At 41.0% G+C, this 144,179-nt stretch overlaps 1 protein-coding gene across 11 annotated transcripts; it reads right to left on the bottom strand.

Annotated features, from left to right (window-relative positions):
* Window positions 1–35,598: 35,598 nt before the first annotated feature.
* Window positions 35,599–134,651, bottom strand: DISP1 (dispatched RND transporter family member 1). 11 transcript variants are annotated; one of them, XM_064709176.1, is made up of 10 exons: window positions 134,521–134,648; window positions 104,497–104,685; window positions 100,180–100,332; window positions 67,597–68,133; window positions 52,217–52,246; window positions 48,487–48,610; window positions 47,525–47,652; window positions 46,139–46,236; window positions 43,953–44,050; window positions 35,601–39,477 (listed from the first exon to the last, which is right to left on the bottom strand). In XM_064709176.1, the coding sequence occupies exons 4-10, from the start codon at window positions 68,100–68,102 to the stop codon at window positions 35,839–35,841; spliced, it is 4,623 nt and encodes a 1,540-aa protein (XP_064565246.1). In that variant the 5' UTR covers window positions 68,103–68,133; window positions 100,180–100,332; window positions 104,497–104,685; window positions 134,521–134,648; the 3' UTR covers window positions 35,601–35,838. The 11 variants fall into 11 exon arrangements, with proteins under 11 accessions (XP_064565253.1, XP_064565254.1, XP_064565246.1 ...); XM_064709178.1 differs by having other exon boundaries at window positions 104,497–104,561; window positions 134,521–134,621; XM_064709177.1 differs by lacking the exon at window positions 100,180–100,332.
* Between the last annotated feature and the right edge of the window lie 9,528 nt (window positions 134,652–144,179).

Here is a 144,179-nt window from a genome sequence, read left to right as displayed (position 1 = left end):
GTGATGCTGCTGAAACAAGCTCAGCAGATCTAGTAAAAAGCAAAGAAATGGTGAAAATGGTAAGAAAAATTGTTTGTTACAAGTATTTATATGAGTGTACTGGAAAAGAGATAAACCCCTTTTGGAACACATTTCAGGGGAGCTCTAAACCCCTAAGTTTGATCTCATCTGGCAACTGCATTGCTAGAGTGATAAAACCAATTTTCTTATTACCCAAAGAAACTGGATCAAGTTTGGGAGTTCCTATATATAATGATTTGGGAGAAATTAAACAAAACCGGGAAAGTGAAATAGAAATTGAGAAAATCCAAAATTGTAAAAGCCAAGTTCGGATCCCAATATCTGTGTTGAACAAAGTCATCCGGCTCCAGGCAGTATTAAAAATAAAGAATTCAATTATTAGGGACATTTCAAACGAAATAAAAAGATTAGCATGTGTAAATGATCAAAATCAAACTCCTACACTTGATCCCAGTGGGTGGGAGAACTTAGAGATTTTCAGAAAATATGTATGGGAAAAGGTGGTTTTTCTCACTATGTGTAGACTTGGAGGATTGCTCTTTTTACTATGCTTATTTATCTATTTTAGTAAAACAGTATTGGCTCTACAAACCAACCTGAAAAAAACAAGAAAAGTAACAAGGTTAAGTAACCATGATTACCAAAGTGCACAAGAGATTTATAGTAGATTCAAAAGAAAAAATTGTGAGTTGATGCGAGCTTAAGAATTTAAGCTCGATCAAAGAAAAGGGGGGGGACTGTTATGAACGAAAATTCGGTTAATATTTTTTCTGTGAGAAAGAGTTACAGGGACGCAGCCAGATCTGTCTCTGCCAGGGTTCTTAGTGCTTTGTTATTGTAATACCGGGTCGTTGAGGTTTATCTCCTCTTTTGTATTAGTAAAAGGCCTGGCTGGGTGGGGTAGATGGCCCTTCCCCGAGGCTGTGCTCTCTTCCAGCATAGGAAAGAGACCTGAGAGGGTGGGGGGGATTATGCAAAGTGACTCCAAAGTCCAGAATGCTTTGTGGGACCACGACTCGAAATGCAACGAGAAAACCCCAAAAACAATGAGCCAAATAAGAATTGAGAGACTGGAGTGATGTCTGGACATGAGGAGCCGATTGCTGAGCCTGCGGAGATGCAGAGTCCCTCTCGCCCTGAGCAGGGAGGCGTCCCAATGCCGGGACCAGGGGGGCCGCCGAGGCTGAGAGAACAAGATCTGACGGGGACATCACGCCCTAAAGGCTCCCACGAGGACTGGATCCCCCGGCTCTGCCCCTAGTGGACAGAGCTGCACATATCCTCCTCCTCTGAGTCGCCCTGGGAGACGCGACGGGGACTGCAGCCCTGCTGAGCCGCCCAATCCTGAGCTGATCACTTTTAATAAAGGCATTAAAAAGGAGAAGAAGTCTCCTGGCCCTGTTTATTTCACCATTCATAAGGTAACAGGCCTGATATTATCCTAGTGCTGTCCAGGATCTGGTTACAGTGAAAATAGAACTCTGTTGCCAGCCAGAGTGGTCAAAGGCATAACTTTGCATTTTCACAATATTTTATATACACATATATCTACCTCTATAGCATGAATTATCTCTACCATATATTACATACAGCACTGACAGCTCATCTGGAAAAAGGAGAAAAAAGCAATGGGGGATGTAATACAACTCCAAGCAAAATGTGCTCCCAGCCAAAAAAACATAACAAACCTCAACAACTCAGGATAAAAAGACATTCACAGCCTCTGCCTACTGAGATTAGACATAAAAGCCTCTTCAACTTATCTTGAGTTGTACTTTCCTCTTAATGTCAAAGGGTACCCTTCTGCATAGGAAGATGTTTATACCCTCTCATGGGAAGCCAGAGGCTTCAGATAAGGGAGTGTCTTTGGAAGAAATTGAGCTTTAAAGGCTTGGGAAGATAGCCTTTATTATCAGCCAACCCTCTTTTGGGTTGGTGAGATTCCTGTTTGATTTGGCTGCAGTCTCTAGCGTCAAGTTCCTGTCTGAGCTTTTAAAATAGAACAAGATCTCCCTGCAACTGAAAAAGGGTGAAGGGTGGAACGTGTAAATAGCAATTAAAGCAAAATCTTGTTTTTAAAAACCCTCCCGTAAAATATATCCTGTGGTCAAGGCTGGTGGGCTGACAAAGCCAAGCATGCTTCAGAAACCAGCTTAAGTTAAATGTGACTTGTCCAGCTATTCCAAGCTGCAGATGATAATATAAGCCTGACATCACTCCTTGGTCTCATGTTTAGAGGCAATTCAGCCAAAAGGACAGACTCATTGACTGGGTTCAAGAGTGCTGGGGGGTTTTCCTGGCTTCCCCAGCAGCCTGCTAGGTAATCACCTTGGGGCATCTCTGCTGCTTTAACTTTCTGAACTATTTTTGAATAAGAAGTTCTGCGTTAGGTGTTAGTACAAATTCTTACAATCAGTGGGGTTTGTTCCATATTGGTTGGTGAGACCACTGTTATAAATGATCAATCGAAAGCCAAATTATCCAAAATGTGAAAAGATTTATTTATCATTTTGCACAACCAAAATACAGTCCTCAAAACCACCACAGCCAAAGAGACAGCATCAACCCCAGGACTGGCTCTGGGTGAACCTGGATCCTACCTCTATCACATTGAATCCCCCCTTGTTCACGAGAGCTGCTTCTGGTGATGAGGTTTTATACAGTTTATTGTGCCTGAAGGAGTCCCAATTTCTTTTGTAACTCTTCACATTCATAGTTGTTTCTTTCACTGTGCAGAGCTGAACAAAGGCCGTCTCCTGGTTGATAGCCAGAGTTGCTCGATTTCAGAGAAGTCATGTATTCACATGTATGATCCTGGCGTCCCTGGCTATCTTGATTGATGTTAACTGCAGGACAATGATCGCTCTTAGGCCGTTTCTGATGACTCCAGGTACCGGTGATCATTGTGCTCAGAGCATCCATTCTTATGCTAAAGTGTCGATCATTATCTAGCCATGCCTGGGAATCTTAGAGTTTGACTAGACATCCGTCCCTCAGGCCGTGTGTGGTCAGAGACTCGTTTGGATTTCACCATCTTTATAAAAATCATTCTTTGATAGTATGAATTATTTCTAACATCTATTACACCACCTAGAAAAATAAAAGCAAACCAAAATTGGATTCAGGAATAAGAGACACCACACCGGTCCCCCCGCCAATTTTCCTTCCTTCTCATCATGGAACAGCCCTGTCAGCCTGTCAGACTCATCTGAGTGTGCTCAGATAGCATTTACTGCTCGTGTATTGTGACCTTCCCTCACCTGTTTCTCAGTTTTTCAGTGTACTCTTATAAGCATGATTTTCTAGTGTCTCAGCATTTCAATCAATACATAAAATGTCAGATAACTGGTGCTGTCTCAATGCACACTAATGCAATTTCATAATGTGATTTCATAATGTGATTTCACTTATCAGAGAAAGAAACAGAAAAGCTGTAACTTGAACAGGAAGAACCACGTAATCGATAAAGTGCACTTAAAGGCAAAATTCTGAGAGTTTTGAGTAAAATATTTGGCTTTGGATTACACACAGTGGCTTCTGTGACTTCCACTCCACTTGCACATGCTACAAAGCAAAATTTGTTCCTAAACTTAAGCACATCTATAACTCTCCTCGGACAAAGTGGGATGGCAAAGAATCACAGCATACTTAAGTGACAGTACCTTGAGAGGTCTGTTAGGAAGTGGAACTTTTTCAGCGTCTGTGATAACTTTTTATATAGCATTATTATCACATGCTATATAAAATTCATATAATGTTATAAATGATCAACAAAACAGCCAAATTAATGAATGCGAAAGATTTTATTTTCACTACTGAAAACACAGTCCTTGAAAGCCTCAGTCAACGAGACAACACTGAGCCCAGGATCAGCGCTGGGTGAACCTCGATCCAACCTCTATCACATAGGACCTCCCTCTGTCCACACATGCCGTCTCCAGCAGGGCAGTTTTATACATTCTCTTATGCCCGAGACAGAGGTGCCCCAATTTCTTTTGTCACCCTGCATATGTATGAAGTTTCTTTTTACTGTACAGGGCTGGACAATTGCAGTTTCTTGGGTGGTGGCAGACGCTGATCATGTCAGAAGTCAAGTGGCTTATTCAGATCTATGTTCTTAACGACTTTGTTATCTTGACTGATGATACCTATCAAGTACTGATTGTCCTTGGGTGTTCCTCGGAGGTTCTACGGGAAGCCCATCTCCGCACCAGCCATGTCCTTTTACTTGTTAATGAGGCATTCTTTACTGCTGCCACCAGGAGTTTTGCAACTTCGATGTGGTAATCTGTCTCTGGGTTGTCCATGGTCAGAGGCTCATTGGATTTTCGTTACATGTTTAATTTATTTTACAATTTTTATTTTATATATTTTCCACCTAAGCATGAATTACTTAGCATTACATATTACATATAAGATTTATATATCATGTGAAAGTCATCACACTCCAACCCATTGTTTTCTGTCCCATTTCCAGGCAATATCTGACACATGGGATGTATCTAAGGTGAAGTATCTCCAAGCATGTCAAAACTGTACAGAGCTCTTGAAGAGCTGCAAAGTGTGAGGTGTGAAATGGAATTGGCTACAAAACTTTGGGGAATAATTAAAGAATTCATATTGGGGGGGGGGGGGAAACAACAGCAAACCATCAAAAATTCAGGCTGTTGTTTTCAATCTGTGCTTTAATAAAGACAAATTCAAGATATAGACAAGACCCAATCTCAGTCCTGCTGGCTCTGGAAGCCAACATGAAATTATTGACTTCCAAGATGAAAAACAACATGAAATTCTGCTTATATGCCTGCACATTTTCTCTCTGTTTTTTAAGGGCCATATCATCCCACTGATATTTTTCCTTTGGGATTCTAGGGAAGAGGGCTTTAGTAACCAGGTAGTCCCTTCCCGGCACAGATTAGGAATGTCTGGTGAACTGTTCACAATTCATGGCATGTAACAGTAGCCTGCAGTTCTTGAGTACAGTAAACCTCCTGAATAATGAGCATTATCCTCCACCCCCCCCCCCCCCCCCCCCCCCCGGGCTCATTTCTCTAAGAGGACAGAGAAATCGAGTAGTACAAGTCATTGGAAAAGTCAGAGTCTGGGCCATCATCACAATTCCTATGTTTCTTTCTTTAACCACCATGTTGACAATCCAAAATGAAATAAACAGGGCCAGGAGACTTCTTCTCCTTTTTAATGCCTTTATTAAAAGTGATCAGCTCAGGATTGGGCGGCTCAGCAGGGCTGCAGTCCCCATCGCGTCTCCCAGGGTGACTCAGAGGAGGAGGATATGCGCAGCTCTGTCCACTGGGGCAGGGCTCGGGAATCCAGTCCTCGTGGGAGCCTTTAGGGCGTGGTGTCCCCGTCAGATGTTAGTTTCCCTGGCTCTGTCCTGCCTGGTCCCGGCGTCGGAACGACTCCCATGGTCAGGGCAAGAGGGACTCCGCATCTCTGCAGGCTCAGCACTCGGCTCCTCACGTCTAGACATCACTCCAGTCTCTCAACTCTTGGGTGGCTCATTGTTTTTGGCGTTTTCTCCCTGCGTTTGGAGTCGGGGTCCCACAAAGCATGCTGATCTTGGAGTCACTTTGCATAACCCCCCCCACCCTCTCAGGTGTCTTCACTATGCTGGGAAAAGAACACCTTACCCTCTGGGAAGGGCCATTACCTCGCCCTAGCCAGGGCTTTTACTAATACAAAAGGGGCTATAAGCTACAATGACCCGTGATTACAATAACAAAACACGCAGAACCTTGGCAGGGACAGAGATCTGGCTGCCTTTTTGTAACTTTTTCTCACAAAAAAAATATTAACCGAATTTTTGTTCATAACAGTCCCCCCTCTTTTTCTTTGATCGAGCTTAAATTTTAAGCTCGCATCAACTCACAATTTTTTTTTTGTTTTGAATCTACTATAAATTTCTTGTGCACTTTGGTAATCATGGTTACTTAACCTTGTTACTTTCATTGGTTTCTTCAGGTTGGTCTGCACAACAAATATTATTTTACTAAAACAGATAAATAAGCATAGTAAAAAGAGCAATCTTCCAAGTACACACACAGTGAGAAAAACCACCTTTTCCCATACATATTTTCTGAAAATCTCTAAGTTCTCCCACCCACTGGGATCAAGTGTAGGAGTTTGATTTTGATTATTTACACATGCTAGTCTTTTTATTTCATTTGAAATGTTCCTAATAATTGAATTCTTTATTTTTAATACTGCCTGGAGCCGGATGACTTTGTTCAACACAGATATTGGGATCCGAACTTGGCTTTTACAATTTTGGATTTTCTCAATTTCTATTTCACTTTCCCGGTTTTGTTTAATTTCTCCCAAATCATTATATATAGGAACTCCCAAACTTGATCCAGTTTCTTTGGGTAATAAGAAAATTGGTTTTATCACTCTAGCAATGCAGTTGCCAGATGAGATCAAACTTAGGGGTTTAGAGCTCCCCTGAAATGTGTTCCAAAAGGGGTTTATCTCTTTTCCAGTACACTCATATAAATACTTGTAACAAACAATTTTTCTTACCATTTTCACCATTTCTTTGCTTTTTACTAGATCTGCTGAGCTTGTTTCAGCAGCATCACATTCAAAGCACAACCAGGCTTCCCCTATAGGGCACTCTCCTTGGAGTGGCTGCCTAAAAGTGGCAGTATTCTGGGCTATCCAATACACTCTCTTATTTTTCTGATAAAGGACCAATTGGGAGGGGTTAACACAATCAGGGTTAGAACTGATGTGGACTCTCGACAAGGAGCTCACTTCCTCTTGATAGAAGGGTTGGTAGCATTCACTGCACGGCTCTCCTGGGCTCCTCAGTGCACCACCAGCAATCAGAGCTATCATTACTACCCTTCCCAAGAGTCCGGTATGGGTCATCTTGCATAGCCTGCCCACCCGGCCTTGCCTCTTGGGGAATTTTACTAAGGAGAAGCTTCCAAGCTCTTTAGAGTCCCTTCTACCCGCTTCTCTGGTTAAACTTCTCTTGGTCTGTTCCCTAAAAATTTTGGTTTCCCCTAGGGGAGTGTTCTGTAGAAGATTAACCTGGAGTCTTTAGAATTAAATTGGGGAACTTAACCAGAATAACTTACTTACAGCCTTAAACTTTTTACCAACATAATTTACACAAAACAGTTTTGAAACATCTTAAGCAATATTAGAACTCTGATACCAATGTTTTCCCATACAGTTCAGTCTTTTTGACTCTTCCTTTTAAGAGTCAACTTTAAATCCTTTGGTCCTTTTATCACAGTATACTCAGGTGAATTAACTTGTAATGTGGGTGGGTCCTTATCCAGTGCCTGGAGGTGAGTGGTGTGGACTCTGGCCCAATGCCAGAGGGAGAAGCTGGGAGTCTGGCCCAATGCCAGAAGGAGAAAGGGGTACAGTCCTGTTGCGGTGTGTTGCAATGTCCTGTTTTAAACTTCCGGGTCCCTTCCCAGGTGCGCCTATGCCTCTCTCCCTGCCCCCTCGCCCCCTTGCTGAGTGAGCCCTGTCAATCAGGTTTAACATTCCAGCAAGGCGTCGTGTGGTTGGTCCCTCAGGCCTGGGGGACATTGGATAGGTGTCCCTAGTCCCTTGAGACCCTGTCCCTTTCACTTGGTTGGTAGCTCACCTGTCCCCTCCCCTTCCCCTGTCCCGGAGCTTAAAAGGTTAAGGAGACCATGCGGCCGCTTTCTGGTTGGAGCAGTTGCCCCGGTTCAGACCTCTGTAACCATGGAATAAACATCTGGATATAACCCTCCAGCAGAATCCACTCCTTTTTTCTCTTCACCATCGCCAGAAGCTCTCTCTCCTGAGGTAAACGGAGTCCCTGACAAGCCTGGACTTGCTCAGTGCCCTGCTGCAATCTCCGGCAGCCAAGGTATCTCTGGGGTAAAGCACCACAGTGCCGCCTTTGGCCCAGCAGCAAGGGTCACACTGACCCAGGCACAATCTAACTGGTTATATTGGGATTAATATTCCAATAGAGTCCGGTCCAATGCCATAGGGAGAATGGGGTGGAGTCTGGTCCAATGCCAGAATGCCAGAGGGAAAAAAACCTGATGTTGAATCCTGGTCTAATGCCAGGGGGTGAGAGTGGTGTGAGTCCAACTTTTTACTTTTGGTCTTCAGTCGAATTAGTAATGAAGAGTACTTGAAATGGGCTTTCAAACACAGGCATTAATGGTCTGCTATTTATGATTTTATCAAAACTCAGCTTCTCTGTTTAATGTTATCAGTAATTTCTCTTTTTCCATAGCTTGTATGTTTCTTTCATCAACTTCTACATACTCTGTATTTTGCAAGGAGTTGTATTTCTCAGCTAACTTAACTCCCAAAGTACTTTTATTCTCCTGTTTTTCTCTGTATTTAATTCACTGGTTTTCTGTTCTATTTTTCAAGATCTTATTTATTTATCTCTTGCTTCTGTTTCTTACTTTCACTTACAGCTTAAATACTTCTTTCAAACTCTTACACTTAATTTTTTTTTTTTCCTTACACCATTCTTCTACACAATACACTTCCCTCTAAGGAGATGTGGTAAAACTTGTAATGCACAATCTACATTACTTCTATTCTAACTCGACTATATTCACTCTCTCATTTCTCATTCCTTCACACCTTTAAGACACAAACTTATTGCTAGAAAATCACGGGTCCCTATAGCCCCCCCCTCACCTTGGGGTTGGCCCACAGGTCTCAGTATCTCTGGGCCTCTTGGAAGGGCCCCGACTCTGGTTGCCTCTGGTGCACATTCACCTGTGAGGCTGTCTGCGTGTCACTCACGCTCTTACAGCTACAGCTCCCTCACACATCTGGGGAGCCCTAGTCTGGTTTGCAGGTCACACACACACACTTCAGTCACAGGCCCACATGCCTGGGGAACAGTATCCTGGTATTGCAGGTCACACACACACTTCCACTGCCCCCTTCCCACCTGCCCGGGAAGTTGAGGCTGACTTTGCTTGTGACTCACTCTCACACACACAACAAGACAACAATAAGGTGCCTTTTACTTTCACACCACTTATTACAAGTTTAGTCTTACTGGCCAGTTTTGGTGCTATTGGATATCCTTTCTGCCTAGCTGATGTTTTTGTCTAACTTCAGATGTTACTTTGTTGAGACAGGACTTATCTGCTCCTGTATCAAGCAAAAACTCAAATTCTTCATTTAGGGGTCCCACCTCAAAGTTTACCAAGGGCTCTTCTAGATGTTGCATTGGGTCCCCTAAAGTATAAAGCCCCCGACCATCTAATTGTCACCTCTAAGGATCTTCTCTAAATTATCTTGTTCTCTGGCTATTGCCGCATCGAGACTGAGCTTTCTACAAAACCTCTTGGTGTGTCCTGCCTTTCCATAGTAATAGCAATGTCGTTCTCTCAAAGGGACTTGGGGTTTGTCTCTATCCCTCTTGCACCTGACAGTACAAGAGGCCTATGCTTGCCTCCTCCTGGTGGTGGACCCGCCCACCCTGCACTTTCTCTAGCTGCAGCAACCATGATCTTAGCCTTGGCCTTTGCTTTTTCTTCCTCCCTCCTTAAATACACCTTCAATGCCTCTCTTAACAACTCATTCATGTCCTTCGCTTGCCACTCTTCCATCTTTTCCAGTTTCCTCCTTATATCAGGCCAAGATTTGGTAACAAATTGGACTTTTAGTAGCATTTGACCTTCTAGGGTGTCTGGGTCAATTCTAGAGTACAACTGGAAGTTCCGCTTTAGGCGGTTAAGCCAGGCAGCAGGAGCTTCATCTTTCTCCTGTGTACCCTCAAATGCCAATTGGGTGTTAGTTCCTTTGGGAACTGACTCTTTGATCCCCCATATTATCAAAGACCAATATTCCATCATGGCCTTCCTCCCCTCCTCCTGGTTAGGGTTCCAGCTGGGATCTGTTAGCGGCAATTTCTGTTCGCCTGATGGCACCTGGGGTCCTGGACGGTTATCTTTCTCCCAAATTCTTATGCCAGCCACCCTAATCATCTGGACCTCTTCTGGGGAAAATAATATACTCAGGATGGAATTCATCTCCCCCCAAGTGTAGATATTTGGACCTAGAAATTCATCCACTTGGTTGGCTATGCCCACTGGGTCCTCAACTAAATGCCCCAACTCTTTCTTGAATCCTCTCACCTCAGAAGCAGTTAGGGGAGCATTCACAAAGCCAACACCTCCGGCTACTCCTCCCATAGGAACCTCTCTGAGGGGAAAGAGTCTCTCTGCCTTGGAGGTCTTGGATCTGGTGCTACAGTACGGCCCATCTTCAGATGCCAAACTACTTTGAGGGATATCTGGGTTACCTTGAACTTTCTGCCCACCAGCAGGTGTATTTGCTGATAGCTGTTTATCGGGCGAGGAGACATTTGTGTCCCAACTAGGAGGGGGTAAAGGGACAGCAATAGGAGGGGGAGAAGAGCCTGAGTGGATATTAAGTGCAGCTGGAGAAGGGGTGGAGAATGCAGCAGGTGGAGTAGGCACTTGTGGTGGTGCAGAAGGAGCTGGAGGGGATACTGGGTTTATCATAGCGGAAGCTGAAGAGGTAGAAGGAGGAGTTTGAGCAGGTGGTAATGAGATGGCAGCCGGGGGAAGAACCGGACCTGCCATTTGAGGTGCTTGAAGAAGAGGATTATAAGGTGGAGGGGCAGAAGGAGGCAAATAATCCAGGGGATTCCATCTTTTACTAATCCTATCATCCCCTCCTTCATTCCCCTCTTTCTTCCTCTGTACCTTACAAATTCGCGCCCCTTCATCCCCAACAGCGCTCTTTAACCAGCAAGCTACATACAATAATTGCTCAGGATCAGTATCGCCTCGAGCTGTCATGTAATTATTTAATTGTTGGCACATCCACTTATCCTTTGTCCCACACCAAGGCCAGCCTCCTTGCACCTCTAATTCTGGCCACACTTCCCTACAATAATGGATCATTTTCACTTTATCTAATCCCTCTGTGGCCTCTATAGAATCTCATTTTACTAACAGTTCTCCTAAGGGACTATTGGGATGTATATACTTCAGTCTCTTACCGGTCTTTTTACTATTACACCTTCCCATTTTACAGGTCTCAACAGTAAAAAATCCGAAAGGTGCCTTTACTGACCAGTAATTTCAAAAAGAACCTTCTTTGAGGAGCTTCAGCCTCCTCCACTGAACTTCAAATTTCTGCCTGATGCTCAGGACTTTATACTGAAACAACTGCCTGATCTCTTGATTGCCCATCTTTCCCAACCTCAGGTCTTACATCTATCGGGACTTGAACACACGAAGCCTCGGCCTTAAGAATCCGGGTCGTGCCTGACTCCCTCAGTCAGGTAAAACAACTGCCTGATTTTTAGTTTGCCTAACCCGCCAATTTTTAGGCTTCACCGTATAAGGACTTAAAAGCAAACCACAGCCTCCTTCGCTGGGGTTTGTGCCTGACTCCTGTGTCAGGACTTACTTTTGCCTGCAGGGCTTGTGAGCTACTCGGGACTGACAAATCTTACACAAATCCTTCTCAAGACTTACAAATCTTACCCGAATCCTTCTCAGGACTGACAAATCTGCCTGACTTCCCTCTGTTAGGACTTACTTTGGGGTGCGTGCCACTCTTACAAATATTCCCTCCGTGCGCCCGGAGAGTGGGGGCCCTTTATTCCCCCTTGGGAGACGGCTCACTCACACTAATTCCACTCGCTTTCCCCTGTTTCCTGCCGGCCCCTTCGCAGGAGTCCGGAAATGCGGTACTGAGAGGTCCGCTCTCACTTCAAAGGTCCGGCTACTGGCCTTCGTCTCACTCACACACATATGCGCACGTCTCCCGCTCCCGCCACCAGCTTTCTCACCAGTCTGGTGCTCCAGTGCTCCTCTGTGTCGCTGGTCCTGAGCCGATCCCTCTGGTCCTGGTAGCCAGCTGTCCTGAAGTTCCAAGATGGCCAGTCTTGAGTCTTCTTGCAGCGTGGCTATCCCGGACGAGAGCCCCCAGCTGACATAAACAGGGCCAGGAGACCTCTTCTCCTTTTTAATGCCTTTATTAAAAGTGATCAGCTCAGGATTGGGCGGCTCAGCAGGGCTGCAGTCCCCGTTGCGTCTCCCAGGGCGACTCAGAGGAGGAGGATATGCGCAGCTCTGTCCACTAGGGGCAGAGCTCGGGGATCCGGTCCTCGTGGGAGCCTTTAGGGCGTGGTGTCCCCATCAGATGTCGTTCCTCCTGGCCCAGTCGGCTTGGTCTCACCACCGGGGATGACTCCCGTGGTCAGGGCGAGAGGGACTCCGAAGTTGTTCCGCATCTCTGCAGGCTCAGCACTCGGCTTCTCACGTCCAGACATCACTCCAGTCTCTCAACTCTTTTTTGGCTTGTTGTTTTTGGGGTTTTCTCCCTGCGTTTGGAGTCGGGGTCCCACAAAGCATTCTGGTCCTTGGAGTCACTTTGCGAAACCCCCCCCTCCATGTCTCTTCTCCTCACCGTTCGGGAAGGTCTCCACCCGTTACTGTCTCAGAGAAGGGCCATTCCCTCGCCCTAGCCAGAGCCTTTACTAATACAAAAACAACCATTAACACCAACGACCTGTAATTACCATGACACAGGCAGCAGCCCAGCAGTAGTGGTAACAGAAAAAAATCAACTGCAGTTTTGTTCATAACACTATCAAAGAATGTATTTTATGAAGATGGTGAAATCCAAACGAGTCTCTAACCACACACGGCCTGAGGGACAGATGTCTAGTCAAACTCTAAGATTCCCAGGCACAGCTAGATAATGATCGACACTTTAGCGTAAGAATGGATGCTCCGAGCACAATGATCACCGGTACCTGGAGTCATCAGAAACGGCCTAAGAGCGATCATTGTCCTGCAGTTAACATCAATCAAGATAGCCAGGGACGCCAGGATCATACATGTGAATACATGACTTCTCTGAAATCGAGCAACTCTGGCTATCAACCAGGAGACGGCCTTTGTTCAGCTCTGCACAGTGAAAGAAACAACTATGAATGTGAAGAGTTACAAAAGAAACTGGGACTCTTTCGCTTCGGGTACAATAAACTGTATAAAAACCTCATCACTAGAAGTGACTCTTGTGAACGGGGAGGATTCAATGCGATAGAGGTCAGATCCAGGTTCACACAGCGCCGATCCCGGGCTTGACGCTGTCTCTTTGGCTGTGGTGGTTTTGAGGACTGTATTTTGGTAGAGAAAAAAAATAAATAAATATTTTGCATTCTTGATAATTTGGCTTTCAATTGAACATTTATAACACATGGAAATAAGCAAAGAAGCAGAACTAAGTATTACTGAGATACGCTAATTTGAGATGGGAGGAAAGCTGCAAACAGAAATTAGGGAATACAGCAAGGGAACATGGCACAATGCTGTACAGACGTCTTGATGGGAATCAAAATTGCCCCCAAAAAATTCACTGAAACCAGTGATCGTAGATATTTTTTAGTACTGATAAACTGTGTGCATGCCAGCATCTGGACAAAGTAGCAACTTTTCCTAAGAGAAAAGAAGGAAAGAAATTGAAGGATTTGGGAGATCCAGGCATCTCCACATAGAAAGATTGGCAATATAGGAGAAATAAATGCTTTTTTCTTTTCATATTGTCTAGTGCTAAAAATACCGGGAATCCAGACTTCACTGGAGCTGGATTTCCTCTGCCGTTTCTGCTCACAGGGATTCGCATTGCCAAACATCAGGCAATGCTGGTGGCAGAGCTGATATGTCTGGGCAGTCACTGGTTTTAATTTTTACCTGGAAAAGTGTGGAAGGAGGCTTCACCTTGAGGTGTCAGAGATAAACCAGATAGGGTGGATGCTGTTACACAGAGACAGTTTAATGTCAGTGTGTGCCTTAAAGCAGAGAAGGTTATGTGGACAATTTGACACAGGCATACCTGACATTCTTCCCAAATCGGAGTGAAAAGACCCAGCCTGTGATTTACAAAAGGGGAGACAAAGGCCATGGGCAGGGAAAAGATCAAAGTCTTAAACAAAACAAGCTTTTCTTATCAGATTGAGGTTCTTTTTTCATTTCAGAAAACATTTAAAATACTTGTTTCCAGCAAAAATCATATATTCAGAATCATCTTCTGGAAAAAAAAAAAAGAACACTCTATTAAAGAAGCTTCAGTTTTCTTGTCTCTTTTGTTTGTTTGTTTGATTGGTTTACTTTATCTCTTTCCCTCCTCTTACACATTTTCAGTGGCAAAATGGAAAGACTCAGAGAGAAAAAGAGAAAATGTCAAGCAGGCACAGAGAAATGTGGACTTTTTCTTTTAAAATGCTGGTGACATATTTTGAATTAGTAAGGCGTTTATGCTGTATATAAAGGCCTTCAAAACTGAAACATTTTTAAAGATAATTTTTCTATCCACAGCACGTCACAAGCCCTGTAATAACACTTGTTATGAACAAAAATTCAGTTAATATTTTTTTTGAGAGGGAGTTGCAGGGACGCCTCCGGGTCGGTCTCTGCCAGGATTCTTAGTGCTTTGTTATTGTAATACCGGGTCGTTAAGGCTTATCTCTTCTTTTGTATTAGTAAAAAGCCTGGCTGGGTGCGGTGGACCCTTCCCCGAGGCTGTGCTCTCTTACAACATAGGGAAGACACCTGAGAGGGTGGGGGGGGTTATGCAAAGTGACTCCAAAGTCCAGAATGCTTTGTGGGACCCCGACTCGAGATGCAACGAGAAAACCCCAAAAACAACGAGCCAAATAAAAGTTGAGAGATTAAAGTGATGTCTGGACGTGAGGAGCCGAGTGCTGAGCCTGCAGAGATGCTGAACACCTTCGGAGCCCCTCTCGCCCTGAGCAGAGAGTCGTCCGGACGCCGGGACCAGGGTAACCAGCGAGGCTCAGAGGCAACATCTGACGGGGACCTCACGCCCTAAAGCTCCCACGAGGACTGGATCCCCCGGCTCTGCCCCTAGTGGACGGAGCTGCGCATATCCTCCTCCTCTGAGTCGCCCTGGGAGATGCGACGGGGACTGCAGCCCTGCCGAGCTGCCCAATCCTGAGCTGATCACTTTTAATAAAGGCATTATAAAGGAGAAGAAGTCTCCTGGCCCTGTTTATTTCAGCTGGGGGCGCTCGTCCGGAATAGCCACGCCGCAAGAAGACTCAAGACTGGCCATCTTGGACTTCAGGACAGCTGGCTACCAGGACCAGAGGGATCAGCTCAGGAGCAGCGACGCAGAGGAGCACCGGAGCACCGGATTGGTGAGAAAGCCGGTGGCGGGAGCGGGAGTCGAGCGCATGTGTGTGTGAATGAGACGAAGGCCGGCAGCCGGACCTTCGAAGCGAGAGCGGACCTCTCAGTACCGCGGTTCCGGACTCCTGCGAAGGGGCCGGCCGGGAACAGGGGGCGGAGCTTGGAATTAGCGTGAGTGAGTCGTCTCCCAAGGGGAATAAAGGGCCCCCCCCCTCCGGGCGTGCGGAGGGAATATTTGTATGAGTGGCACGCACCCAAAATAGGCCCTGACAGAGGGAAGTCAGGCAGATTTGTCAGTCCCGAGAAGGATTCGGGTAGCAGTTGTAAGTCTCGAGAAGGATTCGGGTAGCTCATAAGCCCTGCAGGCAAAAGTAAGTCCTGGCACAGGAACCAGGCAAAAACCCCAGCGAAGGAGGCTGTGGTTTGCTTTTAAGTCCTGATACGGTGAAGCCTAAAAATTGGCGGGTTAGGCAAACTAAAAATCAGGCAGTTGTTTTTCCTGACTGAGGGAGTCAGGCACGACCCGGATTCTTAGGCCGAGGTTTCGTGTGTTCAAGTCCCGATAGATGTAAGACCTGACGTGGGGAAAGTTAGGCAATCAAGAGATCGGGCAGTTGTTTCAGTATAAAGTCCTGAGCATCAGGCAGAAATTTGAAGTTACAGTGGAGGAGGCTGAAGCTCCTCAAAGAAGGTTCTTTTTGAAATTACCGGTCAGTAAAGGCACCTTTGGGATTTTTTACTGTTGAGACCTGTAAAATGGGAGGGTGTAATAGTAAAAAGACCGGCAAGAGGCTGAGGGACATACCTCCCAATAGTCCCTTAGGAGAACTGTTAGTAAAATGGGATTCTATAGAGGCCACGGAGGGATTAGATAAAATTAAAATGATCCATTATTGTATGGAAGTGTGGCCAGAATTAGAGTTACAAGGAGGATGGCCTTGGTGTGGGACAAAGGATAAGTGGATGTGCCAGCTGTTAAATAATTATCTGACAGCTCGAGGGGATACTGATCCTGAGCAATTATTGTATGTAGCTTGCTGGTTAAAGAGCACTGTTGGGGATGAAGGGGTGCGAATTTGTAAGGTACAGAGGAAGAAAGAGGGGAATGAAGGAGGAGATGATAGGACTAGTAAAAGATGGGATCCCCTGGATTATTTGCCTCCTTCTGCCCCTCCACTTTATAATCCTCTTCTCCAAGCACCTCAAATGGCAGGTCCGGTTCTTCCCCCGGCTGCCATCTCACTACCACCTGTTCAAACTCCTCCTTCTACCTCTTCAGCTTCCGCTATGATAAACCCAGTATCCCCTCCAGTTCCTTCTGCACCACCACAAGTGCCTACTCCACCTGCTGCATTCCCAACCCCTTCTCCAGCTGCACTTAATATCCACTCAGGCTCTTCTCCCCCTCCTATTGCTGTCCCTTTACCTCCTCCTAGTTGGGACACAAATGTCTCCTCGCCCGATAAACAGCTATCAGCAAATACACCTGCTGATGGGCAGAACATTCAAGGTAACCCAGATATCCCTCAAAGTAGTTTGGCATCTGAAGATGGGCCGTACTGTAGCACCAGATCCAAGACCTCCAAGGCAGAGAGACTCTTTCCCCTCAGAGAGGTTCCTATGGGAGGAATAGCAGGAGGTGTTGGCTTTGTGAATGCTCCCCTAACTGCTTCTGAGGTGAGAGGATTCAAGAAAGAGTTGGGGCATTTAGTTGAAGACCCAGTGGGCATAGCTAACCAAGTAGATCAATTTCTAGGTCCAAATATCTACACTTGGGGGGAGATGAATTCCATCCTGAGTATATTATTTTCTCCAGAAGAGGTTCAGATGATTAGGGTGGCTAGCATAAGAATTTGGGAGAAGGATAACCGTCCAGGACCCCAGGTGCCATCAGGTGAACAGAAATTGCCACTAACGGATCCCAGCTGGAACCCTAACCAGGAGGAGGGGAGGAAGGCCATGATGGAATATAGGTCTTTGATCATAAGGGGGATCAAAGAGTCAGTTCCCAAAGGAACTAACACCCAATTGGCATTTGAGGGTACACAGGAGAAAGATGAAGCTCCTGCTGCCTGGCTTAATCGCCTAAGGCGGAACTTCCAGTTGTACTCTAGAATAGACCCAGACACACCAGAAGGTCAAATGCTACTAAAAGTCCAATTTGTTACCAAATCTTGGCCTGATATAAGGAGGAAACTGGAAAAGATGGAAGAGTGGCAAGAGAAGGACATTAATGAGTTATTAAGAGAGGCATTGAAGGTGTATTTAAGGAGGGAGGAAGAAAAGGCAAAGGCCAAGGCTAAGATCATGGTTGCTGTAGCCAGAGAAAGTGCAGGGTGGGCAGGACCACCACCGGGAGGAGGCAAGGATAGGCCTCTTGTACTGTCAGGTGCAAAAGGGATAGAGACACCTCAAGTCCCTTTGAAAGAACGATACTGCTATTACTGTGGAGAGCCAGGACATACCAGGAGGTTTTGTAAAAAGCTCAGTCTCGATGTGGCAATAGCCAGGGAACAAGATCATTTAGGAAAGATCCTTAGAGGTGATGAGTAGAGGGTCAGGGGCTTTTTAATATAGGGGACCCGATGCAACATCTAGAAGAGCCCTTGGTAAACTTTGAAGTGGGACCCCTAAATGAGGAATTTGAATTTTTGGTTGATACAGGAGCAGATAAGTCCTGTCTCAACAAAGTAACATCTGAAGTTAGACAAAAAACAGCTAGGTAGAAAGGATATCCAATAGCACCAAAACTGGCCAGTAAAACTAAACTTGTAATAAGTGGTGTGAAAGTAAAAGGTACCTTATTGTTGTCTTGTTGTGTGTGAGAGTGAGTTACAAGCAAAGTCAGCCTCAACTTCCCGGGCAGGTGGGAAGGGGGCTGTGACCAAAGTGTGTGTGTGTGTGTGTGACCTGCAAACCAGGCTTGTGTCCCCCGGGTGGGTGGGGGCTGTGACCAAAGTGTGTGTGTGTGTGACCTGCAAGCCAGACTAGTGCTCCCCAGATGTGTGAGGGAGCCGTAGCTGTAAGAGCGTGAGTGACATGCAGGCAGCCTCACAGGTGAATGTGCACCAGAGGCAACCAGAGTCTGGGCCCTTCCAAGAGGCCCAGAGATACTGAGACCTGTGGGCCAACCCCAAGGTGGCGGGGGGGCTATAGGGACCTGTGATTTTCTAGCAATAAGTTTGTGTCTTAAAGGTGTGGAGTAGTGTGTGAAAGTGAATGAGAAATGAAAAAGTGAATATAGATGAGTTAGAATAGAGGTAATGTAGATTGTGCATTACAAGTTTTACCACATCTCCTTAGAAAGAAGTGTATTGTGCAAAAGAATGGTGTAAGGAAAAATTTAAGTGTAAGGGGGTTGAAAGAAATATTTAAGCTGTAAGTGAAAGTATGAAACAGAAGCAAGAGATAGATAAATAAGATCTTGAAAATAGAACAGAAAACCAGTGAATTAAATACACAGATATATAGGAGAATAAAAGTACTTTGAGAGTTAAGCTAGCTGAGAAATACAACTCCTTGCAAAATACAGAGTATGTAGAAGTTGATGAGAGAAACATACAAGCTATGGAAAAAGAGAAATTACTGATAACATTAAACAGAGAAGCTGAGTTTTGATAAAATCATTAACAGTAGACCATTAATGCCTGTGTTTGAAAGCCCGTTTCAGGTATTCTTCATTACTGAGACGGTTGGACTCACATCACTCTCACCCCTGGTATTGGACCAGGATTCAACACCAAGTTTTACCCTCTGGCATTCTGGTACTGGACCGACGCCACCCCTGTCTCCGTCTGGCATTGGGCCAGACTCTCAGTTTCTACGTCTGGCATTGGGCCAGACTCCCAGTTTCTCCTTGTGGCATTGGACCGGACTACACCCCTGTCTACTTCTGGCATTGGGCCAGACTCCCAGTTTTCCCCTCTGGCATTGGGCCAGAGTCCACACCACTCACCTCCAGGCACTGGACAAGGATTCATCCACATCACAAGTTAATTCACCTGAGTATACTGAGATTTAAAGTTGACTCTCAGAAGGAAGAGTCAAAAAGACTGAACTGTATGGGAAAAAAATTGGTATCAGAGTTCTAATATTGCTTAAAATGTTTCAAAACTGTTTTGTGTAAATGATGTTGGTAAAAAGTTTAAGGCTGTAAATAAGTAATTCTAGTTTAAGTTCCCCAATATACTTCTAAAGACTCCAGGTTAACCCTCTACAGAACACTCCCCTGGGGGGGGAAACTAAAATTTGTAGGGAACAGACCAAGAGAGGCTTAACCAGAGAAGTGGGTAGAAGGGACTCTAAAGAGCTTGGAAGCTTCTCCTCAGGAAAAAATTCCCCAAGAGGCAAGGCCGGGTGGGCAGGCTGTGCAAGATGACCCATACCGGACTCTTGGGAAGGGTAGTAATGCTGGCTCTGATTGCTGGTGGTGCTCAGGGGAGCCCAGCTGAGCCGTGCAGAGAGTGCTACCAACCCCTCTATGAGGAGGAAGAGAGCTCCTTGTTGAGAGTCCACATCAGTTCTAACCCTGATTGTGTTAACCTCTCCCAATTGGTCCTTTATGAGAAAAATAAGAGAGTGTATTGGATAGCCCAGAATACTGCCACTTTTAGGCAGCCACTCCTAGGAGAGTGCCCTATAGAGGAAGCCTGGTTTTGCTTTGAATGTGATGCCGCTGAAACAAGCTCAGCAGATCTAGCAAAAAGCAAAGAAATGGTGAAAATGGTAAGAAAAACTGTTTGTTACAAGTATTTATATGAGTGTACTGGAAAAGAGATAAACCCCTTTTGGAACACATTTCAAGGGAGCTCTAAATCCCTAAGTTTGATCTCATCTGGCAACTGCATTGCTAGGGTGATAACACCAATTTTCTTATTACCCAAAGAAACTGGATCAAGTTTGGGAGTTCCTATATATAATGATTTGGGAGAAATTAAACAAAACCGGGAAAGTGAAATAGAAATTGGGAAAATCCAAAATTGTAAAAGCCAAGTTTAGATCCCAAAATCTGTGTTAAACAAAGTCATCCGGCTACAGGCAGTGTTAAAAATAAAGAATTCAATTATTAGGGACATTTCAAATGAAATAAAAGGATTAGCATGTGTAAATAATCAAGATCAAACTCCTACACTTGATCCCAGTGGGTGGGAGAATTTAGAGATTTTCAGAAAATATGTATGGGAAAAAGTGGTTTTTCTCGCTGTGTGTGTACTTAGAAGATTGCTCTTTTTACTATGCTTATTTGTCTGTTTTAGTAAAACAGTATTGGCTGTACAAACCAATCTGGAAAAACCAAGAAAAGTAACAAAGTTAAGTAAGCATGACTACCAAAGTGCACAAGAGATTTATAATAGATTCAAAACAAAAAATTGTGAGTTGATGCGAGCTTAAGAATTTAAGCTCGATCAAAGAAAAAGAGGGGGGACTGTTATGAACAAAAATTCAGTTAATATTTTTTTTGAGAGGGAGTTGCAGGGACGCCTCCGGGTCGGTCTCTGCCAGGATTCTTAGTGCTTTGTTATTGTAATACCGGGTCGTTAAGGCTTATCTCTTCTTTTGTATTAGTAAAAAGCCTGGCTGGGTGCGGTGGACCCTTCCCCGAGGCTGTGCTCTCTTACAACATAGGGAAGACACCTGAGAGGGTGGGGGGGTTATGCAAAGTGACTCCAAAGTCCAGAATGCTTTGTGGGACCCCGACTCGAGATGCAACGAGAAAACCCCAAAAACAACGAGCCAAATAAAAGTTGAGAGATTAAAGTGATGTCTGGACGTGAGGAGCCGAGTGCTGAGCCTGCAGAGATGCTGAACACCTTCGGAGCCCCTCTCGCCCTGAGCAGAGAGTCGTCCGGACGCCGGGACCAGGGTAACCAGCGAGGCTCAGAGGCAACATCTGACGGGGACCTCACGCCCTAAAGCTCCCACGAGGACTGGATCCCCCGGCTCTGCCCCTAGTGGACGGAGCTGCGCATATCCTCCTCCTCTGAGTCGCCCTGGGAGATGCGACGGGGACTGCAGCCCTGCCGAGCTGCCCAATCCTGAGCTGATCACTTTTAATAAAGGCATTATAAAGGAGAAGAAGTCTCCTGGCCCTGTTTATTTCAACACTGAGTCATACAAAGCATTTCTGACATTTCAAAATTGTCCAAACTGCACTTGAATAAAATCATAGCAATAATATTTGAAACAAACAATAATCTTGGAGGTTCAAGCCCTTGGGTTTAGGTATCACCCAGCATCAGTTTGAAAACAAAGAGTATAACATGATTGATTGTTTATTTCTTATTTTCTTTCCAGCTTCTCTTTTTTAAAATGGCATTTAGTGGGGTACAGGGCTCACTGTTTCTTATTCCTGCCTAGTGCCCCACACTGAATGGCAAGCAGAAGAAAACATTTGCTACTGCCAATCCATGGCCAGACACAGATGTAGACAGTAATTCCCAGAATTGATAAACAGAGTTTGTTTCATTAAATGGCTAAATTTCTTGTATTTGTGTTTCTCTTGAGAGTTTTCCAGTTCAGCCATGTTCTGAAGTTTTCCCTTAAAGATCAAGACTCCCAAATATTGCAGTTTCTGACAACCCCACTCACTCCAGGCCTGTCACTATGTAAATTCTCTCCAGGCTGCTGGAAAGACAAGGTACAACAGCAGTCAGTCAGGAAGACACACTTATTTTCATCTCTCACACAGCTGGTATCTGAGAAGAACATCTCAGTGAGACCCTAAGGGCAAAAAGGACTTTGATTTATTCCTGAAACCGCCTTCTTAGACAAGTTGCTCTCTTGGCAAAATTCAGAACGAATACTTGAACTATAAAGGCCTGGGGAAGGTTTTGACTTCCTGCTTTACTTGAAGAAATATTGTTTGTACTGTACTTTGTAAGATTCTCTCAGGCCCCCAGCAACAACCCTTGGCATTTCCTGATGGCACATCATTCTTTTGCCTTCATTGTTCTGAATATCAATAATTATTATGCAAGCACAAGATTTAAGAATTATTTCAAGTCCTCTTTAGGTTCAGTACCAACAGGAAAAAGAAACTAGATCAGGAAAATCCTGCAATTACTGTTGTGGATTCCTGGTAACATCAGTCACACCATATCAGTACAGCGTTTTCCTAGTTCTTCTTCTCCCTTCTGCCTGGATAGCCTCTGGCAGGGAGCAAAAGCTGGATTAGACATTAGGAGGAATAAGAATAGTATCTAATATTACTCTGGCTAATGAAAAATGGCCAAAGCTCTTGACTGTCATGCTTCAAGGGGACAAACTGATCACCAGACATGAAAAGATAGCTTCCCCACCCTCACCCATACGACACTTCAGTGTGATTACAATGGGGACATTATCAGCACTTAAACCTTTCTTGAAACAGCCACACCTGGGAGCAGTGTCAGGAAAAATCTTGACCAGACAACTCACTCACCCCTTCTGTATAGCAGTGCAAAATCCAGGCTGAGCAGCAATCCAGACCGAGATAATAAAGGAATTTTGCCTTTGCACTTGAAATGCTGGCAGAGGAGCCCCAGGTGGCTGCATGCTGCAATCCATGCCAACACAGTATCAGGTGTGTGAGAAGGCATTTCTCCAGTTACTGCGCAGCCTATTGTCTGCACATCCACCAGGGCCCCATGTCACACTTCTGCACATACTGCTTAAACTCCACTTGTTCCAGGGCAGTTCTTCCTAACTCAACACATTAAAGACCCCTAACCACCTGGGGAACCAATACAGACTCTCAGAGGCAAATCTGCAACTCAGGCTCTCCTCTCTCTCTCTCTCCCCTTTTGTTCTTGCAGTCAATATTAAATACACCTCCAAACAGCCACTTCTGTCTCTGTTTTATTTACCAGGCAGAAGAACGATTTATCTGTCTGCCAGTGCTATAGATTTAACCCAGTACCTGAGAATTAGGCTTGCCTTTTTATTTTATACATGGTTTTTAACAACTACAATCATACAATCACAGCGGAACTGTAATTTATGGGATGCTGCCTTCACCTGGAGCTCTGCAAATTCTGAATCAGGAATAGTTAATATGAATATTAGTCACCTAGCTCTCCCTAATTCTTTCATCTATCCATCTCTTAATAACCTTTCCTTCCAGAGCTGTCCTACGAATCCTGGAACATCCACAAAAGGATGGAGAAGAAATACAGAACTAAAAATGCTGGACAACCAAACAAAATCTACCCTATTTTGGCATTCTTTTCACATCTGCCCTATCTTTGATATTGCAGAAATGAAGCAGATACCTTGTAGTGCCTTCTTTCTTAGAAAGCTGGGAGTGAAAGACTAGAATTTTAGAAACTAACATAAACCTGACCTTTCTCAAGTAAAGTATGCTGATGTGTCTCAAAGCTTCAGCTGGCTTAAAGACTGTGAGTAAACACTGTAAGAACAAGATTTTAAAATTATTTTTTTAAAACAGTCGCAACTTTTATGACTAGATGTAACATTTAAAGAAATTCAGAGGTGTGCCTGGTTATTTACCTTTTCTTTTTATACATACACTTACATATATGTATATAATGATAGAACTTTACCAGAAAAACTATTTCCCATTTAAATTCTCATCACAGAAAGGATGACTGTAAATTCCAGAGTCAGAAAGATTTTGTTCAAAATCTAAATCAAATGGATGGCACTAACATAAAAGTACAGAGGTGTGCAAGAAAACTGCTCATTCCCAAGAACAAGTGTAGAACACCTGTATTTCCTAACATCTGTATTTACACACTGGAACGTTCTGAACTGGAAATCCAGAGTTTTAGTTTACAAAGAGCACACAATATTTGTTAAGGTGCGCATTGCACGCAGAACAGCAGTACCAGCTGTGCTGGGTGAGTGCTGTCTGATGCCATGCATAAAACCCACATCCTTCTCCTGTTAAAAAGTACACACGCAAACAAATGGGAACAATAGATTGGTCAACTGAATCAAGCTTTCCCAAGCCAGCACATGATTGACGGCTAAGTGTTGGAACGAAGATGGACTGGAGTTGAAGCATCAGCACAGGAAAGGCAAGAGACAAGAGCTGGGCTCAGAGCCAGGGACTACCACAACCATTGATTCAACCCTATCATGACACAGGTAAGCAGTTACCCTGAAAAGGAGATGCACTGTCCCCAAAAGGCAACTCCTAAAGACCATTGCATAGGATGATTTCCCACAGAGCCACCACTGGCTTATGATTTAATTTCCATAGCAAAGAGATACCTGTGGGAGCTGAGTGGGAAGGCAGGATAAATAAACCAGGCCAGAGCTTGTTTTGTCCCAGCTGGATTCCTTTGGTAGCTAAGGGGAGCAGAGCACATATCGCAGGTAAGGCTGTCCTCCTTTTCCTTTGTCTGGTCAAACAGGAAGATTTATGGAAGCCCCTTTGACGTATTGCAGCCTTAAAGAAGATAGAAGTATGTCACCTGTTCCTGTGCTTTTTCCATGTTATTCCAGTTTCAGGGGTCAATCTGCTTGTCTGTGAATTAACAGGAAAGAGCCTATGCTGCAATGTTAGCAAAAAAAAGACAAAAAAAAAAAAAGACATTGCAACCTCTGAAAACCTTCAGAGGGTGATGTTCCAAGTTAGGTATGATTTGCTGCTCCTGAATTAGGACCTTGGGCTCTCTGGACAGTCACTGGGAAAAGACAAAAATGCTTCCAGAAGGTTGTAACTGAACTGGTTGTCTGCAAAAGACGAGGGGAGTATGTCTCATGTTACTATTCCATAGTTAGTAGCTGGAGTATTTTGCAGTGAGAACAGAGGGATTTCAGGCAGCACAGCACAGCCCAGGATGCACATCCTTTTCCTTAGGTCAGCAATCAGCTCCAGGTACTGCACCCATACCCAGGCAGGCTGGAGCTCCAAGTTCTCCTTTACTAATTCACTATATGGCAAAATTCAGTAGCTATGAGTCAAATTCCCAGTTCAGATCATTAGCTAGAGATCAGCCACTCTTCTGCAGAGAAGGGATGGAAGGACTAAGTCTTTTGACACAGCTTCTGTATGTCTCTCCCCTCTCCCGCTGTAGGAGAGGTTACAAGAGTTGCATCTAGCTCAGTATGCTGAAATATGACTTCAGACCCTTTGAAGTAAAAACAAACCAGTCTAAGAGCTGTGATGGCTTTAAGGAAATCTATATTCAGCCAGGCACACCTAAATGTAAAAACATGAAGAGGCTGTGGCTTCCTCACTGTCTGGGTTTCCTAAGGAAGGGCAGACCCATTTCCTGATAGCATGGGCTTGGGTGGAGGGAAGGGGGAGGACACCAGCAGCAACATCTGACATGAATCTTGCTCTTCTGGTTTTAAAATGCAATGTGAAATCAGAGCAACTGCAGAAACTGAAAACTCCAGCAGGGTGTCACATCAATCAGACTTTTCAATATGTTATTTTAGTGTATCAAAACCCAGAAGTGAGACAGCAGATGTGAGATGTCCGGACGATTTCTGAGATCAGAAGACACAAGAGGTTTAAATTCAAAGCCCTTACATTTTACAGTCTACCTCAGCAGCTCACAGCACCCCTGCTATTTTCCCAGACCCCAGGAGGCAGAGGAGGTGACTGTACAATTAACTGCTACCTTTGGGGCAAGCCCACTGAAATAAATGAATGCCACCAGCACTTCTTCCCCTTAACAAGGGGTTCCAACAAGGCTGCACATAATGTTGGAAGCAGCAGGGATTCTTCCTCAGTGGGGCCTCCTTGCAGGCAGCAGCAACTGCAGGTTTTTGAGGAACACAAGCACCAGGAGAGAGCCGCTCTCAGCTGCCCAAAGGAAGGGGAATAACTTGCAGGGTAACACAATGGCAAGGGACATAAGGCAAATTTAGACCTAGTATTGGACAGATAAATTGCTGAGAGCTCTAATCCTCAGGGACTGCATGGCCCCCTGCTCCACAGGCCACACCACATATTCTGCTGCTTGAGATCAACCCCTCCCTCTGCTCAAAGCACTAGGAGAGGTATAACAGTGGGTCTTTTTCAAGTTCTGTGTCTGGAAACCCACTGAAAAAGCAGACATACACTGGGATAGGTGCAGCTCGCAGAACTGGTTGGTCCCTTGCTCTATCATAACCAGCTCTTGTCTTTCAGGATGCAAGTTCAGGTGCTTTAAATCATCTATGCATCCAGGCCTAGCCTTTCAAATTCATTATTTTAAAGGCCTCATGAAATACAATCCCAAAGTACTAAAATTGGTAAATTAAATCAGAGCTTATATGTCTCTACTGGTCTTGTCCATTTATAAAAATACAGAGTAATAATAACATTAAACATCAGTTATAACAATAGGAATTTAAGCCAGGAATGTCATTACAGAAGTAGAGATTTCAATCTCCCTTGTCCATTGCCCACAACAAACCAGTGTATGGCATAAGCTGAACAGGCTGAATTCACTGCACTGATGTACCTGTGAACCTGTGTAACAGATACCAAGTGGAGTATAAAGAAGTTATTGCACTGAAAACTATTTGGATGCACTTGTACAAGCACCAACAAGATTGGCGGCACCACTCAGACACACAAGTTTGTGGGGTTGGATGAGACCCCTCAGAGGGTACCAGAGGAGCTGGTGGATGTGCTCTCCAAGCCATTTTTATCATTTACCAGCAATCCTGGCTAACAGAGGAGGTCTCTGTTTTCTGGAAATTGGCAAATATGACTAAGCCCATTGCCAAAAAGGGCTGAAGAAGACTCCAGGGAACTACAGGGCTGTCAGTCTGACTTCAGTGCCAGGGAAACCATGAAGTAGATCAGCTGGGTTCCCATTACATCAGCAGGACAACCAGGGGATGAGGCCCAGCCAGCATGGGCTGATGAAAGGCAGGTCCTGCTTGGCCAACCTGATCTCCTTCTATGAGGAGTGATCCACTTAGTGGATGAGGGGAAGGCAGTAGATGTACATACCAGGACTTCAGTAAAGCCTTTGGTATCATTTCCCACAGCATTTTCCTGTGCTGCTCATGGCTTGGATGGGGCACTGTTCACTGAGTAAAACCTGGCTGGGTGGTCAGGGCCAGAGTGGTGGTGACTGGAGTCACACCCAGCTGGTGGCCAGTCTCTGGAGGTGTTCCTCAGGGCTCTGTGTTGGAGGCCAACCCTGTTTAATGTTAGTGATCACTTTATCAGTGATCTGGATGGGAAGAGTGAATCCTCAAATGCTTCATCCAGTTCTGGGCCTGTCATTACACGGAGGACATTGAGGGGCTGGAGTGTGTCCAGAGAAGGGCTATGGAGCTGGTGAAGGGTCTGGAGCGCAAATTCTGTGAGGAGCAGCTGAGGGTGCTGGGGGTGTTTAGCCTGAAGAAAAGGAGGTTCAGGGACACCTCTTCATTCTCTACAACTACCTGAAAGGAGCTTGCAGCCAGGTGGGGGTTGGTCTCTTCTCCCAGGTAACAAATAATAGGACAGGAGGAAATGGCCTCAAGTTGCACCACAGAAGGTTTAGACTGGATATTAGGAATTTTTTTTCACAGAAGGGGTTGTAAAGCAATGGAACAGGCTGCAAGGGGAAGTGGTTGAGCCACCATCCCTGGAGGTATCTAAAAGACATGTAGATGTGGCACTTGGAGACATGGTTTAGTGGTGGCTTGGCAGTGCTGGGTTAACACTTGGACTCAATAATCATAAAGGTCTTTTTAACCTAAGTGATTCTTTGATTTACTGCAGGTTCTTTGAATGTTCCCTTTTCAAATACTGGTGTTTTCAAATGCACAGAACTTTCCATTCCCTAATCAATCACATTATACATGCTATTATTTGTAACTCTGTTTCATGCTTATAACTCTGAGATCATAAAAGTTACTATAATCTCAAATATTGTAGTTTAAACATATTTTCAATACATTTCATCCCTCTGTGTAGTGTACAAGAGTATTTAAATACAAATAAGGATTTGGGATTCTCTCCCTCTCCCCTGCTCTATGATAATTGAAGGTTTTATATCTAAGTTAGCCAGTGCACCTACTGAGCTGTCTCAAATTCTTGTGTACAGGGTTGAGTACCTTGCAGGCAAAATGCATTAGTTCAAGTTCCATAATACTTCTCAACTGCAAATTATGAAAAAGCCAGATTAACTCTTGAATGATAGTTTCATTACAGCACCTTATTTTGGTAAGGAATTTTTCCCCAGTCCTTTTATTTTGCATACTCAAACTTCTCTGGAAAGTGATACTGTCTAGAGTTATCAGAGGAAAGTTTTTTGAATTCTCATTGAAAAACAGCATGATGTTCACCTGGGACATATTAAGCAAGGTGGTTTAAAAAGTCCTTACAGAACTGAAAAAGCAGCAGTTTACCTCCTGGCACGCCATTGTAATCTAAGCACTTTTCAATTTTATGTTGTTTTGCTTAATACTTCCTGAATTACTTCTTTTAAGTTTCTTTCTGTGAAGGTTATGCTACACAAAAGGTGAGAGTAAGTTATTATCTGTCATTTATATTACAAGACTCATAATGCCTGTCTTTGTGAGGATTATACTCTTTTATGCAAAATAAAACACCTCCATGTAATGGAACTACCTACTGCTCCATGTATTCAAGCGAGTTTCAGTGCAACACAGCCCTCTCTATTTCTGCCCTATTTTGTAGTGCAATACTGCTGTGAAGTCTTAAAAAGCTGACACATTATACTCCACAAATGTAAATAAAGCTTCTCTAATAAGAACGGCTCAAAGAGATTATTCTACACCACTACAGAAGCTGTACTTCAGGAGCTCGAGACAAAAGACAACAACAAAAGGAGAGAAGGCCTGCTACATGAACCCATGGGATACAGGGAAATTAGTTACTTTAATGTACACTAATGACAGAACAAGCTACATTTGGCTCTTAACAGATTCAGTGCTATGTCAGGAAACAAAGCAAGCCCTCGGGGCATCTAAGAAAGGCTCAAAATTTCAGGGTCAGTTGAGACAGAACCCTAACTAAGAACACAGAATAGAGAGAAAGGTGAATAATAGACTTGGACAACCTTGCTGATGTGACTGTCATGAGTTCAAGTTCTATCAGATTGAAAATAACATTTTTTAGGGAAAAGGCTTGGTGTTCAGCCAAGCCACTTGTAAAATTTTGGGACAATACTATCATATATTATAGAAGAGATATTTTAAAAATACAGATTTAAATATATATATATAGAAACAGACTATTTTTGTAAGAAAAAGTGAAGGAGAGTATCTAATTTTGTACTGCAGGATGACTCCAACAGTGCTAAACCTGCTTTTCTGTGCTGTCAAATCTTTTCAGAGATTCACATGCCTTCAGTTGCCAATTTCTGTTTGTTTTTACCTGGACTGTAAGAACTTCGATGGGTTCTGCATTTGCACATAAACATATCTCCTCAAAAGTGGATTTTGGGCCAAACACTTCGGACTTTTTATGAGAGCCAATAACTCAGCAGTTGTGATACCTCTCTTACGCTAACCCAGCTCGAATAACTCCAATTAAGTTACCTCTGATTTATACCACTAAAACAAGAGGTGAATTATTGCTCCAAGACACAACACACTGAAGGGGATTTTATTACCAAGTGGAGAACTTTACCAGCGAGGGAGGGAAAGAAGAGGAGGCTGCTGCAGTTGCTGCCCCTCTGCTCCCCACCACACTGCAGATACCTGTCTGCTCCTCTGTCAGCTCCTGAATGCTGCCACCACAGCCAGGTGACGCCAGTGACCTGCTCTGAGGATTGAGTAAGAGCAGACAACCAGAAGTGCCACCTTGTCAGACAAGCTGTCCTCACCTATCCTTCTCTTGTCCTGAAAATGACTTCAAATACACATAAACGCAGTAAACTTCAGTACATCATCAATCCTACCATTTAAACATTTCCAATTACTGAATAATATTGTAAAAATATTATTGTACGCAGAAGACATGGCTTAGGTCAAATTTTTAAGGGCCTGCCAATACTGAGTGTGTATTTTAGTCACACTGTTTTCCAAGGATCAGGGCACTGCAAGAAAGCAAGAATATCTAACTAGTCAGCTGTACTGGTTTAGGGCAAATTTGTTAAAGAATCTGCAAAGGAGGGCCCCTCCAGAAAGCGAAACCCACACGGCCCCTCCCCCCAACCGGTTCGGGAAAAAATTCCTCGGAGAGAGGTGGAAAGAACCTGTTTATTTGACTGGCCCCGCACCCCCCAGCACACAAAATGAACAATACCCGATGACACCGCTCTGAGAAAGATGGCAAAATCAGAAAGTCTCTTTCGGGGGTAGTTGCTCTGTTCTCAGTCCCTCCGGTGCTGGGCCAGCCGCTGCAGCCGAACCCTTGGTGTTCCCGGGTCCCAGTCCGGAGCAGGTTCGAGGTGGTCACAGGAACAGGAGAGGAGAAACAGTCCAGGAAGCAATGTGGACTGTTTAGCTAGAACTAGCTAATAAGCAGAGGCAGAAAGCAGAGCAGAAGCAAGAGCAGAAAAAGAGAGCAAGCAAAAGCAGCAAGCAAAAGCAGCAAGCCCAAAGCTGGAAGTAAAAAAAAAAACAGCTCTGTCTACTGCTTGTCTCTGTGTCCTGATAAGAGAAACCCAAACAAAACTTCCACTCTTCAGTGCCGGTCTTAAAGGCACAGAACAGATGAATGGGGATATACAAGCATCATAACGTCACCCCAGGACATCAGCCATGAATGGTCTGCTCCTTTCCTAAGCCACAGAGAAACGTTTCTAGAATTGCCATTAAGATTAATCTACAGACAATTTTGGTTAAGGCTTTACAAGGGTTTAAGAAAGTTTGTTTAGGCCTCAAACCAAAGCCATCCATCATGCTCTAAAGACTCGCTACTGGAAGAGTTCAACTTTGAACACTGCCACCAATTGTGGCCAGCTCTCAGCAAGAGAGCAAGTGCTATCCTGCTGCTTTTAAGACAGATAGGCATTAGCTTTTAATTAACAGCTTCAGAACTAGACTCAACATACATTTCTAACTAACAGAATATAAATAAAAGCAACAAGCAGCTGCTCCTCTGGAATATGTCTATCCATTTGCAGGTAAAGTGACATTGACCAAAACTTAAAATAATGGAATCCAAAACCCAGCTGGACATACTACCTTTAATACATTTCAGGTGCACCAAAATACCCCCATTATGTGTCTCCAGGAAACACGTGACTCCATGCAACTTTCTGAGGTGGGGATCTTAGGAAAAACTCTTGGAATACAGGCCGCCAAATAAAGGGAAACAGCAAAGTCAAGAGTCCTTGGTTTCAGACTATTTAGTATTCAGACAGTACTACCTAAAATCTGCGGCCTCTCTAAGCTGTGCATGATCTATGTCACAGGCTCTGCAGACCTCTGAGATTTTTTCTGATAAAGTGACTGAATAAATATTCAAAGGATAACACAGTGAAAGTGGGAGTAACTCTGCAATGGTGTCACCAGATCCAAATTCATGAGTCTGCAGATATCTGTTATGAACTTGGATAAGCTCTCGCCTTTCTTCCAGACTATAACATCTCCATTATTAGCTCTTTATTGCAAAGGCAAGCCTTGTTTTGCACTGTGGGAATATGCAACACTTAGTAGGATGGTGTCCCAGCTCACCATCATAAATCAAATGCTGCATGTAGAGGCACTTCAGGTGTTATTGGCAGAAGTAAAATTTAATACACCTTGCCAGCATGTGGAAAAAATTTAAGGTCCAATTCAATTAAGCCAGTGTGATTCTGGCCTACATCACCCATCTACTATCTGTATTAAGTAGTATAACATTTTTTGTATAAATAAAATAAATTCAAATTTTATCAAACTTGACATTTCTTACAGAGCTAAAATTTTTGTCATTCATCAACCTGTTTTTTTAGAGCTCTCTCAGACTAACTGCCAGGACTCCATCTGGCAATATGAGTGGTATTCCTAATTCAAAGCACTTCAAAGCAATTCTCCCACATCAGTTCAAAAAGATCAAATTAAAGTGATTATGGGTGACTAAAAAGATGGATTTTAATTTTCTTTAAAAACACAAACAATGAAACAGTAATTTAAAACTCCTTTATGTTACTCTATCAGCTACCTACACAGCCTCCAGTCCTTTGTAAGAGGTAGCTGCATTTCTAGTGATTTTATATTGAGCCAGGTTTAATATTTTAAAGAACTTGCTGTAATTTCTTAAATATTTTTTGTTAAACTGATCAATGTATTACCCACACTATAAATGTGATTATGACCTGAAAAACACAGATCTCAAGGACAATACAGATAACTAAGATATATATTATATTATGTTAAATACAATTTTTCCCCCCTGCAAATTTGAGTGAGTTGGTCTCAGATACAAGCCCCACTCTTGGGAAGATTCTAGCTTGTAGTCTTTATTCCTGAAAAAAGCATACCAGCAACTTAAGACCCACAAAGAGACCACTGTCTTCTCACATAAAGTTTCTTTCCTTCCTTGAATAATCAAAGAGATGTCTCTTTAAAGACTCTCTTGTAACATGTACAAGTTACTGTCAAGTTTTTTCAAGACTTTGAAAAGGCAGAAAGCTCACTTGTCATGTCTCAAGCTACATGTGTCATCACTGGCAGAACAATTCCCAAACATCCCAGCATGGATTTTCCCTGGAAATATCTGCATCTTCCAAATCCAGGACCATGTTACTTCCCAGAGGAAGAGCAAGCCAGTGGCAGAGCCCTCAGGTGACCTGGGCAGCTCACAGGAGAAGCACTGCACTGCGCCAATCTGTGTGGTGTGCACACATCCACATACCCATGCAACCCCAAAGCAAGGCAGGACCTCAGTAACAGGAAATTAGTTAATGGAAATTCCAGTATTTTAACATAATCAGCTTCCCTTGGGACTTGGCCATCACTGGCAAGTCTTTGAGAGATGTCTCAGCAGGATGTAATGGTTCTTGTCAAAATTTCCTGGAGTGGAACAGAACTTGTCCTTGGTTGCTCCAGTAGCCTGTAGAAACTTAATTATTAGCATTTATTCATTTCTCTCCTGGATTTTCTAGGGATGGAGTAATGCATACCCTCATCTACCTTCATCTGTCACTGGAACCAATTCCTATTCTCTTCCATTCTTCAATTCAGGTGTAGACTCTAAAACCCAAGCCAGGAGTTGCACTGGCTTGGGTTTTAGAGTCTACACCTGAATTGACACACACAAACACGGTGCTACATCCATAACTACCAAACTTATCTAAGCCATTGATTGCTCCTTGTCCAGCTAACTGATTTGGAAAAGACAAAGCAGTTTGCAGGGAGGAAATGGCAAAGTCACAAAATACTAAGAAGCATCCATGATGTCCGTATGTCTGAGATGTAACACAAGATAAACTCCCTTTTGGTCATCAGACAACAGCATCATTTTTTGTGTCTTGCACTCTTCTATCCCCTTCCAAACTCCCAGGTTGGGACAGGTCATTGGTCTATATCTGCGTCTCCAGACTCTGAACCAGTAAGATGCCTGCATCCTAGGAAAGCTCCCATTGGCTGTGAGCTTCTGTCAGCCAGGTCAGAGGCTGCTCATGGAGCTGAGCTTACCTGCTTATTATAACTTGATTAATACTACTGCAACAACAAAAGGCAGATACAGCAGTGATCCTGCTCACTAGCCAAGCACATTAGTTCATTTTAATCTTTCCTAAGAGTGCATTACACCAGAACTCCTTATCTGCCCCATTTTTCTCACTGTATCAGCCTTTCAGAACATACAAATCATTATGGAAACATAACAATAATCTCTATCACTACATCACCATTTCAAAACCAGTTATTAATACAAGCAATCAAAGGTGGTTTCCTTACCCAGAATGCAGGATGGAAAACTGGCTTAGGGAAAAAAATCTCATTTTGAGCTCATCAGCTGACAAAGTTCTCTGTTCTGTAGACACATTGGCTAGGGACCTCCCCAAAGGCCCATGTCTCAAAGCTGTGAATGACAGCTCATGTGACAGCCACTGTAGAAAGCATTACATGCTGCTTTGACAAGGGCTGACAAACTACACTCCAGCAGGTGTGGTGGGCAGAAAAAAAGCTGGACAAGAGCAACAGTCCAGTTTATTTCTTATTCCCTTAAATTTCTTTAGATTGCTAGCACTACAAGTGTTAGGTTTTAATTAATGGTGTCTGTAGGGCACAGAAAACTCTCGTTACAGGCTAAAGAATCAGGCTCTAAACTGAGTGACAAGTTCCAAGGTAACTAAAACTGAGTTTTATTTTATAACTAAGAAAGAATGATACTCTTAAACTATGTAAAACTAATTTAGATTTTTCTGTAGATTTCAACCTCTTCCAGTCACTGGGACATACAAGCACTAACATCACTACTCCCAGCCAAACCAAAGTGGTTTGTTGCATGATAGGAACCTTCTGCATGCCTCCAACATGTACGCTAGGACAGGATTATCCAGGCTTTTCTTCCACTGATTCATTACACACCAAGTACTTGAGATCACATCAGCCCATAAAATCTATCTTCTGCGTTTCATAAATCAACATCACCAGCATAACCAAGCAATGAAATGGAGATTTGTCATTAAGATACTCAGAAATTATGACATGATACCCGTTCCAGCTCTCAAATCCACCCTCCTGGAGTGGTAAGATCAGCAAGTATTCCCATGATTACCCATAGCTATCATGTTACTAAACCCTGCTTAGTCTAACACAGATGCAACATCTGAAATCCAATGTCTTGGTTACATGGTTTAGTTCAGTATTTACAAAATATTCATCTGGGAACTTCTCCAGACAGAACACTCAGAACACAGTATTTAAATTTATGTTTCTGAGCCTTCTGAGTTGACTTAATCTGATACTTACTGTTGGCAGTAAGTCTAGAGCCTGTGCATTAACTACGCCTTTCTCCACAGTAGATTAACTCTGTGGGAAAAAGTTCAGTATTGCAAGGCACTTCATGTCCTATTTTACAAGTCCTGATTTTACATACATCTGTCAGCTGCATAAACTGTAGTTTTGTTGTGATCACTGAAAAGTCAATAATGTTCACTGACTACTGTTTCCACCTGTATTCTCTGGTATGTAATGGTAAAGTCTATACAGTAACTGCCAGAAAGGCAGTTTAAAATGTTTTACTGCACTATATATACAGAAATGCAACACAGGCAGTGCAAATGTTGTAGACCTCCAGAAGCTTTTCTTTAGATTTTGTTAGGATGAATAGTTATAAATATTCCCCTAACAGGCTACCCTGCAGAGCTGGTCTGTCAAACAATTCTGAAAGAACACAGATACAGTTCTGCTGCTGCTTCAAAGTGTGCAGAAGCCTGCCAAGGCAGCAGAGTAATAAAGGTAAATGATGTACTCAGGAAATGTGCAATCTCAGTCTGCCCCAAATGTTATTGATCTCACAAGCCCTGGCTTCAGAAAAGGGAGAGTTTCTTTGTAATGATTTATTTCTTGAGATGGTTTATAAGGAGAAATCAAGCACTAATGTCCTGGAAAAAAATCTACATGAAGCATAATCCACCTTATGAGTTATAGCAAAAAAACATTCTGGACAACATCAGGTTTTACTACATGTAATGGCTTTATGAAATGTATAAATGTTATTGTTCTATAAAATACATTTTTCATTCAAAAAGGCAAATTATATTTCATATTTATTCAGGATCTTCCTTTCTACTGCTTTAAACTTACTTATAAAAGAAAGACGCAAGATTGCCAAATTAAAGGTTTATTATAGTGTTTTTATTAACAAACTTTCATTGGAAAGTTCTGGGCGCATTAACATAGGAGGCACATTGGCTTCGATGTTTGGCATTTCACAGTCAACAGAATTGCACTTTACTGCAATTGCCTTGCCACAACAGTGTGAACTTTCATGGCAACCCTCAGAGCGAGCCTCTCTCCCTGACTTGGTCAGCAGGTGATTTTTATCATTTTGGTCTGCTTTCAAAACTCTGTCATTCTGCAAAGAACACTGATCTATCTTGCTGTCAGCTTTCTTTTTCTGCTTTGACAGAGAGGCTTTCTTGCTTTCCACCCTGTTTGCTTCTGTTCTGCCCTTTTCATCACACTTACGCTGACAGAATCCCTTTTGGTTATTTTGGACACTGTTCTCACATTCAGAGCAACTCACTATTAGAGGTGCCGCGTTTCGGCAGAGGAACTGTGAGGAGCTCATCACCTTTGGAACAGTTCTTACGTTTTCTTCTGGGTTTTGATGAGCATGTGTATCTGTCCTGTTTATTCTCTGATGTGCCTGGAACTGTTGCACAGACTGGAGGAAAAAATTTTTAGGCAGAGAGTTCTGTGTCATTGTTCTTTTGAGCCTTCCCTGAAGGCAGCCGCAGTGAAGGATATGCTGGACTGGATGAACGTAACCCTCGGCAGCTTGTTGTAAAGCATTTATAGGAACTACAGAGCTTTGGATCTGCACAGTCCCCGGGGAGGGAGAACACTGGTAACAGAAGGTATCACTTAACTGCTGACAGGAGTGTGGACCCCACTTCACTGTCACCTGCTTATACGTATCAGGACAGCTACACTGCCGGTTCTGAGAGAAAATTGGGCATATGGTGTGCTGGTCAATAGAGGTCTGGAGCACAGATGAATTAGCAACGTTTCTGATGCCTTTACTCACTTCACTATTATATGCTGGATGCACAGGCACAGATGAGTTTTGGGGCCTGCTGCTGAAAAGCTCTGAGCAGATATGAGTTTCTTCATATGTCACTTTCTCTGCAGGGTTACAGATTCCAGTTTGTGATGCCAGAGGTTCAAGCTCATAGTGCTCATGCTCCATTTCTGGTTTTTGACTTCTGGAGTCCATCTGGTACTTGCTAACAGGATGGGATTTGTTTTGACTTCTGCCCCCTTGGGCACCTGAAAAGGCCTGAGAGAAGGCATTACACCGCAGTTTTTTTGGTAGTGGGATCTGGCCACAAGTGCCCTGGGGCCCAAGGCATCGGCACATACACTGGAAAAAGAATGTTGCGAAAGCCCAACTAATGCACATTATAAGCATCATGAAAGTGCCAAGCTGAGTGTATGCCAACACTGTTGAGGGCATCATCATTGCCCCAGCTACAAATGTAGTCAAGGCAGCCATTGCAATAGCAGAACCCATACGGCTTAAAGAAAAAATGACCTTCCCCTCTCGGTCAGGGTCAGGGGCCAAGCGATAAGCCACTCCATAATGAACAGCAAAGTCCACTGACAAGCCAACAGCCACTGAGATTGTGACAGATTCCAACACATTCAGCTCCCACCCAAGAAGAACCAGAGAACCCACTGTGACAAAAATAGTTCCAGCTATTGAAATGATTGCATAAAGGCTTATGATTATGTTCCAAGTTGTAAGAAGCATTACGCTAAATGCAACGGCAACTGAAAGGCCCATGGCAATCAGAGTACCATCAGAAAGACTGTCCTGAAGATCATAAAATTCAAGGTTACTCACAAACCAGCCATTGCTAAGACCTTCAGGAGCAGAACTAAGCTCACTTGAAATCCATGAGTCCACCTCTTTGTAGAACTGATGCATTTTCTCATAAGCCAGTGTGAAGAGGTAGGTGCTTTGGAACTCTAACACCACTGCCCTGATGGTATCATTAAGGTCAAAGCGAGGCCCTGGGGTTTTGCTATCTAAATGGTACCCTGTGCTTCTTTCTAGCTCCATTATAGCTCTCTTGATACATAATTCAAAAACTTCTTGTTTGTATGGAAAGGTCCAGTGGCTGCAGCAGGGGTAAAGAGATGGCTCATCACAGTCTTGATTCTCCATCCATTGCTTAAATGTTTCAATGAAGCAGCTTGTGAAGTCTTGTTCTTCTGTCTGATAAAAAAAGGTTTGATTTCTTAACTTTTGACAGAAACGTAAAATCCAAACCTGCGAAGCTGGGCTAGCAATATTAAAACTGGTATCTAGCTGCAGCTCTCCTTTGCTTTTAGGGTTTAAAGGGTCACCATTATCCTCAGGTGTGACACCCCAGATTACGGTAATCGGCATGTGGAGCTCTTCTCCGTGGTGGACACGTTCAAACATAAAAAGTTTTTTGTATTCTGCATCGTATCGTTCAAATGGGTGAGAAGACCTAAACACCTGAAACTCTGAGAGCTCCAATGACGGCAGTTTCATCTTTGGATTTACACACACGATATATGCTCCACCAATTGTTAAGGCAAGGAACCAGAAAAGCCAAATATACCGAAATTTGATAACAATGCATGGCAAAACTTTCTCAAAAAATATCCTGGATGCTTCTGAGACTGCAAAAATAATCTTGTGGAACATTTGGCACAACACTGTCCAGCAGTTTTTGTTGTTGCATACCCTCTGCTGAGGTTTCTTAAAGCAACTGAAAATATTGACAAGGTATCGTTCATGTAATACAACTACAGCAGGCAGCCATGTAACCATCAAAACATAATTAACCAGAATGGCAGTGCCAGCATAAACACCAAAACACCTGATTGCTGTAATATTGCTGACATAATTAGCATAGAAGGCGGCAGCAGTTGTAAAACTTGTGACAAACATGGAAAGAGCAGCGTGTTGCAATGTGATGCTCACTGTCTCAGAGGTGCCAGCATGAGGTTTATCAAACTTTGTGTAGTTCCAAACATCACATAAGACAAAAGCATCATCTGCTCCAATCCCAACAAGGATAATCAATGCCGTGAGATTCATGAATGGGAAGAACTCAAAATTAAACACTACCCGATAGAGAAAATAAGAAATAATCAAGGAACTAATTATTGCAAACATAGTCATTAGTGTGATAAACATGGACTTGGTGTACACACACATAACTAACAGGACAATTACAATGGCTATGGCAGGATACACAGTATCCATCAACAGATAATCCTGAAACAATCTATGTTTTATTCCGAACTCAATCCCTGTGATGGTTGTTACACCATCAGAAGCATTCCAGTTCTCAAAGTTATCTAGGTAAATACTCATCATGCTTTCCCCTTTCTCAGTGGGAGAGATGAGCATGCTGTATTTTAAAGCTGGTAATACATAGTCAGCTGTCTTTGGGCTTAGGAAATCCTTGTCCACTAGATAGTGAAGGATCTGGTAAACAGCATTGTACTTGGTACATTTTCGAGGCACATTTGTACACTTGAGTTGGTCCTTCCTTTTGGCATTCATGTCCCAGCAGTCTGGCCCCAGGGTTCCATTGTAGTAGTATTTGGCACAAGTGCGAAGCAGCTTTAGGGTGTGAGAGACATCCCGTTCAACAATTTTCTGACACGATGACCTGTTGTTCAGAATAGCAATATAGTTGCCCAGTGTCCAGCTGGGACAGCATGAAGCAGCAGTGGCTCTCTGGCAGAGATCACCAAACTGGGAATGGGATCTGATCTGTATAAAGACAGGGAGATAAATCCAATTTAAAGTAACAGTCTGAAACACTCAGTAACCAAAAAAAAAAAAAAACAACCCAAAAAATTACTTTAAATTATGAAACTTCAGTTTATATTAATATTTGGCGTTAACATATTAAATTCTAATTTCCACATACACTGCTTTTGATCAGTATCCTCTTACATGCAGCAGACTAAACCAGCCAGTATACAGACTTGTCACAGTGGCACAGAATTGGCAAAAATGTTAAAGAGTATTATTTGAAGATCCACTGAAATGTTTTGTTTCTTTCCAGTCTGAGGACTGTTAACTCTCTTCTATTATCTCATGCTATACTCCTGAGAATACACAATCAGCCATACATCAGTGAAGTTTCATTCTGCTTGTAATCATATCCTGAAGTTCCTAGGAGAGGCAAGGACTTACCATCCTGAAAGGAAAGATGTGACAGTTTTACCATAACTTCCATCACCTGATCTCTCTTCTACAACCCTGATTTTATTAATCTCTTTCAGCTCTTGTACATCTGGCAGGCACTGTCCCCAAACAGCTATGCCTGCCACCCAGGCACTGCATGTCCCTGAGTCATGCAGGTTTTCCAAAGCACAAGGTAATTCCACTGTCATGAAGCACCCCAAAATAACAGGTCATGCCTCTGAACACTGCACCCACAGTGCACGGCACATTCTGGTTGAAGATACTCCTCAACCAAGGGAGTCTTAATCCCTTATGGGGATATTTTTCTTTCACTTCCACAATACTCCAGATTTAGTTGAAGACAGTAAGAGCACAACTTAGCTAAATCACCTCAAGACACTTCTACACAAACTGAAAGTAACTATAAACCAGAAATGAAACTCTAACAAGGTTAGATCAGGGAAATTCTCTCAAGATGACAAAACTCAATCTTTGAAGAGCACAAGGCATAAAAGTCTCCAAAACCAGAACTTCTGTTATATGTGACAAAGTAGAATTAGCCCTTCAAATAGTTAAGATACATGTCAAAGTTATGTTTTGATCAAGTTACACTGAATATTACACATATTAATACAGTCACATAAATAAAGCCATGTTCTTCAGATTTTATAGGAGTGCATCCTGAAACAGTTGTCCATGTATACTTTAAATTTAAGTGATCTAAAAGAAACCACTTAGCCTCTTTTTTCTTTTTTTTTTTCTTCAGCAAAATTGCTCAGGCTTATTATTAGCAATCCTTCGTAATGCAGACCGAAAAATACACTTGGGAATTTTCTCAGCAGTTATAAAAGCTTTAATATGGACCAAATTTTGTCAACCAGTTTCTGAACAATAACAAATTGGCATTCCAAAAACCCAGGAGAATTCAAATTTGATTGTTTCCAGATAAAAACTCTCACACAGGCAAACTCAGGAAAAACTGAACAATCAACTAAATAAAAGGAAGCACTGGAATAGCATATCTGTGTTTTTCATGGCACATCTCCAGGTTAGTGCTATGAGGATGTAATAAGCAAACTGGGAGGAAAGGATTGATTGTCTTCTCTATGTATTCAGGTTCAAGATGGGACAATGATGTTTATACACTGTTCTACACTTGCTGCAGGCCATAAACATTCACTGGCAAAGTAACTGCTGGCAAAGATAAAGTAACATGAGGTGGTAGCTGGAAATTAGAAAGTAAAATAGAAAATTTAGCTCCTGATAGTTCATTAAAATACTACGTTAAATGTTAATAGATTGTAGCATTGGGCTTTGTTGGTGATCCAAAGGAACTGGAAAGGTCATTCTGGTGTTTCCAGACCTGCTCTGTCACTGGCACCACTTCAATTTACTTTGGAACAAGTAAGGAAATGAAACTGTGCAACCAGCAAACATCTGTGGGCAGATCTGCCCAAATGGCTCTCTGCAGTGACAGTGAATCACAAATCCACTGCTGTGGGGAAGCAGTCTTAAGACATAATATATAGTCATTAAAGTTTATAAAATAACTGTTCACAGTTTATAGGGAAAACATTCTGCAATTAACGGGTGAAAAAAAAGCTCTTCTTATCCAAGAAGTAAAAAAATTAGAACACCTCCTATAACTATTTTGTATATAAAGTTTTCATGATGATTATACGACTTACATATGCTGAACTGCTGCAGGGTAGAGCCCCTAAATGTCAGTAAAGCCTATAGTTAAAGTAGTTGCAAGCAGATGGGAATACAATTAATACACAGAGGATATGCTGTTAGTCCCATACTAAAGCCAATATTAGTTGGTGCTGATATCCTGCTTATCATCAGAAAAATACATAAATTCAACGGTTTGCACTTCCAGGAAGCAGTGCCTGATTTTCCTGTCTTTGAATACAGAAAGATTTTCCACTTAATTCAACAGAACTGTGGCCCTGAACAAGCATGAGGTCAAAACCAAAAATAACTACAGCCAGAAAAGGGTCTGTAAGACCAGAAGGTCACCAAAGTCATAGATTTTTTTGTTATGACTGCAGTGCAAGTTAGCATCCTCTGCCTCCCTAGGGACTGGCTGCTAGCAGAACTTAGCATTTAAAGGTGGGACATAATCAAAGCACTTTGTGAGTTCTAAGAAGTGTCAGATGTACTTAAAAATTGCCAGAAAGTGTTCAAATAATTAAAAATGTTATTCGTAAGTAACAAGCATTTAAAAAGAAACTATGAAAAAAACTTCATCCCTTTCTGAGTTCTGAGTATCTAATTTTTTATATAAATTTATATGCACAGACCAGCAAAAATACCAAATCCTAACCATACTCATTTTTCCATACCAACTAGCTAAAAATCAATGATGCTACCATGATGCACTGTTGTTCTGCTCAGCTGAGGTGTTAAATTACTTTATTCCTAAGTAATTTACAAAGAAAGATCTGCAAGGTCATTATTTACAACAAAATTTTTTATAAATATCTACACAGTTGTGGGTGTAGATGATGCATCAAACATTTAATTTTCTGAAGTGTTCTTATTTCAAAGGAAGAGCTGGTTTTATGGGCCTTGTTTGTTGTAGTAAAGGAGTTTCATCCTTCCCTCAGAAGGTATAGCCGTATTTGATATAATACATTTTTATCAAGGTGAGCAGATTGGGAGGAACAAAAGAAACAATTCATGGTAGTAATGCAATCATTAGAGAGATTCTCTTCAGAGGTAATTAACTATCTTCTGTTAAACAGAATGATGTTTTTTAATTCAGACTGCATTGCTTTGCAACGATCTGCACTACCTGGGATTCACCTGCATCAGCTGCCTGTGCAACTGAACCTCTCTACAGTAAATGTACAGATTAGCATCTCCTCCCTTACTCAGCCTCAATTTTTACCCTTGTTAAAGGTTATTCTCCCCTGGATCTCCTGATTGAACTGGTGATGTGATGACTCCCTAGCTCAGCTCATTCAAAACTTAGCTGGGCTGCTTTAGATCCCGCACTCTTGCTCACCTGGCTCGTTCTGATTGCAAGAAAAAAGGGATAAAACCACATGAGCCATCCTGTCAGTGCAATCATCTCTGATGGGGAAATAAGGAACATTTAACAAGCATGTGAGGACAAAACTCACTTCCACCAAGGGACCCAACCAGGGCAAAATGCCTGTCAGCAGACTGCCAAGGGAGATTCATTATACAATGTTCCACTACATATCAACATTTTAAGCCAGCAAATGATGGCTGTTGTAGAGAAAACAGTTTGGGAATTTGCTAAATTAATACAGTTGTCTAATAGGCAATGATCAATCCAATAATGAAAATATTTCCTATTAAATAAATGAGAAATATGAATTAAGTTGTCTATGATTATTTTTGTTTTGGAGAAGAGCAAAGTAGAAATAATTTGTTCAGTACTAACAGATGAAAAACATATTGCTTCATTTCCATGCAAAGTCATCAGTATGTGAACCAAAAGTTCATTGTTACTCAGTTCAAAGGAGTTTGCTCCAGCAAGTGACAAGCTTACATTTTACAGATAAAATAAAGTTTAAATGAAAATTACTATCTCTAGCTATTTTACCTAAGTTCCTTTGCAGTCCATTTAACAGACTATTCTAAACTAACAAAAACAAATTTGAGTGATCCACTGGGAGTCAGAGAAAAAAGCATATATTACGAGATTATAGTTAGTTCACCTCGAGGTGAAAACACAATAAAAATCAATTATTTGCTGGGACCCAAGAACAAAACTCCATAGAATAATATTTTATAAGGAAACACACAGTGAAAGTTAAGATAATTCTTTCCTGAAGCAACCCTATTCTACCCAATTCTGGATGTTATTAGTAGAAAACTCAAAGGAATTCCCCAATATATAACCTGATCTACAAACTGAAAGTTGTTTTTTAACTGCATATACATACTGACTGATCATTTGACAGAAGTTGAAACACATAAAGTCTTCTCATATGCTACTGGATGGCAGTGGGCAGCAAACCAAAGTTTCAAATGTATGCTCTGTATCTGCAAGTGAAACAAATGCCAAACTGACTTACCCTCAAGTTGTCTACATTGCACATTGACTTAATTGCATTCAAATTCCATAAATTCTCTCCTTCTGTTGATGTAAATACCACTCGTGAATAGCGATCACCTGAAATTACAGAAGGGGGTTTTTACTGATTGTTTGGGTGGGCCTGGTATCAAAGGCTGAGGCAAAATCCCACCATTCAAATGGCACATGGGAAATCTTTGTTGAGTCATGGGAATTCACCTCCTTTTCAATATGAGCTGTTTATCTGTAAGACTCACTCTATGTGAAAGTTTCCATTTCCTTAAGGTGCTTATAGTAAATATGGTATCTGCAACACTACACACCACTCAGAAGCTCTACAGACTTCTATTCAAGCAAACTATCTTCTGAAATGTGACAAACAAAAATCAGAAGATCTAATCAGCAAACTATTAAATTCTTGGCACAGTATAATGGCAGTACACTGATAACAGTAATCAAAGGCTGATTTAGTATGTCATTTGGGAATATAAATAATAATTATAAAGCTGTTTCTACAAGAATGTTTTTGCTTTAGAAGCAAATGACTGCAATGGAAATTGTTGTGATATCCTTGAGGCCATTTTCAAGAATTCCACAGTTTAGAAACATGGAGCTTAAATTACAAATTAAATCACATTTATCAGAAGACAGATTTAGGAAAGCAAATAATTACTTAGTGCCAATGAGATCTGTCTGCAGAGCTCACAAGGGAAACAAATACACAAACACAAATATACACATCTGCCTAACGCAGTATGGTACTCTGGGTTAAGAAACATGATCACACTAATAAAGTATTCCAAAAACCCAAAAGACTGAATTTTCCCCACTACTGTGAAGCTGCAGAATTTTTGCCTTCCACAAGGCTGCAATGAAAAGACTCAGGGGCAGTGCTTTATGATCTCCAACAATGCTTTACGATCAAGGGAACTGAAATCTAGAGGTTCTGGAGCAGACAAAGAAAGATACCAGGAATGACAAAAGTGTGTCAAGAGGAAATCAACTGTTTTCTTTACATAATGGACTGGCAAATTTTCCCAGAGAAATGCAATTCCTTCATGACTGTCACAAACTGAGACTACGCAGAAACAGCAGAGGAAAGGAAGAGAGTGAGACTGTGCAGAACAGCAGCCTGGATAAGAGGAGTCAATTCTGCTTCAAGAATGCTCAGCAGAGTACCAAGTACATTTTCTGTCCCTCACTCATGATATGCTAATTTGGTTCTGTTCACAGGAGCAGAAATGATGACTTTGCTCCCATCCTCTCACTTAGACGTAAGACTATACTGCAATTGAAAAAAAAAAGAATAAAAATCTGTTCTTCACCCTGGTTTCCCTGGTCATTGCTCTCTTAGACCAAGTAAAATACACAAATAATTTCACAATTGTGTTTTTGTGCTCTGTTATCAGTCCTCACATGTGGAAGAAGCCACAAAAGAGCTCAGGTCCTTCGATGAATAGAGGCAAGATCTACATCTCTTTGCCAGACCAGGATTTATCAAAGTTCTGCAGTGTGCCTTGTAAAAAAGTCAAAAGACTTTGTCTTTTTTGTCCTCTAGTTTAACTTAGTCAGCTTCATAGCCTACAGTGCTTTAATGTGGGGACATTTTATTTTTATTTCTGTTTCTTTGAGGGGGATGTTTTCCTCATTGGGTTTTTTTGTGTCTATTTCTTTTTCTATACATAAACCCCTACATTCTGTACAAAATATAACTGGTGGATACCTTTAGGACATACACAGGAAAAGTATTTTGACTTAGGTTTTTTAGAATTAAGTTAATGGCATGGACAGAGCATAACTTCTTCCCAAATGTGAATTAAGAACTACATCTCTAGCCACACACAAAACACTGATTTTACAATGTTCAGTACTATCAAGAACTAATAAAATTCCTTACAGGAAATGGAAGCACTTAAAGGAAGCACTTCAAGTAAATACAGTTTTTTTCTGAGAAAGAGCCAATAGAATGGAACCAATAAGGCAAATCTTTAAATAATTCTGAAAGTGACTTTGAAACATTTCAGTCCAATTTTACCAAGATTTCTGCATGGCGAAAGAAGGTATTTATTGTGTTTATATATAAAGTTAAAAAAATCTACCTAATATAGCATACAATATACAGAAGAGTTCAGAAAACTCTGAACTGTCAGAAGTTTTTAGCTCTCCTTGTATCATTTCTCCACTTACTTGGAATATCACAGAAAAAGGTATCCTTGTGGAAGTTCCAGTCTGCTTGCCTCTTCTCTCTTTCATAGTGATCATCTGACCATCTGTCATCTTGATGACTAAACCAGAACAAAGGGTTTCACTTTACCTTAGCAAAGAAATCATTAAAAGAAGGACCATCCAAACAAGTCACACAGTTTTAACAGCTCTTACACCTGAGAAAACATATTTTTACCAATGCGATTTTGGGATACAAAAACAAACAATAATTTATTTTTTTCTTTAAATTAAGAGACTTCAAATGAAAGGACATTGAGTCCAGTACCAAAAATATCCATAGAGAAAAGTACAATTATACATTTTTTTAAAAAAGCTTAAAGTGGAAAATATCTAGCCTGGTATGAAAAGCCTTAAATACTGTAGAATATTAGATTCTGTATTTATTAAAATCAGTGGCAGTATATATATGTTAACTTCAGAGCGTACCAGTGAAAGCACGATTGAAGCCCCAAACTGCCCATCCGATCAGCATTTTACTACTGCACAAGAACATAACTTTGTTATCAAAATGCTTAGGCAGAGCCACAGACTGAGAATCAACCCTGAGCAGTCCTATCCCATTCCCATCCCATTAGCTACTCACACGACCCCTAACACTAGAGCCATATCCCATATCACCGGCGGGTGGTCTCATGTTAGGTACAAGGGGATTCGCCCCCATCCACACTCAGGAATTGCTTATGATGCTGTATGGTAGGTTATTCATTAATCCGGAAGCAATCCTGGAATTATTGATAATGCTGTATGATAGGTTATTCATTAATCCAGAAGCAATCCTGGTGGATCCTTCTGTTTGAAGTTTGGTAAGCAGGGCAAACAATAAAGAGAGATAGGGATAAGGGAATTGTCGAGCTAAGCATGATCAGAGCTAATAATGTCAAACTGACCCTAAGAGCCGTGCAAATGTCAAGCTGACCCTAAGAGCCGTGCCAAGCCATGGGAACCAAGCCAAGTACACCGGGAATTGACCATATTAGGATAAGAGTTCAAAAGTTTAAAGAGGAAGACTCATCAGAAGACCCGCGCCCATGAGGAAGGCATCGAAGGACCACCATGAATAATCCTCAAAATAGATGTCTCCGCCCACGCTCCGCCCACACCACGCCTCTTATGAATATGATGTAACCCTGCACCCAAGACTGTATAAAAGCTTGCTTCTGTTATGAGATAGCTAGAAATCCCTTTGTGATTTCTCCGACGCGTCGTAATAAAATACCTCCTGTCTATGCTGACTTACTTGAGTCTCTTAGGCAGTTATTCTCGCCTTTTGGGGCAAAATTCGGCATCACGATATATGTACAAAACCACCAATGAAACAAAATTTACTTTTTTATTATAAAGTCTTACCTTTTAGCTTGCTCATCTGCATATTTGAAAGGGTAGTTTGCAAGTGTTGCTTTGTACCCTGTGTTTTTCACCATGTTGTTCCATGTGACCAGTTTCTGTCCTATGGCTGTCCCTCTGGGTTCAAAACCCTAAGGGGAGAGAAGCACACAATTCCACTAATGCTTCAGTTCAAACAGGAGAGTGGAAACACGATCAAAATGATGGATAGCTTTCACTATGAAGCATAATTACTCCAGGCATCTACTTTTAGAAGTAAAATGCTTCATGACAAAATAATGACTGATGTTGAGAGTGACAAGGGATTAAGAATTCTTGCCCGTCCTACTGCTCTCCCTGAGATGATTCAGTCCATCCAATGTTCAACACTTGGTTTTCAGAGGAAAGGCATTCTACAAAGTACTCTTCTGTATCTCAATTATCACTCTTAATTAAGAATAAGGCAAATATTTAAATAATTTTGAAAGTGACTTTGAAACAATTTTAACAACTTGGCTCTTTTCCAGAAATATTAATTACATATGGATTTGTACAGATACACATTCTACACTATAAATACTAATAACTTACAGGAACTTATCCTTTCAATATGGCTATCACTTTATCCTCAGAAGGGACTTAGAATACCCTTTCCTCTAACAGATCCTGGCCTTCATTCTTTGAAACCTGATTTAGAATGTATGGTCTGTGCTGTACATCGAAAACTGGGATGAATTTACAGTATTCAATCTGAAGCAGTTCTCTTGAAGGACACATGATCTTAGCAAAATTCAGAGGGCATGGAAACTAGTGGGTAATATTCTTTGATGGCAACTGCAGCTCTGTATTATCATTTGCAGCTCCAATGTCAAGATTTCATACTGCACCAATTGCTGTACTTGCATTTGCTGTTTACTGGTTCCAATGGAAAACATGGCAAACGAAAAATACTTATTTGACACGACAACTGATGGGAATTGACTTACCAGCAGTGGATCAGAGAAATCTGGAAGATCTGGAACTAATATTCCCACGAGTGCACACACCACTATGAGCACAGTGCACATGCCCAGGACCACCACAGGCCAGTCGGCAATGAGCGCAGCGTAGCTATGGGAGAGGAGCAGCAAGAGGTGCTACAGCAACAAAAGCTGCACACAGAACTCATCTATACTTCTCTCAAGAGCTTTTCAGATCAGACTACTATTTTTCCCCAGGATTTGGACAAAAAAATGCAAGTTTATCCATGATTGCAAGCCACTAGAAAAAGACGATTTGTCAAAAATTTAGTGAGAGAAAATGTCACTATTTGGGATCTTTTCAAAACTTAAACATTTTAAGAAAAATATCCAAGAAAGAAAAAGATCTGTTTTAAAGTAGAACCCAAAGAAAACACTTCCTCTATTTTTAAAATAGTCATTAAAAAAATATTCAAACCCTACATACTCATGATTCATGAAATCTGTTATAGTTCAAACATGCAAGGGGTTGGCAAGATGATATATAAACTAACATTAAGTGTCTAGTCTTACAGCATAACATCCATCCTTGGATTTTAACACCTAGTTCATTCTAAATTTTATGAGTAGCAGAATTGTTATATGCAAACCTAATTTTCGTTATTTTTGTAAAATATTTGTATTTTTGTTAATTCAAGAGAAATGTTCAGAAAATTAGGAGAAATCAATAAATCTTCATTTCTAAATGATTTTTCTTACAATAAAGAATGGAATTCATAGAGTTAATGTTTCAAAAGCAACACTGTTTAATACTGGGAGCAAAGACAGTATATGAAGTCCCATAAAGGCATTAGAAAAGTAATTACAGGCTATGAATCCTTCTATACAAATGGTCCCTGTAAACATTAAATATTGATCAAGATCTCCACTCTTATTTCCTCCTGAACTTCAAGCAGCATAACATGAAAGTTTACTGCAGAGAGCTCCTTTACTTATTTCTACTGTCTTGAAAGATTATGGCTCTTTTTCAGTTTTAAGAGCAACTTGTTAATTAATCACAATACAATTATCAGCTTCACCAAAATTTTCTGTCCTGCTGCTAAGAAGGGAGGGATTGTCCATCTCCCCACTCCAGGTTCCCAGTGGGCTGCCAGTGCTCTGACTGCAAAATCAATGGCACATGCAAGCTTATTCCTGTTTTTCTGTAGCATGTGGAAATAGGCACCTCTAGGGGTCTAAGTACAGCTTTGAGGAGCAAAGAAATCCAAAGCACTGGGTGTTTCTCCATTTCCCATTAAGTAAACATGGAATAATTCTGACATGCTCACACAAGAAGTTAATTAGCAAAAGCCTGAAAAGTAGTCTGAAGTCAAAATTTTCATTAAAGTCAATCACAAAGGGGCAGCTTTGCCAAATGAGCAATTGTACAAAGTAGAAGGGAAGTAAATGACCTAACAGAATTTTCCTATTTATAGGACTAAATGTTTTTCTAAACTCCAAGCTAGACTGACTAGTTATTACAGATATTTGCTCTGAAGTCATAAAAGTTATACCCAAAAGATTTATTTTCCTATTTATCACTAGTGCCAGATTTACCACTTTGACATGTTGTCTCTACAGTTCCATTCTCAGCGGAGTACTCTTAAATTGGGTAAATTCTTTCAGCTGTAAAAGAAACTCTGTCCTAAGTGTTTAATGTGATAATAAGCCACATACAGAAAACAGTGAAGTATTTGTTTACACGTGCAAGTTTCTCTTGTTTCTTTTACCACACACTGAAATAAAGATAAGCAGAGCTGACCTGGGCTGACAAGAGGACTGACCACTCTATTTTTAATTTTACCTGTCTGAGCATTATTTATGCTGCTGAGGGCTCCAGCTCCAACCAACCAAGTTGCCTAAAACCAGCCTCAACCCCAACCCACTGTACATGGCTAAAGAAATGGTGGGTTTTGAATTTTTTTATTCATTAAAAAGCTATAACATGAGTTTAATTACTTTTTTTTTCCTCTGTGAGGAGGAAGGCACTACCCTGACAGATTGGGCATAAACGGCCACTTGCCTGAAAATGCTTACATCAATTCCTCAGTGGAGGAATCACATTGAGAAAGGATATCCTTAGTGCTAAGAACATTCTCTAGTACTTTTCTAAATCAGGATATAACCTCCTACTTTTGGATGCCTAATTAAAAGTATTTTTTGTTCGTGCAAAGACCTAGACATACAGCCACACTTACACCTTCTTGGTTTTGTTTAATCCAAAATATTCCAGCACTGAATGTTGAACTCATGTAAGTTTAACACTGAGTGAAATACCATTTTTATGCCATTTTTCACTGTTTTCAGTCTGTTAGAATGGTACTAATTTGATGGTACTAGCTATGGTACTAGCTATGTACCATTAAAATGTAGCTTTCAATAATTTATTTCTTCCTGATGTTTTTCACACACCTAAAAAAGGTTTGATTTGTTTTTAGTTTTTTTTTTTTTTTTAATTCATGCTCTAAGTAACTCAAAATGCTTAGGAGATACAGTAATTCAATCTATATTTAGCACTACTAAAAGCACCACTGTTATAAAGCAATTTGTCTAAAGGCGATCCAAGACCTCAAATGTTTTCTTTGAAAGGAGAAGGTAAAAAAGAGAATGTTTAGGTTCTTTTCCCATTTTAAGCATAATATGAAGCTAGTGAAAAACTTTTCAATTCAGCTCCTATATACAGATGTTCTCAGGTTCAACCACTCCTCAGGTTTGTACAGAGACAGAAATGCACCATATATAGTTTTTGTATTGTAATAAGGTCACTATTAACAATAGATATTTGTGTGACCTAAATCATATCAACACACAGATTTCTGTAACTCAAATACTTACGTGCCATTTAACAAACAGGCTTGCTCTTTACTGAAAGCAAATCCTAAAGACGGACAATTGTCCATCTTTGTGGACAACAGTGTTTTTAATAAATAAACTCCAACAATTGTGTTTTTAATGTCTTTTCACTTGAGATGGTTTCTTGTTGCCATTCTGATGCATTGACAGTTTTAGATACAATGGTTTGTTATTTTTTCTGACCCTGCCATTCTACAGAGCCTATAGAATCCAAACCCAGTGTTCTAGACTGCATGGGGGTTTAGAAGAATTAAAAACTACTATGACAAAATTTTCAGAACTTGTCTGTCAGGTTTGTTTATCACTATTGATGATACAACAAAGCCACTTCTCAGAGCAACCCTTAACCAAAAAAGTACTGAGACACAGAGTATCCAGGCACAAACTGTAATAAAAATGCCTAAAATAGTTGAAAACAAGAAGCATTGAAATATGGATAGATTTTAAAATTCTGGCCTAGTCCTAATGAGGAGACTGCTTTTCTGTCTGTAAATGGAGCCTAAATTTGGATATCCTGCATGTTCTAATCCCCTTCCTGATCCTGTAGGATTCACAGATGTGTTTTTAGGGATGTAAAAGAACTTGGCCCTGGCTCCTTGTTTCAGAGTTTATTTAGGGACCCATTGCAGATCTATTCTTCTAAATGTGGGTTGACCTTGTTGATAGTATCTGGTTTCCCACGGCAGTTGCAAAAGTTTACTACCAATTGCCTGAAGAAATACTTTTAAAGTCTGATTTAACTTGAATGTTTATATTTTTTCTTTGAATATTCCTTATTATTCCTTTGTATGGGGAACAACAGTTTTTCCAGCACCTCATCTACCACCTTTATAATTCCACAAACTGCAGCTGTGACAGCACTTACCTTTTTGGTAACTTCAATGGTCTGGCTGGCCTGAAAGAAAAGAAAAAAGAGAGTAACTGAGAATGCATGAAATATGCATGCACACACCAATTAGTTTAACTATTCTCATACGTCAGAAAAGAAATTATAAAGATCAGATATTTTAGGATATGAATTATTTTGAAAGGCCTACAATCATATTCAATTGAGCCTTTGCAAACAAGTAGTTCAGAGAACAATTACGGCTACAGGCAGCTGGGTTTTCAAAAGTGGAATTTATGCAGCTGATTTTTGGGATCACTATTCCTGAGGCTTTTCCAGTTTTCAACAAAAGACCAAATACACTAATATGATAAAAATTCAATACTGGTGAAAATAATTTCAAAGTTTGCATATGCTGGAAACAGACAACCATCAACAAGACCATATTCTGAGTGTAATTCACAAAACTTCATAGTTGTCCTTTGTAATTTCATTACAAAAAATTACTTTGGCCATAAATTCTGTCTTGCCATAATACAGGAAGTAGAATGACACAGGATACCTCTATAAAATATTTTTATCCAAGTTTTTGTTACTTCTTAAATGTCTAATATAAAGTATATTATTTTGAGAAGGAGGTAGCAATTCCAAGTGAAAATTATTCTTATCTAACATTGTTCAGCATGCACTTCAATTTCTTAGCTACTGGACCAGTAAGATTCACATAAATTTCACTTAAAAAAAAACCTTCATAAACAATGTGCAAGTCATTTCAAGAACGTGACATAAAATCCCTCCGAAGCTGTAACCATGTAACAGCTTCAGTTAAGTTATGGATTTGTTTTACCACCAAGGACACATTTAATATTACTTCTTTTAAAAAGTATGGAAAGCACTGAGTTAAGAAGCAGGTACCTGCATAATATAGATCACTTAGTAACATCACAATGAGGTTACCAAAAGCATAGATTTGCTTGCTTTCACACACAGATAAACAGGTCATACTCCTCAGAGATTTTCAGGAAAACTTAATCCACTAAATAGAAATGAAATTTGCTGTTCTTCAAAGTAGTGAGAGTTGTTTACTACTACACAAGAGTAAGATTTGCTCCTTTCAGCCACAAGAAAAGCAGATTCACCATTCTCTAGTTGCAGAGTAACTCACGGATTAATGAAAGGTATAGACAAAGATTCTCAGGTGAATGCAGACACAAAAGATTAAATTTATGAAGTGCCACCAACCTTCAGACTAGGTGCCGAAATCTGACTACCAGAGGTACAGAACATACCCAATTTTCCAACTGATGCTAAAAGCTGCTGGTACCACTACAACAGACTCACCAGCTTCCAGAATGTAGAGAAACTCAACTAAACTGAGTTCTGAAATTACTTTGAACAGTAAATTACCTGAGGCTGAAAAGAAGCTATGGCAGGCTTGGGGGACTGCTTACAGTCTGATCTACAGCCTCAACCACAAAATCAACTTTTCCCAACTCAGGCTAGACTGGAGGATCAGAAACCAGGTACTGAAGTCAGAACTTGCTCAACTTGAATCTGAAGTGAACAGTAACAGGACTCTGGATGAAGAGAAATGCTTAAACAGATAGTTCTTTTTATGAACTTGCACCAAGGCAGAGCACACACTGAATGTGCCTTCAAGACTGTATGGAAAAGGGGGCAAAGTCACAGTGTTGGGAATAGCAATTTTTTAAACTGCAGCATAATCTCCTGGGTTTGATGAGAGAAAAATATAAGCAGACATACTTACTGTTAGTAAGGTCATTCAAACAAAATTTTCTATCTTTCATTTGTAAAGATCTGAATTTCCATATATATTCAGCCATTTGTTTTTGTCTGTGCCATAATAGGCTCTGCCATGAGTAATAATATCAGGCAACACTTTGGCACAAGCAGAGCCATCCAACAACAATGATTAGTACAGGCTTTGTATTTATGCTGACCTGTATAAATGACAATCCCAGTTTATATCAGCAGATTAAATAGTTTTCTTCTGCATGAGGGCTACTTTAAAATTAAATTTGTCTAATTTGATTTACACAAAGTGGGTAAAAATACCAACACAGTCATTCCTCATTCTCCCCTGGTCTCATCAAAACCAAACTACATTTCCCTCTGTTTCCTCCACCTGCAAAATATATTCAGTGCTGAACAAATGATGATGATTAAGTTCTTCAAAGCTAGGCAGGGTTAAAGGTCACACCTGCTATCAAACTGTTTTGTTTTGAATAGCATACACTGAAAAAACCTGGGTACACCTGGGTAAATTCCAGCAGTGTAACCAATCCCTTGCAGCTGTTGTGATGACTTTATTATATTGGTCAATAGGAGAAGTTATCCCTGAAAATTGTGTCCCAAAATTCTTTAGTTATGCTCTAAAATACAAAAATGCATGGCAAAACCAGATCTTTCCCACTTAATGAATGTTGCTGTATCTAATTTTTGAAGTATTATATTTTCATTGAGCCAGTTTAAACAACACTATCAGCCTCCAAAAAAAAAGTGTGGACAAAGAGAGTCCTCATCAGTTTTCAAGAGAAAGAAGTCGTGAATTCCACTCTTTTGCTGGGACAAAAGCCAAGTTGATCTGTGTATTAAATTACCTTTGTACTTAGTTCTCACAAGTCTGATAGCAGAAAGTGACAATCACAGTTGGTGGTGACAAGACCAGCATAAGCAAGTTACTGCACAAACTGCAGTCACTGATAAAATCTAATAAACACTGCAACAAGAGGGGAAAAGGGAAAGAGGAAGAAAAGGACAGGCTCTGTTCTAGCACCATTTACTGCGAGTGTCAGCCACTGCTCAACACATACTTTGCTTCTGTCCTTTCCTAGTGGCAAGTTTTGTCTGAACATCACACAATTAAGAAATACATAAAGAAAAGATAAATTGATTGGTTAAAACTCCAAGATGTTTCTCAGTATGAAATGTATTTTCGATGCCCAGCATCCTACTGTGTAACATGCTGAAAGGGAGGAATGGTGTCTTTAAAAAGGGCTGCTGTAATATTAGTAAGTTTATTCTAGGAAATAACTGAGTATCAGGAGGATTCATCAGCTTTGGACTGGACTACTACAGCTCCAATTATTCACCTTTCCAGCCTAAATAAGCACTTAACCTCAGGGTTTCTACTGGTATTTTGAACAGTGATGTAGTAGACATAATTTGTTTCTTTGTGAACAAACCTACTCGAATAGGGGCAGTTCACAGGTATAAAAAATATGATCACTTTCTGTGCCACGTGGCAACATCCTGACCTTGAGTTCCCAGGGAAGCCAAAGCTTCCTTTTGATTACAGCACTGAATGAGTTCTCATGGAAGTTAATAGGGTACATCAGAGAGAGGAGTTTGGTCCTGATTTCAATTATCACACAGGAAAACAAGCTTTTGGAAATTCTATGTATTATTAAATCTAGTTCATAACCTTCATGTCACCTGGACATCGCATGGCACAAGGCAATATTTGAAAACATGTTCCACAGCATGGGACTTAATAATAGCACTATGGTTGATTTACTTCATATGCAGTGTGCTTCACTAATCTAATGTATTTCAGGGAAATACAAACCTGAATGTGTCAGAGGACAACAAAAGTATCTAGATATTCCAAGGCATTCTTTTTCAGGCTTTCTTCACAAATCTCAGTTGTGAGAAAGGTATCAACGTAAGCAACCCCTTGGCCTCACACCCCAAAGAATTAACGCTTGCTGCTTCCTCAGTGGGTGCAAGAAACCCTGCAGAAGGTAGCCATGAAATAGAAAATTAGGAAAACAGGCTGTGTTTTGAAGCATACTTAGAAGAGTTTTCTAGCTGTTGTGAAGCACCCATCATTTCAAAGAAGTGTTAAAAAGGCAGCTATCAATAACCTAAGAGGTTGAAAGAGATATAAATATGATTTTAAATAGGAACATTCCTGCTTACACTGACAGTAATGTCACTTGGGGTCGTTTTTTGAGTCAGTTAAAAAGCATCAACACATTCCAAATCATAACTTTGTACTAAGTTACGCAAACATTACCTTCCTAAAATTCCTATTACAATTCTGGATAGTGCCCTGGCTAAACACTCAATTTCTAATTTATGCCATTTCACTTAGCTGCAATTAATTTCTATTTCACCATGAGCAGATGTAGAGACTGGAACTTGGATACAGAAAGACTTTTCCTCTTTTTCTCCTTGGAGAAACAACAAGCCAGTTAGACTTTAAGCTGAAATTAATGCCTACCAGCCTGACATGGGGTAGCACAAAGGCACTGCCTGTGATTGTTGTGCCTTATTTTTAGGTGTAAGGAAACAACAAACAGCATTGGATAAATGTGAGACTGTCAGTGTGGGTGCTTCTCCTCCGTTTCATTCTGGGAGACAAGAGCTAAGGGAAGCAAAGGCTGCTCCCCCAGCAATGATATCCAGCATTGTCATTTTGGTGCTGAGCTGCAAAAAATTTTGAAAATAAATGCACAGCTTACTGATATTTATCATAAAATTATTTACTCAATATAGAATCACAGAATATCCCAAGATGGAAGGAATCCATTAGGACCACTGAAGTCCAACTCCTGTCCCTGCACAGGGCAACAAATTCATTTTGCACTCTTGCTTTTCACTTAAAGATTCACTGGAGGCAAAAAAAAATGGTACATTGCAATAAATAGCTGTATTTACTGAAAAAAAAAAAAAAAAAGACTCTCTTGTCCAAGGATTGTGAGGTGTTTAACCTCAATGCTTTACTTTGCCAGAGGGAAACTATTCCCTTTGTTGGTAGATCTGGTTACCAGAAGTGATAAAACATAGCTTTTGGTCATTATTATACTCCTGGATAAGCTAAATCCCTGCAGGACAGAATGAGATATGCATCATATTGTACATTCTCCATCAGAACATACAATACAAACTAAATCCCTGCACAGGAAGAAAATCCTTGTGTTTTCAGAATGTCATTAACCCAATTTGAATTGCTCCTAAATATCAAGTTAGCTTTCACTGTCATGTAAAATGTAGCACCTATGTGCTTTATCATTTTAGCAATCACTCAGACAACAAATAGGTTGCCAAAGTAGTTTTTATAAGCCTCCCAATTTAATTTTTTTTGCTACGATGAGCAGTTCTCCATTATTTTAATAATGAATTCTATCTAAATGTTTTTTTAAACATGCAGTGTTCATTGTATTTGTCTGCACTTAGTTTTACTTGTTCAGATCTCTAAGGAACAGGACAACCCACAGCAAAATGATCTTGTAGAGGAGACAGAGAATTCCATTTTTTGGTTAGTTGTTTTTTAATGTTTTATTAAAACAAGGAAGAATGCAACTCACTTTCATGGGCTTTCCCCACATAAAATATCAAGGAATAATCCAAAAGGATTTAATATTTTTAATGTCTAAATTATCAGGGTGAAATTATCTGAAACCAACTGCTATTTCATCGCATTAAAATGTCAATATTGCAACTTTTCTTAATGTTGTACACATGACTGTTCTTTTGCTTAAAATTAAGCAAAAAGCAACTTAGCAGACCAAAAATCAATATGCTATTTGGCAACTGTATCACAGATGTCAATTAACATTTTTACTGTTGAGACATCAAGTTTTATAAAAGTTCCCATCTGCTTTTCTTGTTGTGTTCTTACTTACCTCCTCAGTTCCAACTGAGCATCTGCTCTACTTTCACAGCAAATAGGAGCAAATAAGATTGCCTTTCTGTGAAGAAAGCAACTGTAAGGAAGGTGTTAACAATAAAATAATTGTCTGAGTGATTCTTGCTCTTACTGATTTAAATTCAGCATAGAAATTTAAGCTTTACTGACCTATAATATGCCCACTGGATAAAACTCCATGGAGTGAGGCAAACCCTATATCCTTAACTAAGCCAGCATTTCACTCATTCTCTTTGTGCTATAAAATCAATATTAAACTTTATTAACCTACTCTGCAAAAGTAACAGGGAGTTTTGACACCTCCCATGGACAAAACTCTGGCTCATGCCAGAGTACAACAGGGAAATACGTTTCCATCAAGGCACCAGAGATGGAAAAGGTCACTGCAATCCCATTAAGAAACTAAATGTATTCTCATTTGCAAGTTTAGTAACAGTACTGTGAGGAATGTCCTAAGAAGATGGGTTGAGGACTTTGGACTTGTCTAATTTGGAGAAAAGGAAGCTGAGCAGTAACCTCATTGCTCTCTACAGCTTCTTGAGGCAGGTAAATGGAGAGGTGATCTCTTCTCCCTGGAATCCAGTGCTGGGACATGCAGGAATGGTTCAAAGCTGAGCCAGGGGATATTTAGACTGGATACTTCTTTATCTAGAAGGTGGTCAAACACCTGACCAGGCCTTCTTAGGAAGGTGCTGATGTCCCAGTCCTGTCAGTGTTCAAGAGGCATTTGGACAATGTCCTTAACAAGATGCTTTAACTGGGTCAGCCCTGAATGGGTCAGGTGATCCTTGCAGGTCCCTCCCAACTGAAATAGTCTATTTTATTCTAACCCTGTATAATTCATTATATGCTAAAATTAAAACTTCTATAAATTTATAACATACAGGTGATTTGAAACTGGAATGATCCTATTATAGTCATCTCCAAGGCTGGGGGGATTGTTGGGTTTTCCCCCCTCACATTTTCCTCACTGCTCTATAGGGATGGCATCCACATATGAGCCAGGATTTACTGACCAAATCTTCATTTAAAGGCTCCTTAGAAACCCATTTTTGCAATACTGACTTCTAATGTCTTTCCTCTTTTATCTTCAACAACTCACTAAGTATTATCAACCACTAGGAAAGCTGTCTCTTTTCCTTTATAGCATCTACTTGGTTCACCTGTCTTGAAAAGGAATTAAATCATCTTTGTAGGAAAATCTGAGACCATATGAAGGAGACAAGTCATACACACCCTCCAAACACTTTTCTTGTATTCTTCTTTCCCTAAACTTTTCTCTAATGAGTGTAGCCACTTTTAAACACTGCTCCAACACTGTCAATAAGAAGATTACCATTAAGCATACTTCAACTGGATTCTCCCAGCTTTAAATGGCAAAGTTTATACACAATTTAAAGTATATACTTCTTCAAAAGGTTTAATTGAAGCTATATATATATTCCTTAAACTTTTGAAGCACTGAATGCAGGACTACATAGAGCACTGTCTGGCAAATTAAACAAAATTCTAATCTATTAAAGAGAATTTTAAAAAAGCTTAGTAAAATACCACCATGAATCATTATTTGAAAACAAGCCAACGGCTAATTTGGAGCAGACTAATATTATTTCAAGATCTTTCGCAAGTCTAAAACCATTAGTCTTTTCTCTTTTCTTGGTAATTACAGTGAAATTAATAGATATGTTTTGGGATTTAAATGATGACTAGAGTAGTTTTCAACATTTTTACTGGCAAAAAGTCCCTTCCTTATTTCAAAGCTGTTTTTATCACACTTCCCAGTTGAATGGAGCAACACAAGGTCACGGCCACATCTTGGATTTCTCTGACAAACAGGAAATTAACATGACTCAAGGAATCACAACATACACAGAAGAAACCCCCCATCTCATGATACCACCAAGAAGGAAAATGTGCTTATTTCCAAGAAGGAAAATGAGTGCTTATTTTTATGATGGCATCTGTTCACGCAGGCTGAAGTACATGTCCCTATAGGTATTAAAGACTGACATTAAGTACATGGAAGTTTGGCTCTGGAGTAGGGAGACCTGGAGTGTGACAAATCACACTTCAACTAATACATGCTTCAGTCTTCCTTCCTGTGCAGATATAAGACTTTGTGATCATAAGATACCACGGAGTTCAGTTTTGCTCTCAGAAAACCTTCTTTGTCCAGAGAGCTTTTCTAAAGATAGACTAAAAGCACTTAAAATTTCTCCAGATTATTCATCTAACCATGGGGACAAACAATAGTTTTTACCTTTCTGCACATTTAATCTCTTGCAGCAAATGAAAATACTGTTACTTCAGATCTTTGTTCTAAATTTAGCCAAATATTTCCCTTCAGTGTGGAAGTCCTGTTCCAATACCTGCTAATTTAGTTATTTATATCACTTTTAAGTGACATAAAACAAATGTCTATTCAACACAATTAATATATTTAAAAGGATTTAATATGTAATTGCAAAAAGAAGGCTCTCTAGCTTTTGCTAGTGCTAATGAAAACCTGTACATATATAATGCAACATTATCTTTTGGATCTCCTGACATGAAATTTGTTTTGTATGCTCAGTAACAAGAAAGCAAAAAAAAAAAAGGAAATATTTACTGAACCTTGAAGAGCTGAGCTAAATACATCCAATATTGTAGCTAAAACCCCCCAAAAGCCCTCTAGGGTTGACCAGACTATAAAACAGATTTAACATAATCCATGTTCAGCAAAATGTTTGCAAAAGTTCATCCATTTGACAGAATAAACTAAACATCCTACAAACTGGAAAGGTAACATAAGAATTTTGAGGCAAGGGATCCTATTATCTTACTAGAAAATATGGAAGCAGTGGAAGAAGTGACGCAAATCAGCTTTTCCAGTCCAGTACATAAATCTATTAATGATTTTACTAGAAAAGAACCAAAACACATCCTAATTTGCCAGTAGTGAGACTAAGCTCTCTGAAATATCAGCAGGATTTCTAGTTGTAACTTCCCTTACCTCCATTGATCTGTCAGTGGTATCATCTCATTTCCATTTTGCATTGATAGTCCAGTTTTTAAGAGATTTCTTTATTTAGTAGAATATCATTGCAATTTTTGTGTAGCAAAATCAATGCCAAATTGCTCAGGTACCCTCTGTATTCCCCTCTTGCACAGTGTTTAGGGGTTTTGTTTTGTTTTGCTGTTCAAGCACCACTGACCAATTAAAAGTGTGGACATCTATTATTATTCACTAGTAGATGAAGACAACATTGAAATTATCAGAGAGGAAGAACAAGTGATTTTAGAAGGAGTTAGAGACAAAAATAATGTTGTCTGGTGTTGTCTTATTCACATTTGAATAAGACATTTACTACAACCTCCTACTAAATTAAAAGTACATGAAAACAACCATATATCATCAAAATATTCCAACAAACTGACATAATTTTGGATGTTGTGGGTTTTTTCTAAGTGTATATAAATGCTCAGTTTTAAAAGTCATTTCAAACCCCATGCCAATTAGTCCTTTTCCAGAACGAGCGCAGCTGATGCTGGTTTTCCAGTCAATTTAGTACAAAAGAAAGGAGCCATGGCTTTTTTATGGTTTCCCTCCCATAAAGCTGAGTTTCCCACAGCTTTACATCTTCTAAGGACAGCAGTTCAAAGGCCCAGCAGATTGCTAGTTATGAGTGAGCTCCTCTGTTGTTCAGGGAAAGGTGAGGGATACAGGGCACAGGAAATTCAAGCACACACAGGACCTGAATTCCCTAAGGAGCAGAATCTACACAGCAATATACAGCCAGGCTGGTCCTCAGCTGCACTCACACCAAAGCACCAAGCACCTTACCTTCCCAAGGCAAAACTGATTGATTCCAAACAACCTGAAGTCTAGACAAACACTAATGTTTAAGTAGTACAATTCCAAAGCCTGCAAAAATCCCCTGGACAGCTCAGAATGACAGGGGTTTTTTTTAAAATGCACTTAATACTTTCTTAGCCATGCTATTTTAAATTTGGTCAGCCACCAAATTATAAATGGCATTTTTATTTGCATTCTAGTCTCTGTGTGTCTGCTCTTTGCTTTCAGTTCCAGAAAGTGGAGCAAGTTGTTTGCACAGCCAAAAATGCACAATATTTATCATGGGAAGAGTAAATGAATTAATAAAACCAGAATAAAATTCTTAAGGTATCACACTCAGAGATCCTGCAAGACTAAAATAAAAATGTGTGAAAATGAAGAAGCACAGCTTAAATTAGACTGACATGAAAAATTATTTCAAAGAAAGAAAGAAATCCAGTTCATTTGGTCACAGGGAAAACCTACTTTTCCATATGAGCTCAATAGAGAATCCCACATATGGACTCGGATGCATGAGATGGCTTCACATTCCTTTTCTTTTTTCTCAACTACAGCAAAATCCCAAGTATGCTGTTGGGTTGTTAATGCTTCATAATAAGGAGAACTCCTACTCTGGCACAGAAAAAATGGCTTAAATGAGAACAGAGAAAGAATCTGTATTATTTCAGGAACTCCTGATCTGTAACATGAACCAAAAGATTTGCAACACCCTGAACAATTAATGAAATGACGGTCACTGCTTTTGCTTCTTGGTTGCTAAAGGTTGATAAAACATTTCCAAAATCCCACTTCCAGAAATCTGACCTAAAGGTTTCTTCTTAAAGATTCCTGTTTTTAATCTTCTTAGGGGAAGGCAGAAAGGTTCCTTTATTAATTTTTTAATCACTATATGCACATGTATTTTGTACAAAAGACATTAGTATACAATTAATATAAAAAGTGAAAACTAAAATATCTTTTAATGCATCAAAATAAGCAGATGCTTAACAACTTTCAAAATAGGATAGGTTGTTAAAAAAGCTCAGTGGAAAAATTTTTGTGAACAGCTCATGTTCCTGAACTGAGGCTATTTGAATTTTGCATGGATATGCAAAATCAGCTCTGCAAGCCATGCAGAATGTACTAGATAACCATTACCCTTTTCCTGGAATCAAGCAGGGAACTGTTTCATAACAAAGTCTTGTTATTAAGATTGGTATTTGACAAACATTCCCTTACTTTCTGAAAAATCAGAGGAGATTTTATTTTTTCTGGTTCTCATCTTTATGCCAAATAACTAGGAGGCAAAATCTAAAATGGGTAAGAGGCAGCTGTAGTGTTCTGTCCTCACTTCACAGCTTTTTCATTTCTACAGAGATTTGTTTTAAAGTACTAAATAAAGTGTAAGTATTCACTTGTGTCTGCAGTACTGTTTGAACAGTGTGTGGTACAGAATGCTGAGACACAGCAGAACCCACAGTCCCAGAACCATCACATAAATCTGCAATGCCAAAACACTTCAAAAGAAGGTTTAAATCAAACTAAAAGCAAGATGTAACCAAAAGTCTGGATGTTTTACCAGTTTCCTGATGCTGTCTTTTGCCTTCTTCAGAATATAAATTGGTCTAACAAGCAAAAGCTTTGAATCCAGCAATTTAAACTAACTAAGCTTTAGGAGCTAAAACCTCCAAAGTAAGCTGGTGGGAGATGAGGAGCAATTCTTAAATTTTATCCAAAATAAGGATTCTGTGGGGCTTTAAGCAGATTTTATTTTCCTGTTCCAGCTTGAGATGATTGCATGATCATGGGCAGATCATCTCATATATCCTTTCAGCCTGTTTTTTACCACAGATAATTCAGATGCTTTTCAGAACAGTTTTCCTTACTTGTCTGCTGTAGTTAAAAGCATCAACAGTACAGTCTAAAAAACTAAACAGTGGGTGACACAAAGCAGGTTCACCCTAAGCCAAGAGGGCTTGTTTGAATTTATTGGACTGATGCTGTGAAAGTGCAAGCACTGCATACACTGGCAGTCTGGAGCACTTTCCTTAGCAGCAGCACCAGTAGTTCATTCACAGCTCCCTGACCTCTTCTGCCCTACCTTTTACCTCTGAGTCCACAGACCTAAGCTTTCTAAATTTTATCATCAGAGAGATTCCAGCAGTTGACATCAAGATTAAGACGCACACAGGTAGCTTTTAACTGGTGTTTTCCCACTAAAAACTTCCCATACATGTCTGAAGGAAGCAATCCAATTTGGCACCAGAGATATCACAATCGTTATTACATTCCTTCCTCAATCCTGAGACAACTTCCTAAATGATCTGCGCACATCCTTCCTCTGCCACTCCTACTGATATGCATACATTCCTATATGAAGAAGCAGTTTTGAAAAATACCAGAAAAGATAGTAAGAGATTGTAAGACTATAACTGCTTTCTGGCTTTTTAAAAATGCTACTATTCAGTTCTTCCAGAAAACTATGCAAATCATAGCTCATTATTTATTTTATCCTCCTTTCATCCCACTAAGCATGCTACTGGGCTGCACATTTTTACTTTTCCCTAGGGACTCCTAACTCAATGCTTCCAGTTGTTATGGGTCAATTTTCATGCTTCTTTCACAGCCTTACTTGGTTGGTTTCCCCATTTCTACCCACCCTGCTGATGACTACAGAAACAGCAGCAAAGGAGGGGCAGTCACTCATATCTTCCAGGGTGTCTAAGCTCCCAGGTTTCTTGAGATACATAAGTGCATTCCAACAAAAACGGATACTTCAGCATGAGCTTTCCAAAGGGGCAGGATAGGGGAACAAAAAAACCATCCAACAGTACTGAAGAGAATTAAAGGTGCCATGCTTGTACACAGGTAAATTTAGAAATGGTTAGAGCAAATCAAACCCCAAGACAACTGCACTGTGATATGGAGAGATGGCTAGAATTTCCCAGGGAGTGTTTGCGTGATCATTATGGCCACTGAAAAAAGGAAGTATGAACCTGTTTACATGAGCTACTTCTTAAATATGTGCACAAAACAACACAAGAAACTTTACTCAAGATATTCTAATCTCAGAAAAAAACATCTAAAAGTCATCAGAATCATTACAACCAAATGTTGACCTCTTTTACCTACTTTACAATAGAATTTTTTACCACAATCATCCTGCAAAACAGCAACCAGTAAAAATATTTCCCTTTATGCTATAGAATATTTTCACCAACCTAAAAAAATTAACAGCTGTCCAGACTCTCAAGATGCAGTGGATAGATGATGTTTCCATGTAATTTAGTTAAACTTCAAAGCTGAACCCTCTACAAAATTCCAGATCCAGCCAGCTTTAAGAGGACAGGGCAAGTGTGGCATTATTTCAATCTGTCTTTACTCACTCCAATCTGCAATGATATACCAGAGCCACATTCCTTTAATATTAGGTCACTGGCAAATGTTAAGCCTTGGGCTTTAAAACGTGACAAAGCCTGTTGCGCTGAAACAACTGGTTACCCACCCAGAGCTGTAAGCACAGGCGATACAGTCTGCAAAGAGTGTTCACCTTCCTGTATCTAATCACAACTTCTCCCTCTTCTTAAAATTATAACAATATTTGAATGCATTTTTTAAAAAGAAAGAAGATAAATTAAGTGTTGTTTGACTACATACTGAATTTAACTAATGTAGAGTATAAGAACCTGCATTTTAAATAACCCTGTTGAAACATGCACATTTCATAAAGCTGGATGATTTCCAATGAACCTTGTAATAAAAATACCTGGAGAAGAAGCTGCTGTTCAGATTATAAGCTCAAACTGCAAAAAAATTAAGAATGTGCAACAATGATCACATTGAAATATCACACACCCAAGTGTTACTCTTCTGTTTACAGGAAGTGACCCCAACACATAAAAATAAATACACACTTATCACCTCTCCTTTTCAGCCCTGCCAAGGAGCTACAAATGAGGCAGTTTGCTTCCTCCTCAGTGCACATCCATCCACCAGCAAGACTGCATCCAGCTGCTCCCAGTTTTTACCATCTCCCACATGTCTACATTGACAGTGGCCTTTCTGGGTGGTAACTTCACAATGCAATAACAGAGTATTGTATTTAGACACACCTTGCTGAGTATGAAGAGAGAAGTCTTTGGTTCCATGCTGGGTGATAGTCAGATCAGTATACACTGTCCATTAATGCAGCCATGGGCAGTTCACAGAGTGAAAAGGCATGGAAGCAGTACAGTAATCATTTGATAGGGATATGCAGGGTATGCTAACAGATAGAGCTGGTTAATTAAATATAGGTGCTTTAAAGGTTGGATTGCATCTTTCGACTGCTAGCAGCAAGACAAACCATTTATCATAAATCATTGTTCATAATTTCTGTACATTTTTGTAGAAGTGTATGGTATGGCAAGGAAGATGAAAAAAACAGTGTCTTGGCTCAAGAGCCCAATCAGAGCAGTTCAAACAGTTTCTGCATCTGTGAACCATGACTGAAAACATTATTTTATCATATCCAGAAGAAATTTTCACTGTTTTTATTTCTAGACTAAAGCCAGAAACCCAGACTATGGATGGCATTTGTTCCCTTCCTCATGACTATGGAATACAGATGACGTTTAACAACCCTGATGCACAGGGAGAAAAAACAGTGAAATGAATGCAACCATTCCAACAGTTTGAAAAGTACAACTGATCTTACAACAGTTCAACTTCCTGCATACCTTTGTATACAAAATTACACAACTTCTTTGCTTGACGAATGGGGTGGAAAATACATCTCTGATTATAAGCAGTTTTGACAACTAAGATTTTTTCCCATTTCTAAGTGGAATAACTGGCAGGAGAAAGCTGATTCGTGCTCTGTATTATCATCCCTATTTTCATCTGTTTTTATCTTAGGGGAAAAAGCTTTATTCACTTTGAGTTTTTCCACATTACATGTTTTTCCCCGTCTGATATTTTTAGGAGTTTAAAATTAGTGCATATATTTCATCAAAACAAAATCATTGTAACTGACTGAGAAACACTCACAGCTCCAAGTTCCTGAATGTGGGTGCAGATGTTGGATAACAGGGAGAAGGGTAGTTTTAATGCTCCCATGAAAATCCACCCCTTTTAGCCCAACTGCAACTCAGAAAAAATAGTAACATTGCTTAAAAGCTTCAAAGTGTCTTCCTTCAATGGGAATTTGCTTTTTAGAAATTGCTTCTTAGATTGACTGATTTTGCCCAGGACCAGGAGGCTGTAGAAGATTGTTCTTGTGTTTGCTGCTCCCTGAAGCTCTGGAACTCCAAAGCTAACAAATACAAAGAGGCAGATTCTTATGAAATAGAGAAGAGAAAGGACTAAAACTTGGAACAATCCCAAATTCCTCAATCTGGGCACAATTTTGAAGTTTAGCAGATAACCTACACTGAAAAGACATGAGGGCAACCCACTGAACCAGCTGACCTGACAAAGAAAAAACACCCTGCACATTTGAGAACAGAATTGTTGAAAATATTTTTCAATGCATCCTTTTAAGGAAATATGTATTTTGATTAGACTGTGCAGACATACCAGATCTTTCAGTGTATTCTTAGCTATCTCTGCTGGTTTGTTTTACACAATAGAGGTGTACCCTGTGTCTTCTGAAAGAGCTAATAAGCTTACAAACAATCCCCAAGAATTAAAAAAAACCACCAGTGCCTTTTTTCTCCCAAGAAAGAACTACTTCACTTCAGGAACATTCATGGAGCCCAGCAAAACAAATCTCCTGACTTGGTTTCTCCTGGAAATAATGACTTGGTAATGCATTGAAAATTGATCTGTAAAATCACTGGGAAAGAAATTTGGCTCATTTTCCTTTCAGATCTCCTACTTCTGTAAGAAAACAAAATAGTTCAGGGAAAGATTATCCATGCTGAGAACTAAGAAATAATGCAACCTGCTTACCTGATCCTGGCTAGGTGTTGCTGCACAGGCTGATGCTGAAAATGGTCAGGCCACTGATGGTGAAGGCAGAAGGATGGGGAGGGCTGAAGACAGCAGGCAGGCTGATAGACAGGGGTGTGTTTTTGGCAAATAGAGGCTGAGTACTCAGTGTGTGGCTGCATACAGCACGAGGTCATAGGAGATGATGCTGAGCTGCCAACCACTGAATGACATTCTTGCTTGCTATTATGGCTACTTAAAGAATGATGGTATGGACAAGGGTGGCAGCATTGCGATAACATCTGCTGAGTTCTTTGGTTGTCTAAAGGCAGAAAGGATGGTTTGATTGTTCCATTTAGTTGCAGGCAGCCATTAAGACTTGGTTTTGATCTTGGTGTTTCCTTGGATGGGAGTTGTTGGACCGTGATGTCTCTGTCATTCGCTGCAACAACCCCTGGGCCAGCAGCATTTGACAAGATGCTGCCATTGTTCAGGACCACAGAGTCAGTGGTGTTGCTCATAGCCATGCTCCAAGGTCTCAGTGGACATGTGATGTTCCTGAGGAAACAAATAAAGCGCAGTTTAGAGAGCTGCAGTGTTTTCAGATGCTCAGAAATAACTTTAAATTAACATGAGTAAAGCTCTGCTCTGAGCTTTACCTTTTGCAACACAAGGAAACAGGGAAAGGAGCCATGCACACTGCCAGGAATGTCCTAAAGTACTTAAATTTGTTGAACAAAATGTTAAGAGAGAAATTATGTCAATTTTCAGTGATTACACCAAGTTATAAATCAAATGAATAGAGATTTATCAGTGTCTGTGTCATAGCTAACAAGTAATGGCTGACATGCACAGAGCAAAATCATTGTGCACAAAACTAAGCTAATAGCCGCTATTTATAAAAACAGATTTTGGTATAAACAATGTCACCACACCTTGCACTGCAATTTACCTGTGTGCTTTGAAAAACTGCAGGAGACAAGCCTACACAATAGAGATTATTTAATAACCAATAAAGTGCTGGTTTCAGTAACCTCCTTTCCAATTTCTATTAAAAACAAGGCATATTCATGTTTATAAAGAAATTTTGAAATGCCTTATTTGAATAAATCAAGCTATTTCAGCAGATATATCAAATTTTCTGAATAGCAGATTAGATCTTTAGCAGAAGCTCAAAATGAACTGTTGCGAATACTAAAAAGATAGAATACAACCACATGTTTTTACCAGGTTGACAAAAAATAATCCCAGGATTGAATTACTGTTGATTGAGAAGCTTTCACTTCCCAGCAACATGTACTCTAAAGGCAGTGCATAGAGTACACTAATAATGTAATGTGTCGTAAATAAAGGATATGAAAAGATTTTCTCCTAAGGTTTTTCAGGCAATATGTAGATAAATGAGAACTATTAACATTGTAGAAGTGACCACAGCTCAAGATCAAAACTTGTGTGAGGTTCTTACAGCTGTCAGTTTTTCCCATCTTAACTATAACTTTGTTTTAATAAGATAAAAAGGTAAATTTGAGATCATTATTTTGATAAATAACATGAAAGGTCAAACACCACACTCAGATAAGAGTTTGCTACCCAATTTACATTACCCTGGGGGAGGGAGGAGGGAGCATGAACAACACTAATTATGTGCTACTTAGAAGAATAAATCAACACTTGCTGAAAAAACAGAATCAGTTAATTACAACTGCTTTGACTTTTTAATACCGAATTTAATTAGCATCATTTTAAGTCCAAATTGCAAGGCTTGCATTACAGACAACCGAACTTTGCAGGGAGACACAACATACATAGATTAAGGCAGATAAGCAAGGAAGTTTCTAACTCATTTTCTTCCCTGATACCTTTGCTGAATGCTCAGCGAGCTAAGCCTGCCCAGCCAGCTGAGCTATTTAATTGCCTGTATGCTAATTCTGAGCAAAGTGCTTTTGCAGACTGGAATGTCCCCCACCCGCGTAGCATCTTCCTGAGACAGAGCTAAATCCCCCACTTCTGAAACGAAAATTAATCCTCTGCTATTTGTTCTAGATCATGTGCAGAGCCAGATGCCCTGGGAAATCACTTTCATTTAGATACCCACTCAGAACAGGAGAATATGCTGTTGGACAAGCAGATTTTTCCAGCCTTCAATTCCACACATTCCTGCCAGGTACCCCCTCCCCTGGCCCAGGAAAGTCAAGCCCAAGGAGGACTTTCTGCTGAGCATAGAGAGCAAATTCAAGGGGCTGGCTAAACTTCAGTTTGGTCAGAAGAGATGTATCAGTTACGTGAAATTCCACTGTGTATCAGCAGTCTGGTTTTCTCTCACACTGCAGGCAACATCAAATCTCAGTGAACAAGTGAGAGCTGAACACTGAGGCAGAGAAAGTTCCTCTCCAGGTGTCTGGCAGCATTTTTGGAATTTCTGGCTGCTTATTTTTACATTCACTCACATAAAGATAGGCTGCACAGTGATGCTGCTCCATTTGTTTCTAAGTCAGTTGGATCCATCCATATCATCACTTGAAACTGCTGTACACTGCTCAAAATTACTGTCTACTGTAATAATCAAACAGAAGGGACAGAGAGACTGCAAATATCTGATTTTTCAGGAAGAGAGACACACATTCTTTTGCTTTAAACCCAGGACACTTACAACATTAATTTTTAGTAGCTGTTTTCAACCACTTCATGAAGGAAACCACACATCTCTGTGCCAAACACAGATGGCCAACATCGTGCCCGCAACTGCTGGACAACCCCACCACAGACACAGGGCCTTGGCCCTTCAGTGTATCTGTGCCCCTTGAAAACACTGACATGGCAATTGTAACTTTTGTCCAGACAGCTCAGCAGCCTCCATTTAATATGATCAAAGATACAGGCTTTATTTTCCATAGATATAATAGCTACCTATGCACCTTTCGTTCAGAAATGTTTTAGAACTACTGAATAGAAGAAAAGATCCTCAGTACCACAACATATAATTCTGCGTTTGTTCTCCTGTTGAACAAACAATTAATGAACCATTTCAAACATTAAAATTTTAACAGACAGAGCTAATTAATTCTTTTTTCTTAGGCCTTGAGGAACTCTTGAGTTCCCTTCATTTTTATGGACTCTTAGAAAGGCAATGGAAGCACCTGCTTGCCTTGAAGTTCTTTTAATAACACATTAAAGGAAGAGTACCTTGCATGCTAAGGTAGCCATCTGATTAAATATTTTATTCAGTCACATCTATGAAGAACTGGGACTCAAACGTTTCAGTTCTCTAGAATGTGAGCTGGGCTGTACATTTGCATTTGGTTTGGTAACTTTTCTCTTTTGAGTCACTGAATTTGACCAGGCTAATGTCATCTGAGTTTTGTTTCATTCATGTTTGAGAGAATTAAAAGTTCTGTACTATGGTACTTCATTTGTGTCCCTCTTTACAGAAGTGGCTGTAAATCCACTGACAGCAAAACTTCACCTGCAGCTGTCACACCAAAATATATTCTTAACTCTCCACTGCATTTTGTCTCCTCTGCCATAATTGCAGTGACTGGGAACTTAGAGACATGTAAAACTGGCCCAATGAAATAGTTAACGGAGAGTCGTATCTTTAGAGGATTAATAAATAAGCCAATTAAGATCTGACAAGTAAAAGCATAGTATGATTTTTAAGATGACATGGAATGGGAAATCTAAGAACATGCGGACCATAAAAAAAAGAATCTAAAAATAGGAATCTTTGAAAATTCAGTCTTTGAAAATTCTGAATTCCTTTAATGTTGAAGTTCATTTTTGCTGCACTCCTCAGACTGCTCTAGGACCTGGCATTCTCCAGTAGAGTGGGGGTTTCAGACTTATAAAACTTTACACCTGAAAGCTTTGAAGTAGTGGACAGGTACCCTGAACAATGAGACGGTAGAAAATACAGGTTCCAATGCAGACAGAATCTTCTACTTAATAGAAGATTAAATACAATTAGAAAAAGTGTTAATCTACACATTTAATATATCCCACATCTCTGGCTGCACACAAGGTATTTTAAATGTGATCATCTCTGTAGAAATTATGCCAGTTGGACTGATAAGGGAAGAAAACCAGAATTGTCTTTAATTACTGCACTCTTGATAGCAGTAACTGCTCAGAAAGGACTTGAGCCACGCAGTTCAAAACAACTCCTGGAAGAGCATTGTATCTGGAATGTACCATGGTCTGCAGTGGCGATATTCATTCTTAACAATTTTATGGAGTAATCCATCTATTATTTGTGGAGCTAACAGGGAACAGACCTCACCCAGTAGACAAGCGTTGCAAGCCCTTCGGGAAACAAAGTAATCCCGTACAACTATGTGGGATTTGCTGTTCCCCACACCTGCTCCTTTGGCTGCAACTGAAAGAATTTTTTTTAATTTTAGTTTCTTTAAAATTAAAAAAAAAAAAAACAAAAGCAAAACAACAACAACAAAAAAAAAAAAAAACAACCAAAAAACCCAACCAGACTTAAAAAAACATTGGTCCAACAAATCCCATCTGGACTCAATGCCTGCAATAGGGAATGATAGAAATGCAAATCCAAGAAGGAATGACGTAGTGGAAATTTAGTATAACCTAATATATTAGTACAGATAATTTATAGATTTTTAGAAGACAACACAGAGAACAGCCAAGTGTTGAGGGTTTTTTTAACCATGTAAGAAAAAAAAATACCCCAAATCTGTAACTTGCACAAAATCAAAACTAAACTGTTGTAAGACTTTAGATTTTTCATTTAAGGTAGGAAAGAATTCAAATTTCATTTCAAAGTTACCTAAAGCTTTTCGGTGTAGTCAGCATTGAACCACTCAGCCAGCTGAACCAGCCCAGGCTTTATGGACTTCACAGATCTGTCAGCTACAAAGCATCATAGTTCTGAGATAAACATAATGTCCAAAGTAACAAAAATGTCTTTTCATGTAAAAATTCATCTAAACCAGCTGTATTCTAGAAGCAGTGCATTTCTAAAATAAGCAACATTTAACAATCCCAGTGCTAACTGGTACGACTCCTTCCAGATGAAATACCATAATGGCCTTGCAGTTCTTCAAGATGATGAAGTTTTCCAATGTAGCCAACAGTCTTACAGTCTGTAAACTCACTTAAATCCTCTCCAGCCTTCGTCTGCTCTGCCAGCCAGTGCACAGCCACTCTAAAGAAGGGTTTGCTCCTCCTTCACATTACCAGAATTCTTTGTATATTTGCTTTTTCTCCATGCCCAGAGAAGTAACAGGTGGTGCTCGGTGTTTGATACTGGGTTTCATGGGAGATGTCTACGTATCTATCACTGCAATGGTCTTTAGCAAGTCAAGCTGCTTCACGGTTGTTGATCTCCATTTTGGCTCCCAGCTAGACATTCCTCAAATTCTCCAGCTCTTACTCCAATGCTGTCATACTTGGTGCTTGGTTTCACTCAATACCTCAATTCTTGCTCTTCCATTTCAGCTGTTAACCCCTACCTCTTCCCTGAAAAGCTTTCTCTGTACAAAATACAGGTGCTTCCCAGAACGAGCCATCCCTGTGTTCTCCTTTTTTGCCCCAGGTATTTCAAGTACATTAAATATAACCATTTCAGCTTCAGAAAGTCTCAAATTCTTATTTCATAAACGAGCAAGTTTACCTGGTGTATTTATTAATGCAGCCATTTCACTTTGTGAAATGGTACAACACAGCTCCTATTTTTGAGAAATGCCATCATGGTCAGTGTGTTTTCTGCACAGTCTATAAATACCCATATTGTCAACTAATGTCACCCTATTAACAAGCAAATTTTCAGCAATCTAAGTCCTTGTTCCATGAGGTAGTAGTTAGCAGACAATTATGAAGCAGAAGAGGTTTGTAGAGGGGAAATTTCCCCTCCTCCAAGTGTTCTGAGAGCCAGCTGTCCCTGCTATCCCTCTCCGCAGCATTCAAGGCTTTGAAGCTGTCCTGTTTTGAACCTGAGACTCCATGAGTTCATTTCCTGTGTCGCAGGCTAGCTCGGGAACCGCAACTCCTGCGCCAGGGAGTTTCCAGATGTCACCATGCCAGCACCACGGCTCACGTACAGATGGGCACTGGCAACCAGTGTTGCCAAGCTGGCACAAGAACCAACCCACCAAAGACAGCTGTGGGGTGAGAGAGCTGGGAAAGCCTGCAAAGGATGGGAAAACCCAACCTCTTCAGACCCTCAGAAGCAGATTTCCTTTGCTTTTCAGCTAAAGTTACTTCTTCTGGCACAGAGAACCAACAACAGCAGACCATTTCCAGAAATCACTTGCAGGGCTTCAACTACAGAAATCAACGGTACTGCTTTAACTACAAAGTCTTTTCAAAGTCAAAATTTACAATAGATATAATCAGACTAGGGACAGAAGCAACAACAAGGAGCTCTGACTTCTCTTCTAGAAGTTTTGTATAATTCTAAAGTTTCAATTAGAAAATAAAGAGGAAAAAAAGCATATCTATGTCGGGAAAATGAAGAAAATACATTGAAGTCTGAGAAAGCTTCAAATACTCTGAGTTTTGGAATGAGATACAGCTAGAATCAGAAATTATTGGAACCATTCTATTTCAAGAAAAAATGTGCATAGTTCTGGAAAGTAGGTGTACACCTCAGCACAGTTTAAGAGCCCAGAAAGCTGTTAAAGAACCTCAGACATTGCTTACAACTGCCACACTGTCATTGCACTAAATCTTATTTACACAACTTACTGACTTTCCATTACCATATGAAAGACTTTAAAGTTTTTGCAATTGCAAATATTCTGATCCAAAATAGCTCTAATGTGCTTACACAGGATAGGAAGAAATTAAAATACAGCTCTTTCTGGGTGTAAGAAGAGTTATTTGCATTGACAGTTCCACAGTTTTTTACTTCATTATGCTGTGGGACGAAAATTGAAATTACTACAGTTGTAAAGGGACACAAAAGCAACACTTTAAGCTACAGCCCCAGCAATACCTACCAGCACCCTGCCTATATAAATGTTACATAAGAGCTTAAGAAACTGCTCCACCATTTTCTTAGAATCAGACTATTTGTTTTCTGTCCAAATTTTAAAACTATGTTTGAGCACAGTAACATAGTAATAAGAATTGTTACTAATATTAGCATTTTTCTTCCAATTTTAATAGGAGCACTAATATAATCTCCCTCTACAGTACATTAAATAAGGCAAGGAATCAGTGAGACCGTCAGGATACATCAGGCAGGGTACACACTGGCAGTCACACCTATCTGATAAACACAGAGCATTTTTGCACTTGGCTACAGAAAACACAGCAAAGCACTTTTACATTATCAGTCCAGAATAATTTTCTTCGAAAAATAAACATGGCAATTGTTTGGTTCCCCCACCGTCCCCCCGCTTCATTTCCCAAGCTTGAGTGGGTTTAAAGTCTCCCATTCGCTGAGCCGTGCTCTGAAGGTCAGTGATAAACCTCGTACAGCACTTTTATCACAGCGTATCTACCCCAAGAGCCGGATCTCGAGTCGGGGCGGGGGGGAAGTTTGCTTTCTCACCAGGCTCTTCAGCGCTGGCAGGGTCCTGTGCTAAACTCTTCGGCATTTCTACTCAACTGAAAAGCCTCTCACAATCCCAGGGGCCCACTTACATTACAAAGTAGCATATCAGTATAAATAACGCAGAGTTAAATCTCCATCCCCGCGCTCTCTGAAGGCACGGCTAGGTGCGAAGCGACCCAAGGGGACGCAGCTCTGGCCACTCACCAGCCGCAAATCAGGGCAGATGGGCAGGACGGAGGCGGCAGCCCGGTCTCGATCCAGCTATCCCCCGGCTCTGAGCACGCTGTCCGCCCAGCCGGAGCCGCTACTCCGCTAGCCCCAACACTGGCCCCGAGCGGGGAGCGCCGGCAGCCAGGGTCGCCCCTCCCCGCGGCAGGTCCGGGCTCTGGCAGCGCCTGGCGGCTCCTCCCTGCTCCTGCTGCTGCCGCGGGCGCCCCGGGCCGCTCCCCGCCCTCGGTGCCGGCCTCCTCGGATCCGGTTCGGACGCCGAGCCGAGCACTGCCGCCTCACCTGCCCGCGCCCACCGGGGCTGCGCGCCCCGCGGGCTCCGCGCCAGCCTCTCCGCATGGAGAACACGAGTGGCACTGCCTTGGCACCGGCTGCTGCAAAGGGAAAGAGCCGAGGAAGGCGGGAGACTGAAAACAGGTCCGGGGCTCATTTGGAGTGCCTTTCAAACTCACTTCAGGCCTCATTAGCTCCTAGCAAGGGCTTTTTTCCCCCAAGCACCAAGCTCTTACTTCATCCTTTAGTTGTCAGGTGAAATATATTGGTGTGTGGCTACAAATCTCAAACAGGTCTCCAGCAACAGAATACCTACTGGGATTTAAGGGCCTTTACCCCACCAGATTTTACGATATTTGTACCTAAAAAAGCTTCCCCCACAGAGGAGTACTTGAGAACCTGCAGTTCATCTCCACATACATCTCAGATCACAATTCTGTATAAGACTTTATAAATACAAACATAATTATTACAGACTATTACTGCAAAAAAACTGAAAATTTCATGGTTCACAACTCAAAATGAAAAAATAGAGATTACCAAAGTCTGGAGATAGTTAAAACGTCAGTTCTAGGTATTAACGTGGGGAACATGGTACTCGCTCACTTAGCAGAGGTGTTCTATGAGGAGCTCAAAATCCTACCAGAGGAAATGCTACAAACAGGTCTCAGTCTGTGGTTTACTAGGATATTACGTTCAAACTAACTACAAAAGCCCACAGGCTCACAAGCCTTGTGTTTTGGGAGCTGACTCCTGGTTTTTCCTCAGCTCTGGGTATCTCAGATACAAAACTCAGAACTGGTATCATCCTGGGGCAGATCCTGTGAATCAGCCTCTGTAAATCCAAAGTAGATCACAATTCACAGGCATCTGATTAGCTTTCAGAAGTGCTCTCCTTACTCTCTATTGAAATATGGGAGTTCTCATTTCAGGGTCAAGTTGAACTAGTTGGAGCAAAATGAATTGCTCATCTATAAACACCTTTACTCTTTGTAAAGCAAAAGATTTAACCAAAGGAAACACTGAAGCGCAATTTCCCTTAGTGTGACCTTAGAATTATGCATTCCAATTGTGATACAAGTCAGCTTGTATCACACAAGGCAGCTTTTCCTGCTAATTGGATCGGGTCTTTAACAGGTGGTGAAAAACTGTGCTGCTTCCCCACTTCTCAGGGGAAACTTTTTTTGTTAAACCTGTCTTCCTGGACTTTCTCACTGAGCTTAAACTGGGAAATTTCACTGGCATCAGCTGCCATCTCCACCTCCCCCACAACATCAGTATCCCATTTAGAACATAATTTTTCTAACATTAATGGATCCTTTAACAGAAAACTTGCTTTCTATCCAAGGTAGAACCAATCAGCGTTAACGATCGAGGACAGATTTTATGTCAGAAATGTATTTTGCTCAAATCTATTTATTAAGCAAAACGGCACTACTACAAAGCAGGCAACTCAACCATAATTCAAAATGAAAGTAGGATGGCAATACAGTATTCACTTTCTGAATATCTGAAAGACATAATATAGCCTGGAAGCACCAGAAGAATAATCTCAAAGTTACTTTTCCAAAGTCACGCAACTCCATGTATTTTTGAAAGACATATCTACTAATAAAAGTATTTCTGAAATGTGTCAGTATTACTGTGTATCAGTTCAGTGCAGACACTGTGTCCCTTGTATTTGCGAATCACCTCAAAGAAATGACAAGAGGCACATACTATTTGCTCACCACTTTCATATCAAGGAGGAAAGGGACTACATAAATCTAAAGGATTACAGTCTGTTAAGACTCTTAAGATTATATATACTGCAGAAAATAGTGTTAGTTTCTAAGCACATCAATTTAATGCAGATACTTTGTTCCCAAGGGTGATAGTAAAACAAATGTATAATGTATGTTCAGAGATATGCTTAATAAAAGTATTTGTCCAAATGGGATTTAAATAGTGTACAATATATTAGAATTACAGCCTTGTAGTAGACTATTGCCCTTACAGTATCTGAAAACCAAACTCAAAAAGGTGCTGAAAAACCATTTCCCCATGCTACACTTAGGCCCTGCAGAGCCTTGGTTGCCCTGGGTCCCCCCAACATATTCCTGGTTTGGACATTTCCATCATCCACCCTTTAATATCCCCGTCTGCATCACTTCTAATGTTGCTACTTATCTTGCCATTCATCTTCAGCAATGGCAGACAAATGGTGACTTCTTTATTCACAAGTGATTAAAAATACAACTAAGCCCTACAGCATATGGAATGCAGGTCTAGTGAAAAAGAACGGAAGACCTTAGAATGATTCAAGGCAGACCAGGAATGTCAGATTTGATCTGTGGAAGCCCTGAGAAGATAAATGAGTTTATCCTATAAACTGTGCTATTCACTGCCTGGAAATGCATCTATGCAGGGAATCTGGAGGACATCTGCACTACTAATTCAGCCTTGGTTTAATTCAAAATGATCCTCAATGTATCAGGAAGTTCTGTCCATAGGTATACGGATCTGCCAATACATTTTACAAGTACTTTGATTGTTCAGGCAAAGAAAAGCTCTTTAACTTAGAGAAAGCATCTCTTATGATAACTTTTTTTCTATCATAAGTTGTGGTTTTTTAATTGAGATTTTAAAATAATATTTTTCACAGTATACTTCATTAATAAAATCAAGTAGTAGTAAAAAGACTAATACAGTTCCCAGATTTATGTATACAATACTTCAGGAAAAGATAATGAAGATAACCATGGTAGAGACTCAAAGGAGCTGTAGTCTGTGCAAGAAAATGAGCCTAAAAAACAGAAGTTTCTATTTACAAAGCAGGACAGAAATGCATGAAGTTTTCTCTCTTCAAACAAGATACAAAGAGCTGCAGTACTTGGCCATGACCATTCCATAGCCTCTCCTAGACTGAAGACATCAGGCAATGCCACTGAGTGCCAGCCACTTGTCTGACCTCTGTCTGCCCACGATCAAGAGCCATGACTAAGCTGCTACCCTTGCACCACAGTAAGTGCAGCTAAATCTTGAATCTTTTCCTGGCTAGATGGCCTCACCTGCCTTAGTATGACATTAATTACAGCTTCTTCTTGTCACAGTGTCACTCTTCCAAAGAGAGATCCAGAATATGCTGAAAGACTTTGAACATTGCATGTTAATAAGAGTGCCAGTGGAAGTCTTGGGTGTTCTGGGGTCAAATGGGTGATGAAGGACTCAGCAAGTGCTCAGGAAAAAAGTACAGAGGTTTCAAAAATCTTTGAAAGCCAGACAGAGGGCACAAGAGGTGCTGTAGAAATTCTGATGAATTGCTAATGAACTGGGGAGAATAAGGGTATATGGAATAAAAGAACCAATCAGAGGTTAAAATGACAAAATGAGTTCTGCACGTGACACATGTACTCTGCACATATTTTATTACAGCTACATTGAATTTTTATTACAATTCCTATCCACCTCCAGAATTTCTTGGCTGATGGGTTTTTTTATTTCTTGGATGCAAAAGTCTCTGTTGCCTTTTAGATGCCATAGCACAGTACTCACAGTAGGCAATTTACCAAATGCCTTTTAAAATAAACAACATAGCAGGAAAAATATTGGTTGGTAGGAAGCAACCATTCATTTACTATTTTCATACTAAAGTATATTTTTGTGCAATGCTTGAGGTAATATAAACGTAACAGAACCTTACTCAAAGGCACACAGGGTACAGACCAGGAACTTCCAGCTTCTACCAGCACTTAGGACATGCCAGCACTGCACTGAGAATTGGACTGAGTCAGCTTCATCCATCAGGGATTACAAGGTCATTACTGCCACTGATCCTCACACCTGACAACCTGCAGAGATCCAAGAGCCTACACGGTGTTCCCAAGTGTTCTTGGGTCCAGAAATATGAGGCACAGACACAAGTGACTTGAGACTGCAGACATGCCAATGTGAGCTGTCTGCTCCTAAGCATAAACTGAACCTGAAAAGAGAATGCCTGTGTCCATAAGGAAATGAAGCCAGAAACTCTCAAAATTGGCATTTGGAAGCCTCTGAACATTGGAGTTAATTGACAATCTCTGTTATCTATCCAAAGAAGAAACAGAATATTGCAAAATATAAAAACAAAAGTAGCCAGAAAAGAAAATCTGACACTTTAATCTGTAAGTATATTTATTTGAGATACACGATGAAGAAAATGCAGTGATTGAAATTCAAGGTATTAAAATCTGCATCCTCTTACACTGGTATTCTTCTATACAGTTTTTTCTTCTCCTTGAAGTGTACAAGACAGACCTTCTTATAATTACAGGTCATAATATAAGCAAAACTGATTCAGTATCATCATATACCCAAGCAGAAGCCTTAAGTACACTTACAGACTCCTCTACTTACAGACTGCTGCCTCCACAAAGATGAAATATTGTCTGATCAATAGAGAACATAAAGTACATTGACGGTCCTTCTCCAGCTTTCCATTCTTTTTTTAATATGCCGGAAACTGGACATTTAAGGCCACATCAGCTTAAATAACACAAAGTCAAAGCACAGAAATAAATTTCTGGGGCAAAGAGGATCTTTCATTATTCACAAAGAGCCTAGAACAATGTCATCTCAGTCCCTAGTGTAATGAAAAAGTTAGTTCAATATGAATCTGCAAACAAATACTGTGGAAACTTAAGGCACCAGGAATATTTCTCTATCTGCTCCAGGGTGCCCTGGTCCCATGGGGAGCACTGACTTCAACCCTCATTCATGGAGAAAGATTCCTAGACTTCAAGACAGACTAGAATCCACAAAAGTGTGAAACAGACTATAGAGAGTAATGTAGGTATATCACTTGGTGAGAAATTTAGGTTTTGGGATTTTTAGTATGTTGTGGATGGAAGCAAGATGGAGGGCACAGGGTGTCGTCCTGCATTTCTTCTTCATGCTGCTTCTTCCTTCTTCTTCTTGGGTTTGGGTGGCATTTTCTAATTGGGCAGAAAAGTCCACATTGTGGCCTCTTTGGGATCAGTTATTGGGTTAAAAGGAAAAATAATCTAGGTGTCAGTTTTTAATTGGACAGTTTAGTCTTAAAAGACCTTCTAACAAGAGATAGTTGGCCATTTTGTGCCTTCTAATGAAAAGCTGCTGAACTCACAGTAATGAGACTGTTTTACTGATAAGAAATAATAAACACTTGAGTCCGAACATGAACTACCATCTCAAGTGCCTTCAATCCAGACCCAGAGAAACTGACAACTGGGATCCCCACAAAACAGAGCCTGATTCTAAACTATTTCCTTTATTGATTTTTGGCCTTTATTAATTTTTAAAAAAGCTCTCAAAGTATGATAATGACATTTTACAGCCTTGCCTCTTCTCCCAACTGAAACAAGTCACTTGTCAGCACTTCCCTAACTTTCTTTCATTGAGCTTCTGAGATTTTTAAATGTGAAGGCTGAATTTTATGACATATAAGACTGTCTTGTTTTATCTACTTACAGAACAGAAATACTAATGTAGATTTAATGACTTTTTTTTTGGTGGACATCTAACAGACATAAACCTTTTATTTTCCATGTTTCCAAACAACATGTACTCTGAACTGAAATGCGTATCTGAGGTTCCACAGTAACTCAAGTCCCACATCACACAATAAGCTTTGGAAAGCTATTAAGTTTTAAAATTCCCCACATTGGATGAAACTATTTATATTTCTAAAAAAACCCTGAAAGTTGTGTATTAACCATGAAAACCAGAAGAAAACATTAGATTTAATCTCTGCAAAAAAGCTTTAATATGGAAAATTTATAAGACAGTTTTATTAGCATCTCAAATAGCTTTCAAATACTAATACAAAGAAAACTTGTTAAAAAACCAAATAAATCTGGAAGCAGAACTGAGTATCTATACTTTTGATTTATCTACAGCTTACAATATTTTGAAGGAACTTTTAATAGCTTGTCTTCAGCTGTAAAAGTTTCACTCTCTAAACAGTGCTCCAATAATAAGTTACATTAAAATGCAGCTGCATAAACATGTTTACACATGGTTATATTTTCTCATTCACATTCCCTTCTCACAGGTGTACCTTTTCCACTATGAAGTAAGTAAACTTAAATGTATCTTATGTACGTGCACACATGTATAATGTCACTTGTAAAACAGTCCAGACTGACCAGGGGGAAAAACTAACAGAATGCTTTATCTGAGTATAAAATAAAAAAGTGACTTAAAAAGCAGTAATTCTACCACTTGTACAACACCAGCACTGAAATTACAACCACTAGCCTGATGGCAGTGAAAGCGACTATTGCAGTGTAATTTTTTTTTCTACACAGGAGAAATGTATTTTACTAATACTGTTTTAATAACCACCGCATTAACATGTCTGTAATCAAAGAAGTAATAAAGAACTGTATTTCTCCCATCATTTGGAGAAATTCATATAGCAACTGTCAAGAAACCACAAGTACCACTATTTCCATTTCACTTAGGGAAGCAAAGGAAATGTGACTTTTTTCAGATTCATATTCTTTGTTCAGGAAACAGCAAAGTCTTGCAATGTATGGGATTCTTTCAAAAAATATAAATTATTTTTAAGATAGGGACAGCTATTTTGAAATTAATTTAGGGAAACTAAAAAGGTAAAATCCAAATTTAACACAACTGTGTAAGTATTGCCATATAATGCTTATGCAATATTAACATCTATGGGCAAAATAAACTCTTATGTTGCAGATATCAGAAAACTATTCATTTTGCTATTCATTCACTTAGCTAAGTAGAAGGTTCTTGCTATTCATTTAAGAGTAAACTAGGTAACAACGGCAATTCTTGAAACACTTCTAAAACATTTCTTGTACCTATTGCACATTCAGCTTATTGCCTTCAGCTTAGCCTAGCTCCCTTGGCTTAGTAAAACTAACGGGAGAGGAAATCCCTACCAGCTTTTTTGCTCTTAATATTTTCCAAATTTGCTGCCTAAACCTTCAAACAATACATGAAAGAGCTCCCCCTCCTTTTGTGCTCAACCAACATCACACCTTCACCTTTCTTCACCAGGAAAGTGGAATAAGCACCAGAGCTAATATTTTTTTTTTCTCCCAGAAAAAAAGAGAGATCTAAGTGTTTGGAGTAAACAAGCATTGCTAGAGCCCAGAGAGGACCTTTTATTTGAAGTGAGCTTTACTGACACACTAACAAAGGCCTGACAGACAAGGCAGGAGAAAATGGTATTTGAGCACAACCTCAATGTTTGCCCACCCGGCTGCTTGCCTGCCACAGGCTTACCCAAACACAGCCCCTGCAATGTGAAGTCAATCTTTTCTGGTTGTCTCTTAGCAAACAGATGTGAGCCTGGGAATTCTTCATACATTCAGATAAATCAAGAACCAGACTGTTCAGAGCCTCAGCCTCCATGGCTTTAGGAGATGTCAGATTTCTGCAGAAGCCTGTGATTTCACACTACTTTGACTAAAATACAGTTATTGACAATCATGTAAGTTACATAATTTCCAAAACTCTTCACCAAGCTTGATATGCTTCTGTTTCATCTGCTATCTATGGGAAAAACCATGAGACAAGTCTAAACTACAAAACACCTATGTAACATTTCCCTATGGATTTTTCTATGCTATCTCTATTCCTTTTGTATTATGCCCAAGGGTTGTGAGGTGTCTTCTCAAAAAACTGATCTGGCGTTTTCTACTGTGCACAGGTTCCCTGAAGCCACACAGTTCTGACTGTACAGTACAAAACTTGTGCTGTCAGTACAAAACTGCAATTGCAAACCTTTCTGATCAATGCTTGACTCAAAAAATCTTTTGGAAAAGCACATGGTACAGAAACACTGCATTACAGTTGTAATACAAACCCAGATAAATTGCTTCTCTGCATGAGATCCATTTAATAGACCAGATTTTTATGCAGAAGATGACCCAGTATTGACCAAAATATCTAAGGCGAGGTACTTGAGTGCTTTTCAAGCTTAAGGGTACCTCTTGAGATTTACATTCAATAAATACAGCTGTATATCTACTTAAAGATGGAATTCAAGAGAAGACTTTGACTAGATTACTTTATATATTCTGTGATGTATGTCAAAATTCAGACAATACTGATTTTACCATTTTACTGAATTCCTGTAGAGGCTTCACATGCTCAGTTTCTAGGAATTTCATTGTTAACAGGATTTGGTTCTCTACTGGTTGTATGAACTCTAGTATTAGGTTAACTCTCTTCACACAAGAATTAAGCAATCTAAAGAGGATCAGCTGCTGAAATGTATTTAGGAGTACAGTATGTTTCCATACCCAGGATTTGAGGATCAGGACTCAAAAGCAGCCAGACTGATAGCAGTCTGCAAAGGAATACAGGCTATGAGAATTGAGAAAACACTACTCGGTGTTGGCCATTAGGGACTACAACTGTGCAGTTGTTGGTTGGTTTTTTTTTTAATATCCTGGCAAAGAGGAGTGCCTGGCTATATGCCAGCAGTACCAGAGCTGTACAAAGTTAACACCAACAAAGCACCTCCATATCAGACATGGAGACAAGCAAACAGCAGCTGTTGAAGATTCCTGGCAGCCCTAGGCAGCAGCAGCTGCACAGCCATTCCATGCCTCCAAGGGAAGTTTGGTCCCTCTGCAAGTCCCTCCCTTCCTTCTCCCTCAATTGCATCATGTACTTGTTCCAGGGCATGGGCACTGGCAATTCGAATGAACCTGAGAAATCTGTTTACTACCAAGCCATTGAACCTTTATAGCAAGTATTCAGATAATACTTGAATAAACCCTGAATATTCTTTTTATTCTTTTTATAATTTTAAATCTTACTTCACAGAACAGCCTTGTTTAGTCTACAGATTTAACAATCACCAGCAGATATCATTTTAAAGAGCAATGCATGCAAAATATACTGACCTTCCCAGCAAGAGCTCACAGCCCAGCTATAAAAAAAAAATACCAGCCTCAGTAAGGTTGCTCCATTTGTCAGAAGATATTAATCTTTGCATATGCCCTTTCCAAAACAAGTTAAGTATAAATCTACCAGCAAAAAAAATCTTTCTCGAAGAGTTTGCTTTAGAAACAAAGCCAAAAATAATCTAACCTTGAGGGAATCATCCCTTTGGGATTTGCATGACTTGCTCATACTCGTATGACACATCCATGTTTTTCCTCACAGTGGACAAAAGAAACGATCACATGGATCTGGTCACAGTACTCAAAGGCACACAGATTTATTGCTAGGCATTAGTAGAGACTGTAACACCAGCCAGCGTTCCTTCCACCTTTCCAGTACAGCTCAGTGTCAGCTGCCAGGCAGGAGCAGCACTTGGTGCACATTGAGTGACCCTGAGCTCCTTGGTTACTGGCACATTATAAACCAGGGGTGAGAGCAAACTGCTCACACATATCAAGGGGAAGGGGGCTGGGAAGAAGGGAGGGAAGGGAACCTGGAATGCTTACCGAGGGTCAGAGGACAAAGAATTTCAGAGCCAGGTGGCAATTTTAAGAGGGAAGTGCCTATCATGCAAACATGTGCTCAATCATGTTCATCCACACACTTCCTCTTCAGAGATTAGTTTTAATCCCAATAAATTTTCTGAATTCAACTCCCCACATACTTGCACAAGCTTGTTTGCTGGCATAAGGATGGTTGCTACAGCAGGCAAGGATAACCCGATGGGGGCAATGCATTTCTTTCAGTGGCACTGATGATTTAGGTTCACTTAGGAGAACCCAGGCATATAATGTGTATATTAGAGTACAAACTGCAAAAGCAATAGCCTTTACAGGACTAAAGAGAAACTTTTTAAAAATGCTTAAGGAAAAGCATGCAGTACATAGAATATAACTAAAAGGCAGAAATGCAAATCATAGGGATAAGCATGATGCACAATCTCTGCCTCTTAATTTTTCTGTACAAAAAGTTATTGCTGAACTAGTTTTGAATTCTCATAAAATAACAAAGCAGAAACAAAGGGCCATGTTCAAACACTGACAAACTGCAACTCCAGTTCCCTACATACAGGACTTTCTTTCATTAGGACAAGATGGAAAACAAGTCAGTGATTAGCATTTTAATTCAATACTAAAACATAGTGGGGTACAATTGTTAAAGGCACTGATGGGCATTTTCCCAGGTTCCTTGTTGAATGACTGCACTTTTTCTTTCAGAAAAAAGAAGTTAACAGTTCAACAACATCATCATCTGCTATGACTTTCCTCTCAAGTGCTGCAATACTAAGCTCCTTGCATGGCCACTGTAAACACTAAGCAGGAGCATGATGCTCTTCAGATCATCAGAGTATGACTGAGAGCAGTCAGGCTTCTTGTGCACAGAACGCACCCCAAAGACTCCATTGTCATCAGGAGCTAGTTTTCATGTAAACATGTGAGTGACAGCAGATAAAGCTGTATTCGATTAAAATGGCAGCAGTGAAACCTTCAGAAGGAGATCAAGGAAAACTCTGCTGCACATTACTGATTCTGCACAGTACTTCACAAAAGCCTCATGACTGCAAAAACAAAAGCACAGGCTCTGTTTTATTTCCTATGCTCACTCCTTCTTATATTTAAAGGTGGAAAGAAATATTTCCCTCAGGAAAGGGTGGCCCAGTTCATAATTTCTGGATTAAATCCATTACTATTAGCTGCAGAATGAAATTATTAGTGACAGGTTCACTGAATTACCTCTTTACAGAGGTCACTGGAGCTTCCTGGAAACCTAAAACTGCCCCTGTAAATTTAGCTAATAACAACTGAGTTTTTGAAAGCAACTAAATTAGAAGTAAACATAATAAAGAACCTGCTTTAATACCCTAATCTAGTCATGCACTGTAGTACAATACATTTTCGTTTCTTCACTTTGAAGTTAGAAACTGAGAAACAGAAGAGTTTTGACATGCATCACTATTACATCAACATTTTATATTCACAGATGTGGATGCAGAATCTCTGTTGATTTTAAATATGCTTATATCTCTTTGAACTATAACACAAATCAAGAATGATTTTTCTGGCAAGCACACAAACCATAGCTTGATTAGCACATTTAAAATAAGATTATACAGAGGCTTAAAATAGGATTAAAAAAACCTTTTGTCACATACAATTCTATTATGAAATGAATCAATTTTGCAATATTAAGAATCTGAAAAAAACAAAAAGAAACCACATGTACAAAAATGTTACTTTCATTCTATGTTTATTACCACCATTTTGAAGTTTTGCTCAGTTATTGATGAAGCACCTTAGACAGAAATTGTTCAATTCACCACTTTATAGGTTACACTTAGTTATGCTTAATCTGCTAAGACAGTTCATAAACTCTGCATATTGTTTCATGTAAAGTACATACAGAGTTCTCAAAGTCCAGCCGTGTTTTCCCCTTCTAAGGAAGTGACCTCACCACCAGATTATAGTCCTGTTTCTCTTACTAGTGCTCTCTGTTGCTCTGGTCCCGTAAATTTTGCATTCCTAGGAGTACAAAGGATGCCTTTCATCCCAATCCAGTAAACAGCTGAGGAGTGAAGAGTCCACTACTTGGTGAGAAACCTCAGCTTGAAATCCTTCAGCAGGATTTCCCTATCCTGCTTCCAATCAGCAGGATTTCCCTATCCAAGTCTTCCCTATCTCAGGGTTATCACACAGCTGCCCAGCAATTATATCCCAGCTTTGCAGGGCATGTGCAGACATTGGTCTGGTGCTGGGACACTGGGGTGCTGGCAGGAGCAGCACTGGGCACAGGTGTGCTCCCCAGCACACCCAGTTTGCCTGGCTGCTAGGACCACAGAGGGACTGGATGTCACATTTGCTTACATCAAGCTCTCCACCCTCCCACAAGCAATGAGAGCCTTCATCCCCACTGTCCCTCCGAACTTCTGATCTACTTTGTCAGAGGTTACTTCAAGAACTTCCAGAAGTAATGTCATTCCAACCTAGCCAAATCCATTCTGAAATGTCTGTTTTTACACAGTGTAAAACCAACACTTTGAATTCTACTGGTTCATAAGGAATTGATAGGTAAAATGGGGTTATAACTGAATTACTAGGGAAGAAATGGAACATCCTATGAAATGGTCCTCGTAAGTCTTACACCAAATGAGGGTCACCTGTCACAACTCAGCCCTGTTCATTAGTATTAAACAGAAATCTAACAGATTTCCTATGGTCTCACAAGCCTTAAATAGATTTAAAATGTGCTCTGTTGTGATTTATTTTACCAGTGGAACACTGTTATGCAAAGATCATGGAATCGCACTGACCCTGGACACGAGTTCCATGAAACTATTACCAAAATTCCACAGTTGCCAGAAACCTTGAATTTGAAGCAGACTGATACTAATTTGCAATTAAGAGACTAACTTACCATAGAGTGCAGGTTTCTTGGTCTAAATTCAGTTTACTATGAACTCAGTTCTCTTTGCAATTCCTTTTTTCTGCTTACTATTGTAAGGGGTTTTGTTTTAATAACTAATATATCCCATGGAACAACTAGACATAGCCATAAAAGATAAACATGCAAAAGGCTGGAAAAAGAGCTTGATTAATCAACTCTAAGATTCAATATCACCTTTTGTATAGGACATACCTGATTCTGAACAAGGAAGGCAAATATGCTCTGTACTGCACTAGTCTCTGTATCTTTGTAGTAGACAGCAAGACTGTACTATTCCACTTCCTCTTGGCACTGGATGACTAAATTGAAAAAAAATACATTCTCCAGTGTCTAGGCTGGGCAAATGACCTGACAGGAATAAGAATTTCTTTGAATTGTTCTAATTCAGAATTTGCAAAATACTCTCAGTATTCAGAATTTGCAAAATACTATCATTAAGAATAAGCCAAGAAAGGACAGGCATTTAAATACTGAAGTGTTTCTTATCCTGCTAAAGAAACTTAGAGGTAATAGTATTAATTAAAGTAGGTAACCAAAATGTTGAGAAAGTCTGCAAGGAAACTGAGGCGCTGAAGTCTTGGAGTGGTCTAAACTATCTCCAAATATTATTTAAAATTGTATTTCAGGAGTCTAGGTCCTCTTGCAGAGCAACTTCTCCTAGCCTTCAGACATTAGGTGATCTAAAATTCAACAAACTCTGTCAGGGGCTGTGCTGAATTTTCTGCCATGTGGAAACTGTAAAAATCAAAATTATAGGAAGGGACATGAAAAAAATATTATTAAAACACAACAGTGATGGTAAACCTTGACAACTTTCCAACAGAACTGACTGAAAACCTACCTTTTCTGAAGACCCATACAACCTGAAGCAAGCCAAGTGAGAGCTGAGAGCCCTGAGGCATCAGATAAACCTACCCAAGCAGTCTCCTATCTGTGGACGTTAAACTCTATTTCCTTCCACAATGAAATTCAGGGGTTTTTTTTTATTTTAGCTTTTAAATTGGATGAAAAATATAAATCTAATTTCAAAATACTTAAGTTCTTTCCAAAAGTATAGTTCTCTTTATCCAGCCAACTCTATATAGTATCTTTCTGAAAAACACAGCTCAAAATTAAGTTAAAGGATTATTTGAAGTCGTCTTGCATAAATACAAGGCAAGTATCAGCTTAAGTTACTATAACGGTCTTTATATAGGCTCATAAGTCACACAGAAATTCTGGCAGAAACAGACTTCAGTTTTTGGACACATTTAGGTATTTGAAAATGGTGCCAAAAATCTCCCAAAGATAAGTGAAACACACCAGGAAAACTGGTTTTAATATCCAAAGAGTTACTCAAGCTCAATTGAATTAATCAAGATAAAGAATACATTTTTCTTGCTATGCAGAGAACAGATGAATCTTTCTGCTCAATACTGAACAGCTGTTGAAAACAACAGATGCTGAAAACTCTCTAAGAGATTCTACAAAAAATCTTTTATAGAGCAAATTACTTTGCAACCTAAACATCAGAGTTCCTATAATGAAATCAGTTTCTATGCCATGGCCTTAATTTCAGTTTACTTCATATATTCATTCAACCTACCGCCCCTGAGCTTTATATTAAAGAAGTTCTCATACCAGCAGCTGTCTTCCATAAAGAGCCTCATTCCCTTAAAAGTGCTAGCATTTGCTCAGTGAAATATTAGCTTCTGCACTGTGTCAGAAAGGGACTGAACAGCAACACACTCTGGTCTGACAAAAAAAAAAAAAAAAAAAAAAAAAACAACCCAAAAAAACCAAAAAACCTAAATAAGAACAAAAAGGACATATTTTCAAAACTGAGTGTTTTATTCTACATAGAACAGTTCCTGCTGATTCTGTACTCCAAAGTTGAAAATTGTAACATTTCACCAATTTACCAAAAAGTTTATGTTTTTTTCACCCAAGACTTAAGCCAAATGTGTCTCAGCACTGGATCCTACACTTTAATTTCCTTCTACTTCTGCTATTGTTACACCAGCCCTTCTAAATATTTACCCTTCCCAGATTCCTAAAATAGAAGAAGCCAGGGCTCTTTTGTAGTGCAGATGATTTGCACAGACCCCAAGCAGTGCAGAAATTCTCACGCTTTCATGGGAGGGAACTGGATTTAGATGACACTTTGCTCCTGACAGAGGAAAGTAATCTTTAATAAATTTAAACTGAGGTGTCTTTCTAACACAGAGGGATTATGTATATCTTCCCTATGTACAATGATAAACATTCAAGGTATTACTGAAAAATTAGTTTTCTGTGTACATCACTTCAATTTATCTTCTGAAACGTTAAACTCTCATTATAGATAAGGATTCAATAAAAGCTTAATCAAAAATGTGAAGGCAGTACTAAAAAAATGCAAGCATAAACAACATGAAAAAGAAAAATGCATTTTTATGCCTAGTGAATCTTTTGGAGTCTCCACAGGAGCAACTGAGTCCTTGGTATCAAAGAGGGAAGTCAGCTTGGTCTTTGCTGGCATCACACATCCAGCAAAGTGACCTACAAGAGAAATGCTCCATATACTGTTTATTTATTAAATCAACCCCATAGTGTAGAAAGTCATGCTACAGTAAATCTAATGGAGATATAAACATGTAAGATACTACAGAGTCATCTGAGACAAAAGCAGTTTTCCTATTTTTGTAAGCACACAGCAAGTTATATTCTCCTACTTAACAGAAATCTGTTGCTAAGGATACACAGAAGACTGTTTAAAACTTGCTAAAGCCATTGATTGAGTCATTTTAGCTGAAGCTTTGAATAAATGTGAATAAATGTATCAACATATTATAGTATTCTTTATTTTGAAGTTGTCAAATTATGCACTCTAACTAAAGAATATCCCTCCAGAAAATCTTTGTGGGCACTGAGCCTCTTTTGTTATCAAAGTAAACATTTCCTTGTGTCTATTCCGTCTGATAAAGTTGAATCTTGCCCCCTTATGGATGCTGAAAACTTGGGGGATAAGAATCTAAATGAAATAATTGTTTCCACATATTACAAAATTCCTTAAGAATCCATACAAGTGCATAGAAATCGACAGAGGAATATAAAGAAACTTAAAGTGGCTCTTGCGCAGTGGGGAGCTACAGTTTCTCAATACTGAACTCAGAACACATGGGCAAATCAAAAAAGGAGGGAAGAAAACAGAGGTTGTCCCAATCTGCTTTTCAGTCTAAGGCAAGAAAAAAACCAAGTCATCATTTTTAAAAAAACAGGACAAAAAATATTTCAAAGGAATGGCTGTTATTGGCAAACCCACTTCACACAGTTCCACCAGTCTATCAAAAGCAATCTCTCCTTATACTCCTGGTACTGCCCCATTCCTCCTCACTTTACATGGACCTTTGTTTCTTTCTCATCTCCTGCTTCTGTTTTTATCTCCTCTTGTCCTGAATTTATTTAATTACAAAGCCTTCTAAATCAGAGGAATCAGAAACTTTGATGAATAATTTCTAGAAGCAGCAGTCTAGATAGGAAGAAATCTGCCTCTGTCCTGCAGGCAATATCCCTGTGTAGAATACCTGTCTGCATAAACACCACTTATCACTGCAAGCAGTTTAGATGTGCAGGACAGTTTGAACAAATAACCAAAGAGCTGCTGTGGGCACACAGGCTCCACAGACCCCATTAAACATTTTCACCTTTTAATAATTGCAGTGACCTGTACTCTGCACTTGCATCTCACAAAACACTCAAGTGCCAGTCACCATAATGCTCCTTCATTAGGCATTCCTTGAGTTCTCCAATTTAGGGTAAGATTATTTCCAAGGTATTTAACCCCTAAGGGAAAGAGCTTAAAAACAAAATCTGAAGTTTTATTCATGAGACTAGGGAGAAACTGTAATATTCAAAGTCCTCTTCATTAAAATAACTTTGTTTTTACAGATGGACTTCAAAAAAATACTTCAGAAAACCCTTTCTAAAGGGTTTTAACTTAACTGGTAAGTACAATACAGTTACATTTCAACAATTTCACATCAAGCCAGGCAACTACTTTAAATTCTCAAAAGACCACTGAACAAGCAATAGTTACTTATCACAGAAGCTCCTACCTTTAGAAAATATTAAAAACCAGTGCTGGAACTTTAAGCCCTTAAATAGAACTTCAGAAAATAACAGTGGATATTCACAAATTGTAGGCACGTATTTTTCTTAACCTTTTTTTTTAAAATAGGTATAACAGTTGCCTTAGAAGTCATTAAAAAACAAACAATTGTTTACCTCTCCCATTTAAAACTCATAGCTGAACAGTTAGAGTTTCATGCATTAAGTAACACAGCTGCTGGCTTCAAAACCAGTAATTATGAGGAAAATTTTAGGCTGAAAACAAAGCTAAACTTTTCATAGTCTCCCAACTGCAGTAACCAAAGGTTGAACACTACTGAAGATTGGACCAAACTTTTTAATAATCTTTATTCTGCTTTTCCCTTTGATCTGACTTAAAACGTATGCTTTCCCCAAAACTGAATTAAAAGCAGAGAGGTAAGACAGGTAGCTGAACAGGAAACTATAATAGCATTAAAGTTACACAGATATGCAGCAAATAAATACATTGCTAATGCTGACCAGCAAGGTGAGAGTCCTATTTTCAGCTGGAAAACCACTTTTAAAGAGCAGTCAAGGTGAATCTGCATGGAAAGGAACAGTCTTAAAATGGGAAATGTTTAGAGGGAGAGTTAACAGTTCTGCGTACATAACAAATAACATCCAGACAACACACCACAGATACAATTCTTTCCAAGCAGTGTGCTATTCTCAGGAATCTTGCCCTCTGCAATGCAGAATGTATGATGCCAACTCTGGAGAGCAAAGGCAAAAGGGAACAGGAGAAGAAAAGGCACCTAGAAAGAAGCAGCCCAGTTTTAGTTGGGATGATAACACACTGAAAGCTGCTGTGTAAGGAGAAAAAGCAATTTTAATCAGCTCTTTGGAATCTGAAAAAAAAATCTAACCTCAAGCTACATAAAAAAGAGAACATGTTCACAAAAAGAGATGAAAACACTTACTGCCCTTTCTTCCAATCATCAATGCAGACCATGACATTCTAGGTCCATATGTCCTATAATCTAAATTCCCATTGATGCTCCTCAATAAAAGCAACAGTCACTTTCTGGTTCTGGACTGAACATAAGTGAGCTGACAACTCTAACAGCACCTTCCTAATCCAGCAAAATTAAAACCATGAACTTCTCAGAGCCTGCACAAAGCAACCCCATCCTTCCATACCCAGCCATGAGAGTGACTCCTGAGAAGCAGCTGACTGCACATAAACTCAAGTCTCTGCTGGAAATCAGGCTCATGTGTTACATTTGATGTACTTTAGGCAAGTGAAGAACTTCATTAGAACATTCCAAACAGGTTTCCAGGAACAGCAGCCCACTGAATTAGGGGCTAAAGGAAGAGGAGTTGCCAGTTGTAAGAGTACCGGAAATAAAAACAGGAACACACTTCCTGGGGCTTCTTAAATCACACTTCAAGAGCTATTGTTACTAATAGCTGCTCTGAGCTGACAAAACATCAACCTTGGAGGGCAAAAGTCAAAGAAACCCTACTGGTTTTCCCCGGATTACTCACAGAATTAATAAGATCATTTGGAAGGCAGCCTTGAGGTTATCAGAAATCTCTCGTAACATTCCCACAGGAAACTTTTCCAGCACTTCTGCTTACAACTCTTTAATGAACTGCAGCTCTGAAGCAGAAATCCTCCTGCCTGCTAGCAGGTCGTGCTGGAACGCTATTTGGCCACCTACGTGTTTTGTGTTCCAACAGCAAAGTTACAAAAAAAAAAAAAAAAAAGGCAATAGATAAGTCTTCAGCAGCTTTCCACTACATGATTCTGAAATAGCTTTTTAAAGCATTTAGCGCATTTACCACTGAAAAAATAAATGTCAAAACTTATGTATCAATATTATTATTGACAATATAAGCAAATTCTCTTGATCTTTCAGTACATAATCAAATAGAACATTGCCTTAAAGCATCTTAGAAAGTGTTTCTTCTTCAAATATTTAACACAATAGCACTGGAAGAGCTGCCTAGGGAGGTCATGGAGTCTCCCTCTCTGGAGACATTCAAACCCCACCTAGACACATTCCTGTGTCATCTGCTCCAGGTGACTCTTGGCAGGGGATTAGACTGGTGATCTCCAGAGGGCCCTCCCAACCCCAATGAGTCTGGGATTCTGAAATAGGTCTCAGGCAGGTAGAAACAATCTGAACAATGAGAGTTTGAAGTTGAATTGAACTGTTTTGACACACAAAAAAATCCTAAATATCAACAGAACTAAAGGGGAATACGATTCAAACAGATCCTTGTCAAGGAAAGAATTGCACAATTTTAGCTACAGACATGTTTTCACTACACCATGTTTAGGTACTTTGAGGATTTTGGCCCAAGCCACTATTTGTGCACAAGTACCTCATATTCTGAGCACCTGGTTCAATGAAGTTCCCCACAAAACAGACATCAAAGCAGATATCAAAAATACAGCTTGCCAGCCAGAAGCTCAGACATTCACCATGAATTGGGTGATGGGAGAGCAGCAGGAGAACAACCCAAACTGGTACAGCCACTAAAGGACAGCTCATAGCCACAAGAATAAGCAGAAACTGGTAGAGAGCAGACAAATAAAAGTGACAATACTCATGGCAAAGCAGGATTTCAATTTGTCCTTAATGTGATGGCCTTGGCTAAACACCTAGCATCGCTGGAAGTACATCTAGAAGTCTTACACATCTGAAAATCCGTTCTTTTGGCCTTTTGGACAAACATTCTGAGAAGAAAATGAAAGGACTTGAAGGGGGTGAACCTGTCTGGGAGCAAGAGTAACATGAGAGAAGAGACTGAATGAATGTCATCATCAGGTTGGAACCTAAGAGAAAAATAAAATCCCCAAAACTTACTTCTCTCCCTAAAATCAAAAAAGAGGCCAAAATCCCCAAAGCAGCCTGTCACAGGTAAGAGTCTGAGTTAACTTTTTAATCAGTTTGAGAGAAACTAGTATTTGTGCAAGGATTTTGCTGGTTCAATCAATACACTCATTGGAAACTTAAGATAATCAGGCACTGACCGTCACAGCTTAAAACAATGCTTTGCAATATTTGACTTCCCCTCCTACATCCCAGGCAATCCAAAATGGATTCCAAGTAGGCAGAGAAATTAAGGATCTTTAGCCAGTCATATCTGTTTTACTTGAAAAGTTATAAGCAGCACAAATTTTACTTGAAAAGTTATATGCATCATGAGGCAGAGGGAGCACAGACATCCATCCAAATACATTGCTCCTAGTTTCCAGAACAGAAAGATAAATCAGAATATGGAATGAGACTGTGTCTCAACTGCTGTACATAAAATTTCACTGTCTTGAGAATGGTTAACAAGTAGAACTTATTGACCACTTGACCATGCAAACCTTTGCATGTTTTTTTGCACATTAGAACCAGCCCTAATGAACTGAAATATTTTAAGTCATAAATCCTGTTGCAAGACATGCAGTTTTAACAAATCCCACAAGACTGCTGTTGTCTGCTATTTGGGCACTGCTGATTCACTGTTTTCATCCATGTGCTGCAAAGATTGCTGTCACATGCAATGTTGTGCATCCAAGCTCATCATCTTGTTTGTGTTGGCAGAAACTTTTGCCCACTCTTGACAGAAGTTTAAGATGATGTTTAGAAATTCCTTGGTCAGGGCAGATTCTCCCTTCTCCTCATACAACTCATGTCAGGGAGCAGGGAGGAAGAGAAGACAAGAGAAACAAACCTATTAATACACACTCAGACCAGAGAAGCGTGGGCACATAAAATTCTGATAATCCAAGATACCAGTTATCTACACTGGTTCCATCTTCTTTGGAGTTAAATCTCCAAAGAAGATGGAACAAAGGATATCTCTTGCTTTCCCTGTACTGCTACATCATGAGCTTGGAGAGCTGCATGTCCTGCCTTGGACTCACTGATTTCCATCCAATCCCAACAGCAGCTCTTGGCCCCAGTCTTTTTTTGGTACCTTTTTCTCTCGATCAGCAGTAACATGAATGAAATTTGCCATTTAAATAGGTGGATAACAGCAGCTTGCCTGTCTTGGCCCTTCAGCTACCTTTAACTTTGGAAACTGCTAGGTACAAATATTCTATCTGGATGATGCTTTGGAAGTTGAAGCAGCACAGCGTCAGCTGAAACACCCAACAGATGGGACAGATGTGCACTGCCTGGTGACATCCATACCAATAGGGATGCAGCAGACAAGGTAATGGTTGTAAATCATGGAGGTTATGGAAGAAAACACTGTCTTGGACAAGTCACATAATGTGATAAGATGTGTGGATAATTTGCATTATCTGAAAGTAACAGTCACATCAATTTCCTCATGTGTCAATCTTGAAAAAAGGCAGAAAATTTTACACTATGAAAAACAGGTGTCTGTCTTGGAACTACTGGTAGCTAGAGACATCCATCAGCTTTCTGACAATTATTTTTGTAGATTTTTTTGAGCCAACCAAGTTTGGCCAATAGGCAAAGTTTCATCCTGCCGTTACACAGGGAGTCCAATGACTACCAGCCCAATATCTGTACAACTCTCTAAAATCTGCCCTGCATACCCCTCTGTCAAAAAGGTTAACAATGACTTTTTTCCCATTTTTGCATTGCTTCACCAGTGACTCCCTGTTTTGGTTTGTCTGATTCCCGTTGGGAATTTAGCTGCTAAGGACTGGAAAACTACAAAACCGTGGCTAATTCCAAGTCCTTCACCTGTAAGATAGCATGTCCTTGGGCCTAGCTGTAGTGTGATAACAAACAGTGAAAAAGACATGAGAAAAGAGAGATGTAACCCCTAAGGAATGAGGAAGAGTTCATGGTATAGTTTAACCAATAGATTGCTTGGCTTACAGAATATTCATAAGCTTATTATTTGCTGTATAAGTGTTTGATACTTTCTTCAATAAACTGGACCAGAAAGACCTGAGGGACCTGGACTGGACCGGACCTGAAGGGCCTGTGATGAACCAACTGGTGTCCTGGTCCCCTTCCTTCGACATAATGGTGACCCTGAACGCTGACCCCTCTCGTCTCGACTAAAAGAAAAAGGGGGAGAGAGCACGCCACGGTCAAGGAAGTTGGAGCTGGGTCTCGTTCGCAGCCGAGACGGTGCCGGACCTTTGAAGCACCCTCGGGGTTCACATCGGTGACCTGAGCCATTACGTGCTGCCGGAGCCTGGAAAGCTGCAAGAGCACTCACGAAAAATAAACAGGTATGAAAAGGCAAGAAGCATGTAAGTTATTAGCTGCGTATCTAGAATGGCGAGAGATAAAGGGGATAAATTTGTTATTAGCCTACGGATACGCTGAAGAAATTTTCCTTAACCCTCATATGGTCTATGAACTCTCAGAATGGAGAAAATCTGGGGATATACTGTGGGAAGCAGTGTTAGAAGATGATAAAACAGCAAAGAAACTGAGCCAGCAATGGCAAGTGATACACCACACACTGCTTCAGCATATTTCTGAGTGCAAGGCAGCAGCCGCGGTTCGGGACGCCTGCCGGACTGTCCTACTCCAAACTCGGCATGGGCGCAGCAGCGGCAGCGCAACCGGGGGAGGGCGGAAGCCAAGCTGAGCGCGAGGGGGGCCGCGCCGCACCCAGCGCGGAGGAAGCCGCGCCGCGAAACCGCGGGGGGAGCGAAGCAGCCGCGGGGGGAGCGCTCCGACCAGCGGCGGCTGCAGCGGAGCCAGCCTGCCGGCGCGTCTTGTCAAACAGAGCCCAGCGCGGGGGGGCTCGCCCTCTCCGAAGCTTCAGTTAGACAGCCGTAAGAAATATGACTCTTGTCAACAAAAGAAAGATTCCTACTGCAATTAAGAGACCAGTGAAAATAAACAAGCAACACCAAAGGATATTAAGACATTTCTCACCTAAGTGTTAAAAGGGACTTTTGTTTTTTCTAACAGACTTTAGACATCAGAAGCCCAAAATAACTTAGTTAGTAGAACATCAAACTCCAAAACTGTATTTTGAAAAATTTAAAAATGTTAAAAAAAAGTTAAAGTGGTTGTAAAAGTGAAATGTAATAACTGTATTTTTTGGGCTTTGATTGGATGTGATGGATGTGGAGGCGAGCACTGAATTCAGGGAAGTTTTTTTTTTTTTTACAGCTATACCTTAAACAGTGTTTTATTCCAGGGGTATGCAATGTGGCTTTGTTGTTCCCTAGGATAGATTAGAAGTTTTATTGAATTATTGATATAGAAGGTAATGCATAAACACAAACTCTAAGTAATATATTGTGTCTCAAAGATTTGAGCTAAGAAATGTCTATTTTACACAAGGAAAACATCTGTTGATGTATTTCCTCAAAGAGGCCCTTTATAAAACTACTATATAATTATTTTTAAATAAGAATTGTTTCCTTTTTCTGAATCCAAAGGAAATGTTTGTTTTTAAAGTGGTGCTTCCCACCACAGCCACTTTAAAAGGCATAATAATAATATAAATAAAATAATAAAATATAAAATAAATAATAAAAATAATAATAAATAATAAAATACAATAATAATAAAAATATGAAATATAAAAAAGTGAAATAATTAATAATTTCAAATTTTAGTCAATAAAGGCTTGATTTTTAAAAGCATGTGATTAACAAAAATATATAGCATTTGGTATTCATTTTGGGATATCACTTGTTTTTTATCATGATTGCAAGCAAACAAACTTTTGTTAACCAAAAGTTTTCTGTTAAAATTAAAATTAAATATAAGTTATATAAAATTTAAAATCAGCTGATTTTTTAAATTTAAGTGATGTTAAGTTTTGTTAAATTAAAATATTTAAAGTTTAAATATTTTAAGTTTAAATGCTATTGAGTTTAAGTAATGTTAGATAGATTTATGCTTTTATGATAGGCGTTTGTTTTATGACTTGTGTGTAGAGTGTTGTTGTGAACATTAGAGAAACTTTAGTTAAAAAAGACAATCAGAATTTGCTGTTTGAGAATAGAAAGCAAACTTTCTTTGGCTTATTTTTGTGGATTATATTAGCACACTTAAGTTTTGTTTGAGCTTTGTAGCACATAGAATTCTTTTTTATATTTGTTATATAGCATGTCTTGTAATTAGTGATAGCCTTTTTAGTTTGTTTTCCTAGCTTAAATCTTTTGTAAGAGAGAAACCTTGCCAGATGAAAATACTGTTTAGTTGTTAAAATTGCCTATTTTTGTGTTGCAAAAAGTGTAACACAGTTAGCCCATAGAATTTTTTTTTAAAAAAATAAAAACAGGGGAGATGTTGGGAATTTAGCTGCTAAGGACTGGAAAACTACAAAACCGTGGCTAATTCCAAGTCCTTCACCTGTAAGATAGCATGTCCTTGGGCCTAGCTGTAGTGTGATAACAAACAGTGAAAAAGACATGAGAAAAGAGAGATGTAACCCCTAAGGAATGAGGAAGAGTTCATGGTATAGTTTAACCAATAGATTGCTTGGCTTACAGAATATTCATAAGCTTATTATTTGCTGTATAAGTGTTTGATACTTTCTTCAATAAACTGGACCAGAAGGACCTGAGGGACCGGGACTGGACCCGAAGGGCCTGTGATGAACCAACTGGTGTCCTGGTCCCCTTCCTTCGACAGACTCCTGCATTTTCTGGATGATGACTTCTTGTCAGAACTATGTTATCTTGGGACTTCTAGACTAAGATGTTTCAGACAGCAAGTAATAGAAATTATCATCACAATCTCATTCTCTCCACAAAGTAACTGGTATGGATTTATTACTTCATCTATACTATCTTCAAGCAAAAATTTTCATGTCTGAAACAACACAGTAAAAGCAGACAACATGTACACTCCATATTTGAGTTTAGACATTACCAACAAAACAATTATCAACAAGTGTCTATTTAAATATTCATAAAGCTATTAAAAACAAAGAAAATTTTAAATGCCTTAACTTGAAAACAAGGACTGAGAACTCACAAAGATACCAAAGCACTAAATATATGCACATAAAATAGTTAAGAAAATAACTATAAAGCTTAGATACTAGGAGTAGGAGAGGAAGATCTCTAGCATGCTAGTTGATACTCAGCTTCAGGCAGCATCCATAAAAAAATGTTATCAGAGAACTTTTTGACTGCTCATGCAAATTGAACAAACAACTTGATTTCAGAACTGAGAGGAAAAAGTTTTACTCACTGGAAACATCAGGAGTGACGGGAAGGGAGTTGCCTTTTTGAAGACTTGCCTTCAAAAATGACCTGATATTATTTCAACACCCCTCAGAGATTATCACCGGGGCAGAAGATTCCCAAGGATGTTCCAGTCAAGGCCTCTACAATGCAGTTTGTCCTGGGTGTGGAAAGCCATATGAATTAGCTTTGCAAGGAAATGTGATTGATTCCTTGGCTGAAGTATCTTGCTGATCTTGCCTACTACATGAATATAAAGTACCTTACTCAAAACCCAGAATGTAATCAAATCTGTGTAATTGAAACAATCAAAGGTGTGCAACTGATGGCAGATTTCTAATACTCTTAATACCTGATTAATATCAGGAATATGATCTCTTGTTTATCTATTCTTTATTTGACGTGGAAAACAAACTAGTACAAAGTATTTGTGCTCATTTAGGAAAATCACATCTCTGCAAAGGATAATTATGAGAAAGAGCAGAACAAAGTTTCTCATTATCAGAATACCATTCCACTTCACACTTTCTACATAGTTTCTCTAAGAAATCAAATTTTTCTTAGAGTGAAATAGCAGTTGTGCCTGGATTGAAAGTAAACAGTCTGAACTGATCAGCCTCATCAGGGGATCTCAGTGTAAATTTTTAAGTGCAGCTCTGCTTAGAATTTCAACAAAGTAATTAGATATAGACCCCTTCAAAGTGCACATGTCTATACTGATCTCTGAAACACACAGTACTGCAGAAAGGGAGCCAGTACTTCTAACAACATTTGAATAAAACATGAATTTTAAAAAAATCTGTACTCTACAGGAAACATAAAAGACTGAGAGAATACCTGAGCAGGTCTGCTTTTCATTTTTTTCAGCTAACATTACTTATGTCTGTATCAAAAGCTTCTTTGGAAGCATCAGAACTCCAAATACCTTAACATAATTAGAGTGCTTTTAAACTTTAGTTATGCCATGCTTCTTCAACCCTTCTGTGTACTGCAGGGGACTGAAGATCCAGTCTGTCTTCCCTCTTGCTGACCTAAGGCAGCATCACACCTCAGCCTGTCCTGCTGGAATTCACTAGTGCGAAGCTTTCCAAGTCACAGCTCCTCTTCACAAAAGCTAAACTGTCAGTATATTAATCTGTCTGGTGGAGAAGTAAGGCTTACACCATTCTTTCCCCTCTGTCTGCAAGCACAACTAAAACAAGTGTTTAATCACAGTATTTGAGACAAGAACTGGCTGATGGGCTCCAACTGATGTTGCAAAGCAATAGCTAACACTAGTAGTAGGGCAACTATCCGTTGTTTAAGCAAAAGACTTTATGTGCTACACAATATCCAGATTTTTTTAGAAGGAAAAGTGAAAATTCACTTGTCTTTATCCTAAAATAGAATTTCTACTTCTCAGTTTACTGGTTTGGTTTCTTTTTTTTTTTTAATAACTAAATCCACAGTTCCTATATATCCCAATGCCCAAACATATATTGCATCAGAAATATATTTCATAGACCGAGGTGCAAAGACTCAATGAACAGAAACTTTGCCTGTGATGATATCAGTCAGTCGCAAATAGAATCTGTGTACACTGTCAATACTGGGAATACAGGCCAAAAGCCCTGGCTCCCTCTCTGGAGACCTTGACAGAAAACAGTATTTCACTTTTAAGGTGGAATACAGAAAGAAAAATAATGGATCTGCCTTTTATAACAGAAATTCATTTGGATAGATGAACAAACAGGTCATAGCTTCAAATTACCACTATGAGATCCGGGGTGGTTTTTTGAAGCTGTTTGTTTGTTTTTAAATATAAACATACACACTCTTACAGTCATATTTTGCTCAATGAGCTTTATAAAAAATCTGTTATATTCTGCAGCTTTGCAAACTGATACCATATGTGAGCATTATACACACTACAATAAAAAGGCAAGCTGCCTGTTCAGCTGAACATCTCTTCTTGCAGATGGAAGCAGCTGTTGCCACTAAACTCACAGAGCTAAAATGCATATGAGAAACTGCTCCATTCCCTAGGCAGGACCTGCTCTTATGGACTGCAGCAGAGCTGGATGGGATAAAAAGTAGATGCAAGTAGAAGGGGGAATGACAAACCACCTCACATCTCTTGAAATGAGCTCTGCAAAGATACTCATCTACCTCTGAGAAATAAAGACAAATACAAACACCACTTCCTCCTGTAATCACTAAACTAAGCAGAAACACAAAGTGCATAGTTTTATTTTACAGCACAGCACAAACAAGAATTAGTCTTTTTGTACCAAACCATTAAAACATGCAATCAGCCCATCAGGTCACTGTAGGAGGATGGAAAAAAAACCAGTAGTGTCTGCAACACTGGCTTATACTGGAAAAACAAGGAGGTGGGAGGATGAGGTAATGGAAAGACAGAAAGCAGTTTATCACCCCACTCACTCTCAGAGAAGACTCAGAGCACTCAGGAATAGCAGGAGACTATGTTCCTACTCATGACCTTTTTTTGAAGAAGTGCAGTGCAAAGTCTCAAAAAGTAAAAGTTGGGGAGGAGGCAGAAATCTGTCATTCCAGCACACCTACTTCCAGCTTAAAACTTCAAGGCAAACCAATTCCTATTTCACAGTCTGCTGATTTGCTCTACTTTCCATGAACAAGGAATGCTTAAGAAACTCTAATCTCTGCTTAATCATGTTAAAATTTTGCCTCCGTCATCTTGAATGCCATCAGTGGCAGTAGTGGGCCACTGAAACGAAACACTCCACAAGAAAAAGAAAACTAAGAATCTCCTTGCTGGAGATAACTTGAGGATTTTAAAGACAGGTTAGTTTCATTTGCATGTTTTTAGACAGGCACACACCTTTAGTAGGAGAAATCACATGTAAATCAATACAGAGTTCTCTCCAGTATTTATCAGGTTAGGAGAAAACATTAGCAATACTGAAGCATATCTGTTTATGGAATAGAAAAGGCATTCCTGTTTTCTGCAGCTCATGAAATCATGTCTGTCATAGAAAACAGCTATAATACTACACATTGTAGTGTAAACAACTGTAGGTATTTACATTTCTGTGATTGAAATATAGGAATGATTGTGCTGACTCAATCCACAAAATAAGAACTTTATGAGCCTCAAAACCAACAAAACATCTGATTCTTCAGATAAAAGTATGATTACCACAAAATGGACAACTCTGTAGTGAATGCTTTCCCTAGGAGTCATTTGAGCTGTAAGTCGATAACTATGATTTTTTAAAAAATAATGCTTGAATAATGTTTCACTTTTGGAGTCTATGACATTTTTAAGGTAGGTTTCAGACGTGGCAGACCTATCCTGTCCTATCTCTGCATCATCAGTTCTGCACCATGGAACCAAATTGTCTGATCTACAAACTATGCCTCTTATAAACAAAGAATCACAATTTTTGCATTTCTACAAAGCAAATAAATTCACAGAAGTAGTTAATGCTGGACGCTGCTTTCCCTGTCATAGAACTACTTTGCAATTAAATGACTAAAACTGTCAAGGCTTACATGAACACACAGTACCTCTCTAATATTTAGGTATTATTATATAGGTGCAGTTCTACTTGGACAAGTAGAAGGTAAATATTTTCAGCCACTGGCCCTTTAGAGATGTTGAGTGGGTAATGTAAACATGGGAACAGGAAAGCACACATATGCAAGTTTTATTTGCAACTTTCACCCCCAGTTCTGTTGCCTGAAAAGTATAAATTTCCTGTTTCTACAGAGAAACCATGCCAGTATCTTCACCCAGACAAAGTACTTCTTCCATCAAATGAAAAAGTGTTAATTCCAAATTTCAAGTAAGTACTCCTGCAGCCATGTTAATTACTCACCAAAGCAATGAGGTAAACCAAAGGAAAAAATCCTACCCAGTCAACAATTCCATGAATCACAAAGAAATTGTTTTGCTTCCACTGACAGGATCAATGTTTAAGTGAAGCACTGATGTAATTTTAGTGGCACACCCTCCCCTGCTGCAGGACCTCACCCTCCACAGCCTGTGCCCAGCTTCCATCCCACCCAAGCACATCCATTAGGTCTGCACTTGTCCAGCAGGCTGCACTTATGTCTGCACTATATTTTAAATAATTTAACTGTTCTACCTGCTTTTTAACAGAGTCAAATCAGACATAACAATAATTACAAGCAGAACAATGAAAATAACAAAAAGATTCAGTAAAAAGATTCCTCAGTTACTTAATAGGCTTTCAAATCCCATATATTCAACTTTGCTGTTTCCAGTTCTTTAGAGATAATAATGGCTCATTTGAATGTTGTTATTTAAAAGTCAGTTAATGCATTTGTAAAAATTTACCTTTAATGCAACTGCCACCCAAGACCTCTTCATCATTGTTCTTGATTGATCCCTCTGGTCCTTCTCTGTAAGTAAGCATTCTTATCAGTACTGCAGCATCTTGCCCCAAGTCCCTGCTTTTCTTCTCCATCAGCATCAAGAAACCAATTCCCAATCACAGAATTTTCATCTGCCCTCCATCCTGATTTCCTGTAGTAAAAACAATACTCCTGTCATTCTGACTTTCCCAAGTATAGAGTGGAAAAAAAGCCCATCCATATCAAAAGACACTGAACTTAGAGAATTTATTTCCCCTGCTTACTACTACTACTGCTTACTAAAAGATATATGGAGAATAACCACACAGAGAGGTTCATCAGAACTGGGAAAACTCTGTCCTCATAGTCTCAAAGACTTAGGAGCCTCACACATTCCTGACCTTGCAATTTATATTCCCACCTTACATTCTTTCCCCCCTGAGTTGCCTGCATCTCCTGGGTTTGCACACAGCACCTTCATTTTCTTCCCCATACTTCACATGCTTTGAGCAAGATTCAGCTGCATGAAGCCACCAGGCATTTGGCATATGGAACTAACAAAGCAGGAAAGAGAGCAAAGCCTTATTACAGGCAGATGTTGCTGCTCTTACTGCAGCTCCATGCTCAGGAGTCTCATTACAAAGAATATTGCTCCCAGTTGCAGCCTAAAAGTGGAGAGAAATAGAACAGAAGCAAAGCAAGTTGTCTGCTACTAACAAAAGAACATTCAATAAAAATCTAAATTTGGCACCTTAATGTCTTTGAAATCAATCAGCCTTTAAAATTCCCTGCCACGTGATGCTAACCATGGAATACGGCAGTTTAGTGCACTGCAAATTTTTATGGTTGTCAGGAACTTTTAGCTGCTCAAACTATCAATGCCAACCAAAGGACTATTAGAAGAGAGGTGAATATCTGCTGTTTAACATGTTAAGCTTTTCATGCCTCTGGTCAAACAACTTCACACCCTCTGAGACAGTAAGATTCCACATTCTTCCTCAGCCTGCCTTTTCTCCAGCTTAATAATGGTGCATTCTCCTCCTGCTTATTCTGTTCCTCCACACTTGCAAAAAACATGACTGCTCCTATACATACCCAGCACTCTGACAGACTTTGTACAAATAAGAATTTGGCTTCTTTCTGCCTTCTCACAGTTATTCAGTCTTCTGCCATCTCCACCTCATCTCTCCTCAAACTACCACAATACCAAAAAAAAGTAGTGAATTAATGGTACAGTGAAATGGTACTGAACAGCTCTTCCCTTTCTAATAAGGTTTTTAATGCCTTAGGCTAGATCAGATGTTTCTCTTCATGTTAGTACAAGCACCAAGTTAGTATTTCCTTTCAGTACACCAAGACTATGGTGCTACCAAATAGTAGCAAATCTCAACTAAACACTCTCAAGAAATTAAGTTCTTAAATGAGACTTGAAAGTAATATTTTTTTTAGAACCTCTAATGACTATTAGAATGGGGAAAGGTATTAAAAAAAGGAAAACTGACTGAAGTAGTTTCAAAGAAGAGTGTAATTATAGATGAGCTTCTAGCATTTTAGGATCACAAAAAGTTTAAGTTATCTTAAACTGAATTATGACAAATTGTTCCTTCTCAGGTGTAGAACAACACAAACCTGGTACTACCAAAATCTTCAGCTGAGGCAAGGTATCTTTAGCAAAATTTTTTATCTCTATTATTATCTTGTGGTCAAATGACTATTACATGGCCTAGCAAAACCAACTTTAATGTGAATATATTTCTAACCTATAGCTAAAGGAACCAAAGTAAACATTCATTTGCATCTGTTCCTTTATTTCATTTGCAGAACATGAAGGTGTAAACACACAATGTTCTCCACAAGCTTTAGGAGATGGGACAATTCAGCTAGAACATCCCAACAGTGAAACCACCAAAGTAATATCCTGCAGACAGAATATGAGAGAAGAGGAAAGGCAAACTGCTTTTCTGACCCATCCCAGAAGGACAGCAACTTTTCATTATTTGACATTTGTAAAAATCTTTAATTGAGGCATTCAAATAAAACCTTCATGATATGCAAAATCTCCACACAAGAACACTATGCCTAGAAGGTGAATACATGAAGTGGAGTATAAACATACCAACTGGAAAACTGGGATGAAACTCTCAGATCTCTGCTTCTTGCTTAAGATAGAGGGATTTTTGTAAGAACACTTGGTTTTTGTCAACTACAGACAAATCACTAAGGTTATAACTATGCAAAAGAACCCATCAAAATTCAAACATGCTCAGATGAACATTTCTGTAATTCCATCTGAGAAGTTCTGGAGTTTTTTGCTAGAAGTGGTAATTTTCCCTAGATCAAAGAACTCCCATTTCTAATATTTTAAATGAAGTAATCGGAAGTCTTTTTCTAATTGCCACTTAGGCCAAAATCAACCATGAGGACAAAAAATAAAACAGAAACACCAAAAAAAACTAAGACTGTTCTGAAAAACAGTACTTTTGGTACCCAAGCCAAGCAGCACCCACTAGAATGCAGTCTGGCCACAATGAAGCTCTTGATATCCAGTCCTTGCCGCCCTGACTGACCCCGGATCATCCAGAACATTTCAACAATTTCTGCAGGTTTTCCCCGAGACATTATTGTGACTACAACATGATACAGAATAAGCCATCTTCATCTTACAGCACTTTAACAATCTCCAGCTTCTCCCACAAATGCAAAGCTATTGATTATTTTATTTGTCCAATACCACAGGCTAATGTTTGTCCAATTTCACTGCCATCATTTTTCAAGACCAACCTAAATATTTTCCCAAAATGTACTTTTTAAATTAGATCTTGTAAGCAATATATTAAATTCTTTCCCTTAGAAGCAGGATCTCTTTTTGTGCAAGTTTAAGATACCAAAAGCCCATCTAAAACTGCACATTATTTCTTGGGCAAAGTTAATTCTTTGCAAATGTAAGTATTAAAGCTCAAAATCATGTTTCTTTCCAAATAATTGAAACATCTCTTTAACAAAGCAGCAGGCTGTAGTACAGCATGAACATCATCACTGTCTCCTTTTAGCAGATAATTTCATTTCAGGGCAAATTTTCTTGTAATTACTTTCCAGTACTTCTCCCCTCTCAAAGTTTTCCTGTTTTGTAACACTCTGGAAACCCAACATCTTGCTTTGAAACAGCTTTGAAACGCTGGCATATGGCCAACCTTGCAACTGATACTACAGTTTAAATACCTTCCTAACAAAGTTGCACAAACCTCAAAACACTCTGGGATCAGTCATTAAAATGTTTTTGTTTCAGTTACAGCACTAATGAAAACCAAATGTCTACATTTATTTTAGCCAGCTTAATGGTCTAGGGACTTTGTTTAAAAGAAAGCTCTGAATCAACCCTCACTTACTTGAATAGCAAAACAACATTGTACAGAAACACAGGATAATATTTTTAAAGGGTTTAATTAGCGTCTATCAGCCACAGATTCAATTAAGGAGCTCCAATTAATTGCCTCAATTTTCTTCTTCTCTAAAGTCTTCAATTACAGAACACTCAAAACTATGCACTTTTAGCTGCAACTTTAAAAGGCTCAATTTGCAAACAGATTTAAGACAAAAAACTAATGTTGTGCTACAGGATAGACGATTGCAAATTAAATAAGGTACAAAATACCAGATCCTGCCTGAAGTTTAAGCCAAAGTACCTCCTTGTGAAAGATATCACTGTGCTATGCAAGTGATATCTCCCAGATATACACACATTCACTGGACATGGGAATATTTGGGGTGGGAATTGCAGCTAAATGAAATGCTCCACACAAAGCTGTCTTTCAGCTGAGAGTTGTGACATTCTGCTGCTGCTTTAATCCATACCTTCTACAATAAAGCCAGCAAATTCTATGCTAGTTTTGTACAGCCTTAGCAATGCAAAATAAATTGATGTTTCAGCAACATTTTATGCCTAAATTCATTTTAGAACGCTTTGTACATACGTCTCCACAGCAAAGAACACAGAAGGTCTGCTGAAGCAAAACCAACACAAGCTGGTACAAATATCTACATTTCAGTAACGACACTGTTGACCATCATTTGTATCTCAAGATATTTGGAGCATGAACCACCTGTTTCCAGCTAGCTCTCACACTGTTCAACTGCATGATTAATGACAGCTGCTAAAAAGTCTAAAATATCAGGAAAAACAAATAAAAGTGTAACAGCAGCTATGCACGATTGAGGCAAGCCATGGTCTTTTGCTAACTATGAATCATTATAACACATACAATACTCCAGTAATGTGAATTTGCACTTTTCAGACTCCCTTCACCACCACTATAACTCAAAACTTAGTGTTTCTGTCTGCAGGAACGCCAGTGCCTCTGTGCAACAACTGCTTCTAGGCCAGGAGGGTGAACAGGCTGCCCGTGCACTTCCAGAGTTTTAGAGACCTAAGGAATCCATAGCAGAGACTTCCCAGTACACATCCCTAACATGTACACCTATCCTATTTAGCCAGAAACAGAAAACAGAGCAAAAAGCCTGCTCAAGAAGTGACGCCAAGTGCACAAATGCTAATCCAAAAAGAAATTTTAAATGAATGAATCTCAAATCATCAATTTTTTATTCTGCAAAATATGTAAAGACTGATATATAGCAAGAAAGTAAAGGTTATAGATAACTGATGAGCAAGTAAGTAAACTTGATAACACCCACTTTAAGTGCGTTGCCACTATATTTGAAAGCGCATTTTACTTCTGAACACTGACATTCTTGACATGCTTTCAAAAGTATGCATAACTCTCCCTGTGTAAAAATCCTCCTTTCTAGCACAGCAAGACATTGAAAAGAGTGACGTTTTATACGCCTAATCCAGAGTTCAATAAAATCACATGCTTACAGTAATTTACTTGATTTCTCTATTTAGGAGAATTTTCCCCCCAGAAATTAGAATACAGAATTCTGGTACTAAGAAGCTGATAACTGCTCTTCTGCTAATCCCAAAAGGAGAAGAAAGGAATAATACAGGAAAAAAAAAAAACAAACTTGAAATTAATATACTTATGCTTAAAAAAAAAAAAAAAACAGCAATGCAGCATAAAAGTCTTCCAAGGCCTTAGGTCTCTGACCTGGTCACAACTTTATAGATGATGGACATCACATCAAAAGCACCACAAGCAAAGAATCCCTTCTCCAAGTTTTAGCTAAATTATCATTAAAAGCAACAGGAAATAAGATCGGATAGTTCAGCTATTTAAAGGAGAATGCAAAGCCAGCTGAGAATAATTTCTTATTCTTTTATTTTGTAAATCCACATACCCTCTCTTTACTACTTTGAGAAAGAATCATGGCATACTGTTTATGCAATTATTTTTCTTGTGTGGATAAGAGAAGTATGAATTCAACCACACCCTTCAAGAACCTCCAAAATAACATTTCTCAGTGTGAATTTTTTTTTGACCCTGGCAGCCTTACAGAACAGTCACAGGCCCAGCCAGCAAAGAGGTCCTCTTAAGACGTTTCAAATAGATACAACAATGCCTTCATGCATTAAGCTGACCATACCCGCCTATCACAATTTCTCTCAGGCTTTCAGCACAGAAGATTAATAAAGAGCACGTGCATCAAACAAGCAATACCCCCTGAGATCGAGAAAAACAAATTCCTGCAGGAACACAGTTGAAGCTAAGTTCCTGCTATCGAGTACTGTTTGCACAAAGCAGCATAGAAGTGCAAATCACGAACTCTCATGAGACTCCCACATCCCATCTGCATACAAAGCGAACTTTTAAGTTTTTAAACCTAACCTATGGTTTGGGACAAACTTCTCAAATATGACTCTTTTAAGCAGAGTAATACACAATCATTTCTCTCTCAAAGGGAAATAATTACACTAAAAGCAGATTACAGAGAAACAGCAATACTGAAGAATTAAGTCTTGTTAGTTCAGAATATTAAGATTGATTTTTATGGCTCATAGAACAAGTTTCAGTCCTGGCACGCGACAGGGGATCTTTTATGGGAAAACACCTTGAGGAAAAAAACAGATAAATACTAAATATTTTCCAGCAAAACAGAACTTGACACTTGTCATATATTGAGCATTCTCACTTTAAAGCCTCATCTAATTCAGTTCAAAACATAACCCAAACCACATGACCTGTTCCAGAAGAGCAATAGGGAAGCAAGGAGCACTTAAGAATAAGGTGGCTGCTCAGCTTCACACTGAAACATTCGTGGGAGCAGTCATGCCTTTTGGAATAAGAGAAAAAATTTTAAGTATCTCTTTTTTAATCCCAACATTCTGCATCTGGGGCATTTTCTCACAGTGTATTAAGGGTTAACCAAAAAGTATTTAATAGAGATTACTCTGTGAATATTAGGATCTTGATGGTTGGTACTGTCAGCTTTGGAAGCTGGCTGTTGGTCAGGCCATGAGGATTGATGAAAACTGAGATAATTGAACAGATGTACACAGTACTTTAGGTTTTCTTCCCTGTCACTAGGACCAAGTGGCCTTTCTGCGTACAGCACAATCTCGAGTGTATGCAAAATCAACATATGAGATGATTGAAAAAAAAACCCCAACACAGAAAGAAAAAACATAGTGGCTTTTTATCTAGAAATCTACTTGGAAATAATGCTTGAACTACCATAAAAGCATTCTAACCCAAAAGCATTTGGTCTCTGGTGATTATCAGCAGAAGAGACAGATTAGTATTGTTAAGACAACATCTAATAAAATGAAATAAGCACGGACTGCAAAAGACATTCATCCCCAAGCACAGTCATGTTTTAGCATCTTGCTGAGTTTGTACACTTGTAGGATATGGGCTATATTAGAGCAGCATGTGGAGCCAGTACCACATCAGGCCTCACAACAGGAAGCTAGAAATCCACTTCTCTTGGCAATTCCAGTAAAGATTCTCACAACTTCATTTAGTCCTGGACATGTCTTCAGATCCATGCCCACCTGCTTCCCAAAGAAGCTGAACTCATGTGAAAGAAACTAGACTACAGCTTGTCTCGCTGCTCTGTAAGGGTTCCCTCCCTGGCACACACTCCTGACTGGATGTTTGGCTACAGGGAATGAAACTGTATCTCTAAAGAAGTGCAGAAAGTACAGACTCCACATTGCTCATTCTGAATGGAAAATGCATTTTCCATGCATTCAGTGGTTAATGGGGCTGGTATTTAGCTTACATGAACCACTCAAGATATTTTGCACTACCATCTATAAAAGCAATGAAAGAGCTCTTCTATGAAACACAAACAGTTTCAAACATGGCTATCTCTGTACCTGTCACTTCACAGAGGCATCTCTGGCTATTGCTATGGATACTAACAGAGAAGCAAGAGAACATCTTGTCACCTTCATCTGGAAACTCAGACCTACTGCACTAAAATTAGCATACTGAGGGTATTTCATTTACACCTTTAAAAACACACAAGACACTTCTTGGTAGAGACATTTCAAGGTTTTGGAACACACAAGACATAAGACTATCACACTTTTCTCAAAATACTTTTAATAAACTTTACATGTGAGGTAACTCTAATAGGTTGACAGCAGAGCTTATATGGGAACCGACTGGCACAGACTGACCACGCCCAGGCATGCTCCGCCACTCCAGAAACCACCTTTGATTACAGAGTGGAAGGGAACAGAGTCATTGTGGCTGTGGAGTTTCACAACTAAATTAATCACAGAATGTACACATGGACCAACTTTACCAAGAAAGCTGCTGCTAATTCTTTTACTCCACTAAGAGTGGTCATCCATTTTTAGCAGCTGCTTTTTAACAGGTGTTTCTGTCATCCTTCACTTTCCACAACAGGATATTCACCTTTTCATTCTTTTCCACTACGCTGCCTCTTGACTTTTTGTTACTCTTTTGGCTATTTGACCCAAAACTGAAACAAGTGTCCTGTAGCAGTTGTTTGTCTCATCCTTAAGGGCTGCACAGCTTACAGTGAGACATGAGCAGCACTTAATGACACCTTCGCTGTGACAGAGGGTTCATTTTCCTCAGCTTTCAAACATGCCTGCCCACACCTCTTCCAGTGTGACCTGGGAAAAGAACAAGCTAAAGTTTGACTTCTGGTTTAATTGCATACTTTTTCTAGTGGTTACCTGACAGCAGAATCTAGTGCTGTGCAGGTTATTTGCATGGGCTCCAAAGTTAGCAGTTTGTATTTCTGAATCAAGACTTGAAAGATTACATAAGCACATTTATCTTTGTGGGCTTTATTTTGGAAGGGGAGAAAAGTAAGTGGGCAGCTACAAAGGAGCAAAGCAGATTACTTGGAAGGCAGAGAACAGACCAGAGACATACTTCACATGTTGTGTTATGTAATACAACATACAAATGCTCTCTCGTGGGCATTTCATCTATGCATGCAGGAGTTTTATGGGTTGATTTCCTTGTTATGCCTGTTCTTAGCCAGAAAAAATTCACCATCCCCTTTTCCCAATCACAGGAGGTCTAGGACCTCTTTGCTTTGTGCAGGTGCATGAGATGCAGCTCACTTTGCAGCAGCAGTTCCTTAGTTCTAGGTGTGCACACTGCCTTCCTATTTCAATGCTTACTGACAGGGCTCCAACACACAACACAGGGCACACAAAATCAGCAGGGTCTTTTTACTGCAGTGGGAATAAGGCAACCTGAACAACTGACGAGTTAATGCCAAGTAAGGATATACACATGAACATCTCTATGTTAACTCTTCTCAAAGCAGACAGACAGCAGAATTCACATTCATTGGCCAGTTAGCTTCAGTGAAAACAGCATCACTTGAAAGCAGAACATGCATTTGAAAATAGCTACCATAAACTTTCTCTACCTCATTCCTCTGAAAACAAACATTAAGAACCTGACATATTCATGGCAACTTGCTGAGGAAATAAGAATTCAACATAACCTTTAAAAAATGATGCCAGCTCTTTTACAAAGAATTCACTGAAAGAACAAGAAACCCTGTACGATGACACCATAATAATAAATTTAGATGTCTATGCTGACCTAACTTAAAACCTGCAGGAAGAAGCCCACAGGCAATTCAACCTGATACCAGCCTTGGAAAAAGTATTTCATTGCCTTGATGACTCCCCACACCCTCTCACTCTTTAACACTAGTGGTCTGTTGAACCAGAATGACATCATACAGCATTGCCCTCAGCCTCTAAAGGAATCTAAATTTAAAAAAAAAATCCTTTGGCTGTATTGCTATATCAATGATCCAAGAAACCAGCTTATACCAATGCAGCCTCATGCTTAGAAAATAACAGGACTGGGATTCCAGTAAAATTTGAATTCTGCAATCTTTCTGTATCCTTATAAATCATGAATGAAGTAAAAACCTACACTATACATTTGAAGTCTTTGAAAAAGGAGCTGTCTTCAACAACAGCAGGGAACCAAAAAGGGAAAGGAAAAAAAAATTGTATTTTCCATATATTAAAAACTAAGGAAATTACCACAAGATTAGATATTTTTAACCTGTCAGAATTTCAAACTATTGCTCTTTAACCTGAGGATACTGTAGCAGAAGAATTCAAACACAACTTAGGATTTCATGAATGAAAATCTTGAGTTTATATACTAGTTTTTTATCTGGGAAGACAAGTCTGATCGTTTTAACTCTGCAGCTACAGACAAAAATTAATCCCTGCAGCATTACATTCTGTGTGTGGAAAACAGGGCCAGGAATTAAACATTCCTTTCAGCAAATCATAATTCAACAACATGTCTAAGATTAAGATACTGACAGTTCTGTCTCCCAGGCCCCAGTTCCTGCTATCAGAGTACACTGCTTCTTATTCATGCATTTTAATTGCCAGATTGAGAAAAAAAAAAAAAAAAAAAAGGCATGCAAGATAAAGGCTGCTATCTGCTAATGAGGGAATTGTTTATTTTATATCTTAATTCTAACTCAGAGGAATGAGCTAAGCAGACAGAAATCTTAGAATCTGATATCAAACTTACCATAGGGTTTGAAGAGTCTAATTTCTCCCTCACTCCCTCATCCCCAAGGCAATTTTACATACAGCTAGGGAAGAAAGATAATTCTGGAAATTTGTAGCCATCAGTATACATTTGGTGTATCAACTGGAAGATATTTACAGATGTGAAATGGAAGTGAGTCAGAAGATCTATAAAAATATTTCCCTCTCTCCCCCAGTGCAATATTACTTTCTTTGAAGAGCAGGGAGTGGAAATGCAGGAGCACAGAGGTGTGATTTTGACAGCAAGACCCATTATCACAAAATGATAAGGTGATTAACATGCATCCAGTGCTATTAACCACTTTGATACCTTTCTAATTTGAATGTCCCTGATTTCTAGAAACTCTTCTAGGATTTCCTAACACTAATGGTTAGAAAGCAGCTCAATAAATCAGCTAACCCTGCCACTCAGGACTGAGGGACAAAAACACAGTCTAGACAGAGTTAATCTGTGCTTTACAACGCACTCTAAAAATGGCAATTTCACAGGTTTCCCAAGCAATCTGTTTCAGTGGGTCACAGTTCTTTTCTAGTCTCCATTTCCACTCTCTCTGCTGCAGTTTAAGCACGTTACCAGTGGTTCGGTTGTCAGAGAGACTAAACTGAAAAATGCTCTCCGTGTTTATACCTCACCTCTTCCTTCCCTCTGTAGTCTGCCATTCTGCAAGGGAAACACTTCTCAATCGTTCTGTGAATAAAATAATTACATTTTCAAGACTTCATTCTTTACTTTCCTCTACAGTCTTGTAATCAAGGGGTGAAATGCTTAAGCCTGGCACGAAGGACTATTATGTGCTTTGTAGAAACTCATCCTGCTTACATGTCACAGTACATCCAAGCTGTTTGCAGCAGCTGTGTTAACAGAATCATATCTGGTTTCTCAACTGCATCATCCCCAGAACTCTGCACAACACTCATTCTACTCCTCCACGGTCTTCTTGTACAAAGATGATAAATGGAGAACCCTGAATCTTGTTCTCATCCAAAAGGCATGGTTTTTTTCCCTTCCAGACTGCTTCTTCTCTGTCCTCAAGTCTCTCTGAACCCTATCCACATTTTCCAACACGCTCACAGCAATTCCAAGTTTGATACCATCTGCTGCTAATACTGCACAGTCTTAACGTTTCACTTAAGTCAAAATTAGTGACAGAACCCTGCAGAGAGCATTCAGTCTCCACAATCTCTGGTCTGACAGTGATCCATGAAACTATTTAAGGCTTTTCACCAACTTTATGGTATTTAGAGAAACATCCTTGCTTATAATACAGAAAAAGCCATTAGAATAACTAACTAAACTCAGAACACATTTGTTCCTTCCAAAAAAGACTGGATACTATGCCATAAAAGGAGACTTGACTGGTTGTGAATTTTGATTTGAGAAAATCCACATTTATGTTTATTTAACACTTTTTGAACTTATTACTTGAAAAACTTATCCAATAGCTCACATTTGTTGCAATATTTTTGCAAGTGGACTCCAGAACTCTTATGCTTCTTTTCTACCTGACCCACTTAGATATACAGGTGCTCAGCCAGGCTCGTCTCCCCACTTAAAGAATTTTATCTGTCTACATGGTAACTGATAATCATTCTGTGACCAGGAAGCAGGTAAACCTTAAATTATCCTTTAAGTTTTACCTGCTTTCCAAATTACCCCTTTTGTAAGTGTTCTTCATCATCTTCCTTATATAAGCAAAATTCCTATGCTTCTGTTTCTTGTATCAGGTATAACTACAACTTATCCTGTAATAAAGATATATCTGAAACAAGTATACTAAACATACAGTCTAGAATTTTTTAAATGTTTTCCTGGGAAGAAAGTTCATTTGAACCTTTTCCAAAAAGGCTGCAATCAATTGATTTTTTAGAACATTTTCACCACTCAGGTCTTTTATTAGTTGTCTGCATCCCGATTTATAAAACCCAGCAGCATTTCACATTCAAGTTAACAACAGTCTAGTTTGGTAAAATGGGAAAACAAAGTCTTATGTTGCAAACGTAAATGATCTCACTGACCACCAAACATCTCCTTGGTGCTAACTGAGGTCTTGTCATGGTTAGAGCCTGGCACAGAGCCAGTGCCCCCCATGAAAATGCTCTCACCCTGGTGTCTGCTGTGAGATGTGACCAGGAATAAGCAAAACAGGCTTTAGCTTAAACATAAAGAACACTTTATTACCTAAACTACAGGGAAATAGGGAAAAACTATAAGGAAAAGAAAAAAAAATTGAAAACCTTACAAAAACCACTTTCCTCCTCCCCACTACCTGACTTTCCCAATCCGATACATTCTCCCAAATCACTAACTGCCCAGCCTGGCACCACACTTTAGTATACTCAAACTTCAGTTCATGAAGAGGAAAGGAGTCCTTCTTGTTCCATAGGCTTCCCCTGGAAACACACTGAAACCTCGTGTGCTTCCCTGTCACTTCGGCACCGCCCGGAAAAAAAGGTCCTTTTGCCGCTTGTGACATCTTCCTTCCATGCCCAGTGCTCTCACCACTGCGCATGGACCAGAGCTGCTTTTAGGGTTGTCTTTCAAGGATGCCTTGTCTCACTCCAAAAAGGCACAGTCTCTGCTTTGGGACATCTGTCCCCCCCATATTTTTCCAACCCCCTGGGGCCGGGGGGTCCTCACGATGAACCCTCCTGGTTCTGAGCCACTGCTTCCCCCTAAGTGCAGTCTCTGTGTCACAGGAACAACTGAGTCCATGGCCACAAGAAAAGTCCAGCCAAAAGGCCACTCCAAATCATTTCTCCCCATTCAATCATCTCCACGTTCTTCGGGCCAGGTCCTTGTCTCATCTCATCTCTTATCTCCCTTCTTATTCAGCTTCGAGGAGGATTAGCATTTTTGCAAGGCCCCAATCATGAAAGAAAGGGGTTAAAACTTTCAGTCTCTTTCCCGGAGCTGCGGCACTCCCACACACGCTGCCGCTCCGGCCGGGCACTCTTTCCCCCCCCTTCTCCTCCTGGGCCGGCTGCTATCACATTCGGTGTCGCCGGCTCTCTCTCTCTCTCTCCTGGGGGGGATGGCTGCCCGAGGGCTGACTCCCTGGGATCTTCCACCCTTCCATCCTCGAGGGGCCTCCTCACCTCCCATCTCTGTCCAGGCCCAGGGCCTACCACGTGGCTGCCCCTCCCCCGCCCAGCAGCAGCGGCTGGACAGGGGAGGGTGATCTGACCTCTTCGCCGCAACGTCCCAAGAGAGCCTGCCAGGGGCAGAGCCCTGCTTTTTAACCCCTGTGTATTCTCGGAGGTGTGTCCAAACCCCACTGGCTACACCAGGTGTCAGTATCAAACTCAGAACATTCATTGGTTTGACCACAGCATCCCAGAATTCCCACTCCTTCCTGGTCAAACCACCACAGGTCTCTTGCCTCCTGTCCCACCATGCCTTGAGCTTGCTCTGTGTAGCCTCTGGCCAGGACCTCACAAGGACAAAGGACAACCACGTCACTGGAGCACAGCTACTGCACACAGCAGCCACAGCTACACCTAAAACTACTTGATATTGTAAATTATAGACAGCCTCTCAGCAAGCTGTCTGTACATGTCTGAATTCACTGGAAGGAGGTAACTGTGAGAAAAAAAGAATTTAAGCAGTGGAACGTGGTAGATAGGGTCAGGCGTTCAGAAGATCTCACGATGTTACGGGAAGACAGGGCCCCTGTTCCCTCAGATAAGAAAATTAACATAGGAATGCAGGCCCCTAAACCAGATGCCAGTAATTTTCCATTCCTACCCAGTAAATTTCCACCCCTTACTAACCATAGATGGTAAAAGACAGACCCCCTATGACATAGAGAAACCCTAGATTTTAAAACCCCACGAGAAGAGATAATAATGGCCTTTTGACCGTCCACCACATTGGTGTCTGCATGCTCTTTAGCTCGAGCGACCCTGGAGAGTTTGGGTCGCCGTGCTGCTCCTTGAAACCAGGTCGCCTTTGCCTTGTATCAGAAGGCAACATACTGGTGCTGAAACCCGGGAGCCCATCAGCGCCCAGGGAATGGGGACTCGCCTGGACAGAGGGCGGCGGCTGTGGCAGCAGGCCCGACCACAGAGGGAGGGAATCACCTCCGGACCAGCATGGACCATGGAATCCATAGCTAAGGTCGTAACAGAGATGCATGCACAATGGGGAATAGAATGTAAAATCAGGGATTTAACTCTCGCATTGCCGAGACTCATTAAGCTTGGGGCTATAGAAAGTCTCGCGGATATCCTACACCTGGGGGTGTGGGACACTTGCACAAAAGCCCTGGCCGAGGACACTATGCTCTCGGGTTCAGGGAAAGCCCTAAAATCCTGGGGCAAAGTTATCCAGGCTCTGCAAAAAGCTCGACAAGAGCAGGAAACCTGGAAAGCCGCACAAACCTGCCTGCTGGCCACCCCGCAGCTCGGGGTGGGTGCGGCGACACAGACTGCGGAGATTCTTGACCCGGGCGCACGCGCGGAGGCGCAGTCACCGGAACCCCCCCAGAGAACGGACTCACCATCAGAGGGGGGAGGACACACGCAGGCGCTCCGGCATGGACTCGTGGAGGAGGCGTGGTCGCTGGAAACCCCCCAGAGAGCGGACTCACCATTGGAGGGGGGGGAGACACGCGCGGGCATTCTGACGGGGACTCGCGGAGGAGGCGCGGAATGCGGCCGACCCCGCCGGGACTGACAGGGACTTACCGCCTCCATATGCGTTTGAAAATGGCGCTGAAGTACATGGCAAAGGGCAGAAGTAAGGAGGCGGGGGGTGGAAATGCAGTCAGCGTGCTTGAGAACGCATGCGCGGGTGAGCGGAGAGAAGGGGCGGCCCCCGCAGTACAGCGTAAGACCAATCAAAGCGCTCTATTCAAATTAAGTCCTTATAGGGCAAGGACCTCCCCCAGCACGAGGTGGGGGGACCCCAGGGGGAGGGAACGGCCCGACCCCCGCAGGAGGGGGCGGGGTCGGAGCCCGGGAAAAAGGCAGAGCAGCCCGGAAGTCCTGAATCATTCGACTTCTGCCTCGGACTGGGACGGGACCGAAAGGGAATCAGGGAATTCGGATTCGGATTCTAGCTTTAACAGAGGGAGAGCAGCAGCATATAAGGTTTCTAGTTGCAGGGCTCCCGCGTGGGTGAAGGGGTCATCAGAGAAAGACCGGACTCCGCTTACGGATTGGCGGAAAATAAAGATGGCTTGCACGGAATGGACCCCGTCTGCCAATCTGGAATTCCCAGTCCACGTGGGGGAAGGCGGGCGAAAATCAACGGAGGACTTACTCCCCTGTAAACCCAAAGGAGGTCCAAGCAATAATCAAAGCAATTGCAGACAAGGGAATTAATTCTGCCATGGTTACCACACTCATTGAGGGCGTTTTTGGAGGGGATGATACGTTGCCTTTTGATATTAAACAGACGTGTAGAATGATTTTCGATGGCACGGGGATGATCATTTTTAAACAGGAGTGGGAGGATCAATGCACAAAAGAGCTAGCCCAGGTAACGGGACCTGACCATCCACTGCACGATTCCAGTATACAAAGATTGTTGGGCAGAGACCCCACCATGATCACACCCCAGGCACAGGCTGAGGGCTTGCAGGCCCATGAGGTTATGACCACCACCCTTGCTGCCCGGGAAACCATCCGTGCGACTTCCAAAGTAATAGCCAAACCCTCTCCATGGTCAACTACTAAACAGAGTGAGAGTGAGAGCTTCACTCAGTTTGTGGACAGGCTTCAGGCAGCATTAGACTCCTCCTCGTTGCCCTCGGAGGCTAAGGGCCCCGTGCTGGCAGACTGCCTACGCCAGCAGTGTAACTCAGCCACCAAAGGACATTTTAAGGTCACTGCCACCTGGGTCTAACACAGCAACCATGATTAGGCATGTTACAAAGGAAGAACACCTGGCTCCCATCCAAGCAGCAGTCCACACTGGAATAACCAGTGTGATGGCATGCCTTAAGTGTGGCCAGGCAGGCCACCTGGCAGTAAACTGCCCCCAACCAAGGCGCCTATCAGCAGCTGCTCCACCACGCCAAGGGGGATGTAGGGGACCGTGCTGGGCATGTGGAAAGAAGGGGCACTTGGCTAAAGAATGCAGATCCAGGCTTCAGGGAAACGGGAAAGGGGGGGGGCAGCCGGGCCGTGTCCAGCCCCCTCCCATCTGGACTATGCAGCGGCCCAGCTACAGCAACCCCCAGTGGGGCAGCGGACCCTCATACCCTATCCCGCCACAGGGAGTAGCCAATTTTGCATCCCCGCTTACGGTGCAATTGCAAAGCTATGCAGCACCCTAAGCACCCTCGCACCCCCCACTGCCACAACCTGCGCCGGTGGTACAGGGCCAGCAGGAGACGCCCCAGAGTGGGATCCCTGGGTGGCCTTGGCCATGAAAATAGGGAGGGAACCCCTGATGGTGTGCGGGACATGCCGGCTTTATGGCAATCAGGATTCCCACGTCATAGGGCTTCAGTTCTGGGCAGACACGGGTTCAGATTGTACGATTATTCCCAGAGCACACTGGTCTGGACATTGGCAATTCAAAGAAGTCCCTCCAGTGAACGGAGCGGGAGGGCAGTCTCGGGCATGGAAAAGCACCCAGCTGGTGGCTATAACACTTCATACGAAAAAGGGACCAGAACAGACAGTCGCGATCCACCCATACATACTGCAAAATTCTCCACCCCTGTTAGGAAGGGACGTTCTTTCCATGCTAGGATTCCGGATTACAAATTTATCCTAAGGGCCACTGCCGTACACCCTCCGCTGCCGATCAAATGGACCTGGAAATCATCAGACCCCGTATGGGTCGAGCAGTGGCCCCTGACAGAGCCTTGAGCGGCAGCCTTGCTGGAACTGGTCGACCGCGAACTACAAAAAGGTCACATAGAACCCTCCATCAGCCTATGGAACACCCCTGTATTCGTGATCCCCAAAAGGTCCAGAGAAGGCTATCATCTCATCCACGACCTGAGAGAGGTGAACAAGACGATCCGACCCATGGGTCCAGTCCAGACACTGCTACCCACGAACTCAGCCATTCCTGCAGGGCAGCCGTGTGCAGTGCTGGACATCAAGGACTGTTTCTTCTCAATACCTCTGCATCCTGAGGACAGAGAACAATTTGCCTTTTCCGTGGCATTCCGAAATGGCGAACGGCCTAACCTTCACTTCCAATGGCAAGTACTCCCACAGGAACTTGTAAACAGCCCTGTCATATGCCAAATCACCGTGGACAAAGCACTGATGCCAGTTCGACACTCCCATCCCAACGCAACCATCATACAGTACATGGACGACATCCTGGTAGCAGCACCATCAGCAAGCCAAGTAGATCACCTGGTGTCCACAATCACGGAAACCCTCCAGGCCAACGGCTTCGAGGTCGCGAGCACAAAGATCAAGAGAGGACCCTGTGTAACCTTCCTGGGAGTGGGGATCACAAGCTCCTACGTGACACCCCCTTAGGCGAAGGTCAGTCGAGACGTCAAAAAGCTACACGACGTGCAACGCCTGGTGGGATCGCTGCAGTGGCTTCGCAACATCGTCCTGATTCCTCCTGAGGTCATGGACCTCAGGTCTATATGACCTCCTGAAAGGAAAGCACCCCTGGGAACCTAAGGAGCTGATGCCACAAGCAACGAGCTCCCTCGACTTCATCGAAAGCCAGATGTCCACTGGCACACTTGCCAGGTGGAACCCAGCCATGCCACTGGACTTATACGTTCACTTTACACCGAAGGGGGGAGTGGGAGCACTGGCTCAAGGACCTTCTGAAAAGGCCTGACCGATCCAACAGGTGGTTCTCAGAAGACCTGCCCGTGCTTTCTCCCCAGGAATCGAATGCATTGCTAACCTCATCATGAAAGGCAGGAGACTCGCCTTGAAACACCTAGGAACTGAGCCGACAAGCATCCACCTTCCGTTTCGCAAGCAACTGATCACGGAGTCAACCACAATATCAGCGTACCTAGCCCTTGCTCTCACCGGCTTCGGAGGAGAAATCTCCTACTCCTCCAAACCACCCTGGACTAAGCTGCTGACCGTAATCAACATGGACATACCGCCAAAGGTCAAGGACCGACCGCAGCCAGGACCAACGGTCTTCACAGACGCTTCCTCCATGACTTCAACCGCAGCAGCAGTGTGGCAGGCAGGAGAACAATGGCATTGCGTCAAAGCATGTGACCCCACACTATCAGTGCAACAGCTGGAGGCGACAGCAGTCATGTTAGTGTACAGACTCTTTCAAGAAGAACACCTTAACATAGTAACGGACTCTATATTCGTGGCAAGGCTTTGCCTAGCCATGGCAGGACCAGGAGTGTCAGCAGCAGCAGCAGCCCTAATGCTGGAAGAAGCACTCTCCTCACGACAGGGCACCGTGTCAGTCATCCACATCAACAGCCATGACCCAATCAAAGGTTACTTCCAGATCAGCAACGACAAAGCGGACGCCGCAGCAAAAGGCGTATGGACGTTGCAGGAAGCTCGTCAGCTGCACGAGTCGCTCCACATCGGAGCCAAAGCACTGGCGAAGAAATGCGGCATCCCGACGGCAGACGAAAAACACGTGGTAGCCACTTGTCCTTATTGCCAGAAGTCACCCCTATGGACCTGTGGGGTCAACCCGAGAGGTCTCAAGCCTTCAGAGATCTGGCAATCGGACTTCACCTGGTGTGAAGTGCTGAAGCCACGAGCATGGCTTGCAGTGACAGTGGACACTTATAGCGGAACGATCATAGCCACACAGCACCCCAAAACAAACTCCAAGGCCACAATTCAGCACTGGTTGACAGCCATGGCTTGGCTTGGTATCCCCAAGCAGATTAAAACGGACAATGGGTCCAATTTCACCTCCAAACCAGTACAGGAATTTGCCTCAAAATGGGGCATCACATTAGTGCGAGGTATCCCATATAACAGTACCAGGCAGGCCATAGTAGAGAGGGCAAACCAGACCCTGAAAACCAAGCTAGAAGTATTGGCAAAGGCAGAGGGCTTTGCCAATGCCATTCCCCCAGGAGATCAGGCGCATATGCTGGCAACCACTTTGCTAGCACTGAACCAGTTCCGTACGGGAGACGAAACAAACAGTCCCATTCAAAAGCACTTGGCCAACCGAACGCTAGAGCAGGGCCCACAGGTGGTAATTAGAAACAAGCTGGGCGAATGGGAACAGGGCTGGAGGCTGATGCTCACGGGGAGAGGGTACGCAGCTGTCAAAAAGGACGGCAAAGTCAGGTGGTGTCCACTTAAGTCAATTAAGCCCGACCTTCATAACGAGCAGGATGAGACTGACAAGAATTGCGAGTTTCTGTTTACAGGACATGCTCATAGGACGTCCTCGTGACGCGTACACGCCCATTCCAGAGGAAAGTGACAGACCAACAAGCCGCCAGACAGCGCCCGAGAGACCCGAACGGGTGAGATCCAAGCATCAACGGTGTTTCTGTGTGATTTTGCTGTTGGGGCTTGTCACCAGAGGACAAGCCAGCCCAGACCACTACCCCCATCGGCCATTCAGGTGGGTCATGTGACACCTTAGTAGTGACAAGGTGCCCAGGGAAATCACCACACCGAACACCCCATCCTTCGTGCTCTGCGTTACCGACCAGGACAACCAAAGGTAGACCCCAATTCCCCACACGCCACACACATGTACCTATCCTACGGGTGCCCAGCCTCAAACCCAGGAAAAAGCTACTGCAATTACCCAGGGTGGGGATATTGTGGGCACTGGGGCTGCGAAACCATAGTTACAGATGCCAGACCGTCGGGGCCTGGGTGGGATCCACAAGAGCCCGACAAATTCTTACAGTTCACCTGGGCACCCAGCGGCTGCAAAACACCCGTCTTCCTCCAGGGAAGCTTTTATCGCAATCACCATTAAATCCCAAAAATTCAGAAATGCACTAGCTATAACATGACGGTTTTGCAGCCACATAACCCCAGCTGGGCCATAGGCAGAGCATGGACAGTAGTCCTTCAGGGGTCAAAAGAAAGTGCGAATGTGCGAATTATCAGGCTCCAACCGTCGGCGCCCCGAGTGGTCGGACCAAACAAAGTGATTAAAAGCGTGCTGAAAGGGAGAAACGCAACCTACCCTAAAACCTCACCCACAGGGGTCAGCAAAGTCCCAACTGGCCACATGGAAGCCTTTCAGATAGACCGCTCAGCCGGGTCGGACTCGGACCCAATCCTTCGATGTTAGAAGCTACCTTTATATCCCTGAACGAATCCAACCCTAATCTAACTGAATCCTGCTGGCTTTGTTACGACGTCAAACCCCCCTTTTACGAAGGAATCGCTTTAAACACTCCCTTCAGTTACTCCACAGCCGATGCCCCTCACCAGTGCAGATGGGAAACCCCCCGCAAAGGAATCATTCTGAGTCAAGTCACAGGCCAGGGCAGATGCTTTGGCAATGCAACCCTAGCTAGACGGAAAGGCAACGTCTGCACCAAAGTAGTCAAGCCCAACAGGAAAAACAGTAAGTGTGTAGTCCCATCCGCACCTGGGATGTGGGTTTGCCAGCGATCTGGAGTGAGTCCCTGTGTGTTCCTTGCCAAATTTGATGACTCTAACGACTTTTGCGTCCAAGTTCTGATTGTTCCTAGGGTCCTGTACCACTCAGACGAACAAGTGTACCACCTTTTTGAGGAACCCAGCCGGCTCCACAAAAGAGAAATAATAACAGGTATAACAATCACGATGTTGCTCGGTTTAGGAGCAGCAGGAACGGCAACGGGTGTCTCAGCCCTAGCAACCCAGCACCAAGGACTGTCCCAGCTGCAAATGACAATGGATGAGGACCTGCAAAGGATCGAGAAATCCATCTCCTTCCTGGAGAAGTCAGTCTCCTCTCTCTCGGAAGTGGTCTTGCAGAACAGGCGAGGTCTGGATCTCCTGCTGATGCAGCAAGGAGGCCTGTGTGCCGCCTTGAGAGAGGAGTGCTGCTTCTATGCAGACCACACAGGAGTCGTAAGAGACTCCATGGCGGAACTCCGAAACAGACTGGCTCAGAGGCAGAAGGACAGGGAAGCCCAACAGGGCTGGTTTGAGTCCTGGTTCAATCAATCACCATGGCTAACCACTCTGATTTCTACCCTAATAGGTCCATTGGCATGGCTGCTTCTAGCAGTTACCTTCGGACCATGCCTGCTGAACAAGCTGGTCTCATTCATTCAGACCCACCTGGAACAGGCCAACATCCTGTCCATCGGCCGGCGACAGTTGCTATGAACTCAACCAGGGAACACTGCCAGCCACAAGTCCTAAACTTGACTGGCGAAAACTTACTCAGGTTTACCAAACCCCTTTCCCTTACCAAACTACAACCTTATACCTCATTTCAGTACCTATGTATATGACTACCTCATTCATTTGTGAAAAAAGGGGGGGGAGATGTGGTAGATAGGGTCAGGCGTTCAGAAGATCTCACGATGTTACGGGAAGACAGGGCCCCTGTTCCCTCAGATAAGAAAATTAACATAGGAATGCAGGCCCCTAAACCAGATGCCAGTAATTTTCCATTCCTACCCAGTAAATTTCCACCCCTTACTAACCATAGATGGTAAAAGACAGACCCCCTATGACATAGAGAAACCCTAGATTTTAAAACCCCACGAGAAGAGATAATAATGGCCTTTTGACCGTCCACCACATTGGTGTCTGCATGCTCTTTAGCTCGAGCGACCCTGGAGAGTTTGGGTCGCCGTGCTGCTCCTTGAAACCAGGTCGCCTTTGCTTTGTATCAGAAGGCAACAGTGGAACAAAGCACCTGCCCTTCTCCGTGTAATAGCCACGAGTGCTTGTTTTGGCCCATGGTTTATTACATGCCACATGCCATGGAAGGCTACCCAGAAACAGCTCACAGAAGAGATAACTACATCCAATTCACAGCTACTAAAATATTGACTTTATTTAAACTTTTCACTTGCTGCATTTCAGTTTTCTACTCCGCTCCAGTCATTCTGCTCAAAGCTGTAATACAATGGGGAAAATTCACAACACAAGTATAAACACAAATTTCCAGAAAAGACAAACAAGATACCACAGAACATCCTCTTAACGGGGCTGACAGAAGGGTTGGTGTTATTTCTTGAAGAGTAAAATAGTACAACTGTTTTGAGCTATCATTCAGACCCATTATTATCAGTTAACTAAATGTTAACCTACTACATCTTTTACACTAAGGCACTGACCACGAAAGCCTTTCCTGAACCAGAGAGGGCAATGATGAGAGGAACAGCAGGTAAGAGAGAGCACTCAAAATGAAGAATTCATCTCAGAGTCTCATAATCCTGTTATAATGGCTTCTGTTTGTGGGTTTTAAAGTTTTAGCAGCCTTCAACTTGTAGATTCTACAGATACAGCATCCTAAGTTCTAAAATCAGCTAAGAACATCAAACAGCATATTCAAATTGCCTTTAGGGGTTTGAGATGTCAGTTTAAGAAAAAACAGAATCATGTTTGGCACAAGCAAACAGATGCAATTTCTCCTACCTAGATAGTAAAAACAAAAATAGAAAATCTTATCTTTTTGGAAGTCAGAAACTTCTTTATTGTGTATGCAATTAGTAAAGCCATAAAAGAGAAGTTAAAGAGCTTTGCAAAGTAACAGAAGCAAAGAGAGGCACAAGCCTTCCCCAATCCACTCAACATTACACATCAGTGATCAAAATCTATTAAAAAAATAAATTTACACCCCCTTTCAATTTCCCCAGAAAGCAGTTTGGTTTGTAAAATTCAGCCATGTACAGGGAAATAACAAACCACCATATCACCCTCTTATGGAAGGGCCATGAAAAAAAAATTGTCTGGAGTTTGTGTTGGTCAGGCAAATCAATGCACTTAATCATAACTCAATTTCACTACTTACAAAGCAAGTAATTGTTTTCTCACCAATGCCACCTCCATCACTTTTTTAACAGAGAAAAAGCTGCCAAAGTACTCCGTTTGCAGCAGATCAAACTGGCTTTGCTTGACAGCAAAGAAAAACAGTTTACTGATGCAACAGTTAAGCAGTAACACAAAAACCCCCAGTTACAGCTCACAGTCATCCACAACTACTTTTTTCAGCTGTCATGGTCCATAAACACTATTACACAATGACATTTTCAAAACCCTTAAAGCAAATCTTGTTTGTAAAGTTTCACTCTCAAAGAAAATACCTGATGCCTAATTCAGGCCCAGAAAGTGTATAGGACTGTTCAAGATCTTAGACTTCACTGCCACAGAAGTGAGTTCTAAACTATATTAATGATCTTACTTTTAGCTTTAATAATGGATTTTGGTTTTAATTGCATTATGCTTTTATAAAGCTATCAGCATGACATACATTTCACAGGACTCAACTTCAAAGGGTTAAGTTACTGAATTCTTGCAATACCTACTGTAGTTTTTTATAGTAGTAAAGAAGCTATCAACAATAAGTGAGAACATATGTTTAAGACTAGGGTAAAGTTTATTCCACAAGGCAAAAATTCCCTTCAGCTTTATATAATTATTTAGAACAGCATATGTATTAAAGAAAATATTTTAACTTGCATATTCAAAGTATGTGGCATAGCACTCTGTAATTTTCTAAGCCTAAAACATCATAACCACAGCAATCTTTAATTAATTACCTAGTTCTCAAAATCCCCTCTTCCTTCCTCCCACCCAAAGATATCTCCACATCACCCAGTTTTGATGCAACTTCAAGAACTGCTGCCCAAGAGGGGTGTTTCAATATTAAATACTTTTACAATTAGAAATGGATCTTATCAGTTGCATTGCTGAGCATAGCAACTACTTTCAGTAAACACAACAGGGAGAAAATTCCTAAGAAAGTCTTTTAAGTTCACATCAAGTCTAAAAGCATTTTCAGTTTAAGCTTGTAAGTATCAAGCACCCTCTAGGTCTTACAACAAGTAATAAGAAAATGCAAAACTCAGAAGACCACAATTGAGGCTTTGCAAAAAGCCAACAAACATGCTCCAAAACTCCCAGCTTTAATTCCAACACTACCCCAAAGCACAAGTGTAATCTTAGCTGTACCATTCCACTCACATTCCAGGTAGAATGGGTTTTGTGTTTACAAAATGCGTCTTCTCAAATCTCACTACCGATGCTCAATCCTGTCTATAAATACTTAATCACAAACACTTCACAAAAGGCAGCTCATCAGCAGATGAATCTTCTATAACTTAAAAAAAAGAAAAATTATGTTACAAATAAACAAGGTATTGGAAAAGAAGCCTTAAAGAGAGATGCATTCAAAGAAACAATTTCTTAAATGAGTCACTTTAGATCTAAAATATTTTTCAAGCATATTCACGACCAGAACATGTACAAGTCACAGGAAGATGATGCTGTACCTAAACTTTGAAACCTGAAACAATTCTCCTCGAGACTCTCTCCAAACACTCAGTGAACAGCAGACAGGATGCTTTTAAAAAAGCAAGGCACAAGCCCAGTATTAGCTGTGGCAATAAACCTTAGTGCCTTTGAGACTGACTTCCTGGTTCAGCTCCAGTAGGCACGTCTTATCACATGCAAGGATGGCAATGACACAGGGAAATACCAGGAAGTCCAAAACAAGGCTGTTTACAGCCCCTGACCAACCCAGGTTACACAAAGAGGAAAGATAAGAATTAAAGCTCTAGGAGGGGGACATATTCTTGTCATCCCAGGAGTAACAAGTTTAATTTCTTAACACTCTGGCTCTGCACAAGAAAGGAGTACTGCTGAGCACACATGCTTCACCCAGGAGCATAAGTGTTTTCAGATGACACGGCAAACATTTTCCCTTATTAAAGCCTATCTCCCTCCCATTTCATCTGCATGTGAAGTTCATTAACAAGGAAAGATTACAAAAGACTGAACCACAGTTTCCATCTGCTATTAGTTATGGCTTAATTCAGTCATCTTTATTAATTTGTGTTACATAGCACAAGAGTTATGTTGTACTATAGACAGCACAAGAATGTGTTTATCATGCTGTGTTTATCTGTTTCTACAAAAACAACAATGCTATACAAAAAGACACACAGCAAGACCTTTCTTCAGAAATTTGAATGCAGAAAGATGTTATTTCCAGTCATATGTTGACTGTACCAACCCACGAAAGCAAGTTTTTCATGTCTACTACAGAGGATAAAGATGGGGGGAGAAATAAGAACAGAGAGAACAAAAAGAATATTTCTTTCCCAGCTTCTATAAGCTGCGCACACTGTGAGCAGCACTCTGGCCTCTGCATCAATGAGAACACCCAGCATGGCACACTGACATGCCCCTAGTTACCATACAGCTTCTCTCATTTGGGGCTGCAAGTGTTAAGCTGTCTCCATATCACAAGACCTCTACTTCCCCACCTCTGCACTGAGGTTCTCCCCCCTCATAGGAATTGGCTCCAGATGCCCTTATTCTCATTTCCTTTCACACACTCCAAGAATATGCACCTTACAATCACTAATTCTTTCTCTGGTGCCTTTCAGATGTATTTCTACTTAATTTTAAATGGCATTTACCTGCCTATATCCCACACAGTTTCTTTCTCTGTCTCTCCTCAATGCTACCTTTACTAACCAGAAAACTATGCTCACAAGGTCTACACTAGTCTACAACACCATTAGCAACTTTTACTCTTCTGTGATCCCTGGCTTTGCCCCATTCCATTTCCCAATACCACTTTTCTGCTTTTCTTTGCCCCACTCCCCTTACTTGAAATGCTTCCACTTCCAGATCTCCTTCCAAGATCATCTGACACTGGTTCCCCTTCCCACAACTCTCCCAGACAGATTTATTTCTGTTAATATTGCATGCTGGAGAATCTCCCACAGAGAAATTTAAGGTGCTATTTATAAGCATAAAGGTCAGCTTAAAAAAAAACCCCCAGGATTTTCCACCTTTATAAAACTTGATAAAACTGCTTCTGAAACAGCTCTGAGCTTCCCAACCAGACTCCTCTGTAATCCTAGCTTTGCTCAGCTCAGATGGACTATGCTTCTTGATGCCCAGAAAGTTTCTCAGAAGTTTCTTAGAATCATTACAGTTGGAAAAGATCTCTAAGATCATCTAGTCTGACCGTTAAACAAACACTGGCCAAGTCCACCACTAAATCCCATCTGTAAGCACCATACCTGCATGTTTTTTGAACACTTCTGGGGATGGTGACTCCATCACTTCCCTGGGCAGCCTGTTTCAATGCATGACGCATCTTTTTAATGAAGACATTTTTCCTAATATCCAATCTAAACCTCCTCTGGAGCAACCAGAGGCTGTTTCATTTTGTGCTATCACTTGGTACCTGGGAGAAGGAACCAACTCCCACCTGTCAACAACCTCCTTTCAGGTGGTTGTAAAAAGCAGTATGGTCCTCCTGGGCTTCCTTTTCTCCAGACTAAACAACCCTTAGCCACTTCTCGTGTGACAGATGCAATTCACACTTTTTTCATTACTGCAGGCCTCAAAAAATCAGAAAGATGGAAATTTCCTGTGGCTGTTCTATTAATGTCATGACACATTTAACAACAGCATTAATGTATCACCTCAAGAAGAAAACCCCTTAAAAGGGTTTAATACTGAAAGAAGAGTCTCCTTTTTACAGAAAAGCTAAAAAGTATTTTGTTTACAACTAAACACTGGTCTGTTGATCATTATTTGCATTAAAAACTTTAGTGTCATACAAGCAGCAGTTACAAATTTGTCCTGCTTTCACATAACAGTCTTCCTGAAAGTGTGATTTAGAGGTTACAATCTACTCTTACCCTAAAGTTAAAGCAACATTTTTTTTCCTCTTTTTTAATATAAGAACATTTTCACACCTTCCCACAGTATTTAATTTTTGCTGCACTTCACACCAAAGCCCAGCCGACTCTGCAAAAAACCACGTACAGGAAATTACACTAAACTCAGAAATACCATATGGCTGCTGAACAAGAAAATAGCCACGATTACCAAACCAAATTCATGCCATTGATCACTTTAAAGAGAGACAGATGTAGGCTTGCTAATTACCTGAGGTGCTTCTTATGTATTTTGAAGTTTGAAAGTAATTCTGTCCCTCTATTAAAGCCAGTAAATCAATCATCTCTGTTAAAGGCTGAGAGAAAAAGTCAGGCTTACTGCCCAAATAAATCTATGGTCAACATATGAGAAACATTACTATGAAAGCCATTCAAAAAGCCTCCTCATGGGAAAGAGTAACATTTTGAGAACTAAGTGTTTTCACATGTTGTTTTTACCTTTGTTCTTTCAAAGTCTTACTTTTCACCTCTTCTACAGCAAGATTTTTTTGGAGGCTACTAATCTGAATTCCATCTCTTTCTTCTCAAGGCCCCTTGGGACCTTCTTCTCAAGGCCCCAGTTACTGTCCTTTGTTCTTGCTACAGTAATTCTCTGAGCAGTCAAAAATAGCTTCAAATGGCATGCTCCAACAGAGCCAGGAATGTGTGATGGTAGTGTATTTGGAAAGAAGGAGTGAAAAAAAGATTGAAGAGAAAAAAACCCCATTCTCAGCAATGTTGAGACTCTGCTAAGAGAGCTTCATCCTCAAGTTGTGTCTCCCCCTGCCCTGGAGAAGGCAAATCCATTGAAGCAAAGTTTTGGCTCCACAGACAGGAAAGCCCAGCCACTGACACTGCCCTCTCCCAGGTGCCTTGAAGGCAAACAGACATCGCTGTGGCCTTATTTATCACTTCATATAACCGGCAAACAACCTTAACTTTGCTACAGTGAGCTCAACAACAGGCAAAAAAAAAAAAAGGAAAAAGCCAATCATTGAGTTTTATTCCCTACATATATACTGTGTCCCTCAAAAGGGGGAAAAGCCCCCCTGAGTGATGGCACAAGGTGCCCAAGGCACTCTTCCATACTTAGCACCACTCTAGTGTCAAGTCCCCACTTCAACATCCATCGGCTTCTAACCAACATACATATTTGAGCTTCTAATCTCAAAATAACTGTTCTCCAACTAGGCTATGATATTACTACCGGATATCACTCCCTTCATTCTAAAGGAGAAAACAAATCTTCCTGTGGAATCTGATTTTTCTTTCTATTTAATGACCACCAAAATATCCTACTCTACAACAATGATAAAGTTCAACCACTCTATTCTGAAACAGAACATGAGTGTCAAAGGCTGTTTTGTTTCCTTACTTTAACATTTAAAGACAATTACTTAAGAAAAAAAGCCCCCACCTGGATGTTTGCTTCTTTGTGTTTCAATTTACACAAGCATTCAGCAATCAGCACAGCAGTCCCCCAGTAGTAGTTAGTTTCTGGGAGCTACTAAAAAACTGAAGAAGCCCAAGTAATTTATTTTATATTCAGAGAAAAACATAAATATAAGTAAATACAATCTGTAACTGTTATATACATTCTAATATAGTGTGAAGGTTTGATTACAAGCTTAAATATCTGCCACAAGAGACTACAAATCACAGAATCTCCTGGGTTGGAACAGAACCACAGGAATCATCCAGTCCAACACCTGCATGGGACAGCCCCAAGAATCACACCGTGTGTCTGAGAGCGTTGTCCAAGCACTTGAACTCTGGCGCCCTTAGTGCCATGCCAACGTCTGAAATATTTATATTTTCCTAATGCACTTTTCCCTGGCCCCACCTTGGCTGTTTGACACTAGATCTCCTTCACGCCCATCCCTGCAGGCTGCTTGCTTCAGGCTCTTATGCATGTATTCAGTTAAGAAATCCCTCATTCCTTCCAGTCTCAATTCATGCCATCTGCTTCCTGGCACGCATTTTTGCCTGTAGCTCCACCAGTCGACACTCTTGAAGCTGAGCACTTTTATAAACTCACTGACAACACAGATGCCTTGCCCTAAATGTTTGTTACTACTTCACAGCTTATCCATGCTAGATATTCTATAACAAGCTACTTGCAAGTCTGATCAGAGAGTTTTTGTTCATTTAAATCACACACATGCTACAGACACAATTTGAGTAACTACAGCTCTTCATCTCTTTCCTGAAAAGCTGGTTCTCATTTACATCCATGCAACGTGAACCATCAACCATGCTGCAAAAATCTATTTTTCCATCCCCTCCAGAGGTTGAGAAAAAGAGATGGAGTGTCATATTGCCTTACTCACAGAAAAGTTTTTCATTAAACTTCTAGTATCCTCTCAATCTCTCCTAGGATGAGGATGTGAAGATCCAGCAGGTGAGCTGTCCCTGATGCAGCAACTAAGCCATTCCCAAAGTGGGGTACAGCGAGAGCTCCTGCACTGGCTGCAGGTGCCAACTCCACAAAAGACATCGGAACTGGCTCCTCGCACTGAATCCAGAAATTGAAGAGGCTTCCACACCTCTCAGGACAGACCTCTGCCCTAATGGTCTCTCCAACACCTCCAGCGTTTTCCACACCACTGGAAGCAATGAGCAACCTCATCATAACATCGGTTGTACGACCAGAAGTCGGGAATAACCGTATCCTTATTTCCCAAGACAAAGGTGCCATATGAGCTCCCTTTCGAAACCACTGCCTGTATACCTGCTCTTAAGGAGTCTTCGCTCCTAACAAATAAAATAGGCAACTACAAGCACTTTGTGTCTGAACAAAGGGCAGGACAGGAGCACGCGAAAGGCTGATCACATCTCAGCCCGTAGTGAACGAAAAAAGTTAGGTGCTTAAACACCTTCAAATAAAGGAGAAAAAAAGGCCCCAGGTCCCAGTAAAATAAATACAAAAGATTCAGAAGTGAAGGTGAAGAATTAACTCATTTTTACAAGATATTTAAGGTAGGGCTCAGCCGACACAAGGGCACCGCCGCCCCCAACAGGGCTCTCTCCGCGGCGGGGCCGCCGCTGTCCCGCGGGCGCGGCTCCCCGGGGCGCTGCCCCTGGGCCGGGGCTTCCACCCCCGCTACACGAGCACAGGGCGGCCGCGGCCGCCGCCACCACCGCGGCCGCCACGACCACCGCCACCACCTCCTCCTCCTCCCCCGGCGCCGCCGGCCCGACCTGGTACCTCGGCGGCGCGGAAAGACCGCCCCGCGGGGCCGGCCCGCCCGCCCTGGCGAGTTCCTCTCACCTCGCGACCTGGCGGCTGCCGGCAGCGCGACCCCAGAGGCGGCGGCTGCCTGTCTCCGCGGGCCGGACGGGGGCAGGAAGCGAAAGGCGGCCGCAGCGTCCCCACCGTGGCGCAGTTACCATGGGACGGACGCCCTCTCCCGCTCCCTCCGGAAGTCACAGCCGGCGGAGCGGGGAAGGCGGGGCGGCCGGCGCCGCCATCTTGAGCGTGGCGCCCGGCCCGGCCCCCGCGGGCCGCCATCTTGAGCGTGGCGTGAAAACCCACTCCGCCTCTAGCAGCCTGCCCGGCTCCTGGGGTAGTGGCTGCGATGAATGGAGCATGTCCAAATCTCCCCAAAGAGCCACAGCCTAATAGACACACTTTTAATAACGTATCGAAACTGTCGGAAAGTCGTGTCTGGGGTTTAAAGGATTCCCCTTTACTCTTAGGCGATTACACCACAAGGGCCTCAGTGACCCCTAGACAGTTTCATCCCAGGCAGTGACACAGAGTCCATGCGATGGACCACTCTTTAAAACAGGCACGGGCAGGAGACTTTTCTCCTTGTTAATGCTGCTTTTATTACAAAGGATCAGCTCGAGTGGGGAGAACCGACGGGTCCTCACTCATGCCGCCGCTGTTCCCAAAAGTGACTCGGAGGACGAGGAAGAGCGCAGCTTTGTCCGCTGGTCTGTGTGTGGAACTGGGGCTTACGTCCTCACGAACTCACAGGAGATCCCCTGCGTAGGGTTCAACATTTGGAGTCCTCTGTCTAGCCGACATGTGTAGTTAGGGTGAGGGGTAAAAAAGGGTCTTAGCGGATACTAGGTTCTGTTCCTCACGTCGAGACATCACTTTGATTAGTCAATTTTGTATTTGCTCGTTGTTTTTAGGGGGCTTTGGCTAGGTTTGCTGAGGGGTTCCTCCCGTTCATGCTGGATCCGATGTCATTTGCATGCCGACTCGATGCCCCCTCCTCATCACCGTCTGGATGCCATCTTCCAGGAAGCAACAGGGCGACGCCCGGCTAAGGGTGTCGGCCAGCAGCTGCCCCTGCGGAACACGGCGACCTGGACCGGTCTTCGCGGGGCCCCCCCGCTCCCGGGACACCCCCGCGGGGCTTCCCCGGCGCGGCTGGGACCCGCGCTTGAGCGGGAGGCGCCCCGCCGCTCCCGGGGAGGGTCCGCACCCCTGGGGCACCACACACGGGGCTCCCCCGGCACGGCCGGGACCCGCGCTGAGGGACGGGCGCCCCGCCGCTCCCGCGGCACCCCCGGGCTACTCCCGCCGGGCGGGCAGGCAGCGGCAGGCCGGCTCGGGGCACTACTGGTAATCAAAACGGAACTGTTAACAGGAGATTACAACATGAAATTATCAACAATAACCAGTTAGAACTCTAACTTGGCAGCAATTGGTTTAACTTGTGAACTTTGCAACTTTTAAAAATAAGAACAACTTTTTACTCATAACACTCTTCATGTATAAAAGCATGTCAATATTGCACATAAAATTGCACAAACAACATTATCTGTACGGATAAACCTGGTGCTGAATTCCTAAGAAAACCCTGCTCCAGACGAGTTGTGCCAATTTGTGCATAGGTCTCAATTTTTAATTACGTGGTTGCATACTTTTCTGTCCCAAAGGGTGTCTTTCTTATTTAGTGCACAGAATGGGCTAAAGCACAGATGCAGAGTTTCCTAACCTTTGAGCGCTTCCTTTTGTAGTTGGAATAAAAGTATGTCTTTGTAATTTTTAAAACCGTAGTAACACATGGGATAATCTGCAGTGATCCCTTGCACATGATGAGCTGTTTCACTTTGATCCTGTCCTGAGGGTAATTGGCTCTCCAAAAGCCCTTCTGAAGCATGTGAAATACCCGGGTCAGGCTGCTAGTGATTTGAGAGCCGGAGTCTGCAGCCTGAGTCAGACTCCAATCCCCTCCTTCCCTGCTAATTCTCCCCCTGAGGTTCATTTGGAGTGGTTTTTATTGAGGGCTCGTTATAATCTCCAGTTCTGACCCAGGCCTTCTCCTGAACACAACCATTGCTGTGTCTCCTCCACCAGCCCAAGGGTTTGCCTTTGGTCAGATGGGTCAGAATCAGAGTGTAAAATGTTGTTAAAATTGATGTTTTTAACACCGTCAAGTTTGGGACTAGAACTGCACTCAAGGAGCGCTGTGGTGACATGGAGGGAGCACATGAATTCTGGAAGAGATTTTTCTGTGAAGCAACATGACCAAGAGAGAGAGAGAAAGTTATATTTCTCCCATCTGCAAAGGACTTTGCTGTCAGCGCTGGTCACTGAATATCATATTCTGCCACTTTGCCTCTAATTGTACCAATTTCTTCCATAGACTCTAGAAACAACTGAGTAATGCAATAAAGCTTCTGTAATTCCTATGACTCTTCCTTTCTTCCTCCCCCTCCCCACAGAATAGATTACAGGATATTAATGTAGTGATCCTCCACTGAAGTGCACGAACATCAAGAAAATTTCCACACCCCAGCTCCTATCTTTTACTGCCATCTAGTGCCCAGTCATGGAAGAGATAGTGTAATTAATCGAATTTCTCATCAGATCGATTTGCTATAATTAATGCATTGATAGATAGCACCAGTAGAAGGTATATTAATATAATATTTCTCTATATAAATCTGGCAGTATACAAATTCATATTATTCTTTTATGGCACTAAATTCTGACATAGCTCTCCTTTACATTAATTAAATTAAAATCAATAGCACTCACAAATCAAACATATGTAGTTATATCAGTTATTTATTTTTGGCTATGCTGTTCTCTGTAATTAATTAGGCTGCTTTGGAAAATAGCGGTCTCATTAAAAAAAAACACTGAAATAATTTATCACCTTCATTTTCAGGTCTACTGAAAAGGAGTGGCCCCCCAGATCTAAGCCAAATGGCAATTTCATTTACAAAGTAAATTTGCAAGGCTTGGAGTGACAGGTCTTTCTATCCATCCACAAAAAGAAACAAGGTGATTTTTGAGGAAGAGACAAAAGATGAAAGGTTATCCAGAGATCATCTAACTTCAGGTTTATGTATTTTATCCCTTCATGCCTTTCTTTACAGTGATGGCTAGTTATTATTCTCATCACCAGTGAAATAGTTCTTAACCTTAAAACACCCTTGTCTGTCTTTTACTGTAACACATATACTTGAGAGATGCACATGACAGAGTTATGTCACCTCCCCATAATACTGCAAAGAAATCAGTTAATGGCCATCCCTCCCCCTTGAAGATCTCAGATTCTAAATTAAGATGCTAATTGTGGGTAGCAAATACAACAAAAGGAACATGAATATGGAATTCTACACAATTGTGCATGTTCAGATCCTTGTTTATATGTAACAAATCTTACCTTTCCTTCCTGGCCATGAAAGAACTGGAAAGTCACTATTTTCTGAATTGGTTTAGCTAAAGAGGAAACAAAACAAGGTGCTGCTTTCATTCTAGTAAAAATCTAATTTAATTAGAGCAATTTCAGATCACAATTCTGACAGCTGTGTTTATCACACTTTCTTCAAAGGATAGAAATTAGCATTGACTGACATTAGCATCAAAGCTTATTTATTCACCCACATCTTAGCAGCCCTTCTGAGTTTGTCTGTTTGTTTAGCACTTTAATAACACCACAGTAAATAAGATTTCATTTCAGAGAGTGTTTGGTTTTTCTGAAAGCATTTATTGCAGCTTGTTGGAATGCTACATTAGAGTCCCTCGTTGCAAGTTTGAGCACTTTGATTATTGCACATCAAATATCCAGTTTGATGAGCACTGGGTATTCTCCAGAAAAAGCATTTTAAATGGTTTTGCAAGGATATAGCCTGGGATCCAGAATTTCTTTCTTTTTTGTCAATGACTAGAAAATATCTGCCTCTCAGCAGTAGCCAGAGACAATCTGTCAATCCTTAAACTGCAGAAGGCTGCCCAAGTCTGCCAAAAGCTTGGACGGGGTGGATATGTCCCAGACAGAAGAAATTGATCACCACAGGCCTCCTCTGTTATGCTTTGCTTACCTATGAAATCAAGATAAAGACAAACACAGCTCTGTGAGCAAAGGGGCAGTGTGGGCATTTTCTGCCTTGCAGTGAAACATCAAAACTAATGAGGGAAATAGCTGTTCTTTCCCAAGGTTTATCATGTACAGTCAGGACAGTAGCCTCTCCTAGACAGTGCTAGCAGCCTTAGCTGAAACAAAAAATCAGAGCTCTCACTGAAAGGTGTCATTCAGAACATTAACAAGGAACAGCATAGCTGTAAAAGTTCTCTCTCCAGTGGGCATATGATTCTAAAGAGAAGTGAAATTAAAAGAAAACAAAAACAACAACAACAACAAAAAAACACCAAAAACCACCAAAAAAAATTTAAAAGAAACCCCACAGAGAATAACTAGAATAACTAATGGGAATAAATTCCACTGCTTTGACCACAGAAATTCCTTTGCAAATCCTGGGACTTAATGTGCAACAGAATTATCATAAGACAGTGGTTCTGTATCATGGAAATAATTTCAGTTTTGGTATTTCACCCAGCAATGCAGCCAGGCCTGTGAAGTATGCTATCTTAGCTGGAGCACTTATTGAGTCTGACCACTGGTTTATACAGTAGGAGCCAAAAAGTGACAAATTCAACTCTTCAATTCTGAAATTAGGGAAAAGCAGAAACGCCAGGGAAATGAGACACTCAGCAGCTAGTTGGTGAGAGAGATGAAAAATGAACAACTTTCAATCACTCACAGCACATGTTACGCAGAAAAAGACTGAGCTCTCAGTTTTGCTTTGGAGGTTGTGTCACTTCCAATCTTTCCTGTTAGACTCAAGCATGGCTTAAGGTGGCGATTTGCATGTGGATGAATGAAATGTCTGCTTTCAGTGATTGTATTTCTGTCTTGGTTTTCCCTAGCTGAGAGAGAAAACAGCTTTTTGGAGGATATATTGCCCTTCTAAATATCCCCATGCTATAAACCATTACACTCAGACTGACATTTTCTTTTCAAAAAAAAGGAGGGAAAAGGAAAAAGTAGGGGAGGCAATAGTATTAACACCGATTTGCATTTTCAACTGACAGCCCAGTGTCTGGAAAATTTTGTTTATACTGTTTAGCTAGCCAGAAACCACACAGGCCCATGCCAAATTTTGGGCATGCTTTTTCTCAACTACCGTGAAAATGTCTGGCAAAAGCATTATTTAAATATCCCTTCAAAACATGTCCAGAAAACTTGTTTTGCATAGTACTTTAAATAATCCAGTGGTTCCCCTCACTTTCTTCAGGCATTTGTTTACTGGTATGCCCTCACTTTCTTCAGGCATACCAGTAAACAAAAATGTGTAACCAAGAGTAGTTTAGGACAATATTAAGTATCTCATAGGAGATTACTGCAGCAGCATATCAACTAGAATAAAAGTATTCTTCTTTTATTAGATTAGTTGATCTATAAAGTAAATCTACCTCCTTTATGAATACTGACCAACACTTTATTCTGCAACAAAAATATGGAACCTGGAGTGTAAGAATTAAGAAAATCACTATTTTTAATGTTCAACTACTTGCTTTGCTGAATATAGGTAAATTTTACATGTTTCCAGTTAGCCAAAGCTCTTTCTGTTTCCACTTGGTTACTTTGAGGAGTGAGGGAAAAGAAAATCTACATTTGCCCAGACTGAAAGAGGCAGGCTGGTTTAGGGACATCAAGATTTTGAATTCCTTTGTAATGGCCCAAGCAGGAAGTTTCCCATGTTCAGAAGTCATCAGCTAATGACAGCTCCAAGACCCATGCATCAGAAAACAAGAGCTTCAGTTAATGGCAATCAGGTGACAAGCTCCAGCAATCCCTCTAGATTAAATAAAGCAATAGATGCCACTGTCATGTTCTTCCTCATAAAACTCCCTTTCTCTTCCATGATTATGTTTTTTTCTGTACTTCTCATTAAATCTTGCTGGCTGGGCAAAGGGAGGGGATGTGTTGTGCCACAAGTGACTAAGAATTCACGCTTACCCTATTAATGTATTTTAATCAGACATATATTGGAACAGCAGCAATCAGTGTTTAGTTGTTAAGACACTTCTTGGGTCATATTCTGAAACTTCACTCATATTTGCAAAAGCACGTTGTGAGAAAAACATTGTATTCTTTATTGTTCTTCAACACTCTGTACCCCAAGGTGTCTTTTGTCACTCAAAAACTCCATGTCATTTCTGTCAGAGCTTTCTCCACTATCTCCATGTTCCTGAAGATAAACCAGCAAAATATTTATTAAATAAAGGGTAACTAATGTAGGTGTCTTCTGTTAGGAACATTTAAAAAATGATAATTGTCCCAGTGCTTCCACTTACCTTGCACTGAGACTCCATCACATAAGGCTGATTTATGTCTGTAGCTTACATGGTGAATAGTGACAAGACATTTGCAGTATCAGAAGCCACAAAACACTGTAAAAATAAATCTTGAAAGGTAATAGTGCGGAAACACCATCAGCAAATCTGCTGTTACATTTTAGAAATGAACCAGTTTTGCTTTAGCAGCAAAAAGCTGCAAGAAGCTGTATTAGAGCAGGGAGGGTGAACTGCAATCATCTCTGGCTCATGTTTCAAGAGCCCGAACTCCTGTGCTAGCCTTTTCCTCTCAAGTTACTCCGTCCACTAAGCAAGCCTGCTGTTAAATAGGCTTATGTATCAAAGGTTCAAATTTAGGTCTTGTTAAACAGAAATAAGAACAGAATTTTATGGACAAGAATCAAGCTCAGGGGAAAGATCTCAGATTATGCTGCCAGAGCTGAGGTCCTGTTCTAAAATTCAGTTGTATCACACCTAAAACTTGGAAAACTACACTGCCAGTTTTAGATATCACTTTTCCAAAGCAGACATTCACTTTAAAGCACAAACTGGCACAAGCCGACACTTCAAGCTTTCGGGGAAGTTGTGTTTGTTGCACCTAAATTGCAAGAGCCCATGTGTGATTCTTCTCTAAAGTGAAACTGGCTAACTTGAACTTCAAATACAGATTCAGACAGTTTCAAGTTTCCACAACTTTTGGGACCCCTTCATTGATAGGTAATGAAAACTTAATTTAAATTTACAAAGTCCATTATCTGCTATCTTCACATTTAAAAAGAAAAAAAAAATAAATCCCATCTTTTCTGTAGAATTTTATTGCTAGAAAAACTGTACCACACATTTCATGCACCCTTATTTACAAAATTTCACTCAGCTGATCATTCATGAGGTGTTTCCTCAAGAAGTTCTGTGACTTACCTTGGATCATCTGAATGTCCTGTACAGCACCATTGTTGCAACCATCAGTAACCAGTCTAGCAGCATAACAAAGCAGGGCAGGTTGTTTTCTTACTGGCAGGAATAAGTAAAGGATAATTGGAGTTACTTACATTATCCCAAGAGGAAACACCACTAATAGAACCAGGAGTGTTGCAATAGAACCACACACTTTAGGGACTTTCAGAGAACTGGTGACAAGAAAAAGGTTTAGAGATTAAAAAGGTTTTGGGAAGAGTTTTGTGTCATCTACATTCCCAAAGGTCCTTTATGGTTAGAAAAAGTTAATCCTGTACAGTGTTGTGAAGTTAGTGACCCATCAAAAAACTTTCACCTAACTCTTGGATCAGGCTGAATTTGGGATATTACCTATTGCAAAGGTGCACATAAAGGCTCAACTATTTTCTGTTCCATGTGGCTTTGTAGTATGTCCAAGGACCCTCAAGTGCTCTTCTCTACACAGCCAGTGTGGTTGTCCTCATTAGCTTTCTCTCCACACCACGTCCAGTTTTTTGCCATGGCTGTTGCTGAGGAATGGCACCCCTGCCTCTTCCTGAGCACCACCCTACTGAGAAATCTTGTGGCTTTGTGTCCCTCTCCCCCAACACACACTTGGGCAGGTGCCTCTGACAGCAGAGTGTACAGGAGCCCCAGGAAGGCCTTATTTGCAATGCAAGGTTAGAACACACCGAGTTTAACTTCACATTCCAGTGTTGTTCATGGAAAGTGGAAATGAGGGGAATAGACCAACATTTACTTATGGCAATCTTGTATCTCACAGGGTGATAGACTTTTATGGTTATATTGAAATTACTTTCCTACAGCCACATTGATTGCCACAGAATAATTTCTTATTTGTATTTCTGTAATCAGGCCAGGAAGATTCAAATGTTCCATTTAAACAATTTTTTTTTCCAGTCAGTGGTAAATTTTTCATGCTCTTCTAGGTCTGAGTTCTGGACTAACTGTAAATGAGTAAAACAAAATTGTGAGGGAAGAGAAAAGAAAAATATCTGCTTTCTTTATATCAACTCATTTGCATTTATATCAGTTGTGGCTGATTTTAATGCAAATGAGTTGATGTAAAGAAAGCAGATACTTTTTTGCAACATGCAGGAGGAGCTTTTTCAGGCCAGGTACCTCAGCAGTTCTGTGCATACTCAGCACTGGTTTCAAAACTTTTCACTGGCATTCCAGAATCTGTTAAATTTATCTCATTTTATTAGTATTTTTTTAACAATTTGCAAAATCAATTGTTCCTGTGCTCTAACTATGCATTATTTACCTTATCCAAAAGAAAAGCTGGACACATGGCATCCTAGGGAAGGTTTCCTCCTATAGCACCATTAAAAACTGCAGCCCCAGTGCAGGTTTCAATCTAATGCACTTTTTTTCCTTGAAACCTGCCTGCACATACATCCTAACTTTGTGCGGCAGTGAGGAGCAGTCTGAAGGTTATTGCTGTAGCTATGGAATATCAATATCATGGCATATCACAAATGCAATTTCTGTTTGTTTTTTAAAGCACCCAAACCCCCTTTTACTTAGTTATTATTTCTGTTGTGATCTCCAGATGATATTAAAAACAGGCACAGTGCACCCATTGGGTAGAAAGAGCCAAGTCTGTGTAAATTGTAAATCAGAACTCCCCACAACTGAACAAGCATAGGGGCACACAATTATTTGTGTCTTGGAATTCCTGCAGTAGGTGGATGTACTTGATTACCTCCACAGGCTGTGCTGCCCATGTGCACTTGGTCAGGATGTTTTCTGAGATGATGGAGGGGAAGAGGTGAAACACAGTGATAGTCCTTGATGGCTCATTTCAGACATGTCACTCAGTAACTGTCATATTTACCTGAAACTCTCTCCAGAAAGTGTTTTCTTACCAAGACTTTTTTCTTTCAGCAGGAGACAGAAGAGATTGTGGAAGCTGCAGGGAGATTTTGTATCTGCCTTGCCAGTAGAAAGGTTTTTCCATTAATAGTTACAGCATGAAAATTTTTAAAGCTGTGTTGCCAAAAGCAAATGGTTTGAATTTAAATGTGTGGCATTGAGTTAAACATTTTCTCCTTTCTCTGTTCATTAATTTCCTCTTATATTCCTAAGGAGCTACCAAGTATTACAGTACTTTTCACAGGAATTCAGGTAATGTGATTTTAAGCTTTATGTGGATTCTTTTTCTGGTCAATTCATTAATACTTAAAAGTTTCTGCAGTTTGAAATAACAGGAGCAAGAAAGTCCTTAGTCAGGCTGACTAATCCTGGTGATACATGACTCAAATTTAAAAAACCTGGCAAGAATGACAACCTTTCTTCATCCACCCTTGATTAAAATCATCCTATTCTGATTTTTCTGCAAGTGCTTTCTGCCACACTGGTCT

The sequence above is a fragment of the Zonotrichia leucophrys genome, chromosome 3 (genome assembly GCF_028769735.1).
Source record: "Zonotrichia leucophrys gambelii isolate GWCS_2022_RI chromosome 3, RI_Zleu_2.0, whole genome shotgun sequence".
Taxonomy (NCBI): domain Eukaryota; kingdom Metazoa; phylum Chordata; class Aves; order Passeriformes; family Passerellidae; genus Zonotrichia; species Zonotrichia leucophrys.
The sequence above is the reverse complement of the archived record's forward strand: the minus strand, read 5'-3'. Positions and strand labels throughout refer to the sequence as shown.

What these genes read in the sequence shown, in the direction of transcription:
- DISP1 (XM_064709174.1), bottom strand. Translation starts at nt 134,642, where the DNA reads ATGGTAACTGCGCCACGGTGGGGACGCTGCGGCCGCCTTTCGCTTCCT. An exon ending in CAACACCTAGCCAGGATCAG is followed by an intron (nt 52,247 to 67,596) that starts GTAAGCAGGTTG and finishes CTTTTCTTTCAG; the next exon opens with GCCAGCCAGACCATTGAAGT. An exon ending in CCATTGAAGTTACCAAAAAG is followed by an intron (nt 48,611 to 52,216) that starts GTAAGTGCTGTC and finishes CCTCTCCCATAG; the next exon opens with CTACGCTGCGCTCATTGCCG.